This window comes from Puntigrus tetrazona, chromosome 24, assembly GCF_018831695.1.
Source record: "Puntigrus tetrazona isolate hp1 chromosome 24, ASM1883169v1, whole genome shotgun sequence".
In the NCBI taxonomy this organism is placed as follows: Eukaryota; Metazoa; Chordata; class Actinopteri; order Cypriniformes; family Cyprinidae; genus Puntigrus; species Puntigrus tetrazona.
In genome coordinates, this window is record NC_056722.1 from 21,095,489 (window position 1) to 21,239,667 (window position 144,179).

Here is a 144,179-nt window from a genome sequence, read left to right on the forward strand (position 1 = left end):
AACACTTAAAAAGAATTGAATATGAAAAATATTTAATATTATTAGATTATTTGTTTATTTATTTATGGCTATTACCTCCTTCAGTGATTAACAGATCAAGTGCTTGTCATTTGACACTTAAACTTAACTAGTTATAATACTGTTTAACTCCTACATATGATATATACATATATGTATATCAAGATTGCAGTTTTATTATGTGCTATTTTTCCCTATTTACGACCATATTACATACTCCATCCTACATATTTTTCATTCACCAGCGAAGTACATAATTGTAGTGCATAGTAGCAGTCAGCGAATTATGATGCAGCCAGTGAGCTGTTAAACTGATTTCCACTGTCTCTCCTTTTCTCTTTCTCTCTCTCTCTCTCACCTCTGCAGAAAATGAATAACGACAGTTTATTCCAACACAGAGTTTGGTCAGCCCGTCCCATGATGCACATCTCAATCATCCCCGTCATTATCCTGTGCTGATTAGTTTAAACAAAGTGTCGACGGAGCGCATCAGGGAGAAACGGCTCTCAGGGGTACTTTCGTTTAAACCCCCAGCATGGTGCAATGCATCCAAATGCCTCCTTACATCACCGTCTGCCTGCAGGGATGAGGAAGACATGGTTGATCTTCCTCACGCCCTGTGTTGAATTCTACAGGCTCTCCTTGGCGCCTGCTTCACAGATCCGCGCTCAAACAAAAATGGCTGAAGGAGTGATCTGTCTCACGGCCCATCAGACCGAGGCATCCTGTTTCTGTTGTTGAGGTGCTTCTTCATGCTTGCAAGGGGGATTCGGCGAATCCCTTTGTTCCCAATTTCCTCCTTCCTGTTTTCTTTTCCCCTTCTACTCGAGCCCCCAGTGGAATCAGAGTTCTTCTCACACAATCGCTGATTTTCAGGAAGACTTATTTTAAAAAAGTTATTCTTTCATTTGCCCTCCCTCTGGGCTCAGAGTCTGACTTTCTGTAACTGATCCAGAGAGGTCACGTTTGATCTTACATAAAGACAGATTGAGCAATGTTTTAAGAAAGTTTTCTAGAGCTCAGAACTTACTGAGTCATACTGTAAATGCTCCTCATTGCACAGAACCCACCTGACTCTTTGTTTTAGTGCAGGGTTGGCGTCTAATCGTATACTGGAGTCAGTCTGTCTATAAGGACTCAGTTTGAACAAATGGATTCTGACCGTAGGACTGGACACAGCTGGACTCTAAAGAACTTACGTTTTTTTTTTTGAGTAGAATTGATTGCAATTTAAGTTAATCTACTGCCAGAGTGCAGGTTTCCAGATTGCTGTGCAGGCAACCCAACATAGATAGAAATATACCCTGGAAAAAAGAAAAAGATACGTTTAAGGAAGAAAATCTTCTCAAATTATTTGAGGAATCTCATTTTGTTCTGCATTGCAAACAATATTTATTAATTGTCATTATTACATTCAAGTCCATTAAAAATATTTCTTAATATTATATTTTTTATTTAGGAGAAATGTAACATTAAATTATCTCAAAAAGCTTTGAAACCTTCTTTAGTCCGAACTAATGATAACATGATTTCGGTAAATCAGAATTCATTATATGGGTTTAGAAAACATGAAGAATTTTGCTTCGGTTGTGCGTATGCCCATATTTGGTGTTCCTGTTCTCATTTCGTCATTAGTGTCTCATTGAGTTCCAGGTGTGTGTCTGTTAATGATCTCGTTAAGTCCTTATTGTTTGCCCTATACTTAAACCCTGTGTTTCTAGTGTTCCGTGTTGGCTGTCAAATGTCTTCTATATATCGGTGTTCCAGTGATTGTACTGTTGAAGTGTCTTCTAAGGAGCACAATAGCAGTGCTGATGATGACAAGTGAGGGCCACATGTATATAATTTTGTAAAGCAATAGGTTCAAGCAATTAATTCAGAGTTTTGAAAAGCTATGTCTCTCCCATCACTAAAGCTTCTTCGATGGCACCATGAAGCACATTTAAAATACATGTAACATTTTTATTTGGACAAAATGTTCTTTATGCATTCTTTAGATTAAAATATTCTTTATAAGAAAATCCTCACTTTTAAATCTTAAAAATGTGAAAATCAAAAGAATTTCAATATTCTGCTTAAAAAAAACGTGTGCGTGTGTGTATATATAACTCTTATGAAAACAACACTCAATTGTACTTTTCTTATGCAGTTCAAATTAAATGCTGTGTTTGCTCATTTTAGCTGATTTTCCATCATATTTTTCAGCCAGGGCTTAACAAGCAAATGAGAGTGTCTTTCAAACACAATAAGTGCAGTTAATTCCAGACGCGTGCAGACGATACACATACGCACAAGGTTGGAAAAGTTGGACTGCATTTGCATAATCCAGCAAACTCTGTTGATAATGAAATTGACATCATTTAACATTGTTTTGTGATTCTAAACAAGATGCCTGATGGTGAAATTTACATTATGTATATTTTTGAGCATGTTGCCAGATGAAGAAATTAAATTTGTTCTTAAATGTGAAAAATAGATGAAAATAGGGGGTATTTGTTAATTTTTAATAGTCTATTATTTGGGCATGTTGGGGGCTTATAATTTTTCTCAAAAGCTATGCTTGGGATGAGGATAATTTTTATACCAATGGGAACAAATTGTGTATATACTCTGGTGCCAATAGGCCAGGATTATACAGGTTCCACCAGTGCGTTCTTTCTTTCCAAACTCATTATCCATAAAGCATGTTTTATTAGCTGATTTTAATGCCTTTGAAAACCTTTTTTTTTTTTTTTTTTTACTTAGTAATTTTACAAATTTCTAGCAAAAATAGACATAAAAATGTATACAACTTAACTAAACTTTCTCACCAGGAAAATAGGCACAGAAGCAGACATGGTGTTGTATAGCTTTGGTTTCTGATAGCGAAATGTACTGTTTTACATGTTGCTACTCAACTGGTTATTGCAAATAACTTCGTAATGCCTTTTTGTGGCATTTCCTGCCATAAGCACATGTTATTTATAGAAAAAAATTGCATAATTTGCTATAAAACATGTATAGGAAAAAACGGTTTCAGCATTGTCCTCTTATTGTAAATATAAAGGTTTCCCCAAAGCTGAAATAACGCTCAAAAACTGAAACTAACAAATTTAATCTCAGCTTTAGTGCGAAATCTAATTATACGCAGCAAATCATTTTGCGTGCGTTCTTTTAAATATGATTTTTTTTTTTTCTTTTACACTCTTTGTGCTACAACATCTCAGGATGTAAGACGCTAATTCATATCAGACCTGAGGCAACTTCAGCATAAAACGTTAATGAAATATGCTAAGCGGAGTGACTCTAGCCTGGGGAGTAACATAAAATCCATATAATCCTGTTACTTTCCATGTTGTCAGCTCCTGTCAAAGTACGAAAAATACGTTCCTCGTATGGGAAATAACAAGGTTTAATTGACTAACTATATGCATGCGGTCTGAGTGTTGGAGCCACAGGAGCTGTCATCAACAGACTGCTGGAAACACAGAGCCACGTCGCAGCCATTGTTTCCAAACTTGCCGTGGATAGGCAAAGAAAGCTTCTGCCCAACAAATAAACACATGGTAGCAGATGAAGCCTGTTTGAGCCAAACAAACGTTTCTTGCACAACTGATTAGTCTTCATACACAAGTCTGTTTATTAGTATGAATGGAATCTTGGGGTTGCGGGTTGTTTAAAAATTTCAAAAGCAGCGATAGATGTTTTTTTTGAGGGTCTGAGTGTTTGTTGCTGGACATGTGATCCATTTATTAGTGCTGCTTTCTGAGGCTCGTATTGAGCAATTAGACTGTAATGATTTTTCCTTGGCGACTGAAAAAAAAAAAAGGCAAAAATCCCATAGACTTGCACTGAAGGAGGGATCTAAACCATTTTTAGAGGCTTGGAGTAGGCTCTTCTTTGTGACTCTCTTAACAATAAAAGAAATAACAGAAAATCTTTATCAATCTAATGTGAAATCATACTAAAATGTAACAAAAAAACACTGTTAAAGATGAGATTAAGAGTTGAAAATATAGTATGAAGTACAGTGAACTGAAGTGGTGAATCATTTTCATGTACCTGTTCATTTACATGTGATGTAAAATAAATAGAACTTCCAGTGCTGCTTACATTGGGATGAGTGAGGAATGAATCGGTTTTTCCCAGATATATATAAATGTTAGAGAGAAGAAACTGATTCAATAGTGTGAGTCTTTCAATAGATTCAGTCTTTTTATCTCTACGTAATTATGAGACCAAAAGGACCATTTAGGAGAATTGATTCAGACTTTCTAGCAATATTAAAGAAAGCGAGAGAACAAACCAATTCACTAGAATGAATACGGATAGCATTTTCTTGCATTTTAAATGAAGAAAGAAAGAACGCCGTTTAGGTGAGTGCATTTGATTACACCCCTCAGATAAAACGTAGCCTTCGATCACGCTGCACCATTATTTGCTGGATAAGTAGCTTTATTATTACGAAAATAGCTGAACTACTGTCACATTACAGAGAATGTGGTCGAATTAGTATGAACAGTATGCAAATTTGGACGGAGGGCTTATTTTTATGTGTTGTGTTGTACACTTGCAGCTTGGACGTAGTGTTAAAGTGACAGTCTTGAGAGAGAGAAAATAACGTCTTCTGCTAAAATCCTTGAGGGCAAAAGCCAAAGCGCATTCATATCTTATAGCAAGCGCCGGCAATGACTGTGTGATAAGCTAATTGCCCCAGATGTCAAACCATTTTAACGTTTGTTTCTTCACACAAATCCTTATCACCAACATTATCATTTGAAAGTGGAATCAAATGGAGACACAAACTACAAGTGGCTACCCCAGAGCCAACAGAAACCAAAAGCAACAACGCTTCAATAGAGTAAAGACACAGACGGCAGCCTAGATTTTCATCTGAACGCAAGCTACTTTTACTTTTAACAATTTATATACTGAACACTCATTAAGGTATTTGAGATCTGGTGCGCTCGAAGTCATAGGCTGTGTTTAAAATGGCCTGAAAAGCAGTATGTGAAAAGTAGTCAGTGTCATGAAACAGTAGCTGAAAAAGCTTGGATGACCTACTATTTAAAGTGAGATTCTGAATGGCGCATACAATAGACACTTTATAATCGCATGAAACCACAGAAGAGGATTTGTGAAGCAGTGAAGCGATGCAACTTATGCTGTTGGAATATACTTCTTCTTCTTTTTTTTTTTTATTACTGTAGCAAAGTAGTTACTTTATTTAAAAGTACCCACTCAGAGAGTATGTGATTTAGCACACAACCATAGTTTTGTGAGACTGTTGGTTACCCAGCATGCTTTGCAGCTATAGGTCCTAATCAGAGCAAGTTTGATCTGTTTTGCTCATTAGTAGTATAAAAGCGTATGATTTTGGAATGGTATTCCGTAGGGTTAAGATTTTTTTTTTTTTGTGATTATTGAAGGTTATCATGTACTGTCATACGTACAATCAATAAATATATTAGGAAGGAATGTTAGTTATTGCATGAACTATCGCTTTAAGGCTTTAAAAGGGGTACATCACCCCAAAATGACAATTTCTGTCATGTCGTTCCAAACCCATAAAAGCTTTGTTCGTTTTCAGAACACAATTTAAGATATTTTGGGCTTGTGACTCTCCCATTGACTTGAAAGTACGGAAAGGAAACATGAACTTTATTTAACAATTTGGCACTGTAACATCAACCCAAGCTCCATTTCTGAGAATATCCATTGTACGCTCTTCTGTGTTATCCAAGACACATTTTCTACGTGTTTTTACGCATTGATTTGAACAAAAACAGCACATCCATGTGGCGTAGCTATTTAACGTGAGCTATGTAGCATACATTTTTAGGGGTTTGGAACAGCATTGGTTGTAAACCTATTAAGGCTTTATGTCCTAATAAAGATAGTTATTGTTTCGAAAATCTTTCTAAATGTAAAAAAAAAAAAAAAGCAGTCTTCACATCAACTATAACAACACAGATGAATGATATCACTGGAATTTCTTTCAAAATGATTTCTTCCAGCTGCTGAACGATAAAAAGACTGACAGTCGGAATCCATTCTGCTTTAAAGAACTCGAATATTTAAAGTGACAGATGACAGAACTGCTGCATCCTGATAACAAGCCGAATGTTGTCATGCGTTGGTATCATGAATCCGTCTTGGTATGAATGGGCCGTTTAGTTAAAATGTGTGTATTTTTCACACACAACAACACACGTACTGTACTTTCAGTGCATGGTAAAAGTATACAAATTGGTACACCGCCTATATCTCTCCCATTTATAATCAAGCTGCAAGCATTGTGACGTAGAGACCATTGTTGATTAAAATGGGAGCAATCTCGTTGTCACATTGCTTGCTTGCAGTTTAGGCACAGCGGTACACAAAAATTGAGGCCGTGGGAGTCATTCATACACAAACACATAAAATATTCCAGACAGTCTGCGATACACTGATTGATTTTTTTTTTTTTTTTTTTTTTTTTTTTTCTCGATGTTGTTTGTCTCCTTTTGACATAACTGTGTCTGGGATGTGTACTCATCAGCTATCTAATCTTTTTAACATGAGCAGGGAACTGCAGTCTGCTGAAAGATGCCATGTGATTGTCGGTGGTTAAAGTTGAGAAAGACTCTCCTGTGGCCGACGTGGTTTGGTGTTCACATAAATACCGCATGTGCACATTAACATAAATATGAATTCACGTAAATGCTCATCATCCTGTGCAAAAGACCTTGAGCATTTTGCAAACTATAATTCAGATGAGGTCAATATAATTTTCTTGTTCTCGGAAATGAGTCTGAGAACACTGTGTTATTCTTTGAAATTATATTATTTTATATTTCAAGAGTGAAAAGTCCTTCACAATAGTCAGAAGACAAGAGTTTTGCTTTGTGCAATGTCTTGTGTATTTAAAATTAAATTTGACCCTATAAATGTATCACTTACTGTGCGGTTTTCATCAGTGCGCATTTGCAAAGAGCAAAAAATAAAATGCTTATCTTTTTAAACATTTTTAAACCACCTCTAAAATGCTTTGCATTTTCATTTGATATGATATAGGTTACATGCAATGATATGGGGGTCAGTTATGTGTAAGAAATGTATTTAAATTTTTTAATTTTAATTTGTAAATGGATTTTAATTAAATAAATACATTATTTTTAATGTGTCAGTAAACTTCAAAAAAAGAATGAATGAATAAATGAGAGCGAATTATCTATTTTCAGAAATATTTTAAAAATTCAAATCTTGTGTTTAACTATGATGAGCAATTAAGTTTGTAAATAAATTACTTTTTTAAATAAAATAATAATGCATGTGATTTTTATTTATTTGTAATTAATGTAAAATCAAACAAAAAAAACTTTATATAATTAAAGTTTAAATTAAAACATTATAGATTTTGTCTTTTTGTATTTGTTTTTTTTTTTTTTTTCACTGTGGAAAAACTCTTAAGTATGTCACATTACATAAACGTCACATAAGGAAAATGGGTCGCATATGCTGTTTCATGTCTACTTAAAACCGTTTGTGTTTACTATGAAGTAATCAACTTCCAAAGAACAATTTTAGCTAATGACACAGAACAGAGCTATGTTTAATTCGTAATACAGATAGCAGTAATTACTAAGCCATCTAAACACAGCCTTTCACGGTCATCAATAATTCAGCCAATCAATTCCAACAGCACTTGGATAGCAGCAGGCTTGGCAGAAGATTTATACCGATCTGTGGAGCGCAGCTCCCTCTCGCAGTGTCAAATAACCACTGGATTCTGGCTTAACGGCTCTGAGACGATGCAATAACACTTTCTCTCTGCTGCACATCGCGTTAGATCTTTTTTGTGCCGTTGTTTAATGCGAGTCTTAACTTCATCAGTCAAGCAGTCTAAAACTAGCCACTGATTCATCTTTAGACCGTTGATGTGGGTTTAATGTAACTTTAATGTTATGTATTGACTGCTGGCAGAGGCCCAGAAGTCAATTTTTCCTCTATTGGCTTCAAACCAACTTGGAATACGGAGTTATTTTCTCCCAAATAGGATCCAAACCATCTTAAGGTTCCTGGAACATCTGAAAAAAAAAAAAATCGAACTTCTGGGCGAGTGTAATTTTGTAAAGACTGATACTGTATCAAATAAAGTCAGCCCAAGAGGACATCCTTGAAACATCTCTTCACAGAATATTCTATGATGAGAGCCACTTTGCATTCAGAATCCTCCTACATAGGCTCTCAGTTCCCCTTCTTTTGATTCGCCCTTTGATCGTAGTTGTCAGGTGATACGCCTCCTCTCATGGTGAACACAATCTTCTCACCTGTCCTTTTCACGGCCAGCGCTCGTCCCGACCCGCTGCTGCCGCTGACCATCTTCTGAGGGCCACTAGCATTGAGCTGGATGAGGCTGGAGGTTTGAGCGTAATTGGCCTTGACACTCTGCTGCATCACGTTACAGTCCGTGGCAGCAGGACCTGATTGAACTTATTCAAATGCTGGGGTGTCTTTGAAGAGGGTAGATGGGAAGCTTTGTAAGGCAGCCCAGTGGGGCTCTGTGTTGACAGTCTCTTAGGTCTCTGAGAGAGGGAGACCTCGCAGAGCGCCTCGGGCCCTGTTCAGCATCGCTTTTCTTCTTTCTCTGATCACCTCGCCTCTTGTCTCAGCTCTACCCTTGAAGTCCTCGCGCGGTATGAAAGACAAACAAGTGATGAGGGCTCACTTTCTGCCAGATTCACGTCACTGTCAGCGTCTTTCTTACATTTCGAACTTGGTATCCTTGAGTACTGAAGGTAGTTGAGATGAGAGAGCGCGGACACCATGTTGCAGAGACATCAACTTTGGGAAAGATGACTTTGAAAGAAGCAAAGATCCCTTGGTTCAAGTAAGTTTGAATAGAACTTCCAAAATCATTAATAACTAAGGAGAAATGGGTTTGTTTATTAACATATATATATATTTTTACTTTATTTATTCATTCATTGAAGTCCATTTATCCACAGAAACATGCAAAAAAAAAGTGTCATAAGTGCCAATATGTTCATGATAACCTTTTTGGTTTGTCTAAAGAAAAAAGAGAGTCTCCAGGCCTGTGTTATTTTAGTAAAATATACGTAGCAAAAATGTACATCTTCCTTTTTTTGTTTGTATGTCTGCATATTTTCACAATCCTCTTGTAAGTTCAACTGCAATTCTAACTTGATTTTATTTCTTGTTTGTTCAAAACTGGAACTTTTTGAAAAAATGTTTTTAAGGTGCACATAGCACCAAGTGAACCAAGACCTGTTATTGCCTCAGAAATAATAGGCGCAGGACGCCACAAGACGCACAGCCATGCGCACACGTGCACACACAGACAGATACAGAGATGCTATCACACACTCTTAAGTTGTACACAAAAGCTGTGATTACAGTGTAGTTCAAAGATCAGATGCTGTCTTTGGATCTTAATGGCACTTCTGAGCAGTAACGGCTCATTAGTCGATGCCTCTGCCATAATGAACACTCTTCCACCCATTAAACTCATTTGTGGTCCACATGAGAACACGGGGCAGGTGAAGGAGATTAGCAAGTCTTCCCCCACTAAACCGAACCATTGGTTGATCTCCCTGCTCCTCCCACGCACACTCACAGTCTCGGAGACTTTAGCAGCCCTGACCCTTCACAGCCTCAAATCGCACGATCAATAAACAGCAGACCAGTTGCACTTGTATTACAGTAGAATTGTCAGAACGTGGGCAGTATTTACTCTTCAGCATTTCAGAATTGAATTTTTATTTTATATATAATATATATATATATATTTTTTCAAATACATAATGTATGTGTGTATTTATATATATACTTAATAAATATACACAGATTGTGTTAAACCTTTTAACACTACTATTACTATTGGCTTTTTAGTATGTACATTTAAATCGCAATCTTTAAATATCTTTAGACAGTGAAACTAATTTCAGTTTCAGACAGACTGTTTAGTCGGCATTAGTACTGGGATTTTTTATTTTTTTTTCAGTGGCTCTTTCTGCAAGTTACATCTCAACAGAATAATTCAAAAATGCAGAATCTAGTGACCGGCTGTTTCTCAATAGGTATTCTTAAGCAATCTTGTGTCCTTGTGCTTTCGTACATGGTCAGCTGCTGAAGTACGTACCGAAGTAGGCTGAAATTGTACTGTCAGGTTTTACTAAAGACGCGCAATTACGAATTAGCACTGAAAAGGCCTGACAGAATTATTGTGTGCATCTGATCTTGTTGAGTGTGCGTTTGTAGGAGTTTCAAACACTTTCAGCCTCAAAGGTTATGAGAGGAGAGTATTCAAGTGAATCAAGTCGTTCTTTTTACTAACGTTTACACTTGTCAAATTACTGGCATTTGCCAGAATGTCAGCAGAACACATTTCATACGCATATTAAAACGTTTGCCAAGCCATGCTAGTTTTCATTTGCTTCAAGAAATAAGACGCCTTGGGACCCTCAACTATAGGAGTCACGCTATACCATTGTACCGTGGCTTCTTTACTCTCTAATTTATGCTGCACTTGGAATATTGCGTTGGTTTTGTATTTGTAAATTAGATGTTGTGCCGGTTTGCCATAATTTACGCAGTTGTTAGTACATCACCTGCAGAAACGTCCCCTCCCATCAGCTCTGCTTTGAATTGCTCTCTCACTAATTTGCTCCGTTTAATAAAACTGGCCTTAAATCTATTAAACCCACTCTGTAATAAAGTAGTTCAGTATATATTAATTTGGTATTCACATTGTTACCAAACATCTGCGGCAAATGCACGACATCAGAATCTGAAACCTTACAGATTCGTGCGACAACTAGCCCTGGTCACTTTTATAATAGTAATAGTCCAGTTTATATTCTGCACTGATATGAAATCATGCTTGTACTATTTGTGAAATTGCCTGTCAATTCTGATACGCTCAACTATAAAGGAACTTTTATATTCCGGTGTCAGGCCTGTAAAGAAGTGAGCCCAGCAATAAAGCCCAAACTCCATTATATAAAGAGAACTTATGTCTCTCACAGCGACGAGATGTTAGTGGCCGTGAAGTTCTGAAGGTTATGTGTACAATTACATCTGCCCACCAGGCGTTAAATGTTCATTTCTGTAAATGGCAGCAAATCCATACACCACCTGCTGCACTTCCCATCATAATCAGTGTTGCTTTTACAACACCTCTCCGCTTGTGCATTTTTCTAATAGCCAGGCTTAATTACCTGCGCAGAGCTTCGTATCCTCATTGCAGTAGTTATGGAACGTCCCTATTATGCTGAATTTCTTGTTAAGTTTGCTTTAGAGTGTTTTAATGCACGGCTACCTTTTTAGCTTAGCAATTCAGAATATCTGCTGCTCTTCTTTCAGCTTTTCTCTTTGAGGATTGCCTTGACTGACAGCGACGGGAACTCTTCTGCTTTTTATTTTTTAAAATGGGTGGCTGTTTTATGATTTGAGGCTTAGCGTTCCTTTTGAGGGAATTATGGGCTGGCAGTTACGTGGCATCTCTCTGTACCCATGCAGCTTGAATATTCAAAGTTAATGCCATTGGCCAGCCTGTTTGATCTTTGTTCATCTGCCTTTGAGGAGACGGGGAAGAGACAGGCAGGTCCCACGCGGCCTCTGAAGAAAGAAGTGTGGGCGTTTCCACAATAATGCTGCAAAAGAAAGCACATGCGGAACATTTTTATTGTTGGACAGCTCAGGTAATTACAGATGAAGTGAGGAGACAAAACACGGAAAAACACCTCTGTTATGGTTTATCTTCTGGAAGTAATTAGTCAAACTACATCTTTCAAGTGTCTATGCACCTAGCAGAGCAATGCTGGGGTCATGTCTTCCTGTGATGGGATGATACACGTGTCAACCGAACGGTAGTGATCTGGTGAATCCAATCAGTTTCTGCTTAGTCTATAGATGCAAAGTTATATAGCATTTATAGCTTAGCCTTACTTTATAAATAATTTTTGGCCTACTTTTTAGAGATTTGTTAACTTTAGACTTCCAGAATCAGTAAACGGAACATGCAAACTCACAAATTAATCTTTGACTGCAGTTTTAAAATGTATTAATTTTGGATGCCGTTTTTACCACGGCATAAAAAAATTAAAACTTTTAATTGTGCTTTAACTTTTAAAATATTTTTCTTGGTGCAATTCTGTTTTGATCTCACAATTTAGACTGTTTTTCGAATAACTGAGGAAAATGTTTTTTTTTTTTTTTAGCATGAATTGTTTCACAATCTCACAATTCTGAGTTTAATTCTCACATTTATTATTAGAGAATTTTTTTTATCTGAATTGTCAGATTTGTACATTTTTTGTTTGCATTCGTTGTTGTTGTTGTTGTTGTTGTTGTTGTTGTTGTTGTTGTTGTGTGTTTAAATACAAATTACAAAGGTAAATCCAATTTTTAACATTATTTGTTTTAACTGCAATTTTATATGTAAAAATTCTGTCTTCTACGAATAGCGAGTTTTAACAACTGGCAAAAGTTTTATATTGTTTACTTTTTTTTTGTAATAAAATGTAGCGTAGTAAGAACGAGAAACCAGTTTGTTCAGGTTTCTTGCCTAAAAAGCATTTTTATTGTTTGTCTTGGCTGTGTGCTAGGGATGTACACCAGAAACAATAATACAGAGGAGGAACAGCTTTCTGGAAGCTCCACTAAGAAAGCGTGAACTGATTTTTAAGCTTTAAACATGGATATTTGCTTTGGCTCTTACGCTGTTTAAGAACAAAAACACACTCCCACAGGCACATGGTCTTTTATGCATTTTCCACTTTAGGTTTGTGAAGTTGACTAAGCATATATTTTAAGAAAACCATTTTGCTTTTTTTTTTCTCGACTATAAAGACGTTACCAGTCTTTGATTAGTCAACCAACCTCCCAGACAGGTTTTGAGAGCGAATGTGCTCAATTATAACACACCTCCCCCTTAATGCGTGTTATTTTTATGTCACGGTTACCAAATGTAACGCTGCACCTCATATATTTTAGTAATTTGAAGCCCTGTCATGCAGAAAAGGTCTTGAGATGCTGCTCAAATGGAGTCCATCCAGAGAGAGCCAAATCCTTTGAAAATCTTTTTAAATGCTAAGCAGAGAATGCCTGCCACAAAGGCTCGTGGTGAAATGGCAAACTCAAAGTCTTTGCCTAAAGAAAAATATCAAATTGGCATTCCTTTGAAAGCTTGAATAGAGATGTCCAATAATAATGCAGAGAATTCATCGCTGATCTAACCGGCGAGGATACACAGACATCAAACAGCACATAGAGAGAGGTCTTATTTTTAAATGGAGACAGGGCTTTCATATTAAACGCAGTGCCTAATGAGAGTCCATGTGTAGGTACCATCAGATTGTGTAGCTTCCAGCGCTAGATTAGGAAAGGAGCCAGAGGGACCTGTATGAAACGAGTATGAAAGTTTTTTTTCTAAAGTAAACACGCTGTTCTCATCCTGTTCAGACATCCCAGATGACCTGCTAATGAGCTGTAATGCATGATAAATGATACGAGGAAGTAATTAATTAAACAACGTGTTGTGCATGAGTTAGCAAACATTTATTTTAACCAATGCAGGTTTGGGATATTGCTTCTCATTTATTGGCACTAAAAAGGCGTCTTTCAAACCTAAGGTATCGGTCAGATAGATCGCACAAGACGTCATTTTTAAAAAAAACCTTTTTAAAATCACATAAATGACGAAGCAAACAAACAATCCACAACTCAGTTTCATGGTTGGTTGGAATCCAGTTTTTAATAATGAAACGAACCATAAAAAGCACATTTAAAACAATTTCTCATTTTAGTTACAAAAATGGGTCACCGAAAAGGCCTTAGCATTGCATTCACAGAAGGTTTCGAACAAAAAGAGGCCTAACAGATGTGTATTTTTCCCCATCAAAAAAAAAAAAAAAAAAAAAAAAAAATTCCCCACCCAAAATATATAAACTTAACTGTATAACCAAGTTATATACAGGGCACACCATACTTGCATGGGTATGGTTATTTTCAAGATTTGAGGTATGCGACCGATCTACAACTGAAAAAAAAAAAAAAAAAAATCCTAAAAACAAACAAGTAACAAACAAAAATTAAATTAAAGTGAATGAATGGAGAGATTACTTTAAACCAAGCACAGGAGACAACATTTGTTGCGTTGCATGTGCTGTTAAAGCTTCCTCTTGAGGTGTTCAGTGGGCCGAACTGCCAGCGACTTTGGGATGGTCAATATATACAAAGGACTTACATTACAATTAATAATAGGGAACTGTTTGAATGCTGTCTTTTATTTGCTTAAAAATAAGTACACAGTATTCATCCACAAAATATCATTATTTAATTCTTTATTTGATCAGTTCTATAACTTATAAATGTTCGTGAGGGAACTGGAAATGAAGAGCCAGATGCAATTGTGATACACATGCAAGTTTTGAAAGTGGATTCAGAAACAACAATAATGTACAAAATAATAATTACAGTTTTATTAAAATACATCCTCTTTCTCGTAGCACCTCTTTTTTGAATTTTGAACAAGCACCATTGTTGTCGTCTTTTTTTCTTTTAATTTATTTTTTAATTTTTTGCACTGCACCGATAGACTCCGGATGAGAGGTCCTCCCTTTCTCCATCTCGTGGACCTCCCAGGTTCACCGATTGCCTTGGCTTGACGTTGTCCTTCACCTTTTCGTTCCATAGCAGGTTTCGTGTGATCCTTGCCCTACAAGGGCAACAAGTATTTTCCTGGGTAATACATACATACAAGGTAAGACGTGTTCGCTACCCCATTTTTAAAATTCAAAACTTGCATGTGGCAGGAACAGGGGCTTGATGGTTCGATGAGATCAAGAAAAAAAGTCTCGACTCGTGCGCTAACCCGTCCTACCCAGCCAAGTTATTGGTATTTCTTTCTTTGTCTGTGTTTTTTTATTAGCCAAGGAAGCAGACTGGACCAACTTCGAATCCAAATTTCTGGTTAGGATCCCCAAAGTCAGTGAACATCACGTCGATGATTGGAACCTGATCGATCTTAGGAGTGTTAATCTCCAGTACCGTCTTTCCGTAGCCCTTCCTCACCTATAAGAAAAGGACGGTCAGAAATGTGCGCTGCATATTTAAAATGCTGCATATTTCCGTCTATGATGGAAGACTTACCGCACAGCCATCTGACAGGGCCTTGATGAAGGGGTTGTTGTCATATGACATCTCCTCGTCGTTGGAGCCGAGGAAGCGTAGTGCCCTGTCGTAGCTGTCCGTAGTGGCGTCATGCCAGGCCACTGACTGGTGGCAGTTGTAGGTCAGGTTTTGCCTGGCGGAGGCTGTCAGTAGTTTGAGGAAGGTCATCTGGACCATGTTTATCGAGTTGCCTTCTGCGTCCACGTATGAAAGCTTGAGGGGGAAAGCAAAAATGATAAAAAGGTTTGCAGCATCAGTATTATCAATGTATTTTTTATTTTTCTTTTATACAACGTAGTAGTAGTAGTAGTAGTAGTAGTAGTAGTAGTAGTAGTAGTAGTAATCTCAATTAATCACATCCAGAATAAAAGTATTTGTTTACATATGTATGTGAACTGTGTATTTATTATTTATATATAAACACATTTACTTTGTATATATTTCAGAAAAATATAGTATTTTATTTTTTAAATATAACTTTTTTATAAAATAACATAAAAATTTAAATATTTTCAAAATGTAGACTATGTGTATTTAAATATACTCATAATAAATATACACAACACACACATAATGCAAACAAACATTTATTTTGGATGCAATTAATGACAGTAATAATTTTTGTCTAGGTTAAAATTTTTGCATTAATAAGTAAAAACTTTTAGTTATTAACTTTTAAAGCAAGTCACTGGTTTTATTAGCATCAGTAAAATTATTTTAAACGTGTAAATTTGGGACAGTGAATAATAAATTCAAACACGCCGATACATTGATTTAAAACTGGCAAAAGCTGAAACTCTGAATAATAGAAAAAAACATTTCTTCTGACAAAGTAGAAAACAGTCTGAACAGACACCACATAACGCCGGTGTGTTTCACAGAGGTGCAGAGACGCCTTTATAACTTTCAACTGCATCAAATATAAATGCGGTGAGTGTGTGTGTGTGTGTGTGTGTGTGTGTGTTTGTTTGTGGGTGTGCTCAGCTTGTTGATAGATCCAGCGCTGCAGTGACAGCATCTTTTAAAAGCTGTGCTCTTACTGGTGTCTGTCCATTGGTTGAGTAAAGAAAAAAGACCAAGCAGACCACTCAGGTCCTTTTAGTTTTCGAAGGACAAGATGGTGTTTTTCATAAAGGAGAAGATGAAAGAAGAACGAGAGAGTGCACTTACTATTTTGCCACGCTTAAATTCACTGAACCAGGAGCCAGGAGCCTCTTTGGGCCATGAAGATATTCTCACCTAAAAGACGACACAAAGAAAACTGTGAAAAAAAAAAACTAACTGCAAAAGACCAGCTGTGCGCATAGTTTTAAATAATCAGTAAATTTAGAGTAGCAGAAAATTAAATAAAACTAAACCCAGCTATTTGTCATAGAACATCTGTTCCAGCAATTGGAATGAAATGAAAAGCCATATCACTGAAATATATAACACGGCATGAGATAAGAAGATTATTTTAATGTTGAGAGTGAGGTTTACACTCTTATTAAAAAAAACAAATCACGATTTTTTTCAGATCTGAACATTACTGGCTGTTGCAAAGACAAAGCATTTAAAGTGCCCCTATTATGTAATTTTGTTTTGGAAGTCTCAGGTTTACATGCATGCACGCTTTTTTTTTTTTTTTTTTTGGTAAAAATGTGTTTAAGATCACCACATTTTACAGTGATTTGCAATTAATTCATGCCAAGCAGTTCCAAGATTTATTCTCTCTAAACCCCTCCTTTCCATGGGCCTGCTCTGCTCTGATTGGTCAGATGGCCCAGTCGGTTGTGATTGGTCCGGTCAGTAAAAAGACATGTTTGTGTGGCGGGTCAAGTTGTTTGCGGTCGGCTAATGCATAGACATATGAAATAAATAGTATTTTATATCTATGGGCTAATGTAGAACAATGCGACTTATGCGAATGTATTACGCCATGCCATACGTGTGTGTGTGTGTGTGTGTGTGTGTGTGTTATTTATTTTCAATTTTTTTAAGTGAAAGTGTTTTGATATCATTACATTCACCAATGTGTTTACTATCTACACCTCTGACTAACAATCACACTCAAAATATGTCTTTGATATGACTGATTCAATTACTTTTGGAATTTTTTTCCACTTTTATACTAATTGAGAGTGGAAATAGTTTTTAAAAAATCAGCATGCATGTACACTAAAGAGTGGCTATGTGGTGGTTTTGGCTATAAGCATACTTTTTTTTTTGTCTCATGCAGCGCGCTATCTACATCCGAGTAACTAAAAAAAACAACAAACAAAAAAAGTGCGTAATATTAACAGACGAACTAAGCTCGCGTCCATAATTTTCGAACAGTCAGTAAGCTCTCGGTGCTTGGAAACGCTGTTTTGTACTCATTTACTGACGAATCTGCAGCAGCATTTCTGCTTCTCTGGCGCTCGCTGCACAGAACAGACGCCGAGAGAAGCGACACTGCGCCGGGAAAGTCAGAGCTCGCGAGACAGTACTAGCGACATCTTCCAAACCGAACCATAGCTAAGGTTTAATCAAAAAGGGTCTTAAAGTTGCTCAATCTACTGCTAAGGTGGCGTTTGTGTGCGTGAAACGTGAGAGCTGATGGCAGGACACATACAGCTGTTATGTCTAACCACAGTGCAACAGTGAAAAAAATGCTCTTTAGGAGAAAACCCATTGTACGTGATAGTGGTAAGATGCTGAGTGACTGTTACTGGCCAGTTAATCCATAGGGGGTTTCAGAATGCCACTCACTCCATTTGACTTTTTATCAGGGAAGATGCAGGTCTCGCCTCCCGCTGTGAAGTTGCAGTACACTTTGAAGGAGTCCCCGGAGCATCCCTGGTTGGGATCGATGTAGTATTCACCTGAGAGAGGGGGAAAAAAACCCCATCAGAACACGGGTACAGTAGGAAATCATTTAGATCATATACAAAGATATCCTCTCCTCTCTGACTTCCCATTCACTCGAGCAGCTAAAAACACACACTTCACGGGCATCAGCAGTGGCGATGCGCTGTGTAAATAAAATAGCAGGCTAATGCGAGTGCGGTAAAACCAGCTCTGAAAGGTCAGTGTAAGAGCTGGCATTTTGTAAGCCATGATTTGGGAGGGAGAGGTTCGCTCTCTCCGGAGTCCGCAGAATGCTAAACATCTTCCCAATCAGCCGTCGACTGCTGCTGCTGTTATTCAAATCCTCCTGAGTGACAGGCTTAGAATTTTAGAAGCACAGCCAATACCTACTGAGTAGCTTGGAAACCGGCAAGCGCTGCATGTTTTCCAGATTTATCTGTTTGACGGTGTCTCTTTTTAGCCCCCCACCTCGTTCACTTACCGTCTGGGAATTCTGGGTGAGCGAGCTGTAGGTCTTTGCAGCTTCGTGCGGGGTTGTTTTGCGTGCCCATGGGGTACTTCATGCGCTCGATGTCCTGTTTGAGGTTATTCAAGGAGCTGAAGATGTCTTCCATGCCCTCTCCGTAGTCCAGCATGGTGCCGGCCTCGTCTGCTTGCATGTCGATGGAGCGGCGGGACTTCTTGGGCGTCTGCATAGGCAAAGGCTGGATGATCTCACCAGGAGGACCCTATGGAATGACAAAATGAGCGAGCGCTCCGTGAGCCTTTTGCATTTGCATTAATTAATTAAAATCTCCTTGAAGCGAGTGAAGTTGACTTACAGGAGGACCAGGAGGTCCAGATGAGCCGGTGTCTCCCTTTTGACCAGCAGGACCCTGCAGGAAGACGATTTAGAAATCATAAACCATTTTCGCATTATCATTAAAACAAGACAGTCGATTTGATTTGGTGATGAAGTATTACTTACAGACGAACCCTTGGATCCCTTCGGCCCTTGTGAACCCTAAAAGAAAATAGAAATGCATACTGTGAACAAACACTGACATTTATACGTTGAGCGGGCCAAATATAGATAAAATTTGTGTTGAATTTGTGAAGAATCGATCAGTTATTTAAACAAAATTCAATTTTATTTTAAAATGAAATATCAATTTACACTATTGTCCAAAAGTTTGAGGTATGTACGATTTTTCAAATAGTTAACAAATTTTTTTTAATTGATCAAAAATACAATAACAACTGAAATATTGTTGAATATTATTCTTGTGATAATAATAATAATAATAATATTAACTGTTTTATATTTCCTTTTAAATAATATTGTATTTGTGGTGGCAAAACTGAATTTTCTGCAGTCACATGATTCTTCTGAAATTCTAATATTATTTTTTTTTGACTAATTGAAATTTCAAAATAACAGCATTTATTGAAAATATAATCCTTTGTAACATTTATAAATGTCTTTACCTTCATTTTTAATCGACTGAATGTATCTTTTGGTAAATAAAAAGAAAACTTACTGATGCCAAAATTTTGAAAGATAGTGTATGTCAAAATGATGAAACTTTTTAAATACATTTTTACGATCAATGTTGACAAGGCCGCTGAGGCAGCAGCCCAAAAACACAATTTTAAGAAGCATCTGATATATTTAAAACATCACTTTTAATGCTGTCTTAACTTTGACATATTTAATAGATCTTTTATTTTAATGCTTTAAATTGTTCGCACGGCAATAATTTCAGAAAGTGTACAATATGATGACAGCTCAACACTGAATGCAAGATGCCAGCAACAGAGGAAAGACTCACAGGCAATCCAGGAGGACCAGGTGGACCGATCGGACCAGGAGCACCACTGATACCCTACAGTTTAAAGAGCAGAAGGTTAGAAAGCAGTGTGAGGCGATAAGAACTGTCTTTTAAAATTACAATTCGTTTGTTACAGAGATGAAAATGACTCTTGCTAATCATAATCCTCCGGTGTGTATTACACACTGATCATTACACTCCATTAGAGTCAAGGACTTTTGAGTTAATTCTGTGGGGAGAAATGCTGCCTCTGTTACTAAACGCAGCACCAGATCGCAAATCTGTCTAGCGGGAAACGTTAGCGAGATGGGACCATTAGAATTTTTTTTTTTTTTTTTTTCAAACTCACAGAGGGGAAGACCACAATTTCATTAAACTTGATCAGAATATATTTAAAGTTGGACCTTAAGAACGGACCGAAGCAATTTTCAAATAGTTTTATCTATCTACATTTAAAGCTTTCCTATATATTTACTGAAGGTAAAGGATGGTTGTATGGTTCTTCAATGAGGCAAAGAAACGCCAACATTTCACAGTTTTTGACTGTGAAAAAATGTAATTGCACTAGTGTTTGATAGGAACGTCTGGTGTAATAGAATTACGGCTGGCTCTGAAACCTTTCATGACAGCTTCATCCATAACACGATTATGATGATGTACACAGATGCAATAAGTGCAGACGTTATTGTTTCAGACGGTCGTTGCTTTAATTTGCAAGCATTACAGGAGGGTTCCTGATAGGTGCGCTGCTGGAGGTACGACATTAGTTGTGTGCCGGGGTGGAAAGGACAAATAAATCATTAGCGACTCACAGAATCACCCTTGCTGCCAGCAGGGCCCTGAGGACCAGGCAAACCCCGATCTCCCTTCTCTCCCTGCTCACCGGGGGGTCCGATGAGACCGATAAGACCGGGGTGACCCTGGAAGGAAAAAGCATATGACAGTGGTTGTCACAGATCAGAAGATCTGATGGTCAACTTTTTATGCAAACTGTACAGACAGCAATTTTTTTACGCACGGAGCTGACAACTTAACTATTAAAGACAGTGGATTCACGTTGTACTAGTTTTTATTAATAAGAAATATAAAATGTTAAAAAATAAGTAATACATGTTGGATAAAGTTGTTTTGCATAATATCTCTGTGTCCTGTGTATATTTATGTGTGTGTGTGTGTGTGTGTATGTATATATACACACACACACACACACACACACACACACACACACACACACACACTAAATGTAAACATTTTAAAATAACCGATGTCATGGTTATATTATTTAGTGTATATAATTAAGTTCATTTTCATGGCTAAATACGAAAAATAAATATAAATATTTTACTTTTAACTTGTGAATTAAACAATTTGGTAATATCTAACAATCAGCAGTGAATTCAAAGAGGATTTCTAAATAATGCTTAAAATAAAAGGGTTTTGTAAAAAAAAAAAAAAAAAAAGAAAATCCCCTGGCTGTGAAAAGTTTTCCTCTGGCTTCCTGGAGTGACCAAGTCTAGTCTTTATCTATGACCTTGAGCCTCTCTGAAATGTAAGACACCACATTAATAAAAATGGCAGGAAAAGAAATAGAATGTCACTCACCTTCTCACCCTTAGAGCCGGGGTCTCCTTTCAGGCCTGGGAGACCAGGAGGTCCCTAAATATCAAAGAACCAACAGTGAGAATTCAATTTTCGCACATATACCCACATGTACACACACACACACACACATAAAAAAGAGAGAGGCTGAAAGGTAGACAGAAAGAACGAGCAAGGGCAATGGGGTCTCTTTTCTTACCATTGGTCCAGGTGGGCCGTCTTGTCCGGGAGCACCAGGAAGTCCTTGTTCACCCTGTGAAAATCCATCCAATTACAACAGCCATTATTGCATTGTTTTTTGCTTATGGTCTGGCATTGATTTACTGTGGCTGGACAATGATTAATAGCCCAGATACTATAAAAAGTGTTTTCAAATAGACAAAAACCAGATACAGATTGCACAAGAGAAAGATACAGATAGTAATCTCTAAGAGAAGTGATTTATTATTCTGTGAGGTGTTTCATATAATTCTGTTCCTGCGTGTGTGTGCGCGTTTAGGCTATTCAGTGGCCACACACATTATCTGAATATTTAAGCCACACTTAAAAATGCATGAATTCCATCGCAGTGCTTGTCCGCAGTGCAAAGAAAAGAATCGTAGCTGACCTTGCACACCAACAATTTTAAGTCCAAGCAAAAGCCACTAACATTGGCATTGGTGAGTAGCAATCAGTTACAGAACTACTGTGAAAATGCCATGCCACCTAATTAATATTCATGAGCTGGAGAAAAGGTTAAACATCATATATTTGCAGACGCCACTTGCTTTCATATATACATTTATTATATTAAATTCACAGTACTTTAAGCGCATCTTAAGTATCCTAATACTGTTTGGGGCCACTGTGTATATGAGTATTATAATGATAGATAGATAGTTAGGTGATGAGTGACACGGGAACCCACCACAGGTCCAGGGATTCCTCGTAGACCTTCAGGACCAGGCTTTCCAGGAGGACCCTGAGGGCCAACTGGCCCAGTTTTACCTGGTGGACCCTCAGCTCCTGCCTCACCCTAAACAGAAGAGAGGAATATAGAAACCATTTAGATTTTGCGATTGTATAATTATGACAAGCAATGTCTACTGAAAAAGAAGACCATTATTATTTCATGAAACTGCATAAATAAGTGTACACTACTGTTGAAATGTTCTGAAATGTTGAAATTAATATTTCTATTCAGAAAATATGCAAGTAAACTGATAAAAAATGTCACTGTTATGCATGAGTCATTATGTAATAAATTTTTTTAAACGGAAAGCTTTCTATTTATTAAATATTTATCAAAAATAGCACTATTTCCACAAAATTGTAAAACAACTGTTTTCAACTTTAATAATAATAATGAGCATAATTTGAATGATTTCTAAATGATCATTGTACACAGAAGACTGAAATGATGGTAAAAATTCAAATTTGCATTATGGCATTTTACAACATATATATATATATACAGTATATATATATATATATATATATATATATATATATATATATATATGCAGCCTTAGTGAACATTTATAAAAATTAAATGAAATTAAATGATTTTCAGAATGCTTCAGACACAATTTAATAAGGGTCCATTATAAGGGTCCAGTTGATGAACTAAAGCTAAAGCACAGCCTACATACTTCAGTCCCACAGTGACAATCTTTCCACATGTATTAACAGTGAGTCAGTCTGTCAAAGATGTGCTTTTCTCCCATGGCTCGCTGTGCTTTAATTATGGCAGTGGAGGCTGCGGTATGTGCCTGGGCTGAATTGATTTGGAACGATGCGTTACCTTGGCGCCCTTCTCTCCTTGTCTGCCTTCAGCTCCAGCAGCCCTTGGGGGTCCCTGCGGATAGAGAAAAGGACGTTTTATTTGAGATTTTTTTTCTCTGCTAGGCTATAAAACAAATGGGAAAAAGGTCATGGTGAGACATCACGGTAGCACTTCGGGGATCTTGCTTGATGGCTATTAATGGGCAAATGGATCCGCTTGAAGGTCTTTTGTGTGAGCATATACACATTCTGTTATTTGTAGTCGTGATCCGGGCTAGTTGTCAGATTTTTTCTTTAGTGAATATTTCCTTACAGCATTGGGTATAAAAACTTTTTTTTCCTTAAAGCAATGGCTACTGAACGCATCTATCACTACATCCATTCAAACAATTCATGAAAGAGCAAAAATGTTAAAGGTAACATACAATTTTTTTTTTTTGTGATTTCTGATACATGAAATGTGGCAGCTTGCCCCAGGCTGACATTTATGAAAAATACCATTACCCAGACAAAATATTTTACCTTCTTTTTATATATAAACCTTGTTTGACGTGTTTACATAACAAGGTTGTTGAAAAACTATTTGAATTTAAATTGGGCGATTAAACATTTTTAAGAGGGTTTTCAATTCAATGTTTAAAAAGACCACTGCTAAAGAAAATATCCATTTGCTTAATTGGACTTTTGACCTTATGCTGTACATAGCTACTGAGATAAAAACCTGCTTGACAATTTGCCCTTGTCTTCCCTGTGTGATTTTAATTTAATGAAGAGCAGGAGGAAATCAACTAATGACAGCTGGAAGATTCACCAAATCCAATAATTCTCAAGATAGTTAATAGACTCCCTACTCTCTTGGGTCCAAGACTGAACACAGTCCAAGAAATAAACGCAGAGAGAGAATACGCAAAGGAATCTCCATATTTATTTCCGACCGCAGCCTGCAAAATGCTGAGAAAGCAGAACAGCCCTGCGTTTGATGCAAAATAAGCTCTAGCCGGAATTATTGATGCAGGAGACTTAATTCCACAAGATCAGTCTTCCCGCGACCGTCTTCCTCCTGTAGGATTAAAACACCTTTGCTGATGAAATGGCAGTTTCTCTAGCCACAGTCGGTCAGCCATTGCTATCCTTGTATGCTGATAGGATGTATAATTTTACCAGGAAGCGCTCCATCAAGCATATTGGGAAAGCGAGTAGTGTTTTCTCTACATTTTGCATGAATAATGGATGCGTTTGTGCAAAGAGATGCCATAAAGCTTTATGGAGGAATAATGGGATAGCACAGGGCTGCTTGGGCTGGCTAGTAAAATTCAACCAGAACTGTTTGCCTTATAGTTATAGTACGAGTCTTTACCAGACGGTTCATGATCCCTAGAGAATCCAAAGTGGTAAATACGAGGTCCAAAGTATCAAACGCGACACACACAGCAAAAACTGCCCACTTAGCAGTCAATCCTCCAATGCCAATTATACAAAGTAGGTTAACTTCAAGTAAAACTGAGGATAAGAACTTCGTTAAACGTTTCATTGTTTCATAAATACATTTTAAATACAAGTATATGGCGTTGTGCATCAATGAAGATCTACTGCAAGTACAGTGTAAATTGATATTGTGCACAAGACGAGAGAAAATAATATTTTTTTGCTTGCCGGTTCGATAGAATGGCGTAAGAAAAACATCAGAAGAATCTAAATTGGAAAAGTTTACTTTTTTTTATCCGGAAAAAATATACGTCATTTTCGTGACTGGCGAAACAACACTATTTTCTGAGAGGCGATGAGGTGTCATTTGGCAGAACAAATTTCTCTTGATGTGGCGGTGGGAGAGGATTTTGAATTCCTGTCCCAAATGTGACAGTTATATTTCCTCTTCCTCTATAACATCCTTTACACCGCCGTCCCCTCATCGCTGTCACTCAAACAGGCCCGGGATCAATATAACGTCTGGACTGATTTTCTTCTTTCATCCTGAGAGAGATGTAGGACTACAGTGGAGGAAATGAGTTCTGGCTCCAATGTCGTTTAAATGCTGTTTTCGATTTCAGACTGATGATTTAGTATGCGCTATTCATCATCCTGTGAAGGACTTTGTTTTTTCGGTTTGCCGTTAAACAGTGCGACCCGGGGTGAAAAACAACCGATTATCTGTGCTGATGAGGATGCGTTTTTAAACAAAAATAGTCTTCAATCAATAAATCAATAGCAGTTTTAGTTCATTGTTCAATTCTTAGTGGGAAATACTATTCTGCCTATTCCTTGGAAAACACAAAATATTGATCATTAGGAAAGCGTGATTTTCATGCCAGCAATGTTCAAAAAAACCTGCTAAATGGATGCTGCTGAAAATATAATGGCAGTGAAGACTATACATACTCTTTTGCCAGGAGGTCCCGGTGGGCCAGCTTCTCCAGAAGGACCAGGAGGTCCCTAAAACGGAGAGAAGGAAGAAACTGAATGTAGATAATAGACTTTACGTTTAAAACTAAACTTTTCACAACTAAACTGTCTTTTATCATTTTGTGAAATTAACTGAACACAATTAAGAAACCCTGGGGTTTCAAAAGCATGCCAATGTGGGGTGGATACAAATTTACAAAATTATTCAGCTGTGTGATTGATTTGATTTTAAATGGATAAACTTCTTCTAATCAGAGAAGGGAAGCCGTATGCATTTTTTGAGAAAGTTTGTTGCTCAAAACAAACCTCCCCTCATTAAATTTTCATAGAACTGTAGCTTATAAATGGGCCTCGCAATGAGACTCTCAACGCTAGACGTTCACATTTGTAAACCTGGAGATTCAGATGCATTGAATTTAACGGTAAATTAACCAATTTTCCTGCACTGGAAAATTCTAATTGCTATAATAAATGTTAATAAGGACTGCAATTTATAGGCTGCCACTGTAAGCTAAGGCAATTATATCTGACTTCCACATATACAAAAGTTTATTAATCTATCTGTACTGTATATATACTTATATGATAGGACAAACAATGCTCTGCAATTTAACGCATACAGCAGGAAATTATAATGGAAGTCAAACATACTGTATAATTGAAAAAGTAATTACACCACCTAAATATTGTTGATACTCACAGGTTGACCAGATTCCCCATCCTCTCCTTTTTCTCCTGGGCCTCCATCTATTCCCTGATAATCCACAATATTTCAGACACAAATAAATTGACAATTGGAAAAAAAAAAGCGAATGCCTTGCTTAAGACAGTTTAACAATTTACAATCAATGGTAAATACATGAAACAACCATTTTTTAATTTAAATAATAATAATAATAATAATAATAATAATAATAATAATAATAATAATAATTAATAATAATAATAATAATTTACAGCCCTTTTAGTGATGTATTTTGACACTTACAGCAACACCTGGCTCACCAGGTGGACCTGGGTCTCCAGGAAAACCAACAGGGCCCTGTGGTAACAGATTGAAAACACAGGTTTAAACAGGGGGATATGTTAATAACTTAAATGTCCTTAACAAATATTAGGACCTACAAAACTAAATGCATCAATTAGAGACACAGTGACAATTCAGTTGAATTACAATCTTTATTATTAATCTTGGACACATATAGTACTCAAAAAATGTCTAAGTAGTGTTTTAATCAGCATAATTCATCTAAAATGATTTTTTTTTGTTTCAGTAAGGCTCACCTCATTGCTGTAATGACATATAAGCTTTTATGCTTTTTATACGTGCATAAGATCTCATGCTAGTTGTCACACTTACAGGATTACCCTTGGGTCCATCATCTCCAGGGGGTCCTTTGGGACCTGCAGGTCCAGCAGCACCAGAGGGACCAGCTTCACCTTTCTCTCCTCGCTCACCTTTTGGGCCCTGCAGCATATATAACAAAGATGAAAGGGCAGAATAAAGAGCCCTGAGGCACTCCATGAACAAAAGCACCCTGAGAACAATGAGTGCAGCCACGCTCTACATTCCGATATAGTAATTCAAAAGAGTTAATCAGCCATTCATGTCGGTATTGACAGGTTAGAGTTTTGACAGGCTGTAATTTAGATATTCCAAAAAATAACAAAGTTAACTTTTTTTAGCTTTAATCATCAGATTTTTTTTCCCCACTGATGACTTCCCACTTATAATGTTACTTAAGGTTTCTGAACACCAACCAGACATTTTTTTTTTTTAATATGGTAATGGACAAGTCATAATTTAATGTATTTCCGGTGTCAGAACTGTTGTTTTTTCAAATTTGTTTCAATACATGGACATTTTTAAGTTACAGTATATAATGTACAGTATATAAAATTGAAATTTTGTTATTGTTTATAGAAAAAACTGACAACGGTGTGAGCAAAATTTAATTGCAAACTTCACTGTTTTAAGCATTTCATTATATGATGAAAGGAAACCCCTTTATTGGAATCATTCCTGCAATTTACCAACTCACTTAGTGTGGCCGCTTAATTTGAGACAATCAATAAAGCCTGAGAAGCTTACAGGAAGTGATTAACCGCACCATCACACAGATCTTTCTCGAAAACTTCACTTACCCCAGGTCCAGGCTCGCCAGGAGGTCCAGGGTTTCCAGCTTCTCCTTGCTCACCCTGTAAAGAATATTGCAAGTTATAAGTTATTACACGGCACCATATAATTATGCTATATGATGTTCCATTTGACTCGAAATTCCAGCCTTTCTAGCAGTCAACTAGGCAAAGTGCAAACAAATCATACTGAAATTAAAGTTGAACTTCCATTTGTGGAAATTCCTGATTTAAATCTGGTTTCTTCAACTTCAGACAATTAGTAGCATTGCCATTTGGTTTCTTTATACGTCATCTTCACTGTTTTCGAAAGATGACTGAAGATCAATCTGAGATGTCAAGTAGACGGAATGAATCATAATTGCTATTATCTAAACAAAGCTTCATGTAGCTTCTTTGTTGCTTGTCTGGGCTGTAGTGGACTCAACGTTTGGCTCCTAATGGATGTAACATCATGGTGACCTGTTACATATTCTAAATTCATCTCCACAGCCAGCCACAGTGTTAAATATTGATGGCCTGTGGGCCTGCCAAATAGCAGTGAAACGGAGGGGGATTATCAGATCTGCGGTAATGTAGGCATTAATCGTTTTGTTATACTAATTCAGACAAAAAGATGACACGAATAATAAATTAATGAAGTCTGTAACAGAGATTTGAAACAGAACCATAGCCACCATATTTTTGGCAATGAACACGAAAGCTGGGAACACTCTTACCTTCTCACCTACAGATCCCATTCCTCCTATTCCACCAGGAGGACCTTGTGGACCCTTCAATAAAAGAAGTCGATTTGTTAAGAGGCATACCATTTATATTGTATAACCATTAACTCTAGAGCCATTTAGTTAAACAAAGTGGTGTAATTAATGGATTTGCTGATGGGATAAAATGTTCAGTGGTGAGAGATGGTCTTACGTCAGCACCGGAAGGACCTTGAGGACCTCTGGGACCAGGTGGGCCAGGGGGACCCTGTGGCGAAACAAGAAGAAAGACAAATGAGACTTTACTAATAACTGTAGGTTAAACCATAAAAAATGGATAATAAAATTATATAAAACAAAATAGCAAAATAATATTAAGTCATGTGAAAGGCAGTTCATAAATAATAAATACGTAATAAAATAACGATAGTTAGTAATTGGTTACAACATCTTACCATAGGACCAACGTCTCCATTTTCCCCTTTCTCACCAGGTGGTCCAGGAAGACCCTGTAAAAAAATAAAATAAAAATGATAATATATATTAATAACGTAAATGCCCATATATTTATATACTATAATACATTGACATCAGCAGCAGTGCAAATAAAGGTTCAAAAACACACTGTTGCAGTGAGGCACTGAAATGGTCCCTCTGATGAAAAGAGAAGAATAATCTGGCCCAGACGCAGTTACCGGAGGACAGCAATAATGCTTCATTTCAGAATTGGCGGAGAAAGGCAAAAGGGCCATATGGCAAATGGAAGAAGCAGAGGCGGAGTACAGGAGTGTTTATTGAGTTTCACTGTCTGTCATCTTGAAATCCAAGAGAGCAGCTAATATTCTTTGTTAGATTTTTAGACCATGTTCAATGCGAACACTATATTGTTTGTCACCTTTTTATAGGTGGTGAATGGTGAGGGGTGAAAAACGTAGAGGACTTTCAGGGCTAAGCACAATATGACAGCTATTTTACCCAGCACAAAAACCCATCTATGCACATTTACCAAATATGTCCCCAGAGCAGCACAAGTTTCATTTGAACATTTGGGGAAGGACATGTCCCCCATCAAACCATTGTTCCCTAAAAATGCACCTTGGACTTAAGCGAAACACATTTTGAATCACTTTTGAGCACTATGAGAAGAAAACGGGCCACCGAAAATAAGTTTTTGTGTTTATTTTGACACTGCTCTCTGCTAAGGGGCTAGCTGACAAATTCATACCGTTTTTCAACTTAATTAATGGCCAATTAAATGTTTTTCCCAGCAGAAAAGGTGAAACATCCATCAGTGAGAGTAACCAGGGAAGTCCAAAATACTATATCATTAGAGACCTCGGATGAAACACACCTGTGCTGGCGAATAAACAACCTAGGCATGTGAACCCGGTATCATATGTGTTTGATCCTTGACATTTACTCCCTAATTGCCTCGACTTCGGGCGCTGCTTATTCAAAGTCGTTTCTTCGTTAGCCGTAACATGTCAGGAGTGAGGACATCTAAAGTCTAATTTTGTCTGATATTTACTCGCCCAATACCCACGTGCCCTGCGGACTTGGCAGACCATCACGTTCTCGCTGACTGGTAAGAGATCTCATCGGGGCAGAAGCCCTTAGTCAGAGACCATTAACATAAACACTCATTACAGCCTGAAGGGTGTGTGTTCACTGCTCTAATGTCTATTGGACCGGGTCACTAAATGCAATTAATAAAATCCAAATGGAAGTGCATTACGCCCAATTAAAACTCAATTGAATCAAATGGCTCCGAGATTTGGTGGCGTAAGAGGACTATAGGAGCAGTCGATGTTGCTCCATTACAGCAATGACTCGCCTTCAGAGGAATCAGCTAATTGATGGATAGAGAAATGGCAGAACCTTGAGGCTTCAGATCGTAATGTGATCAAATGAAAAGAGAGAGATGAGATGATTAATATAAATCTTCTACAAATACAGTGTTTACCACTCAAACATGACATGACTGCTAATTTGCATGGTTCAAAACAAGGCAACTAAATTATGTGTTGACTGTCCAAAGAAAAATCCTATACATATATATCTTATGTAATATACACATATATATTAGTCTCTTTTTTTTCTCTCTCTCTCTCTCTCTCTCTCTATATATATATATATATATATATATATATATAGAGAGAGAGAGAGAGAGAGAGAGAGAGAGAGAGAGAGAGGTCTGAACATGTTTGTTTAAATTTTTCAAGAATGCAGTCAGTCAATGCATATGCATAAATATTGATTTAAATTGCCTTTGCGACAAATGTGAGAACTGCTATATATTGCTAGCCTCTAGTTAAAATTACTATTATATTCCACAAAACCTTTTCCACCTTTAATAAATTCACCAATTAGTAGCATAATTAAAATGTTAGCAATTATATTACCAGTAAACCGACAGTTTTTTTTTAAACGGTTAATGCAATGAACCCTGCTCGTGCATGTCTGTACCGAGTCTGTACTTATTCACAGGGCGATTCCAGCAGAGGGAGAATCAAAAGGAAATCAATTCACATCTCAAACACCTCCCAATGCATCTACTGCCCAGGGCCACCAGTTAATGTTGTTTGCGCAGCATTAGTCTGAGTTACCATGGGACTGGGTACTCGGTGCTACACAAAATAAAAATGTTAGCTTATATTTGGGCTGTCATTGGCACTCACCTGCAGACCGATGGGACCAGGAGGTCCAGGGAAGCCTCGGGATCCTTCATCTCCCTTCTGTCCAAACATACCCTGCTGTCCACGAGGACCTGGTTCACCATCACCTCCCTGAAAAAGACATTAGTCAATGCTTTTCCTTGTGCGTAAAGTCACAAATAATAGTTTTTGTATGTGAAGTTAAGACGTACAGCAGGTCCTGGAGCTCCAATAGTTCCCTGAAGACCAGGTGGTCCTGGAGGACCCTAGTGTACACAATAAAGGAGGTGATCAGAACAACAGAGCTGAACTAAGAGATGGGAAATCTTACAAAATGCAATAATCCTGTTTCCTTAATCAATCAAATACTGGTTCTTTTTGTACTTTTGAGGTAATTATTTGCTTCAGTTAGTTAATTTCAAGTTGGGCATGATCGTACGTGTGATTAAAGTTAAGAACTGCGTAAACTAATTCAGTGATTGACAATTTGAATATGTAATTCATGGTTTGTGGTTGTTACAAATAAATTAATTCAACCGGTTTGTACCATTCATTCAATTGTAAATCGGACTATACTGCTTGTGCTGTATGTTTGCTTTTGCATGCAAATTGTACTGTGTGAATAAATATGGATTTTACAGTCGAATTTACTCACGTGTTCGCCTTTGTCGCCTTTGCTTCCCTTCTGGCCTGGTTCTCCCACTTCTCCCTGAAAAGGTTTTAAAATCAGTCATGCAATATCCATTTTGGCTTTTTAAAACTATATAACAGATAAATCACACACCGGTGAATATAACTGAAAGAAGCTCCATGTCAAAGTAAACCATTTACTGTGCAGTAAAAGATATGACATTGCCGTTGACCTGCATGGAGTTTTACTGTAAATGAAATGATAAATATTGTCTCTGAACTAACAGACATGGCCAGATAAAGCATTTCTACAACATATTCTCGGCACGTAAGCCCATGAAGCTTGTTAGAGGATACTGATGGAGAGACAACATTTATGGTACCCTGCACTAATTTGATTATGGGCCGCCTTTGCTGATGATGATGGATTGGCGGCAAGGGAGAGTGACAGAGAGATAGGCGTGCGTTTCAGATGGCCGTACAGTGTGTGTTTGTGATGATGAAGAATAATCGCTGTCTTAAAAGTGAGGGCGAGGAATTCTGGGAAAAAAGATGTGAGAGATACTAAAGTGATAAGAGAAAAATAATTTTCTTGTATTCTAGTATATTTAAAAAGTACAACATTTAAGAAGCAACACTCTAAAAGTGTTCTTCTTGAATTAAGTGTATTTTACTTTCTTACCTTTATTTCTAATTTTAGTGAGATTCATGCAATTTGCTAAAAGGATAAGAAAGATGTATTTTCTTGACTCATTTTAATTTTTTGGTGGTGTACACCTGTTAATGTAGCTTTAGAACTTGATGAAAACACAAACAATTGTGAATTCTTCAGGAGCTTAATGCATCAGCTAACTTTGGTTAATGTATTAATGTAATCAAAACTACAGTCAACCTTGTCACCATCTTCTCCAGGTGGACCCTGAGGTCCTGCTGGACCTGGTAGACCAACTGGACCTTGTACTCCATCCCGACCGGCTGGACCTGGAGGACCTCTCTCTCCCTGAAAAAAAATACAAAATGATTTTTCAGTTTCCAAATCACATTATGAATTGCAGCCTTAAGCACAAACATTTTTTACATTTGCTGAAAAATACTAAAAAGGTGGAGGCTATGCTGTTACTGTGCTATAACAAACCTTAAATTATTCACTGTCACTCATGAATGTATTATGTAATATAATAAAAACAAGTGTATCATTTTAATATCTAATCAGCACAATTACCGGTGCGCCCTTCTCTCCAGCAGGTCCCGGGGGTCCCTGAGGTCCAGTTCGTCCGGACAGGCCAATGGGGCCAGCAGGTCCTGCTGCTCCTCTCTCACCAGGGGAACCCTATTACAACCCGTGATTTAACATATTTATCTCGTAGATACTCCATAGACATACATGCTACACAAGACCACATTAATATGCTTCTAAAGATCTGCCGTACCTTATTCATTAGTTATGTATAAAGGATTAAACCGGTCTCTCCCAAGCGACCACCACAGCACATCCTTTTAAGGATGTATTTTTAGTGCTGAAAATCCAAATGAGGAGCTTTTGCTTTTGAATGATTTTGCTCTAGCTCCCCAAAAATCAAGACATTTCAGACAATTTTCGGACAATTTATCCTTTCAACTGCATAAATAATACCATAAACAACTGCAGAGATACACCACTTTTTAAAGGTACGTGTCTTTTTTGATGTTCAACCCAGTCAAAATTACTCCGAACACAAATAGCGCTGTGTAAAACTATGCTGAGGCACAATATGTTTACTAGATGACTAGATGATGATGTTTGGTGGTTGCTAAGGTGTTCAGAGTGCTTTTACATTTTTTTTTAATGCAAATGTTTGGCTGTTGCTATGCAGCTGCTAACAAGTTCTCAGTGTTTTTTAAACATGTTGCTGTGTAGGTGCCATGGTGTTCCGATTGTGTTTGATGTTGTTATGCTGATGTTAGGCTGTTGCTATGCAGTTACTAAGGTGTTCTGATTGTTTTTGATGTTGCTATGCAGTTACTAAGGTGTTCTTATTGTTTCAATGTTATGCTGATGTTGGGCTGTTGCCTAGGTGCCCTCTGTTTTTAACAACTTACTATGTTGATGTTAGGCTGTTGCTATGTGGTTACTAAGGTATTCCGATTGTTTTTGATGTTTTTTATATGTTACAATACAGATATTAGGCGATAGTTTTGCAGTTGCTAAGGAGTTTTCTGTGTTTTTGACATGTACCTACACAACTTTTAGGCTGTTTCCATGCAGTTGCTAAGGTGTTCTAATGTTTTTTAATGCTATTAAGCTAATGCTTGGATGTTGCTATAGTATGGTTTTTTAACATGTTTCTATACAGATTTTAGGCTGTTGCTACTGTAGGTAGTTGCTAAGGGGCTCTCTGTGTTTTCTCATGTGTTGTTGCTGTTTTGAGGTTGCAATGCAGTTGCTAAGGCATTCTAAATATTCAATTTACATTTACATACATAGAAGCAATCTTTTAACATGTTACTATGCTATGGTGATGTTGTGGCTGCTAAGGTGTTCTGAGTGTTTTTACCATGTTACTAATTGAATTTTAGGCTTTTGCTATCTGGCTGCAGAGGTGTACTGGTGGTTGTCAATGTTATTACGCTAAAGTTAGGGTGTTGCTATTTGGTTTTAAAATGCTTTGGATTTCCCCATCATATCTGTGGTGCAAGCCATGCAGGAGCCTTTATGCATCAAATTGCACCTATGAGTGACCATTGTCTTTGCAAGCACTGCTAATTAAATCATTGCACAGGGTCAAAACAGAGAATCTTCAACACATGTGGATGAAATTGCCCAAATCTGGATAATGTGTTATGGAAAGTGCAAAAAGCTTCCATACAACAGAGCGTCACAAGCTGTTGAAAGAACAAAAAAAACTTCCTGTTGGGCACCAAATCTGCTCTTACTAGTGGGCGAACATGCCCTTAGACTTCTTATCTCTCTTTCTAAACGTGGTTTAATTTGTAGACCCCTGCATCTTCATACAAATGCAAATGTATCCTTTATCGGACTGACACAGCTGAATTTAAAACTCCTCAATGACTTTTCATCCATCCATTCTAATCTGGCAGCACACTGTCAAGGCCTGAAAAAGAGCAATTATAGGGTGACAATACTTATCTTTTTTTCCTTAAGAGAAATGAATCAGTGAAGAAAAGAATGTGGTTTTAATTCAAGAAACTCTTGAGGACATTCAACGGCATGCCCGTCACATGAAATCTAATGAAACAGCTATGGTATAAAATGTCAAGAGGAGGTAATTACAAACCAGTTCTGTGAATTTATCTCGAGACACTCTGGTGGTCACCATCACACCCTCTAGTGTTAGCTAATGCCATTGCATGAGGCACTGTGGGAGACATTGATCCAGCTCTGTTTGCTTCGGTATCTCTTGTTTATTGAGAGTATAAATCAACTCTTCTTTGTTTGTGTGTGTGTGTTCGGTAGTGAAGAATACTTTTTAAAAATCCTTAATGGTGTTTTTGAGCCTTAGATCTTCCTAACCACTCCCTCAACCCTCTCAGACTCCTAAATATTGAATGTTGCTTTTGAGAGAATGAGCTATTCGCATTGAGTGATGGGAAACCATGGAAACAGAGTACTTACAACAGGACCAGGGGGGCCTTGAGGGCCCTCGGCTCCTTTCAAACCAGGTGGACCCTGCAGAGGGCAAAAGAGAAAGAGAAAGAAGAACAAAATATGAGTTAGTAAACAGGCTTAACAAGAAAGTTCATTTCAAAGTGTCAGCATTCGTTATTTTCCCTTGAGCATTATCCAACACGTTATCTATTGATGCTCAAAGCAGATATAAATATGTACTGTAGGTTTTAGTGCACCGTGCCTGAGCAAATAAATCTACCTGCACAATATCATCAACACATAATGGAGATTTCACACTGAAAGCTTTTGAAAATCCAGTGCGTGTTTGTGGTTGTGCTTTTTTCAACATTGGTACTTTCTTGTGTTGTGACCAGCCATGATCCACAAGCCAATGGTGTTTGCCTACATTAAACCTAGTTTTAGGCATCTCTTGTCCTAAAGTTTGAATCTATGGAAAGATATTTGAGAACTTCTGCTTAAAGGAAGATGGTGCAAAGTTACATTGAAAAATACTCCTGAGATATTACACGAAACAAAGAAAGAGTTTAAAATGAAATGAGGGTAACGGATTTTTGAGATGACAAAATGTACCTATCTATCATTTTTAGAAGAACTATTGCATTCAGCCTGTGATCATAATTACTCTATTTCTGCTCTCTTTCTTGCTCATAAAGTTAACTGCTTCAAATATTACCTGGAACACTGTGGGAAACACAAAACCCTGAAAGAATAATACTCTAATGAATTCATATGAAATCCTATTCTGCAATTACAAGAAATAAATCCAGAGATATGGTGGTCTCACACAGCTCTCAGATTTCACCAACAGCATTGTAAGCTTTTTATTAAAGCGAATGGCTAACCAAAAATTAAAAAATACTTACCCTCATGTTGTTAAAAACGGTTACTTTTAAAGAACCGTTACCTACAACAAGTCCCAAAAAGCACTATAACCAGTCCATATGTAATCTTTAATCCAAACATAATAACATGATTGTGTGTAACTAATCACAAAGTTTTGATTTTCTGTGTAAGCTACTTCTGAAAGTAAGCAAAAATATGTAATAGAAATTATATTTTCAAACTTATAACCATGTTATGACAGACTGTTGCTTCTACTGCTTCTAAACTGATTTTTGTACTATTACAGCACAAACTGACAGTGGGTTTGGTCTCTTCTGACTGTGGCTTTCATTAATCTTCCATATGAGAGAGACATCCACAGAACTCGACTGCCTGCTGGTTCTGCTGCTACTCGATTGATATTTATTGGCCCCCTTTTCTCTCACAGGACAGTTGTCAACTGGGGCACAGTAAAAATCAAAGCGCTGGCAAAAGCTCTCATGTGTGTGTGTATATGTGAGGAGATTTGTGAATCCATGTAAATGAACTTTTGGTCCCATAAATGACACTTATATACTAAAATGAAACTAATAAAAAATATCATGCAGTTGTTTCATGAACATCTTTATAGGTGCATCTCTGTGTGTGTGTGTATGTGTCAGGTCTCATGAAGCTGCCGTTGTGTTTTGTGAGTGAGGGCTTGAGATTGCCTCTCTAAAGGGCAGACACACACGGTGGTCTCAGTAATGACTGTTGCTGTCCTAAGAGAGAGGAAAAAAATCGCCCCAGTAGAAAACAATCAGGCAGTGCATGGAGAGCCAGTCTCTGCCACTGACCTTGAGATCAGGCATCAACAATGAACAAACAACCTCGTCTCCCAAAATCTAATTGGCAACATTTCCAATTAAATCATTCTCTGGGCAGATAATACATATAAAAGACAACAACCCAACCGCTTCAAAAGGTGGCAAAGGGAAAAACGTGAACCGCAGTCAAATTATCATAATGTATCTCTGCATTAAACAATGCAAAGTTAGCTTTTTTTAGAGGTTATACGCCCTATTAAAGACTTTGTGGAGTGTATTTCAGTCCAATTCTGTAGATGTAATGAGCCAGGGCTGCTGTCTAAATCTCTTGTCTACCTCTAAGATTAGGAGGATTTATTGCAGTGATTTATTCGCGATGGGAGCATGATCTTACTGTCACTCCAGGAAGACCTCTCTCTCCTGGGAACCCTCTCAGTCCTGGAGGACCATCTTTTCCTGGACTGCCCGGAGGACCTGGATCTCCCTGTGGACAGACAGTTGGCAATTGAATACTTTATTGAACTTCAAATATAATGAAGAGCAAATTTAGACAGAATGAATTCTCAGCTGATGCTAATGAGCTCCAAACTGATGAAATGATACTGAATTATTGCTAGCTTCAAATCCACCGTCGCCAGCGCTGGCAGGTCGATTCAATTAATATCTCTGACTCACAGTATGATTAAAACTGAAGTGTGTAAATTCTATATAATGAAGCATGTTTTCAAACAGATTGACAGACAGAAAGTAAAATTTGCAGGCCCAAGAAAGATTTTAGTCCACATTTTTGAGGGAATCAAGCTGGAATCGGAATTTGAAAGATTTTATGTAAACGACATTTTATGTAAACGATATTTAAACACATTCAGTACGTTCAAATGTCCAACTAAATTATGCTAATTGCAACTGAAAGATCAAATTTTCTAAATCAAAAAAACGACACAAAAGACTGAACGCTGGTAGCTCCAAATAAATTGTTGTTCATCGTTTTAGAAACAGTTAATACTTCAGCACAATTAAAACAAGCCTGCCTAAAACAAGTATTAAGAATACTAAAGTGTCTTGAGGGGCTAACAAGTGCCTTCGAACAGTAAACTGCAATCAGACAGGCCTGCCCTGCCTGCTCGAGAGTGAATTTTGAGATTTAAAATTGCTAGAAAGCTTAACACTGTTTTAGCCATTTGAAAGACGACCTCCACTTGACCTTAGTGTCTCTGCATTTTGATTGGGCCACTGAAAGTGTCATATTCAGCTAATAAGACGAGGAAACAAACGAGCGAAATCAGGAAAATGACTGCAGAAAGACCGTGAGTCTGACCGCTCAGACTGTGGCAGCATACTCTGCCTCCGGGGTGTTCACTCACGTCTGACAGCCTGTCTGAAGTGGGCCGATCAAGCTGATTAAAGTGTCTCCGTTTAGGAGTGGCAGAAATTGAAACGGAGACAGGAAGGTTGGACACTCAGAGAAATTCAGTTCAGCTTTTAAAATCCACGTCTACTAACAATTTAGACTCTATTTAGAAAGGGAATTCAGCAAGTACGGACGTTATAGCTCTGGAAAACTTGGATACACTTGGACAGAATGAATTGTTTGTCAACAAATTGATCTCCCCTGGTTCGTTTTTTTCTAAAGAAATAATAACTGAGGGTCATAATCAATCATTTTTAGTTCTGTTTGACCTTGCCTGCTGGGCACTTTTTGTTTATGTTGAGACATTTTTCCAAAAAGAATTTTGGAATTCAGCTTAACTATTGACATTAAGACAATCAATTATTTTTTGTTTGTATTTTGCCCACAATAAATTCTATTTAGCGAAAAGTCATGTAAATATGAATTTACCTTTGCACCTTCTTTTCCACCAGCACCTGGAAGACCTTGCTCTCCGGGGGGACCAGGGGGTCCAGGATGTCCTCTCTCACCAATAGGGCCGGTTTCTCCTGTTGGACCCTTTCAAGCCATTACAGACATATTTGTGTGATTAATAGGCAAATCCTTGTGCTAAAAATATAAAATATATGCTTAAAAAATAAAACACCTACCTGTGGTCCAACAACACCTCCAGGTCCTGGTGGGCCAGTTTTGCCTTGAAAACCCTAGGGGAAAAAAAATCACTTACTGTCTAGAAAACAACCATCTATTGGTGGACCATCAAGTACAACTGGATTTTATATGACACAGTTTCACAGGCAAAATGTAGCTGCAGTAATTCACACTAAGTTTATTGCTCCTAAATGTGATAAACAAGCATCTCCTACTGGGTCATGTCATTAAATAAGCCTCTGCCTGGATCGGACAGAACCTCCATAACTCCTTCAGATTTACACATAACCCAGAGGAAGTGGGCTCATTCAGTCCCTGAACACACTCTTGCTGGAGTAACTGATCAGCAGTGTCTGCTATAGGTTATCGCTTAGACTATTTAGGTCATCTGTAAGCGTGAGTGATCGAAAACACTTACAGTCTCTCCCCGCTGACCAGGGTGACCGGGCAGCCCATCCTTTCCAGGTGGTCCCTAAAACACAAAACGAGATGAAATATATTGTAAATGCCACATCTGTCAGCATCTAAAACAGTATAGATAAACAGGTACTTACAGGGGGGCCCTTTGGTCCTGAGAAACCAACTGGACCCTGGGGCCCTTGAGGTCCCTGGAAGAGACAGAAAAATGTGACTGCCAAAAAATTCTGCTGTTTATCCTCAAAATAAGGTAACAATGCAGTGCATTCTGATTAATGGCAATAGCAGGATCTGATATGTGAACTAGAATACCTGATCTTTTGTCTTATCTCAGTAAAAGTACAAGGAAGGCAGCAGAATTTATCACAATAACAAAATTTTAATAAAATATTACAAGCTGCAACTAAGTGCAACGCAGGTAAAGTCAACAGCCTTTCGAAATTCTTCGAAAAGATACCCCTCAGATTCCATCTGAGAAACGGAATAAATAAACAGGAAAACACTGAAAAATAGAGGAAGAAGCGAGAACAGCATTTCACAGCAGAAATAAACAACGCAACATCAGATTTCGAGTGATGTGAGCCTTGGACAACAGCCTTCCAGTGGTCTAATGCTCAAGAGCTCTTCATAAATCTATAATAGCTTCCAGACGAAAACACAGGTCTGGTGGTAAGTCCTCTTATCTGGAGTACACCCACATGCTGAGCTAATCCTCACTGCGCTTCCTGCAAAAGCACCCTCTCTGAGTGCTTCAAGCCGTACACCATCTCACTGTAGATGGTACGATGGGATAAAAATGTTTGCTGCAATGCATTCTGGGTGGCACTTACTCTCTCGCCAGGTGGGCCAGGTGGACCATCGTTGCCCGCTGTGCCCTGTTGAATAATGAGAGAGGAAAGCATAAGAACTGTGCAATGGAAGTGATTGACAAAAACAAAGTCTGAGGGAAGCAGTACCTTAGGGCCTGGCTTTCCTGTTGGGCCTCTGGCACCACGCGCACCACGGGGACCCTAAGAATTCAGCGTATTTAAGGTTTGGTGACTTGCATAATCCAACAAAATTATGTAAAAATCGAAGGGAGAAGTGCTGAAGCTGTACATACCGTTGGACCTCTTTGACCTCTTGGACCTGCTTTCCCTGCAACTCCCTGAAAATAAAGAAGAAAAATGAGTGTGCTAAAAATTGAGGGTGAATTCAATAGCTACACAAAGCAAATCCAATCGCTGCAGTTGCTGCTGTTCTTTTTGCCAAGATGAGATGGCAGTGTGTATGGGGGAAAACAAGCATTGGATACCTTCCCCTAGGATTTCTGGGAGCCACGGTAATATTTGTTTTGGATGAGGTGTAGGTGTATTAGAAGCACACAAACATACACACATACAGTGCACTGTCATTTTGCTCTTTGCTCATGGGCAGGAGCTAAACACTTGGAAAAATAGCAGCTAACCTGACATTAAGTTATGAATAATCATTTAAACGTTTAGGGCACAGTTGCTTTTGCTGATAGGTTTCCCATGAACAACATTAGACAAATTCTAGGTTTGTTTGCTAGTGAGAGCAATTTTCATTGAATTAATGGTGGGGGGTCTCCCAAGGGAAATTTTCGATTAGTTTTCCTTAGTGGTAGTCAGCACAATTTACCCTTTACATGTAATATATGGGTTTAAAGGCGTGCAATGTACTGTATGCAGAGCCATATCACTTTTTGCTCTGATTATTATGGATTTCAGTGAGAATGTGCTGTAATTTCCATCTAATGTGAGGAATTATTGAGTTTCTACTTAGGGAAATATACTAGTTCAGAAATCAACTAGCATCCAGCAATGCAGCTGTATTGACACAGACATTGTACATCGCATTTATCATTGCATTATTTACCCTAACTTTTACCAAAATTAACCATGGTTTTATTATAGTGAAAGTGTAGTAACCATGGTGTTCGGTGCATTAATTATCATTTTTATACTATAGCTAGCGTTGTATTTAAGTATATCAACCATATTATTTTGGTTTTATTTGTAGCAAAACCATTGTTATTTCTCATATGGGTAAGTTTAGATTCTGTACTTAATTTATCTCTAGCATTCTGTTTATAAAAAAAAAAACATACAGTATCTATATCCATTGCTTCAATAAGCAAAATTTTTAAATGTGATACTAAAGAGGAATTTATGCAGTAAAACGCAGGCATTCTTATGGAGGGTTTTAGCACAACAATGCTATCTCAATGCTAATTCTAAATCATATAACTTTGGTTATAACTAGTTAAACAACATTTTATTTAAAATACGTAATTAGCTTAAGTGATAAGCTAAGCTTCTGGGCTAATCATCCTGCTAAGCTGGTAAAAGGAAAACTAAGATTTTGTAACATTTCTAAACAGGAACTGAATTATTTCAATCAGTGTTAAATTTAACAGGTCTCATTTTGTCTGTGAGGTGCATGTCTAAGTAAAGGTGAGTGCATTCAAATGACCTCTGTCCCAAGTATTCACGCACTTTCTGCAAGTGAATAGTTTTCCACATGCCCGATTCTCGTTGAATCACCACGAACGCAATTGTTCCAGCATCTTTTGTAGTCACGTATTGATTCATGTCCGTGTTTTTGTACAAAGTCATCATACAAATCCTTTCATAAAAGGAATCAATCAGGCTTTTTCATATGTTTGTTATAATGCAGTGTGCACTTCACACAAAGCAGGTCGGAAGAATCCATCTCACCCTGGCTCCTTTCTCTCCGTTGGCTCCTGGGAATCCGGGGAAACCGGTCGAACCCTGCAAATCAAAGAAAAAGACTTAAGGGAGGAAGAGAAGGCAGCAGGACCTGCATATTAATGAGTGATGAACTCCAAGAGTCCCGACTCTCCTACTGATTCCGACAGTTAAATGCCATTACAATCTGTTAGCATTAGCATCTTTGGCTTTGCTACTTCCACTGTAGAGTTTTAAATAGCTGTGAGACTGCTTTGTCCCCATTGTTGGCAAGCTTTTTTCTCAGAATAATTCAGTGGATGAAAGATAGACTTTGAATGTGTAAGATATATCCCAAGATAAACAAGGCCCATCTCGATTATCAGTTTCCTTGTTTTGTTTGCACAAGACTAAGCGCAGGAGAGATTCGGGAAAGGGATCGCTTGTCAGTGTGGATATACAACGGGGTCCACCGAGGACAGAGGATGAAATAATCAAGTGAAACAACAGACGTTGGACGAAAACAAATGGCCACTCAGTCAGATAAACAGCCAAACAGAGTTAAGATTAAGAGTCACTGCTGATGAGTCTTAATCGCTCTCATTCGCACTTCTTGTCTGTTTCTTTCTCTCGTTTTCAATGCAGTAAATTAAAAACAGCTTACCCACGTTCCTCAATCCTGGCAGCAAATGAGCATTCAAGAAAGAAAATCAATACATTGTTTTACACATTCATTTTAAGACCAGTCCTCCTGGAGAAATCAGGTTTGATTTACCACAAAGGATATTATGAAACTGCAAAGGTGAGACATTGACGAATAAGCAGTGACACTCTATAAAAAATGCCACAACTCTGACGCCAGTAACCACTTAGACAGTGATGGCTGGTCTTCAAAAGTGCACTTCATGATAATTTGAGAGTTGGCAGGCTTTTTGAATCCATTCCAGAGATGATGGCATGTCAAAGTGCTTGTAATCACATCACTTGTCTGTCGTTCGTTAATGCTGCTAAATAGAAGCAGATTTACGAGACTGTAAATCTACCGACGGAGTCAGCACCTCTGCTAGGACTGGGCTTTATTCCATCTGATTCAAACAAATTCATGACAAGCTTTAAAGGTAGAATATGTCATTTCTACTCCACAATCGGCTACTGCAAAAATAGTGAATGAGGTTTCCCTGAACACTCCCTCTGCATGTCATTGGTTTGACAAACAAAAACTCACACCATTGTTTAAAGTCCTTTGGGACATACAAATAAGAAGGTTTTTAAAGCTTAACACCTCTAGTATGTGTTCTTACGTAACATAGTATGTTACAAGGAGTGGTCTGTAAACAAGTTAAGAGGAAAAATAATGGGAAAAATGTAAAACTAAATGTCATCAAATAATGAATACATTTACACAGCGTGTTGGCTTAATAATATCTTTTCAATGATATTCCCAAAATTGTTCCCAAAATAGCTTTCATCAGTGTTTAAAAATTATATTTTAAGTTTAACTTCATGTATTAAGTATCTTAGCCTAAAAAAACATATTCTAACATAATGAAATAATGATCTAAACAAATTCATGTTAATAATAAATGACAATATTTTCAGAATTTGGCATTGTCTTCTTTACATCTTTTCTAAAGATGAGTTTTCATTAATAGTTGGAAATTAAGTTTCAAATATAACTAAATTATTCATATTCTGAAGCAAATGCAGAAACAGTGCGTTCAAAGCAAAAATCTTCCAGGAGTTTAAGAATATCTATATTTTATTTATATATTATTTTATTTTATATAGAAAAAAAAATACTGATTATACATTTTTAAATGACTGTGAAGTGCAGTCCTATTTAAGAAGCAACATATCAAATTGTGAACTGGAAAACCCAAGAGTCTTCCTAATTGTACCAACTAGATGCCTGTAATGGTGCCAATGTTTGTCATAGAAGATCTCCAAACCTCCAAGGCCACTTAAGGTCTAGTTTGGGGCTGGCTTGAGCCAGATTGGGTACTGCTGCTACAGCTGATGCTGTTGTTGATGAAAGGCGCTGAGGTCTGACACAGGCATCTGTGCTCCGACTTCTCCTCACTGCCTGCGTGACCAGCATCCCCAACAGCCCAGGGAACAATCCTGGCATGAGCTGCTCATTTTAAAAAAGCCTCACTCGGTGCAGCATGCATAATGCATTCTCAGGAGGGCATTAGTTCATGCTAATGAGCCAAGTTGTTGTTTAGCTCATAAGTGAAACAATCGTGATGCAGGTACAGGTGTCATGTTCAATTTAAGTGCATACCTTTGGCCCTTGACGTCCTGGATAGCCGGGCAATCCCGGAACACCAAGTTTGCCCTGGTGGAAAACAAGCCAAAGATCATTAGTGCAAGAACATCTCTGGACAAACAAACCTCTAATTTTATATTAATATTCCAAACACAACTCTGCATCACTTCCTGACACCCCGCACCTCTGTAATCAACTAATAACGGTAATCCGTAATCAACAAGCAGCACACCTTTTCTCCAGCAGGTCCCGGGGGTCCAGATTCACCGTTAGGACCTGCACGACCCTTCGGGCCCTCTGGTCCATCCTCACCTCTGGGTCCAGCCAATCCAAGCTCACCCTAAACGTGCACAGAAAACCAACCAATCAGTGCAAACCTTCATGTGTTAAATTAGCATGGTCTGAAAGCCAGCAAGGCTGGATGCTGGTTATTTACCCTGTCGCCTTTGAGACCCATGTCTCCCTTGAAACCTGGGAAACCATCCTCGCCCTGAAAAGTTGAATGAGACATTAGGGAAAACATATAGAGTGATAAAGCTATAGCTTCTGCATATAAATACAGCATTATTCATTCTTTAGCATTGTACTAGATCTCCATCTGCTGACAATACTGCAGTACTGCAACACTGCCAATGATTTCATTCAGTTAAGTTACAATATTATGTATATGGAATAAATTAGACCAAAACTGTGGTACAAGTAAGCTACAGTTAAAATACACTTAGCTTACTTTTAGCCATTAGCGCACATTTAGCTAACAGCTAAATGTATGCTTATTATTATGATACAGAGTCGATCTATGACTAAAACCTCATTTGGTCTTAATCGTTCACGTGTATGATGCTTTGTGCAACTTTGTGATCACCGGACGACATTTGATTACATCTGTGAACAGTGTGGCTCTTAAGCTAGCACCTAAAGTGCTAAACAGCTAAAAGTAAACCAGCTTCTAATGCTAAATTATTCAGTGTTGAATAAGGATTAGGATTTGAACTCTTATTCTATGAATCTAAACATATAAGTCTGAATCTCTCGCCTACATGTGAATGATACATTATGCTACTTTGTAAGCACCTGAGGCCAACTAATGCCTTATTTATTTGTACATGGACACGGCTACACACTCAGTCTTGTTATGATGGCACTACAGTGTCAATCCCACCATCAGTCAAGTGTCATTCTCAAACATTTTTTCTCCATTTCTAAATTACAGCCGACTGAGGTCTGATTAGCATTCATTTCAAAATGTGTTGATGGCTTTTGAAAAGGGGAAAGAAGAGGTTTGTGTGGCTCTGGACGTACTTAACAGTTATGGAGTGATTTTGGGGCTTGAATAAGTGTTATGACATTCTCTCTGCATGATTAAACAGCACTTATGACATGCTGGTTTAAGAGGAGAGAAGGTGTAGAGGCTATTGGACTCTTTCTATGCAGATTTAGTGACCAGTAAGTGCCACTGCAATGATACTTAGCGCATGCATCAACATCTAGAGACATCATTCAAAAACAATGTGGATTTTTGCATACCTTCTCTCCTTTGCCTCCCTTCAGTCCACGAACGCCATCAGCACCCTGTAAGACGAAGAGCATGTGATCAAACAGATATCACAAACTCACCGAAACACCAATAAATCTCTATCAAATACAAAAATGCTTTACCTTCACACCGCGAGGGCCAGGATAGCCGATGGGGCCCTGGGGACCGGGCTGGCCCTGAAAGTGACAACATTGAAAAATGATGAAATGTGCGCAGCAAAGAACGAATATCTGTGGCTGAGGGTAACCTTGCAAGAGGTTTATAGCTAAACATACTGATAGGATACTTTCAAACAATGTTTCCTAATCTGAAAGAAGACAACCAAAAGTCAGGTACAAATATTACATCGTCACTTTTTTTGGTTTTTTAGAGGACAGCTAACAGATCCAGACTAAATGCTCTCCAAGACACACTTTTACTTAGAGAACAATTTGGATTAGCAATTTGCTGGGTTTTTTTTAAGCTGCCTGGCATTAGCATCATCACAAAAGTAAATGCATTTTTATTACTAATCCACATTCTGCATAAATGCTCCCTAAAATTGTTTCCTTACCAAAGCTCCTTTCTCTCCAGGTGGACCCTCTTTACCAGGATGTCCCTACAAAATACAGACAGATAATTAGTATAAAGTGAGACATATTTTTCTCTTTAGTGTGTGATATTAGCTATAGTTCTCAAAGTTTGTTGTAAACATTTAAAGATGTTTAAAAAAAACAGAACTTGATAAATCAGTATCACTGATACTTACAGGGGGTCCATCAGCGCCAGGCAATCCAGGCAAACCAGACCTTCCCTGAGGACCCTGCATGAAGAGACGGAGAAAAAGAACTTCGATTAGATTAAGAAGAATTTCTAAGACCATAGATGCCCTACAGGCAATAACATGCACTGAATTAACTTATGAAAAATGAAATGCTAACATAAAGAAATGCATGCTCTTCTGATGTTCTTCTGAAGTCACATCTATCCTGCACCGAAGCTCATTTTGCCTTTTATTTATGTATCCAAAGCAAAAGAGCAAGAAATACAAATATAAGTGATTAATAACAGTGCCCTGCGGCATATTTGCTGAATGAAATCCAATACGTTTCTTATTCATTTCTCTCATAACACATATGATGTGAATTTCGTAGCCTTTTTGCTTTCAACAAACATTTTTAAGGTGAAAATTGTTTAAGGGACTCCTGAAAATTATACGCATGAAATCCACAAAAGACTTACTTTTTCTCCAGGCGGTCCAATGGGGCCCTGTGGACCTGGAAGACCCTGTACAACAGAAAACACACAGCAAATGTCAAGCTTTGTTGCCATGGCAGCAGGGCAGGGGGGAGATAGAGGGGAAGGTGTGTTGTAGAGAGGAGTCCAAACTGATGACTTACACCCAATAATGGACTTATTGTATTGTACCTGTGTGTGTGTTGGCAGGGTCACTCGTGTTTGCACAGTGTGCTCGGGTGTGTGTGCATACACACGGGTGTTTACTGTGTGTGTGTGTTTACAGTGGCTGATTCAGTGTATTTGTATATGTGCTGACCAGGAGTTCACTCCAGGGAAATTTGAGCTCAGTGCTCTGATTCGACCGCTGCAGGTGGGGCGTTATGAATGAGATGCTTTCAGCTGCCCACTTCCTCTGAGCCCAGCAGAGGCTTACAGAAATATTTCAAATAATTTCACCGTGCCCTCTGAGCTTTAGAGTCGTTCGGAAGTAAAAATGATAGCAGGCATAGCAATGAGTTTAACTATTTAGGCTACACTATATATGTATTATTTCTTATGGAGTTAATTATTAATTATTGTAGTCTTTTTTGTTGTTGTTGTTGTTGTTTTTACTTTTTATTTTTGTTAACACACAGTTACCATACTTTCTTGACCAGCATTACTTTAAATTAGCATTACTTTAATTAATTTTTTTTTCTTTATTTTTATTAAATTCTGTGACACTTCCCAAGGAAACCTCAATATAAAAAGAAAATGACAAATAAGACGACTTGGGATTGCTTTATACAAAGTCAACCAAACTGTAAACTATACTGAAACCTTGCAGAGGGTAGAAACTATACTGAAACCTTGCAGTAAATCCTCTGAGATTCAGTGTGTGTGTGTGTGTGTGTGTGTGTGTATATGTTCTCACCTGTGTTCCTGGGATTCCCTGTTGACCAGGAGGGCCTGGCTCTCCCTGGGGTCCCTGTTCAACAGAAATTGATGATACATGTCAGCTGCGCCCCCAGCATCACAGATCACCAGCTATATCATATATCTCTGTGTGGGTTAACATAGGCTTTACTTGCTGATGTGAACACAGAAAATGGCTACTCGTATACCTTGTTAGCTTTAGAACGTCTGTGCTCATATTTGACAGAAAATTTGCCTCAGTGTTAACTACTGTATGTGTTTATGTGGCTTCTGCTAACTATAGTTTTACTTATCATTTTAGTTCTGTTAAAAAGCTCTTAAATATATCTGAGGAGTCATAACTTAAATTGATTAACTGTTTTTTTTAGTCATAATTTGGTTAGAAAAACAAAAGATGTTTCGAATTCGAAGCAAAATTCTAAGCTAACAAGGTTTAATCGTCTGTCGTGATGTCACTGTGGCAGTAAGAAATTTGACAGTAGTTCTTGCACAAATACAAAAAGACCAAAACACGTCTAAAACCCACAGAGACTCGCTCAACAAGTATTATCAGCATCCCCAACGCTGATTTTATCATCAAAACGCCATGTTTACGAGATATATATGTCTTACCATGTTTCCTTTGGGACCCTGTGGACCATCAACACCAGCGATGCCCTGCAGAAATCAATTGTGAAAGATTAGAAGCGAGCAATCAGCATCAGATCCACAAGATTATAAATTAAAACCCCTTACAGGTTGTCCAGGAGGTCCAGGAGGGCCTCTTGGGCCGAGCAGACCTCGCGGCCCCTGAGATAAAAAGAAATGAGAAGGTTCTGATTAAAAAGAGCAAGTATTCTCTTCTGAATTTTAATAGGAATCCTAATAGGCTGTTGAGTGACTCTGCCCCCTGGTGGGAAACTGGAAATAAGACCAAAAAAAATAAAAATAATAGTACAAGGTGGGACACACTTACACTCTCACCAGCAAGTCCTCTTGGTCCAATCTCTCCATCTTCTCCCTGTAAAGGAGAAAGAAGTGAAGAGGATATGGTTATTCTAATAGCTGAAACAATGAAATGATAAGAAGGACATTTTTTCCCCTACAGGTGATTCAGAAAAGCACTTACCCTTGGTCCGTCCTCTCCAGAAGGTCCAGGGGGACCAGAAGGGCCGTTCTCACCCTGTCAGAAAAAGACAGACAGGTAGCGTCATATTTTATTACATCCAACTTAATATATAATCATTTCACCTTTGCTTGAAAGTGATCTAGGGAGCCATTTTGGATCCTATAATTATTACCTGTGTTGACATGGGAAAAGGCTGGAGAATCCCTACTGTAAAGTTTCCAAAGCAGACTCTTAATTTCACATGGGAAGAGCTCATGGTTCTTATCTGTATCATTATTTCTTATATATGTTTAGTAGGAAGAACAAAATTGTCAGCTAATTTTGTTTGTTTGACGTTTTTGTGTACACTAAGGGGGTAAAAAAATTTTGTTGCTGTTGAAAATGAACATTTTATCTAAACACCTAATATTATTTATAAAAAATGTAAAAATCACGGTATTACTGCTGCAGTCTGCAGTCTGGTGCTCTAGCGGTTAACAAAAACAACTGTCTTGCGGAAGAACATTGCAGCCGGATCTACTTCTCTCTGTTTATGTCTATGGCGAATCACACACTACTCCGCAGCGGTACCTACACTAACTACTCTAAATAGTCTGAATATAAACACTTATTCTACCCTGGTGATTTAGGACAAGCCAAAACACGGTTTGGAAAATGGATTCATGATGTTCTTGATATTATATAAATTTCGTAAAATTTTGAACATAAAAAGTTACGGACTGCCGCTTTAACAGTCAATGCAAATAAATCAAAATGTTGTTAAATATAAAAATGCTAATCCATAGCAATCTACGTTATAAGTCAATGTCAAGTTGATAATGCTAATAATTAATATTTGTAAATGAAAATTATTTAAAAGTTATTATGCAGAGATGTTTGGAAATAAGATAATAAATGAAAAATCATAAAGAAAATTCTAAATTACCAAAAAAAAAAAAAAAAAAGGATTATGTGGACTAGGTAAAATAATAATTCAGCTTGTTACAAATCAGCGTATTTAAGACTAAACTACGCCTTATCTTGTTTGTGGCAATCAATATATGTCATTTTTATTATATTCATTAGAATTGTCCATATTTTATTTTATAAACAATATAGTTACCTTGGTCAAAATCGTATGAGTCGCAATTTAGCAATTAAGCTGAATTTTTATTTTTTTATTTTTTTTAATGTCTCAATCTACTTTTCAAAACCTCTTCTAGACATTCCTGATTATTTACTCTGGTTTTACTGCATTTCTAAATTGAATTATACAAATTAATTCTACAATAGAATTTTTTTGTGAATTCTTTTACAAGTACATATTTTGTTTTGACAATACATATTCATACTCACCCTGTGTCCCTTCTCACCGGGCAGACCCGGAAGCCCATCAAAACCTCTGTCACCCTGAGAAGACGATAAAGTAAACCATTCAAGCAATATAATAATATGTACTATGTGGCATATACGTGGCTGAGAGTATGTCTCGTACCTTAGATCCGGGTTCTCCGGGCATTCCACGGGCCCCATCGGCTCCAGCACGACCCTGTCACAGATATGATGATTATGCGTCCATATGCTAACTGACTCATTCAAGTGAAAGCAACAGTTAATAAACTTTTATGCATGTTAAAAATATAGAGAAATATCTTACTCTCTTGCCAGGTTTTCCCATTTGCCCCGGTGGGCCTTGGATACCCCTAGGACCCTATGGTGGAAAGATATATGATTAAGTAAGTAGATAATTAGTCAGATAATTAAACTTTTAGGGGTGAGAAATGCTTTGTCGTACCTGAGGACCATGATCTCCACTCTCTCCCTTCAGCCCAGTAGCTCCTGGAAGACCCTGGATGTGGTTGTGACCAGAGAGAGAGATATATTAGACCAAGACTAAACCAAAACAACATAACATAAAGAAAAGATTGAAATATCTGCACTATATACAAAGAAACAGCAGGTGGCAATATTTCACAGCATATACAATTCCTGATCTTCACTTACCCAGAAAATCAAAATAAGCCCTGAATAAATTTAGTTGACATACTAAGTTGGATTTGTTTAAAGTAGTTATTGCACTTTACTTTAGGGAATGAGCTGTTTTTTAAGCACCATACCACATGAAGCAGAATACTTAGAAAAGAAACTGTTGATTTTGAAATTGCTGCTATTCCAGACAGACTGTCCTAGTTTTTTTTCAAACTGATTTCATAGATAATTTGAGAGTTGAGCTTTGCATTTATTCCTAAAAGTACACCCTGTTATAAGCAACCATTTGGAAACTGGAAGATTCTCATTCGTCTGCTTTTTAAAAGACACATCTAAGGGTTCCCAACTGGCCATTAAACAGTAGCTGTGTTCTTTTCTTAAAAAAAGATTATGATTTCAAAGTCTCTCTTAAATTCCCACCACTCATTTAATGCTCAATCAGTCACATAGGATAAGTATGACATGACACGGCTGAGGTTTTCACTTCTCAAACGCTTTTTTAAGGTTTTTTTCATTAGTTTGGTGTCATCGGAGAAGGATAATTTCTTGGCGTGTGTTTCAACAAGTCTGTTCTTAATCTAGTTACCTGGTCCAGTGTTAGTTCGATGCTGTTGTGTTATATTTAATGAATATGTATTCATTAAATTGCATTGCTCTGATTTTCAGTCAGTAAAACTCTGATCGGGAAGTCATGGGGTCACTGAAACTCACCACCGGGCCAGATCTTCCAGTGAGACCCATTGGACCTGGCGGACCTCTCATAGCGAGCTGTGAAAACAAACCAAAAAAAACAAAATCACCGAAATATCATCAAACATATACAATAATTGGCAGACATACCCCCCTCAGCCAGAGAAGGAGGGGGCGGTCCATGCATTTGTCAAGGAGAGATCTGAGCACTAATCTGCAGCACCTGTCGGGTCGCCCTCCTGCGGGTCGTGAACCTTGATAGTATTTTTAACTAGTCGCTCCACATGAGTCAAAGGTGCCTGTGCTGCTCCGTTTCACTCTTGTTTTAGCGCAAACAAGGCCGGAGCGAATCCCCTCCCCACCCTGTGACCTACCGCCCCACCTCTTCCCTACAAACAGTCAAGAGCACCCCACCTCCCCCTCAGCAAACAGCTGGGTGAAGCTCGAGGGCCATTTGGCTCTTGACTTCTCGTACTCACCCTGGCCTGAGAGAGAATGGCCTGAGCCTGGGCCTCCTGAGCCGACACCACTGGACCCTTTTCCCCGTCACCCCCAAACCGGAACTGTCAAACACGAACAGAGTATTCATTATTATCATTTACATGCAGTATCCTACAATATAAATATTAAGTCAATCGAATAACATGAAGCAATCTTGTGAGTATTTAATTAGAATTTAGATAGTATTTTCATTACTTTTGGAAACTGCTAAACAACTATATGCTCTAAAGAATTTGACCATCATATAACACTTTATACTGTACTTTACTATAGTATACAGCAAATTCATATCATGAAATGAAATTAGGATTTACAATGATATGACACAATATGCTGTAAAGAAGTGAAACACGCAACCATTATTTTAATTTTACAGCTATAAACTATAAATAGTAAGTGAATCAAACAAAAAAACGACATTCTGATTAATTTAATTAGGATTTTCTGTACTTCTGAAAAAAGCAAAATAACATGCTCTAAAGAAGTGAAGTATGCAGTGGTTATTTTCAGATATATATCCCTATTAGGTATAACACAATATACTATACTATTACTATTACTATATTATTATACACATTACTAAAAACAAACATATTTTAAAAGTCACTACACAATCATATATTCTAAACAGGTTTGTTATAGTTGTTTTCATGTATGTGATATTGCTGAACACAAGCATGAAACGGATGTGCAGAATGGGCTGGAAAGATCTGCAAGGATATTTGGTGGATTTAGGGGTCTTACTGGCAGCATCAGCATAGTACCAGGGGGTCCTGGCAAGCCATCCGCTCCGGGAAGACCAGCACGCCCAGGAGGACCCTGCGGAAGCAGGAATCGGTGGGAGAGAAAGAGAAACGGGATATATCAGTAATCTGACACTTCTTAACTTGACAACACACAGGTAAGGGAATGCCAAGACAGGATTGAGAAAAGGAGGGGGATCGGACAGAGATAGAGAGACCCTCTCACTTCCATTAACCTTTAGTGAACCTGTCTATTTTAAACACACTGTTTTTCCTTTTCTGTCTCATGAGCACAGGGGGATATTAATGTGCAACAATTATTTCTATCTAAACAATATAAGCTTATTTTCACTGTGTGAAAATGAATTGCATTGGTGTTTACATTATATTCTGATACAAACTATTTATTTAGTTTCCTCATTAGCATTCTAGCGTGTGTTGTTCTGTAGCGTGTGGATTTACATAGACGTGCAATACCCACAACACAACCTTACATCAGACACATTTTTTTAGTTATTTTGGGAGTTTGTAATGGTAATTATCCTCAAACAGATGTTTTTGTGAGCAATGGTTGTATTTTGCACACAGAAATAGATAACATGCTGCATTTGATCAGACATTTTCCCACTGAACAATGACTTCTCATTCTGAAATAACGTGAATTACTGCAGTTCATCATCGGGGAACATTAACTTGCTTTAAACTGTGTATCTAAAAAAAGCTAATCAGCGTTTCGCATTTGAAACTAGATGTGTCAGAGAGGGTGTAAAAGTGCCCTCAGGGTCAGGAATCTGCCATGACCCTGTTCAGTATAAATTAGCATTATGTTTTGTTTACTGACACATTTTCATGTGGTCTTGCGGTTTACTAAAGCCAGACTGTTTTTTTAAGCATTTCTTGCTTAGCACACCAGTTTTTCTCTAGCCTAGCCTGTGTCTCATTATGTTTATCACAGATATCACTTGACATGCCTCTTTTACCCATTTAATCACTGTTTATTGTTCTTTTCAATGATTAAATATGACAAAAGATTGAGTCCTAAGCCTTAACCAAAGCTTGCTAATACTCTACAAATACCTGTGCTCGTCATAAGTAAACATAGCCTGGAGTCAAAGACTGAAACAAATTTTACCCTGTCACCAGGATCTCCGGCTGAACCAGGGGGGCCTTGTAAACCAGGAGGGCCTGGAAGACCCTAAAGACAAAAATAAAATTGAATAAACGGACAGACTAGAGCACAACGATGCTGACCCATTTAACAAAAGATGTTAGACTTTTAAAAAACTCATTTCGGTTTAATATTGCATATTACAAAAAATGCAGGTAACTTACAGCAGGTCCATGTGGTCCAGCAGGTCCTTCAATCAGCATTCCCTACGAGTCACGACAAAACCAGAATAAAACAAACTGAACAGAAAAGATTACAGCATCAAATTAATAAATGAATATTTATAATCTAATCTTAATATTGTTCCCAGGATGACGAATGCCCAGAATTCGCTTTTCACTCACCGGCTCAATCACTGCAGGTTCTCCTTTTTCTCCTTTCTGACCCAGACCAGCACCAACACCCAACTGCAAACATACAACAGAGCTTAGACCAAACAAAAGAAAGACAGACAGACAGAGCTACAGATAATATAGAGAGAACAACAGATTGAAAAGATAGATAGATAGATAGATAGATAGATAGATAGATAGATAGATAGATAGATAGATAGATGCTACATTTGGAAACACTTCAAGGACCAATTCTAACTTTTAACAAGTTGCTTATTATCATGCATATTATTAGCATATTGACTTTTTCTGCAGGACCAAATTTTAGATTCCTCAGCTGAACCACATTTCTAAATGTAACTATTAAAGCAGCTTATTGAGGCAAAAGTCATAGTTAATAGTGAGAATTGGTTCCCAAACTAAAGTGTGACGCTAAATTCATAACGTTAATCTGTCTAAGATTAACAAGATGGAAAGTGTGTAAACGGCAGTGTAGTGGACAGGATCTGATAAAGTCAAACTTTTGCTCATGTGGGCTGTAAGACACAAGTACTAGTATGAGCTTCTTAAGGGGGTGGAGGAGGAGAAAGGAGTGTCTGAACAGACAGCTGGGTCTGTGGTATGGGGTAATTGCCATATCCCGGGGCAATATGGGAGATAAGGTGCTGACAGTCAGAGAGTTCAAACTGCAGTTGGTATGAGAGAGTGCATGTAAGTGATCTATATGATCGATGTGATCAGTCGTACACAGGGAGAGGAAACCAACATGAACAAGAGGAAGAACTGCAATTCAGATTAGTATAAACCAAAACAACAAACAAACAAAAAAGATTGGAACCCATGCAAAATAGTGCACTACAAAGCCAACAGTGCATGCTAGATTCCCATATCCTACAATCTGAGTGCTGGTGGACACCCTCGTTTGAGGGTCAATACTTACGTCCGACGTCACTTCTGTTTCAGCAATGTCGGTTTCGGCGGCAACCCCTGGACCGAAACTGTCCTCGTAATTGGACGTAGGGTTTGGAGCCACATTGCCAAACTCATCGTACGCCCCATACTCATATTGCTTTTTGTCAAGCCCAGTCACATCATATTCCTTAAGATCATACTCCTTAAAGTCATACGCGTCCACTCCGACGGGGTCGGCGGTGCCGCTGGGCAGCACGGCTTCTGGGGCAGCGGTCGGATCCAGACCAGCCTGGGCTGTCTCAGTGACATAGTCACTGAAAACTTCCTCTTCCATAGCCTTATTATACCCAAGCAATGCGGGCGGCCGGTGGGGAAGGGAGTTCAAGCAATGGAGGGAAGATGGATGTTAGTTAAGCAGTTAAAGCAAATACTACTGTATCTAATGCAAAGCAGGAGCAAAATTAATTGCATGAGAAATATTTATAGTATATCAATTTTGGGCAGCAACAAGATAACACTTCTTAGTCCCATTCAATGGAAATATATTAGATGATTTGAGTTGGATTGGAGGATTTGGATGTATGATGAGATGACAATTTAAGGTGCACATTACAGTAATGGACAGATATAATCGGGAATGCACATTTATAAAGATGCATTTATGTTTAACAGTTATGATTGATAAAAGCAGTGCTGATCTCAAAATACTGTTAAATACAAATTAGATTGAAAAATGTTTAATCTGTTCTAATTTGGCAGGCATTTTTGTGTTACTTGCAGAGGGACAAATAAAGTGTTAACTTTATTATTAAAAGGCATTATTTTTACATATTTAATAAGTAATCAAACATATAAGTCTATTGTAGACTGGGATATTCCGGTCTTTTTTCCACATAAACATAATGGTAAAGTTTAATTATGTTTAGGGGTGAAAAAAGAAGACAGGAATAAATGACATAAGTTTGAAATGACTCTACCGTGTTTTCAATTACACAAACTATTGCATTAATTATGTAATCAAATGCAGGAACACATCAAATTGTAAAAGTATGACTCTGCATTTCATTACAACAGCCAAGATTTACGGTATGCTTTAGTACATAACCATAAAAAATAGGGACACCAGTGTTTATTTCAAAACTGAAAATCTAGCACAAGGGGCATTTAGACATTTCTAACCAAATTTAATTTGAGAATAAACACGCCTTCACTTATAATGTGTTTGTAATATCCAACATAAACATCATGTAGAACCACCAAGTAATTACATCTGTGAAAAAGTTGAATATTGTTCTGATAGCTAGAGCCAGAACTATTCAACCAGAATAAATCAGGGATGATTGTTTTGTTTCTTTATGAAATGTCCACATACTTGGGTCACTTACTGAGGGAAATGTACGGAATGGGACTTGCTATATTCTCAATGATTATTAGGGCTAGAAAATGGGCAACACTTAAGCAACCAATTCCAAAACTCCAGCCAAAAAAGACAAACATATATAATTTTCAATTAGCTGTGTGATCAATTCACTGCTTTAAAGTGCCCCTATTATGGATTTTAAATATTACCTTTCATGCAAACATCCTGCAAAGTTTCAAATCTGCAAGTGTACTGTGTATAAAGTCATTTTCTCTCGAAAAAAAAAAAGTCAATTCTGAATCATTGAAATGAGTCTGTTTTAAAATGAATCCCAAGCTGTTTCATGTTAGCATATTGCCCACCACATGTTGGTCTGAATGAAAATGCTAATTCTTTCATTGCCACTAGGTGCTGCTTTTTCAGCGGTAAAATAGCTCTTTTATCGGGCATTACAGGCATAAAGAGACCATTCAGACCAATCACTGCAGGACAAAGGAGAGCTTTGAAAAAATTAATTGTTGAGAAAATCGTTTGGGAGTTGTTGAGCAAGGTAAAAATTAATGCATATTACAAGACAATGAAAGTATTTTTTGACCTTGCATGCATATCAGGGACTCCCAAAACCAAAATATGAACCTTTCATAAACTATAATAGGGGCAATTTAAATGTATATAAGTTTTGAACATTAATACATTGCTTATTTTTCTTAAACGCAGCCTTAAATATCATTGATATACAAAACAGAAAGCTGAAATGCCACAACAGAAACCAGTTGCATGGCAATCCACTGAAAAATATCTATTTGATATTCAAGACATGTTCAAAGTTTCGGCCCGGAAAACATCACAGGAAGTGGATTGGCTAAATTTAGAACTTGGCGGTTTATAATATCAGCTTTATGTTGTTGGATAAAACAGATCCCTTGCGCGGACAGTCCCAGAGACGGAAAACACAGAACAATTGCCATGAATTGTTTTGTGTTTATCATTTCACATCAAATACTTCCTCGTCATACACGCTCCTGGATTTTTGCCCATTCTGTCCCACATTTTAGTCGCCCTATCGTCATATTATATAATCAAATGATTACCTGGTTTGGTCCAGTGGTTGCGACAGGAGACTGAGTTTTTGAAGCATCTACTGTTCCGTAGTCAAGTTCACTGTCTGTATAGTACTCTCCGTCTACATTGTTAGGCTATAGCAGTTTCAAAGTGAGAAGAAAAGAGGAAGAAGATAAGAAAGGAGGAATTAACACAGTTCAAGGAGATCCACAAGCGTTACAGGCTGGATCCACGAGGACAGCACCTAGGGAAAGGGGGTGGACGGAACGCTCAGACTATCATCAGAGATTTCCCTCAACGAAAGAGAGATCTTGATGGGTTCTGACATGAGCTACGCTTTTACTATTACCCCTAGAATGGCTTGTCTTGGTGACGGTGGTTGGTATCCATATCTCTTCTTCTTAGGTGCTAACTTTTTAGCCTGTTTCTCCTGGTACTTATATGGTTTGGAAAAAGATTTAGGGGACTTTCTTGTCCTCTTCGTTTTCATGGAGACACTACGTCTCACTCTCTGGAAGAACGTTATGGTGAAGGGGAAAAAGACACAACACATCAAAACATCTGAGATAGAAGATAAATAGGTTCACATTTTTTCAAACATGGCTTACTTAGCTTTAGGATAAACTGGAAAAGATGTAAGAAAAAAGTACATATTTTCTTTAATTATTCAGTAAGGGTGCCTTAAATCGTATTTAAAAAATTTATTTCAAATAAATGCTGTTCTGAACATTATCAAAGAATCTACAAAGCTATTAAACAGCACAACCATTTTCTAAAGGTTCATGTTCATTTTAGGCTTATCCTAAAACTTAACAAAGCAACCCGTGTTTGAAAAAAGGTCACTAATTGCCTCTTAAATTCACATAACATCCATTTTTTATTAAACCCGGTGTACAGTTTGTAAACAGACAGACAACATACACTACATGAGCAAAAGTATGTGTATTTATGTGTAATTTATGACAGGTGCTTAAAATCTAGCATGCAACCCTATAATCTCTTTAAACAAACATTTTCAGTGGTATAGGGCGTACTAAAATACTAACATCACATGGCAACGGTGTGGAACAACTTGACTGGCCCAGACAAAGCCCACACCACATACTTTTGCCCGTGTAATTTATCCAGGTCAAGCAAAGGGGGGCGGGGCCACCCCATGATTGACATAACAAACACATCACATATTTCCTACATTTACCTGCGGCTCAGAATATTCGTCTGTCGCTGTGGGGTTCGCTCCCTCATAATAATCATATAAATCACCGTATTCAACAGCAGTTGTGTACTGCACACAGGGAGAGGATGAGAGAAAGGTTAGCAAAGCATACAAAACTCATGTAGAATGTAATCTACCCTTGGAGGTGTATTACATACTTTGATGTTAGATTTGCTGTATAGCTGGTTTTATACAGCGTATACATAGCATATTATCATTATTTTATTATGCATTTTAAAATGCATGTTACATAGGAACTTGTGCTGGAACAAGGGATTTTATACACACACTCACACACACACACACACCAAAGTACTTTTAGTACACCAAAACTGGCATGAGTTTAGATTTATTAAATTTAGGTTAATGTTAACAATAAGATAATGTTAGATTTGGCCATTTAAGGGGATTTCTATGTGCATTCATCAATTATGGCAGATTAATGAATGAATGTTTTTTTCTTCTTTAAGTAGCAGTTTTTCAGTCTCTGTTCCTTCACTGCAAATAACGTCTGTTAGAGCAGCAGGAAGGCCGATAAACCACTGAGTCTGGCTCTCCAGGGCTTCATCCATCAAATACAAGTATATGTTAATCCTCATACAGCATAAGAGCTCATAAAACAGCCGCTGCGCTGATGATCTGGCCCTCTTCCGTGGCTGGTGATCATTCAGCGTTGAGTAGGACACTGTTCAGCCAGGGCGAGGGTGATTTATGAGCAGAGCATCTCACACATGCTCGCCCAGTCAAGATGTGAGAAAGAGGGTTATTGATTTCTCCCATAACAGGAAATGACCCTCTCCCTGTTTCCGCAGGATGTAATGGGTTAAAACAACTTGCATGTGCTGTCTGTGTTTGGAGTTGTAACAGGGGTCAGAAGTGTCAAGGTGTGGGTGACTTTTGACCTGTTATGTTTTTATGGACTTTGCATCACTGGAATAAATTACATTAAAATATATTAAAGTAGAAAACAGTTATTTTAATCTGTAATCATTTTTGACATTGCTACTGCTTTTACTGTATTTTCTACTGTATTTTTACTAAGTAACTTTACAACCCCAAATGTTTGAACAAAAATTATTATCTTTGTAGCAAATTTCCTTTTATAATGAATATTTCTATCTCTGATTAAATAAATATAATAATAATGTAAATAATAAAAAATATTATATTATATTATATTATATTATATTATATTATAATTGCTAGTTTTCTATGCAAAAAATAATAATAATAATAATAATAATAATGCAACAAAGTATGACTTTAATTTAAAATGCAGTATTGATTTGTACCATTGTTGGCCACAACATAATTCCTGTACTTGCACGTTATTTCTCAGTTTTGATGACATACTTAATCTAATCATTTTACTATTCAAAAGTATCAACAATGTGCCAGACTTCCAGAAAACCTTTGGTCTGTTGGACACTGCAGGAAAGACCATATGCTCTGCTGGTCAGCATAAAAGGTCTTTACTAACCTCCTCTCCGGGCTCCTGTGCTTGTAGTGTGTCCTTATGTGGGACATCACAGTCTGGGCTGTAGTGTTCACAGTAGTCGTAAGCTGCTTTAGGGTCGGCCACAATCAGCAGTTGTTGGATATCACCCTGAGGGGATGAATGGCATTAGGTATATGTGCCAAAAATACAGAGACACACACACGTAATATTTTCTGCATGAAAAAAATAACAAACTCATCTTATCCTGCTCTAGTGCTGCAGGAAATACATGTAGTTTCAGAATCGCAAGACAACAACTTTCACAACGAGGAACGTAAGTCAGGAAATGGCTGTTTTATAAGCAGGTAAATAAAACGTGTTTCATCATGAAACACCTGGTAATAGAAACCCACACAGGAAGTTTCCTCTCATATAAAATGCTGCCTGCCTAACAATGCTTAGGCAACAATACATAAAACCTTCTGATCAACAACGCTTTAAACACATATTTATATAAAACACATGCATAGTCTTCCAAATGAGTGAAATCTGTTTTTTCGCCATTGTTGTGTCAATAGCATACATTCATTCTGCATTATGATCGAGAACTGGATGATTAAAGACATAATTGACTGTATTTTGATTTAAGTGGTTACATTTGTGCACTTTTAGGCCACATGTTTTTTAAAGGAACATGACGCTTTTTTTTTTTAAATAAGACTTTTAATAGGTTTCCTATTTAAAAGTTGTCCCTTCTAATATTTCTTGTGATATCACTGTGCCATGGTACAACAGCAAGTAATAATAATAATAAAGTTTCTTGATTATTACGCTTGGATACGAATATAGTTCATAGATATATCAGCCTAGAAAATCGCAACTTTTCAGAAAAATTACGAAACTCTTCGGTCATTTTGGAGTGTGATGCTAATGGTCTAATCAGATTCAATGATCTATGCTAAGCTACATCTAAAAGTGCTACTGCCAGACATGGAGATCGGCTGAATGGACTCAAAAACTGTAATAACTCAATTATTTAACTCTAGAGGGGTTGGAATATTAGCATATTTTTAAATGTGGTGTTCCTTTTTTTAAAGGGCTGTAATGATCAGATCCAGATCTTTTTAGATGCTGGGATGATTCAGGTTGACCTGGGACATGCATGACTTTTACAGTACAGTCCAAAAGTAGATCTGGGGGATGTGTTGGAACCTGAGGTCTTTCCTTGGCACTGTTACAAAGAGAGAGAGAGAGAGACAGAGACTGTGCGATTTAGCAGCAAGGCAACCCCGAAAGAAAAACAGCAGGCTCAGGCTTGTTAGGGGCATGTGTGCGTGTGTGTGTGTGTGTGTGTGTGTGTGTGTGTGTGTGTGTGTGTGTGTATTTTTACACCGCTCTCTGTAAACTCAACTGTATAAACAGCAAAATGCTCAGGTGTGCCCAGAGTAAAGTAGAGGATGCCTGACCTCCTTATTACAAAATACCACCTTTTATACTGCTATTATTTGATTTATGAAAACAAAACAAGACTTTAAAAGAATATAACACACCCCCACATTGATTCATATAACTTTCTTTCTTCTGTGGTACACAAAATGCGAATTTTTGAAGAATATTCCAGCCTTCTTTTCAATATAATAAAAGTGGATGAGAATAGCTTCACATTGACAAGAGTCTCACTTAACGACTTAAGTCACATGATAGCTTTGTGTGAGGTAAAGGATGAAATTTAAGTCACTGTTCAGTGAAAATTTTTACACCCACCCTTGATCGGGTTTGAAAAGGTTCACGAAAGAAAGAGACTGTGGTATTCAGATCACAAATCTGGTTATGTTTATGTTACCAGCAGTTGTAAAACTAAGGTTAAACTACAATCTGTTGCTTACACAAAGCTATCAAAACACTTGAAATATAGCACACAATATAGCACCACTTATATAATTATTTTGCAGCTTGATAGCCTCAGCGTACATTACATTAAAAACAAATACCTAAAAATTTGCAGGTTGTGTTGATTTTCACATGGCATGTAGAGTATATGTTGTATATGCTGATATTTAAGAATCAGCATAAAAAGGAAAAAAATTATGTATTATATAATTTCAATATTTAATCTAAATCATGCACAATAATCTGAATTCATCAAAAAACCAAACAAAAAAAAAACAATTGCCTTACAGTTGCTGCAATCATGCAACACCAAGCTGTGTTTGCATTGATCACCTGTTGCTCTGTTACATACAGTACATTTACCAGACCATGAAAGCCAGGATTGGCCCTAAAAACCAGGCTTGGCATTACAGTCTGGTGCCAAGATTGGGGGAAAACAGAGAGATCAAGCCAACGGCTGAATAAAAGTGACACATATTACCTCATTTGTCACCCACACACCTTTAACAACTCCCTGGACCCTGCAAAGCTTATTCTGATTAAAACATGCATGAAATCCTTGTCTAAGACTAAAACTGAATCAATTCAAACAGACTTAAGTAAATAATGTAGAAAAATTAAGGCCACCCAGTGATTTACAGTAATGCAATTATATCTGACTAGTATAGAAGCTTGTTTCTGCAATGGAATAAGAATTAAATTCCTCAGAATTAAAAAAATCACCACTCCTTGGATTTATACCCCATATAGCGTTAAATTTAAATTAAGTTTTATGTGCAATTTACAGCAGGTTTCTCTCTATTGAACAGTCCTAACAACTGTTTGTGATACAGAACATTGTAACCCTGGTAAAATGCTAAGGCAAATTTCAACATCTTTAAACAGCATGAACCAATAGCATCACTCAGCACCTTTTTACTAATGACCCATGAGTCATTCGTAAACATCTCAGCTTTGTACTAAAAACGTTGGTTGTCTTGAAGGAACGGTGTGTGAAACACTATTTAAGATGCAGACCCCCAGCATGAGCATACAGTAAACTGTTCAAATAGCAACGTAGCACAGTAGGAAACCTGTCATTAAGCGCCATAACGCCTCAGCTTTACAACATGAGAGAATTTGGTCAGTTTTCCTCAGTCATTTAATTGTACTTAACTGCTCTAATTACAGAACTGAGAGAGCCAATGGTGGCGAACACCAAATCGGAAACAAAAGGAGTAGTGAACTTTGATGTACTCAAGCCTAGAGCCATGAACCAAGCAACCCGACAACACACCCAAGACTATTAGCTGCGGTCGACGCTATTTCCTCACCTCACAGACAATATAGTAATTAAGATAGCAACCTGGCAAATTGATTTGGTTGAGGAGCAATAGATATGAGGAACCCTGCTGGATGAAGAAAGGTTCTTATTCATTATGAGACATAAATGAGCTATGTAGAACTAAGTACGGTAAAAAAAAGAAACAAAAAAAAAAACACTATGTCATCTCATATCCTTTTTGTGGGCCACTGTCCTGCAAATATAGCACATTGTACACTTTCAAACTCTTCTAAATCAAAGGCTTCTTTAGAGGCTCTACAAAGCATTGATTCATTCAAAGTTAGTAAGAGATGTCGCTCATATGGGTCTGACCAGGTATTTCCTCCATATTTCCCAAAATACACTTCAGAAGTAGTCATACAGTGGGAACAGTCATAGTGTTCACACTCACGCACAGAGAAGTCTGTGTTTCCAACTACACAAATCCCAAATGACACGCCAAATCAAAATACTGGGCATACCTCTCATAGCTTTTATATATATATATATATATATATATATATATATATATATATATATATATATATATATATATATATATATATATATGAAACTGTCAGGTTTTAAATTCACTTTTGGCAACCACCTTAACATTTGACTGCATTTATACTTCATAGTCCAACAATATTACATACAAATCTAGAGAAATCAATCAAAAGAAGTTGCAGGTATATGGAGCTCCATTCATGACACGTGAAATATAACATAGATGTTATGGCCACAACATAATAATTATTAAAAAAAAAAATCTACAATTTATTGTTGTTTTATTTGTGTGTTTACTCATTTTAGTCACGATCATGATAAAACAAATAATTTGTGAAAATGATTTCTTATTATTTCTAATTATTTCTTAATTCATGGCCTCAATATCTTTTATTGCTCATTAACTTAAGTACTTCACATGGTAAAACAACACAAAAATCAAAGTTAAATAATCAACAAATGTTTTAGATAGGCCCAACGAATACATCAACTTCAAAACTTAATATTTAATGTCTATGTAACCTCACGCATGCAAATACTGTAATTTTTTAAATTATTAGTTTGTTTTTAATTTTGAGATCCCCAAAGAGTAAAAAAAAACTTTTAATGTATGATCCCAAAAAAAAAAAAAAAAAAAGTAATCAGGTAACATAAACTAAATTTAGAACATCCCAAAAAATAAGGGTCAATTAAATATTACAACATCATCATGCTAACAAGAAGTCCTAATTAAAAGTATGCATTAAAGTAATTTGGCAACAATATGAGGCATCCCCCACTAAATTCACTCTCCACTACATGGGTAAACACACACCCAAGCCCTCCTCCTTACCAAAAAGCAAAGCATTTCAATATCACCTGTCAATCGGCCCATTGTACGTCATTATTTACAGCTTTAACTCATTCTGACCCTGCACATTCCACTCTGACTCAACTGTGACTTTTAAGAGAACAAATGCACTCATAATGCTGTGAAACAGCAGTGCCTGATGGTCCTAACAGACACAAGCTACACTTCTGCACCAAAACAGAGTAGTTGAAAAGCACAAAAAGAAGTTGCTAAGCATATCTATTTATATATGTCGCAGAGTATCATAACACACAGTAATGACTGTGAACATTTCTAATAGTTTGCATTCATGAAGTGTTTGCTATACTTTCTTTCTAATGTCTTCCGGTCTTTAAATAAAATGGTTTGGTGCTGCATGGTCAAATTACCCATATTTTATTCAATTATCTACACTTCAATACCATAAACCACCAAATAAATATACTCAGGTTCTTTGTTTATGACGATGCATATACTATAGTTGCTCTGTACTGAATGTACAACATTAACCATGCCGAATGAAAGCCTCGGCTGAGCAATCTGGGCATGAAGAGGACTCCTCAGGCTTTGAGTAGCTTTAATTACAAGGTGAAAGAAGCCTTCATAACAGGAAGCGAGGGGAAAACCCGACCACTTAAAGGTAAACAGTGACACAAGGCTTGTCTGTCTTATCCTTAGCAAGCTCTTGTCCAGAGGGACATATTTTCACCTCTGCCATTACGGAACTGATCTCTCATAGTATTCAAATCTACAGAATTTAGCATTTTTAGTATGTGGAGAAGATACATTTATACTCATAGTCTTCTAAACAACTTACACCAAAGTGCATATATTGCTAAAGTGGAAATTAACAACAAAGGCCACATTAGGCTAAAGATAACAAAGACTTTGTATACCATAATGCTACATATAAAAATTATTATGACAGGTTTCCATAGAGATTTTTCTCATGGAGCTATAAAAAACAATAATGAATGGGATGCTAAGGCAAATATCTAACTTGTGGCAAACAATGTAAAGGCCTACATAGCATCCCTCGAGCTCTAGTTTGAACTATACTGTAGAGTTGTAAAACCCTCAGAGACTCATGAAATTGCAATTAGTCTTTGCAATTAGGCCACTTGCAAATTTCAAAACTGCAAATTTAAACAGGCAGTCACCACATTTAGCATGACTTTAGCATGCTGGGATGCTCAGTATGTAAATCTATTCCTGCTCCTGAAAAAAAACCAATTGAAACCAATCTAAGCTGGAACATAGTTAATAAAAACAACTATGGTTCTGTAGTTACCAGTAGAGTTCAGTGGAATTAATGACCATAGTTAGCTAACTATGCTTTGAGAAACAGACCCCTGGTTGACTGGTTTGAGCTGGTCTTCCAACCTGGTCATAGCTGGTTTAGCAGGCTGGTTTGACAACTTCTTTAGCTGGTCTAGTTTTAGGCTGGGAGACCAGCTGACTAACCAGCTAAAACCAGCTGAACACCAGCTTGGTCAAGATGGATGACCAGCTTGACTAGTTTAAACCAGCTAAAACCAGCCAACCAACTTTTTTTCCCCCTTCATGTAATTCCAAACCATTCTTTGATTTGTGGATTAACAAAAAAAAGATTTTTTGAAGAATCCTAACAAAGCAGTTCTGTTCCCATTGACTCCTGGTTTATGGACAAAATTATAATGGAATTCAATGGCAACCGAAACTGGTTACCAACGTTCTTCAAAATATCTCCTTTTGTGTACCACCGAAAAAAGTTATACAGGCTTGTAACAACACAAGGTTTAAATATAGTACTGAATGAGTTTTTCATCAGATTTTTCAAACGATTGTGTTGAAATTTCGCTAAGGTGAGTTTCTGAGGGTTAAATACTCTAGAAGTAATGCACGCAAGGCCATTTAATCTACTAGATGGACAAAAGGAAATACCGTATCTTATTCGCAGTCCAAAACTTCTCAGCAGGACCTTTTTTGTATTTACAAGGCTGTTTATTTCTCCCCCGTACTAGTTTTATTTGTCATTACATGGGCTGAAAAAAGCATGTGGAGACCCCCGGAGCCTGAGCTCTTGCTCTCCTTTTCTCAAATGAACAGATGTTGTTCTTAAAATGTTTAAAATGTTTGATGCATTAAATAAATGTCAATGTAGACTTGATCGCACCATCAGGCCAACACCAGTGTAGTGCATTAATGCAATGAATACAGCTTTACCTCAAACGCTTCCTCATCCAGGATCCTGGTTCCAAAAACGGTTATACCATTGGTGTCAATACCAGCTTGGTCACTCCTGCCCAAGGGCTTTGTCAGCTTCTTCTTGCAGTCGACAATGATGGTCACAGTCTTCTTCTCAACGCTAATGCCTACACGATGCCACCTGTGATGAACAGGAAGAGTAGCTAATTACAATACCACCAAATGGTTAAAGGCCGCCACACGTGAGACGTGCCTTACTTTAAAACCTCAGACAATTTGCCTTCATTCTTGAGATATAACATTCCGGAGTGGACCACATTCCAGCCTTCAAACTTTGGCCTTGTTTAACACTGGATTAAACTCATTAAACTCTAGACCAAATCCCCCCTGTGAGTTATTCAGCATGACAGACACAGTGAACATTGTAAAAAGTGTGTGTCAGGAAGGTACAGCTGAGAAACTAAACTGTAGAGTCAAAACACTGAAGCTTTTGGACAGGTTTGCGGTAAGAAGCCACAGCGAGATTTCAAAGGCGTATCAATGGCACCCACAAGGGTGATCAATTTCCCATAATCCACTTCATTAGAAAGAAAAACCTTTATTCTGGCTTGTGCCTTTAAAGTACTTGGCAAACTTGATTCGAGACAAGCTTTAATGTGTCTGGAGACCAACATTTCTGGATAATGTAGCTGCTAACAGAATACAATTTACATAGTTAAGAGCTATTATGTGAATGAATGATAGATGTGATATGATGCAAAACCACAATATCGCACCTTTAGGCATTGAAACATCCTGGGAACTTGCCAAATGCAATGCCATTTTCATGTATTATGCTGACAACACATCATTGCACTTTCTGACTATAATGGTGTAAACAACACAATTTATTGTAAATATTGTAAATAACAGAATTTAACAAAATTAATCACATTTTCATCATTATGACCAACTGTAATTTTATGTCTCTGAGGAAGATAAACCACAAAAGCATATGAATGTTGTATTCAAATAAATGTGAAAGCTAATCTGTTTAGCTGTACAAATGATTTTTAAAAGCCACTTTTAACCATAATTCTTCCTGCATGGGAGAACTGGAATGACAGAATTAGCCCAATTAAGGTGCATTTAACCTGAAATCCTCATCAGCACTATAATCAACATAAGCACTATAATCCCTCATGGAAATATTGCTGTTTTTACAGCAAAACACCCCACTGAACTGATACCTACAATAAAGCCTCTTTAAAGCCTAATAAGACAAAGCATGTCTATTGCTGTCAATTAATTTAACCGCTTTATTTTTAGGATGTCAAATTAAGGCTAAAGGGGTGTCAGAACAATAACAAGCATTTGAAATGTTTAATGCACATTATAATACAATCATATTTTTTTAAGAAAGCATGTTTCCATTTTTGACCTAAAAAAAATAATAGTGATTTTTTTTTTCACAACTGTCACTATTTCTTACAGCTGTGACTATATATATATATATTGCAATATGACCTTTTGACCTTTTATCTCGTAATTTTTTTACTCTTACGTCTCACAATATGAGCCTTTTTAATACAAATATGAATTTATATTTCATAATGTGAATTTTTATCTTGCAAATGTGACTTTATTCCTCAAAACTGTGACTTCATACCTCATAATGTGATTTCATTTCATAATTAAAACTACATTACTTTTTTCTATTATTGTTTTTTTATCATTATTGTATCTCATAATGTGACTGATCTTATAATTCTGTATTTATTTCTCAGAACTGTAACAATATATCTTTTTTTTCATAACTGTGACCTTATGACTTGTAGTGACCTTTTGTCTTATTTCTCTCTCTCTATATATATTTTTTTACTTTGAGACAGAAACAAGCTTGCATAAACATATCTTAATGTTAGTAAGAGCTTCCTAATGATGTTATACAAGAGGTTAATTTCTGAGGTCATGCATCTGCCCCAATGGATCCAACTTTCCATCTTTCTAAAATAACAGTACCCCGAAAGATCACTGCCGAGGTCAGATCACCTACGGCCCTGTCTGCTTCACTCCATCAATCCAGAGTCACAATGAGATCTCCTCTGGCTCGCCTCACAGAAGAAATCACACGTAACTAATGCTTCAACAGACACCTGAAATTCTGATTTGTCTACTTGTTAACTCTCGTCAACCGAAATGACTCTAAAACAGAAATATCTTCCTCCACATATGATCGCTCAGGACTACAGCGTAAAACTCCAGCCTGGCAACAAATGACTTCCTGCTGATGACTGACCTCTGTCTGACCCTGTCTGGAGTCAGTCTCAGTCTCTGTCTCTGAGGATGGATCTAAACAGCCTAAAAAAGGCTGCTGTACATTCAGCTTTGTGTTTTGTGACTTACTTTCCGTCGGCCAGGTTGAGGGAGCGGAACAGGGGGTAATCCTCCGGGGCAGGCTTGCCTGTCTGATCCTCGTACAGGAAGACAGGTGAGCGGCCCACCTCCACGCCTAGTTGCTGGACGCCTTTCTCGTTGTAGATGGACAAAAGAAAGGACTGGATTCCAGCTTTGGGCTTGATGGTGGTTAGGATGGAAAAGTCTTCAGGGAACACACCATCTAGAAAACAGTGCAAACAGAAAACAAGCTCAGTGAACGGTTCATCGGGATTTTGAACACCATTAAATTAGCTAATTGTGATGTTGAAACTGAAAACATAATAATGGAAAGAATTGGTTATTAAAATAATAAATAAATACTCAATTCTGTAAAATCTTAACCATGGATTAAACAGATATAATATTTATATTTATTTGTCAGCTTGACAAGTAATTTATTTACTTTTTTATTTTAAAATTATATTTAAACTAATGCTGCTGAATGATTATTTACATGCAAAATAAGTTCTTTCTACGTGTGTGTTCTGTGTATATTTATTATGTATGTATAAATACACACATACAGCATTTATTTAGAAAACATTTACATGTATCTGCATAGTTATACATACAAATATTATGTAAACAAAATGTTTATTTGATTTGCCTTTTTTTTATTTTGCGACTAATTTGTCATCTGTAAAACATTTTCTGGATTTAATAAATAAGTTTAATTTGCAGTTCTTTAATTACATTTATTTTATTTTTATTTTTTTGACAAAATTTGAAAACCATAAAAATGTACTTACAATTTATCATTGCAAGATGTATTTAATCAGACCTTTTAATATCCCTCTAAAAATGAGTGACGCAATGAACTCGATAATAAACACCAGATATATGGCATTATATAGGCTGAACAGATATTAACAAGTAATAAACATGCATCTCTTTTCCACCGTATAAAGAAACATCTGCAACTTTAAAACCTCATTCCGATTACATAATGCATCTTAAACCTATCATAAAACTCAGAGGACAATTTGTATGGGGTATTTTTTATTGGGGTTCATTGATTAATTTTTATTGGTACATAAAAGAACGGCTTGAACATTCTGCACAACATCATCTTCTGTGATGCAAGAAAATAAAAAAGGAATTTGGAATGACATGAGGCTTCATTTTTGAGTGAACTTTTGCTTTAAAAATTTCTGTTAATTTATTATGCAACTGAGCAGACAAGCCATGCTGTGGTCAAAAGATTTCGGCCAAGTTCTCCTGCCGCTTAACAATACAGGCGTCTGAGTGAAACATGGCCCTGCACAATCAGGGATGGCATCTGCTGTCAAAAGCCTTGGCAACCACAACAAAGGGCACATTTAAACGTAGGCAGGATATGGAGACATGTTCATGGGGTTCAGCTTACCTGGGAAAAGCTGCTTGGTTGGGGCACTGATCTGGGCATTCTTGCCAATTTTGTAGGCCGTGTCCGGCTGTGATGCTCTTCGGTTTGTGCAAAATCCTGAAGTTTTCTGTACTCCTTCTGGGACAGTGGGGAATTCTAATACTTTTAGGACATCCACAGGTTCTGCTGTATGGGGTAGAAAACATACACAATACTGTTAACAAAAAAAAAAGAAGTTCAAACTTTTTTAAAAAAATCGATGTTTAAATACTTCTTTAAAATATTGAACTAGAGAAATTTGAGATTACAGAGAACGTGTCACATTAAACATTGTTTTTCGACCCACAAAAAAGAAGCTAATATTTGAAATTCAATCTGTTTCACTTGGCTATGCGACCAAACTCACATCATTGGTCTTCGTTCCTATGAGATTTGACCCTTGTAAAATACCAGATTCGCCCTTCAACTCTTTGGAAGATACCTCAGCAACAGCTGGGTTAAGTAAACTTGAACAAACGGTTTCATTATGGTTAACGAAGCAAGATGAAAGACAAACACTGTTCACCCCAGATCACCCAAGAACTCGAAAACTTAGAAAGCACCATTGAGAAGAGTTTCTTCATGATTCATTGCGAATGTATGGCACATGTTTGGCTGTTGGGTGTTATCCAGAGTCTACCAACAGTGCCATATGTGTCTTCTGGGACTTGAGTGAATCTTTGGCATCTACCACATAAAGCTGAACACTCAAACCACCAAAAATAAAGAACTGCAACATCACAAAAGGCCGGACTCATCCGAGGGAGGTCTAAAACACTGCAATAAAGACGCCGAGGCATTCCCGCTGCAGAGAAAACATTTACCACCCCATTTAAAGCTCTAAAAAGCAAAGCAGACAAACCATTCTTCTGCCGGCTCTTTGTGCTAAATGAAAGGATCCCCCACTATATCTGAAAGACTCCATCCGAGCTTTACGCTAAACATACAAGCTAGACAAAAGGAAAACCTCAAACTCAAGCAATACAATGACAGAGCTGAGAAGGAGACTTGTTGTGAGGGATCTTCTGGAGAAGTTCTCCACAGCCTCAGGCCTCATATATTCCAGATGTGGTGCTGCAGCCCGAGTCTGACCTTTTGCCATGCAAGTGTCAAAGAAAAATGTCAATACTCCTAAATCCTTCGGAAAACCAACTGAGAATGTGTCATCATTTAGAGAGAGCAGCTGATAACCTGGTGTGATTTTAACCAGACTGCTTTGTAAACACATACGCTGATCTTTTCGCTATTATTCTTTGCATTATACTGACTGGTTTGTGTGTGTAGGAAAGAAGGTTGATTAGACATCGAGTGTGAAAGTGGAAGCAGGTACTAAATGAGAGAGAGAGTCACACATCAACAAGATCATAAATCATCATTTGATTGCACAAAACACCCAAAAGTGGGAGGGGCTTTTCTACCGGAAGTTCTATAATTTGCATAAATCATTTCATTAAGAAATTCACTGTTATGGGCGAATGTAGAGTTAAAGTAACAGACATCTGGACATTTATAGTATTTTTCAAATCTGGTTTTATTTTAAATGGAAAAGGCTGGGGACCTTTTTACCTGCTGCTCCTTGAGCCTCTAATAATGAATTCAGTCAGAATCTCTCTCTCTCTCTCTCTCTTTCATCCTCTATCTCTGTCTCTCTCCCCCTTCTCCCCTCTTTGACACATGCGTGCCGCTTGAACAAGACTGCATTATGCCACAGGCTCTCTGAGAGGCAACCTCACTCACGGAATTTTTTTTGCAAAAAAAAATTTTCCCCCCCTTTCACGACTGTAGAGAAACATCAAAGAACAATAAAGCCTTTCAACCATCTGCTTCCCAAGAACACTGTTCAGTTCACCTTCTATTTCAGTATTAAAGGGACAGTTCAGCCAAAAATAAACAGTTTGTTACATTTAGTCTCCCTCATTTTTGTTCCAAACCCTTTCTTTCTCGTATGGAGCACTTAAGCACGCAAAATGAAAGTGGATGAGAACCTAACAGTGTCTAGTTAATAAGACACAGTCTCAACATAGGAGTGTATGCGCATGGAACACCCCTTTTATTGCATGGAAAAGAACAGCTTGAACTTTCAGTCGTAATATAAATATCTCCTTTTGTGTTCCACGAAACCAAAAAAAGTGACACAGGTTTTAAACAACATGAGATTAAGCCAATGAGGACGGATTATTTTGGAATGTTTTATTGGATGAGCTGCATGCAATTATGTAACATCAAAAATGTTAGAAGAATCAGACTGAACCGCATTGCTAGCCAACTAACGCGCATAGAGTTTCGTCACAAAAGCATGACTCGTGAATGCAGCCCAAATGTTCAGCTCGGGACCTGGTCAGCACCGTCTACCACTAAGAGTAAGCAAAGATTTTTGAAATGTGTGCATTGTCTGAAGGAATGCACATCTGAGGTTCCTCAGCCTGAGGGGCTGAGAAAACATGTCAGTACACTGCCAGCTCAAGAGGGCACCCGACAGAAATGCCTTCACAAGCCACAAACCGCAAGGGATGTAACGCACAGCTTCAGAAGTCGATTGAGATGAATACATTTTAAGATTCATTATCAGCTTTGGTAGACAAAAGAGAATTATTAAGCTTGGATCGCTGATGCATTTCGGTCATATTCAAGCATGCTTAGAAAATGTGGCAAATGAGAACAATAGCAGTCTATTATCTTATTTACATCTGTCATTTCCCAACAACATAAATGCCTAATTCAATTTTGTAAGGATCTTTGTTCCTGTGAGGGTGAGCGAGACCTATCATAAGGCCAGGCTGGGGCCCCTGGATGGCTCCGGGCCCTTTGAAGCCTCCAAAATAATAGGGATGAGCACAGAGGACAGTCATCAAATAACGGGAAGGCACTTAACGTGAAGACTGGGATACTTGGGAGTGACAGTGTTAAAAAAGGCCCCCGCTTGGTCTTCGGTGGAGCTAGGGTTGAATGGCAAAAGGGTGAGATTTCGACTGGAGCCCACTGTGATCTATGCTAATTCATTGCCCAGTGGAAATTGAGGTGCTAAAGCACTCTGATACAAAGAAATTATAAAAAAAAAAGTTTATAGGATATGTAAAAAATAAAAAAATAAAACAAAACATACATATGTATTCATAATCAAATTAACAGTTATGATCAGTCAGTCAGTCACGCCCATTGTAAATTGGACCTCCAATGTCTCATTTGCTATAAATATAAAAAGTCCTATCATAAACAGAAAAATCACACAAATATCGGTCAAAAGACTTAAGTGTTATACGCATGCATTAGTATATCAATTACTGACAATCAAAATGCATCTGTCTTTGAATACACACAATTAGGCTCACATTCTCATCCCTAGAATCACACCATTCAGGCAGATACTTTTATAATTTTCTTTCCCTAAATGTAAGGCATGGATGTAAAACCCTTAGGAATTCCACCCTGCTAACCGTGTCCACACACACCTAACGGACCACAGGTTCGAACAAAGAGCTTTTTTTTCCCCCTGAAGTAAATCCTAAACTGTCTCTCCATGACACTCTCTTGACACATTCCACCTCTCCACCCTCCCATAGAGTTTATTAAAGTAGAAAATATGCAGAAACAAAATAAAACGGCATGTCTTTTGAAATTAAAGATTATGAATATGCAAATGACAGATGGTGAACAAACCAAGTCGCGCGCGAAGACTGCTTATTGGTAAATAAAGTAGATGCTTTCGCTACTAACTGCTTCAAAGTACGGGATCTGGCAATGTGATCATTACCCAAAGTCATGCTATGCACATACTGTAGATATGTGAAGACTGATTTATCTCAAATATGTGCATAAAATTGCATTATTAAATGTAATGAATGCTTTTTCGGGGAACTAGTGGGTTTATTTTAACGAGCTCAGCATTTTAATATTACAATGTTTTTTTTTTTGTTGCTTTTTTTAATTTCTTGGGCGCTAGTAATACTGTATCTTGCAGCACACGCACACATACGGGATGCAGATCTGCGATCACCTGTCTAAATCAAACGCGTAAAAACCCGCAAGCGCAAGTGCGCATCGCCTATCTGACAGTCCCTACAACTTCACCAAAAGTTCGGAAGTCTATCTTTCCTTACCTGCTCTGACATTTGGAGCCTGCAGAACCAGGACGAGGGAAACTGTGATGAATTTGAAAACAGTGGAATCCAAAAGCCACCTTTTCGTTTTCCACATTGGGGACCACCTTGGCCTCTCCATGGTCTGGCGCCCACAAATGTGCACAAAACCCGGGGCGACCTCTGCTTATTTGAAAATGATGTCCCTTCTACAATCCCAAATGTGCCCGATTTGCTCTAAACAGCCATAGGTGAGGGGTATTTTCTCTCTCCGGGCCCCCTTCGATCCTCCTTTCCTTGCGCCCAGCCTTCAGACTGAAGGGATTCGGGCTTTAATCAAAATGAGACGCGGAGCGCTCGATCGCCTCACCGTCAAGAGGGCTGGACCCAGACCCTGGATTACAGGAAAATGACAAGGGAAAATACCCCGATTAGCAAATCACGGGGCTTGAAAGTTGGCTAGGGATCCACCCATCAGTTTTCCAAAGCCTCCCCTGGTCGCCCTCTTGCGCGTCCCCCATGAAAGCCGGTAGAAATTTCCCTAGAGTAGCCTGGGAATAAGAAAGAGAGAGAGAGAGAGAGAGAGAGAGAGAGAGAGAGAGAGAGAGAGAGAGCGAATATACCAGCAATTCCAAACGTTTGTTAGGTTTCGGATTAGGGCATATGCAGTTTTGCATCACCAATAAGATTTGTAATAAAATTGTAATAAATTGTAAATTGTAAAAAATATATATACACACAGTAGCCCATAATCTTCAACTAGAGTCAATCGTACATCGTTCTTAGGGATTTTTTATTAGTTTTTTTTTGTTTTAGGGTTTTCCGGAAGAGCGATCAGTTAGACGCGTTTCCCAGGACAACGACCATTATTCGGAACTATTTGACCGCTTATACAGCGATTGGCCAATCAGAGTCAAGTACTCCGGAACGCTGCGTAATGATGTTTCCGGACGATTCCATCAGTAATTTGTAACATTTCAGTATACCTTGCGCAGAAGCTGCTTAGAATTAAAACATTTTCATTGTCAGCAAGCAGGATAGAAGGTAAAAGACAAGACAGAAATTCGATGAAAACACCTTCTTACGTTTTGCAGATGTTTATTCTTCAAGAGTGCATGTGGAGGTTGAGTGGGAGGGGCTAAGAATGACTGACAGTCCTTCACGTTTTCCTTTCCATCCACTCTCTCTGGAATGTAAAATCAGCGTTAATTAAGTTAATTAATCGCATAATGACATAAATAATCACAAACAAACCCAACTGCTGAAAACTTCTCATAATCTTCACAGTTCTTTCAGTTTTTTGGAAAACTGGCATCTCATATCTATTTGTTATCAGAGTTTATTATTTATTATTATTAGAGAGTTTACTAGTTTATCAGCGCTGTTTCTAGAACACTGTATGAATAAAACAAACAATTAGCTCTGAGGACAAATGGCGAGTAACCAGCTCATGATCCGTGCCAGAAATCATCTCGTTAGCTCTGTTTTTGTTAGCATGCCAAAGTCACGTCTCTTCTTTATGAATACAGTTACGAATGATTGAATAAATCAATGAATGAGTGAAATGGCATATGCATGCACTGAAATGCAAAATCAATAAGATGGTTCGCACAAAATCAGTGAGATAATTCATCAACATCGTCATCGTAATCATAATAATAATTAAAAAAAACATTATGTCATCACCTAAGGGCAAGTTGGAACTGCACTCAGTGAACTGTCTGCAGAAACATGTACAGTAGATCCTCAGATTCTCAGATAATATTATTTGCATGCAGTAATGCCTGTGATCATGATTACAAGGTTTGATTCGGTGAATGATTTACCAGCTCCTGAAAAATGACAATACAATAAAATCTGTAGTGTGAATGACTGGAGCTGCATGCAGGTGATTCATATTTTGACTGTTATTAATTATGATGCAGTGCATTCCTGAATTTTTCGCAGTGATTGTCACTCACCTTTCTCTCTGCTGATGGATGCTGTCAGAGATCAAAGGTCACATTCTGACAGTTGCATGACTCTGTTTGAACAAATTAGCATTCATATACATCTTTATCATGCAGCACTCTGGTTGATAATCATAATCATGATTCCATAAATTCATAATTAAAAACATAAAAACCGATCCTCGTTGCCAAGAGCATGTGTTAAGTTGTATGCAGGACAAGCTGAATTTACAATAAAGATTCATGTCAAGTGAACTGATATAGTTATGCATGCTTTGAGCAAGATCGTTAAAAGAACACTTTTCTAAGCATGTTTGCATTAATTTGATACACGACTTGGCTCGGTCCTCACGTCTCTTCACAATAGTAAAATAGTTCCGTCTCAGGGCTTTTCATGGGTGACCTCTGAACTGCCTGGTTATAATTAAAACTAAAACATTTTCAATATAATGTAAAATAAATGTTATACAACTAAAAAATGAATTATTAAATAATAAATATAATAAATATGCATAGTAAAAATTGTAAAGGAAGTAAAAAGAGAAGATATATATATATATATATATATATATATATATATATATATATATATACACATATATTGTATGTATTTTTATATATGTATTTCACAATAACTACAAATTACAATGAAAATTTCAGAATAACTTAAATTACAAGGTGACTTCAGGTATTTTAGCCATTTGACTATATTGTCATTTTACATTCTTTAAAACCCTGTCCAGATTTAAATGAGAGACAAAATCACTTTTGAATCCATCTCCATTATCAAACCGCTTTTGTGAACTTGTGGTGATGATGATGATGATGATGATGACTATTTCACTTTACCGATACAGTGGCGAGTTAGATATGACTAGTTTAAGTTTCCCTTCAGCGTGAGTATTTGACCTTAAGTGGAATTGTAAGGGAAGAACTTTTCACAGGCACACACTAACCAGCCACTAGCTTCTGTCCATCAGGGTCTAAACACACAAGAGCCTGAGGGAGTATAAAGGGCTCTTTCTGTCTCAGCTCAGGGCCACAAGCGCACCGAGAGCTCAGTCACTCAACATACAACCTGTGCTCTGTGTTCAACAAAGAACTCCCACAGAACACATTCCCTCAACCTGTGGAGTGAACTTAAACACGAGAAACAATCGAAAATACTCAAATTGTACGCTTGAGAAGACTCTGAGGTAAAAATTTCTAGACAGTGGCAGGACTGTCATTCTGGGATTGTAAGCCGGTTATTTTCACTGTGGTCTACCATGGTGGGTACCAGAATGAATACTGGTTAAATATCGCTTCCATTTTAAGAGCGTCTACATCTGTAATGTCCACATTGTGCATGGTGGAAGGCAAACGGGGCATTGCTGCTAATTTTATTTGAATAAATAGACATAACCAGCCTACGCAAGCTTGAAATAGCATTGGGCAGAGGTTCATAAATGCCTAGACCTTTGTTGTAATGTTGTTATTATTATTATTATTTAAAAGCTTGTGTCGAAGTTTAAGAAACCGTATGCATACAATAATGTAAGGCTAATGTAAGATTTAAGTGGAAACTAAAACATGTTCAAAAACCCTTAGTTTATGTTTCATGGCTCAAATTTCACAGATTAAAGTGGATCACAAACTTGGCAGCAGCGAATCTCTATGAATACACACAAATTTCAAACAGTTCTTACACCCTTGATCATAAACATATTACATACTACACAGATGGTAATGGCTCTTTCCTCGTGTTTAGCAGTGGTTGGAAACTCACCCCAGGGCCCTCAGAGTTATTCAAAGCAGAGTTGTAGATGTCAAATCTCACAGTAGTTCATTTACTCTTACTCAGGAATGCCATTTTGTCTGGGCAAGCATTCGACACCCAAGAAAGCGTCAAGTCCATTACTTCAGTATGTGTAGAATATTACCCTAGATTCAACGGTGGTCACCGTTTTGTGTTCACAACGGTGGTGTAGCTAGTACTTTTTTGAGTCGACTCTTTCTTTTGAGAGACAATAACTTTATACACTGCGCACTTTCAGATTTAAAACTTTGCAGCTTGTTTTTTATTCACTTAAAGCTGTGTTACATGAAAGGTTATTTAAAAAATAAATTAATAAATCCATAATATGGGCACTTTAAACGTTTTCAATAAAAAAAGGACAAAAAATAAATAGTTGTATTATTAATTATCACAAATTATATCCTGATAAATTTTAAGATTTTTGTAAAATTAGACATGCTTATAAATTCAGTGATTATAATAAAATACAGGCTACTATATAAATGTAAAAAAACCATGAAAAAATATTTATGATATATATTTATGATAATGAGCTATAAGAAAATGTATTTTTGCTTTATTTTAATTCATCAAAATAAGTTTCAACTTTTTTTATATGCCGTACAAGGTTCATTGTGTAGAAGGTTTTTGAAGCCAGTTTATGCAGTTTACATTGAAATGACTCAAACAGCTATATATTTATTATATATTTAGTTTTTTTACAAAATTTGTTTTTAGGGGATATTTGTTGTGTACTTCGAATTCATAATTTTTTATGAATTTGCAGTTTTAAAAAGTCACTCTCAGTTAAATTCTGAATGCCACACAACTTAATTCTGCATCAGGTCTACAAAAAGTTATGCACTAGTAAACCAAAATGAAACCAAATGAAGAACATGTGCCATGACACACAAACCTACTATATTTAAAAAGCAGTTTGGTTTCAGTGATGGCGAACCACACAGGGTTTTACATATGAGTCTGTAACTGCTGCAACCCTCCTGGATCGCTAAGGAGCACCAAGGACGTATGGCAAGTGAAAACTGTAAAAAAGGTCAGTGAGTCAGTCGTTGGAGGTCAAACCAAATGATCCCAGATGGACCACAGGAAGGGTGAGGTGAGCAGGAAGCACCCAGTGTCTCAGGACACGAGGCACAGGGAAAGTAGATGGGTGGTCTGGCACTGCAGGAGGGTATTCTCGAAAGTAGCCAATATGGACAAGTCCATGAAAGATCCATTCGTCAGGCCTTTTGGAACATGAAATACAATCTTGGCATCGATATAATCTGCCAGCGTCAGGGAGCCAAGGCCTTGGCATCTCTCTCTAGAACAGGTCAAAAAAGACATCATATGAAAGATCAGATAATTTACTCTCCCATTACTGACTTTAATAAGGCCACAGTCCATCAACCTCATCTTCTCCCTGCTGTCACTCTCTCCATTGCTCACACACTTTAGAAATATATCCCGTAAAGTTTTACAAGTATATAATTCAAACATACAAAGGCTCTTGAGTGCTCCTACAAACTTTGTTTTATTTCGCCAAACAGATAAAAGTGTGGCTGTCACTGAGCGCTTATTTAAAGAACTTCCTCAGTAAACATTTAGGGGGACCACACATTGTCCACCCATCTGCCTTGGGGTTGTGGAGATGCATTTACTTTTCTTAGGAAGTCTTCGCAAGTAGCCTAACATAACCAAAAATCACAATTCTTTGACAAAACACTTAACGGTTATTAAATACACTTGCCACGATCGTAAACATTTGTGGGAATGAACAGGATTTAATTTAACTTTAATGTGACATTTTTAAACATGATGCGTTATTTGATACATGAAGTATAAAAATATAACAGTTACGTTTTGTAATGCATTACATTTATAAGTGTGTTTTAAAGTGTACTCAAGTTCTACAAAGATAAACCAGGCCTGGAAATGTATCAACATTATTTTGCCATAACAAAAAAAAAATTGATTTAAGGATGACGATCGCTGCATGGGAGAGTCTTATATCTTCAGTATGTTTCAACAATCTTGCAGCTCAATGTAAACATCACATTCCTCTTCTTCATTTACAAATGTAGAAGTACCTCATATACACAAACCACTGAGCCAAAACCTACAGAATCTCTCATTCTTTCATGTTTGATAGATAGATAGATAGATAGATAGATAGATAGATAGATAGATAGATAGATAGATAGATAGATAGCCATTTTTGGTGTATATGACTTTCTTTTTTCAGACGAACACAGTCTGAGTTTAAAAAAAAATGATCCTGGCTCTTCCAAGCATGGTAATGCTTGTGGATAGTGACCATTATTTTGAAGCTCCGTAAATCGTTTATAACGGCAAGTACCTATACTTCCTGCAAAGGGCCGCATCCCCGAGAGAGGCGCATAAGAGTGCGTCCAGGCTGACTTCTGACTCGATGTATGACATAAGCTGCATCACACATCGAGTCAGAGGTCAGCCAAGACGCATTTGCAGGAAGTCAGATATTTAGGTTTGACTTTGAAAACTAGAAATATTTTTGTTACAAAAACCCATCGATCTGCTTCAGAAGACATGTGACAACCCCCCGAAGGTGCATAAGTTAATTTACGTTTTACAAATCTTCAAAATAATGGTCACTATACACAAGCATTACAAAGCTTGAAAAAGCCAGGGGAACTATTCTTTAATATCCTTTTAGATCAGTTCATTTCATACTGTCTTCCATCAATTTTCTTCTTGAAAAAGGCTTACTAATCCAGTCCTTTCTCACTTGTAGCCACATACCAAAAACTCAAGCTCCGCCAATGGGCATGATGTTCAGTCGGCATGGTTGTGCCAATTATTTCATGCTCTCTGATGCTGTCAAATGCAATAACCTAATCATCTCAAGAGAACACTGCATGAAGTCTGCTGTTTGCTTAATATAATTAAAGCTAATTGATTAAGAAGTCAAATGATGTGGCGGACTGGCTCATAAAGCTCATTGCCAGAAGACAGTCTACAGTAAATGGCTTATGTATATGTGCAGCATTATCAGTAAACATCATTCTTTAACACGGCTAAAAGCACATAGGTGGTGTCTGTCACTCTCCTCCCCATGCATAACACAACAACTCTGAATTTATCTGACTGCTCCAACAGCTAATTATATTTCCATTCTCGATAAACGCAGCTTGACTGAACATTTTGGCAGCATCTGGAGGGTAAAACAACAGCGCACTGATACAGGAAACATCTGATCAAACACATCAGGAACTCCAGACTGATTCAACAAAGCACTCCGACACACCAGGGAATATTTGCCCAACCTCTGATACAGAGGCACTGATGCACATGGTTTCAACCTGCTGATGCTACTGAGCGGGTTGCTTGTTAGTGATTCCAAGAAACAACACAAAAGAGATCTCTTTAATGTCTCGGTTGTTCTTCGAAATGTTCTTCAAAGTCTCCTGCTTCAGATGTTTCACATGGACCTGTTTAAAATTTCAGAAGAGACCTCAACAAGGGCCAATATGTTAATGTCTGCAATAAAAGGCAGAGATAAAACTTTGAATAAAAAATTCTGATCTGGTAATGATCTGGTGTATACACACTACATTCCTCTTATATACCAATACTTTTGTGTTTCTTCAATCTTCCCACTGGAATTACTTTAAATATATTCTGAGAAACCTTTGAAGAAACATCTAAAAACTAAAGCTCTTCCACGACTCCTATGCAGTCAGCTTTTAATGCTTTTTAGGTAAGTTTTGGGTACATCTCAGCTTTCACTGCAAAAATTTTTTTGTCTAGATTCCAGCCAAAATATTTAAAAAAAATATTTACTTGTCTAGAAAATCCTTCTTGATTTAAGAATTGCTTTATTATTATGGCAGGAAACAAAACAAACCATATAGGCATTGGGGTCAAGGTGTGAGACTCAACCTAAGTTAATCAGCTAAAAACCATCTTTAAAGACCAGTAAAACCTAATTAAACAAACTAAAATGGCTAGTTTTTTAGCCCAACAGTTTCTACAGTAGTTCCATGAAAAACCCACGTCTTGGGTCTTTATAAAACCCAGAAACAAATATATTGATCAGAATACATCGTTAATCTTCTGAAATTTTGAAACCAAACCCTAGCATTTTAGGGTTAGGTATGTTTTGAAGCATAGTTTCTGGTTTGAGCTGGTTTAAGCTGGTCTTTAGCTGGTCATGATCTGGTTTAAAAGAATTCTTAGCTGGTCATGTGCTGGTCCTAAGCAACTATTTTCTGCTCAGGACCTGCTCAGCACATGAACATATTAAACTAGCTCATGACCAGCTTAAACTAGCTCAAACCAGCAACCATGATTCAAAACCTACTAATCCATCATATTCTGGCTTTTTCTTGAAAATGTTGAAAAATTGTTCTTGAAAATGGTTCTTTTATCTTTTATATAAAACTCGTAATGTAAGTGCAGTACCACGTCTAAAGACTGGTCTTCAAAAACATTCTTGGATACTTTCTTGTTGGTGAAACAAAGCTTAAATCTGTGGTAGCTGCAGACAACAAAGCATTTTAGATATAATATGGATATAAAATATGTCTTGCGTTCAGGATGAGGGAAGTGAAGACAACACTGTAATGATATCTTTCCTCTCTTAGAGATACTAAAATAAATCCAAATCTCACACACTGATCACTGGGTGGCTATAATCACGGTCTCTTAAATTACTATCCCTCTCTAGAGCTGTTTCTGCGATTGCACGCCAAGAGTTCCTTAATTACAAATGCTTATGTAAGGACAAATCTATTACAGAGACAGAATTAAAACATGCAATGATTAATTACTGAACTTCAGCAGAACTAAATTGACACAAAAAATCATCCACAATGGAAAAGTCCAGCCTTTCATTTTAAAAGAGCTGACTTGCCATTTGACATTAGTGACCTCAGCTCTGTCACCCATGACAAAATAAGTCCCGCGTTAGGTCTAACTTCACTGCTAGTCTCAGCTCTGTTCAGACCTGCACTGCCTCCCCCTCCTCTCTCTTCCTCTCCCAGCAGCCTGATCTCTGCCCTGTCCCAGTCATGCTCCACCCGCTGCAGGCCACTTCCAGCCCCAGCCGACGGCTTGATTTAGTACACTGCCAAACACAGTCAGACATTTAACCACTGAGAGTATAGTCCTGCAGGTGCAGTGTAATATTAGCAGGATTTGGCCTGTGCCAGTTTCAAAACCAATGAAAATGAATTAGTAATAATATAAGTGTTCTGTCATTTGTGATCATCAGCCCCTATGTTTACGCAGAGGGGATCAAAGACATATTTATGGACAAAGTGGACAGTTGGAACAAATGTCAGGATAAACTTTTTTACAATCGCTATTTATATAAGGCTAAATCCTACAGTATACATTAATATCAAATAATAAAAACAATGAAAATATTGACATAAATATTTAATCCGTTGAATATAAATGAGCATTAAACCATTATATCTCATGATATTAATACAAATAATCATTGTTCTGTGTAAATTGTCAGACTTCCAATGCAGACTTGTTGTAATGTTTTAAGCAGTAATGAGTGACCATTTGTCTGATATAATGTGACATAATTCATCGATTAATACTGGAATAATTATGAGGAGTTATGATGGTACAACCCATAAGCAGTTTTACCATTATGACTTGGCAGTCCATAGCATTCTGTCAGGTAAGAAAAATAATTTTTTTTTAGTGATTTAGAGGAAGCATTGTGGAAAGCAAACTTAAAATTAAGCCTCAGTTTTATACAAAACAATATATTTGCATGATTTTAAGGCATATGCATATACAAAAGCTACGACCTTTAACATTCCCATCGCTCTGTAAAGCTAATGAGTGGTTTGGAGAGTTAAAGAAGCAAAAAGGGGAAAGATAATGTTCACATCCTTCACCCAAACACACCCCTTATGGAAGAAAACATCTCTATTGAAGTAATCACAACGTTCCAGCAGCTTCAAATACAGGGGGTGTAGCCCCAGAAAAAAATAACTTTCCGACATTTTCATCACGAAAGGCTTTAACAATAAGTGCGCCAGTTTGAAAGGCAAGGAGGCAGACCCTCATCTTTCAAGAGTCAGATACTTGAACCACCAGCATGTCTATGCTTGTCAGTTTCAAGTGGAAAGGCTCAAACACTGTGCAGATGCTTCAAAATCCCTTAGGGCAGTTCCTCGGTGCAGTATATGCATTTATGATGGCTATATGTTTTAACTGCAGCAAAAGTCACTGCATGTAGTATGAAACACAAGCTAGGTTAAACTAGGAACAGTTTAGCTAACAAGAATGCTTTCCTGTATCGTCTGTTCAGTCATACTGACCTCTTTTCATTCAGAATGCTGTTTCTTAGTTGAGTAATTCTTAATTTAACCTAAAGTACGTTTCTAAAATATTTTTATTCAAGACTCTATATATCTACGGGATCCAAAACAATGATTCATAATGCTGCGTGACCTACATTTCCAAAATAGTGCTAAATTATATCTGGAAATTTAAACAGGCCTACAACCTGACATGATTTTTACATCTCCCAATCCTACTCAGGTGCCCACATCAAGGACTTCGGTGTTGTCTGCCTACTCAGCAATGAAGACGTTTCAAAATGAAAAAAGACAGAAATCATGTGTGCAACATCAAAGTGATCACTGATGGCACAGCCAGGGTGAAGGCGCAGACCGCTATAGCGGTTATGGTTAATGTGTTCATGGCCATGTGGTCCACGCAGCTCTGCGGGGTGGGGCTCAGCATCACCGAGATAATTGCTGGCTGGGACAGCTCTGCTTGGTAGGGCCTATGCAATGGGCGAGGTGCATGGAGCGTAGATCAAACGAAAATATACAGCTAGACTGCTCAGCAAATCTCTTATTAGTGCGGCTCAAGAGCCAAAATAGCATGTTCTCCGCATGCATGAACATTCTGGTCTCCTTGAAACTTTATTAAGCGCGCTAAGTTGAGTAATAAATGACGTAGCAATAGCAGTTAGCTGTACTTAAGGTTTGGCATTGAATGCTATTATTTACTTTAATAATTCAGCCTTGTCTAATCCTCACTCTAATAAGGCCAACAATAATTATATAATAATTGAATGATGATGATTGAATTATATACATCACTTTTAGCCTATGATCATTCTGAGTATAACTGCAAGGTCCTCATGGCAAAGTAAAAAATTTGGTTACTTCCCAGCCCAAAGGACAAGGTTGGATTTGCGAATCTTCCATTTTTCTCTGAAGCATTTAAAACAGTTCAAAGCTCCTATAATCAAGGGAATGATGCCGCAGAACTTATAACTTCCATAATTGATGGCATAAAACCACAGTTAAAAGCGAAATATAGAGAGCAAGAATAAAATTAAAGCACGAAAGATCACTTTTATTTTAAATTTAACATTCATTTAACTTAATGCTCCCCAGGATGTTTACCATAACGTCATTCAGATATGCAAAATAGAGATTCTCATAATGTTAAAGCAGACTTTATTTTATGAAATCATAAAATAATGTTCCTTTTTGATTACAGGCAGTGTCAGAAAAAAGAAGAAGTAAAAATGCTTTTAGAAACTGTTTGAAATCTCTAGAGCACAGGTGCAATCAGAAATCACTAGAATATAGTGTCTGAAGAAAAACTAGAGCAAAGTCACTGCTTGAATTCACACTGAAAATCACTGGAGTTGTCTGAAAACAGGCTGAAATTACACCACTATCCGTAATCATTGGGCAGAGGTACCCTCTCAATCACTTACAGTAAGTGCCGTCCTAAATCACTGGAAAACAGGCATTGTGTGAAAACACTGTGTTGTCTTAAATCACCTGAAAACATGAACATGACTAGAATATCAATCCCTATTTGGAATAGTTGTACAGAAAAGAGAAATCACTGGATAAAAAGTAAAACAGTAAAAGAGTGTTCTATCTGAAATCATTTGGGCACAAATGCAATCTCAAACGAGGCATTGAATAATAAAGCACAGTCACTCCCCACAATCACTGGATTTCAGGGAGTTTTTAACAGTTTAAAAAACACTTGAATACACATAATGTGAAATTTTGGAAAACATTCACTATTTGAAAACAATGCAAAAGAGTCACAGTTTAAAATCACTTCCGTCACTGTCTGGAACCACTGCAGTAAAGGTAGCTTACGGTCTGAAATAACCTGAGATCACTGGCACGCAGGTGCCATCTGAAATCACAGGATAACAGTCACTGTCTGTAAACACCGGAGAACAGCCACTTAAAACACTGGAACAAAGTCACTGTCTGAAAACACTGGAGCACTGGTATTACGTACATCTGCTGTATATTAACCTGCTAACTACAGGGGGGAAAATATCTTTAGCTTTTATGACCATTACCATAATACTGTAATGAAACAACAAAAAAAGCTGTCTGATTCGCATTCTGTCACAAGCCTCAGAGACTTTCGTCATGATAAAATATCAAAACCAGAGCAAAGCATGACAAAACAGAATGTTTAAAGAAATCCGGGCTAGCTTGCTTCCATTGTATTGAGCTCACATCTGCATGGCACATTGCTCAGGAATCTGGTTCGCGCTGATATCGCCATCATATGGACCTGGTTTTCTGTTGTCCTGGGTCTAATTAAAGGAGTGATAACTCTAATCCACTCCACTGGCGCATTGTTTCATCTGTCTTAATTACAACCCGAGAGACCCAATTCACCCCCAAAGTAGAAGCGCTGCGTGTCAGCGGCATGTTGTTTGGACGATGGCAGGTGCTGAAGGCCCGTTAAAGAAAAAGTCGAAGGCAAAGTGAGAGAAAGATGGAGAATAAGGAGAGAGGGTGTGATCCGGAAGGGTTTAAAATGACGACACAGTAGATCTTGACAGATTTCTTGACGAATGCTTATACCAAATGACACAAGGAATTACTTAGCAAGCGGCTTACTTCCTCTGTAAAATAACTTCTGATAAAATCCATCCTTTCGCTTTTAGAGAGAGGAAGACAGCAAAGGGAAGCAGTGGTATCAGAGTCGCTGTCAGTGTGATTTAAAGTAAGCCGTTTGCTAACTTCCGCCATTTTGCTAACACGCCCAGCCTACCCAGTACTTTACTCCGGTTAAATCCATTTAATTTACATCACACTTTTGAACTTTTTTTGCAGCTGGTTGTTGATGAGAAGTAGTTATTAAGGGGGTAAGACGATGTCATTTTAGAGAGAATTAAATACTGATGAGTGCGAGTTCAGTTGTGAATTTTAAATGCACGTATTTGCTACAAAGGCCACAAAAAATTCTGTTCAAAACAAGACCACATCTATTTACTCACTTCTTAAAGAATGTTCTCAGAGGATTTTTGCTACTGTGCAGAATGTAAAAGTTTACTTGCATCTTAAAATAGCTGTGTAAAAAAATAAGCTGAGATGCTTTTGCTTTTGCTTTTATGTTTTATTAGACAAATAATAATGTCTTTGCTTGGAATTTTTGAAAATGGGAAAAGCACGCATCCGTTTCCAGAGGGAATAAACAGGAAATTTGGCATTGTTTATCTGTTTATTTACTATCCTTTAGACATAAAAAAACTCTGGCTGTTTCTGAACATTTGGGATTAAGAATTCTACGCCTACAGCAAGGACAGCAGGCTTGTTTTAGAGCTGTCATATAAATTAGAGCTCGAGGAATGTGGTGTCTCTGCTTGTGTTGATCCAGAAAGCACTTTTACTGCAGACAGGCCTGTTACACTGATCTCTAACCCCCCCTCAGCCAAATTAATGTTTGTTACTGGCAAACAACTCAGACGTGCTATACTGTTCCAAGGCACATTGCAGTGTGTCTGTTTATAGAGGTCAGCCCTGGATGCTCAAACACGGAAGCCCGCTATTAAACATTTTCCTGATTTCAATGGTCATCGTATTTCAGGTATACTCGCGTTGTAGAGTTCAAGCATAGCTTTAACCTTTTTCAAGGTCTTGGTTGTTAACTGGCTTGCATTATCTTTTTAGTGCTTTGCAAAAATATTTATATTTCATGAATAATTAAAATGAACTGCTGTGGATTTTTGTCCATTAACCTGATAATCTAGTATGTTTAAAGAGAGTACGTATTATTTTTGATAACAAGCCAAATAAATCAGACGTATTATTTTAAAATAATAAGAAGTTAACTTTCGCCCGATGAAGCAAGTCTGTATTACACTATATAATACATTCACAAACAAACAAAACAAATTATTTTATTAAACAAATTAAGAAAATACCTGAAAATTACAGTTTACCTGCAAAAACCTGAAACACATCAGGACTATCCATATATATATATATATATATATATATATATATATATATATAATTTTTTTTTGGCAAAGCAAATAACATGAACTTCAGTCACCACCATTAATGACCGGCATGCTTCTTGAGAGTTCAGTTTGACCATGAGTAGTCAGCACTAAAGCTGATTTATACTTCACAATGCAATGCTGACGGAGCACAGGCTTTTCTTTTTTGACACGTTTCTGTCACTTGCAGGCCAGCTGACAGGGTGGTCAGAGGCAGGCAGCCCCCTTCCCCGCTCTCTCCAGGCTCGGACTGTTCGGTCAGGGATTAGATACCTTCCGCTCCTCCCTTCACCTGTGAAATTTCAGAGCCAGCCAGGCTGAAAGGGGGCATTGTTCCCCCCTGTAAGGAATGCCCATGTTGTCTGCAATGAAAAAACTTCATTTGCACTGGAATTTGGAGGCTGTCTGACAATAGTGAAGACAATCTCCAAGTTAAGTTGGCCCATAAACTGGGGTCAGTCCTCCTGTGATTGTTCCTGGAGTATGAAAGTGAACTCATAAAGGCTGTCATCAGGTTTGATATTATGTCTTAATGAAGTTACTTTCATATCTCAAAAATTTCTAAGCTAATAGCCAATATGCCATGTATTGAAATTCAGCAAAGAATTTGTATTTGTAAGGCACAATGGGGACAACCATTCCAGATCTGCGACCGCTAGTCAAACACGAGCATTTGCAAACTTTTAAGCTCATAGGATATGCAATTTTGAAAATGTGAAACAGGGGTGTCATGGAAAAAAATACTGAATAAGTGGGACTCAGGATACAGAGGGGCAGTATGGTATAACTGGAAAGGAGGGAGTGTGGGCATAATTTGGCTTGGTCATATGCCAACCGTACACACATTTGTCTGATCTCCACATACTACGAGAGTTACAGAGAAAAACCTACAGTCGAGGCCTTAACACCTGGCACACTTTCTTCAAGCTTAACCATTTAACCCAGTTAACTACATTACAGTAAGATAAATAAATAAATAATATATAAAATAAATATATAATACATGGCAATTTTTTGAATTATTTACTACTAGTGCTACTGTTTAAAATAGTACATTTATTGTTTTTTTTACATTTGCTAAAGTTTATTTTTCTTACTAAATTATTAAAATATAAAAATGCTCAATTATAACCTGAGGTCGATGTGCGTGTGTATATATATATATATATATATATATATATATATATATATATATATATAAATAAAAGCTTGCCTAAAATGCTGATACTGACTAATTTTCTGAGCAACAGTGCCATCTCCTGACCGAATAAAAAGTTTTCTGAATTTGGAAGGCTTGTGATTGATGTGTATTGAGAACCAATCGGTGTGAGAAAGTCACACATTCAACCAATCAGTTATCAGATTTTCATGACCTCAGTAGACACGCCCACAAGCTTTGTGCGGAAGAGCGTGAATTTGAACCGGGTACGTGTGTCTCACATCTCTCATTTATTATCTTTATACTGGTCCATATTTCTCTGGTAGCGCAGTTTAGTTTTATTTCTCGTTATTTATTTTAACTTTAAGCTCCCTTGTTCCCGAGTTATGTTGTAAGCTGTTGATGGTAATGATGTGTGAGGCTCTCTTCAGAACATAACCTCTAAACTTGCATATGCATTTGCAGATTTCTAACCTGTTTACTTACTAACACAGTCTTAAGCATGTTACTCCTTTAATGCAAATCCCAAGTGTCCTGCTGTGTTAGATAAGGACTGATACTAACGCTGCAACGTCCTTTTTAGCCTAAACAGATACTGTGTTTCCAGAACCTCGTTCCCCTGAGCAACACTAGATGCCTAAATTTAGTTCCGGACATATGCGCTGCAGTTTTAATAACATCATGGAAAATTATACTCTATTATAGTACTGCAAATAACTAGAATGCATTAACCCTTGCAGTGTATTTAATTTTGACAACAAAAAGTATTAATACTTACTAATTACTTAATAACTGCCTAGGCGAATTTTATGAAACTTCTGAAGTCCGTTATGTTGGCAATAATGCACACATTTCCTTTTCCTTGAAGTTCTCATTAATGCTGAAACAAGTCATTACTTGTGCTACTGTAATCCAAAATATCAAACATTTATTATTTTACTTTGTAATGGTAAGATATTATTATTCATTTGTCTGGGCAGGACTTGATTGTTGTATATCAGTAATGTAAATAAGATAGGGAAGTATATAAACAACAAAAATAATAGCATCTTTAATTGTATTTATTTATTGGTCAGATATGTTGTAATAATTAGTGAGATTTGCTATTATGTCACAGTGCTTGTCAGTGTTTTAATTTATTTTCAAAGACATTATTATATAGATATTTGAAATAAATTGGTTTAATTTTTTTTACGCACATTGCTGCATTCCTAGTGCCATTAAAACATTAATTTGGTGTACAATGCAAAGGCAAGTTGTGTAAAATTAATCAGAATGTAAGTTTACTTTGCAAATTTTATTTAATAATGCATTGTTTATAATAATTAGTGTATAAATTAGTGTATATTGCATTATTGTAATAATGCAAGTCTTTTTATGACTCACTAAATTACAGTAAAAACATGTTTTTTTTTACCCTCCGCTCATCTTAAGGTTCCACGTGCTATTTGCATCATCGATAGATGAGTTACTGATCGATTTAATTGTCTAATTTAGAATCATGGCAGAGACAGAGGAGACCGATGTTCAAACAAAGAAAAGCAAAACCCTCATCATACGACATCTGCCCAGAGAACTCAACAGAGATGAGAAGGAGGATCTCCTGAAATATTTTGGTGCAGCATCTGTCAGAGTGCTGTCGGAAAAAGGACCTCTAGTAAGTTGCAAGATTTGCAAGTATGAAAGTTGCAAATTGCTGTGAATAAATGATGGAGCGAATAAACACAGCTGACCTAATTGTGTTGTCATCTGCAGAAACATATGGCATTTGCAACTTTCAGCAGTGAGACCTCAGCCTCTAAGGTAAAACTAAAATACACATGCTCCTCTTGTGGTTTAAGAGCTGGTTTCGGCATATGCTGGTAAGCCGGATTGTTTCTTTCCTCCCGCAGGCACTGAACAGACTTCATCAGCTGAGAATCCTCGGTCACACGCTAGTGGTTGAGTTCGCGAAAGATCAAGACCATGTCACTGTTTTGAAAGACCCACCAGTGTCTAAGAGGTAATGGGAAAATCAATAATAATAGACTTTTAGCTATTCTTGTTCCTTTTCCCCCAAAACAGGCTGTCAAGATGTGTCTCTGATTGGCTAACTGTCTCTTTTTATATTTTATCACAACCGTGTCTATGAATGTTTATTTTGTAGTGATTGATTTAATATATTTCATTTTATTATGTGAGGTTTAACTGTAACACATTAAACTGCCTTGCATTTGTATTTATTTATTTACTTTACTTTTTTTTCAACCTTGCCTTCATGATTTATTTTGGCTACTTTATAGATTTTTAATAGATTTGTATTAAGAAAGTTCTTGTTCATTTTAAAAACAATTCTGTACGTTGTTTACAAAAATACACATCATTTTTATCCTGACAAAGTAAATTCGCCTCTAATAAAGTTTCAGAAAGAATTTGTTTACTTGGATACCACGATGACAAAATTGTCAGTTTGCTTGAGATAAAATATGAGACTTATGATGTGTAATGGAAAATACGAAAGGTAACTATCGGTTGTAAACAATATATTTTTTGTTGTGTGTCATTTCTGCACTAAAATGAACTAATGTTGTAACAATTGTCACCCAGAATTGCCAGTGAATACAATTAATTACAAAAACACAGTAAAAAACACATTGTATAAAATACATAAAAAAAGAAAAGGAACTCCTACAGTCATGGATTTATTTACCATTTTGAAAAATATTTTTTTTACAGTTTAAGTGTGTATCTGGGATATATTAAATACTAACATGACAAAGTGGCCATTTCATACAAAAAGTTGTTTCTAAAACAGAATCATACTAAACATAGTACATCATTTGAGATAAGCTGGACATTTTTATGATATTTCATGAAAAATAACATAATTTTCATGTGACGTAAGTACACATACTCGGTTTTAACTTTGTTAGTAGATGATTTGTTGACAGTTAGTCAACAAATTAAACTGGTGTCTTTGGAAAAAATGTGTTTTAAACTGTTAATTAACCTCAAAATGAAATACAACGCAATACAACTGAAACGATCCAGGTCCAGAAATGTAAAATAGTACATAATACATGGTTAAAACAGGATGTGACATCAATGGATTAAGAGATTATGAGAATTTTTTTATTTTTATTTTTTGTGAAAACAGAAATAACACATTTACTCAACCGTTCTTCTCCCCGGAGATTACTTCTTCTGTATTACGACGCATACCTGAGGTTTTCCCTAGACATGAACATCCGCTGATTACATTAATACGCCTGCTTCCTGAGATGGTCCTCCCTGCAGAACACAAGATCCAAGGGGCGAGGTTGGATCTGATCCAACTCCTCCCACCTTACAAAAACCTAAACCTACCATCTCCGCCCCCTGGATGGCGATCCAACCACGCCCACCGGATCTTTTGTTCTGCAGAGAGGGGCTACTGTAGCTGTACTTGGCTGATTACGCCAAATACGTTCGAGTACATTATTAGTTTGTTTGCACAAAAAAAGTAAAACTGAAGTTGAGCTGTTCACTATTGTATTTACCATAGTTTAAAAAACACCATCAAATGTCTTTACTCATAACGGTTTTCCCTTATGTTTCAGTGGTGCTGGTGCCCAATCTGAGAAGGCGAAGAAAGAAAAACAGCAAAACAATGTTCCCCTGGTGGACAACAGCATTGCTCCCAGTCTGGGGTAGGTGTGCAGTGCGCACATGCATCTGTGTTTTTTGATCAGCACATCGACTTCCTCTGCATGCGCCATCTCACTGTGTCACTGTGTTTTATGATGTCACTGGGGATTTGAGACAGGCTAACGCTCCCGGTTGACATCCTGCACCTGGTGTCAGTAGTTCAGGTCCTGGTAAGCCAGTAGGAAGTGCCCACAGCGAACAGAGAAAGATGGAGAGAGGAAGTTGGAGAGTGGCTGTCACCATTCGTCTCATGTCCAATTACAGGCTCATGTCTCAGAGTGTCTGTTCTGCGGTGACAGCCCGTCTGCTCTTGCCATGTGGTGGCACCAGGTGGCCTTTGATAAAGAGACCGTGGGCTAAGATATAATTTTGCACGAGGAGCCCGCGCCTCACCTTCACTTAACGAGCCGAGCCGTGACAGATTTTTATTTTTTTAATTCCGCCAGAGCTGCTCGTGCACGGAGCGGGGTCGTCTGATAAGCGTGTTTTTCAGTGGTGTGATGCACAGAATGAAGCGCAAACCGTTTCGATGATAGAATACGCAATCAAATTCAACTTGAAAGAGTCTCTTGACATTCAAAGCGTTTGGTTTGCAAGAGTAGTCCACGCAACATAAGGAGCATAAAATGCAGAAGCCGAATCTTGGAGTATGGAGTAGTGGGTAACACGTACCCTTTATATGAGTGTGGACACACACACACACACACACAGAGAGGCCACTTTTAAAGCAGTTTTTTTAAAGCTCTTGTGTGTGTATGTATCTATCTATTTATCTATATCTATCTATCTATCTATCTATCTATATATATATATATATATATATATATGTATAGATCTATACATATATTGTAATAAGAAATTGTAATAAGTATCATTAAATTAGATTTTAACAATTATTATTAAAATTATCATTAAATTCTTCTGAATATCTCAGTTTTACTGGTGTCATAATGGTAGTCCATTGATGTCTTTATGAAACTATATCAAATAATAAAATCATGTTTTGATTTATTTTACCAGCAAAATCATTAATATTTTAAATATTGCTTGGCCTAAATTAATTAATAGATGTTGAGTGTTGAGGAGTTAAGTGGCAATGGTACTAACTGATTTCTGCTGACTATTTTTCACATAAAAACAAGTCATGAACAATTAACACCATAGAACGATAAAATAGATTATCGCTAATTATTTTTCACTGCATTGGAAATTCCATACTGTTTTTGTAGAGAAATTAATATTTTAAAATTTCCATTCATAACTGGAGTTAGATTGTTTGTTTGTTTTATTAATTGTGTGCATATTTAGGTCCTAAAGTTTTGCGCAAGTTATGAAGTGCTTTTTTATTTTTATAATAAAACATAAAATGTTAGCTACTTGTAGTGTAACGCGAAGTACTGAAGAGTAGCTGCTCTCTCGTCCCCAGACGCAGGTGTGTTTTTGCAGGCGTGGGCATTTATGAAACACAGCCAAATGTTTGTACCTCGCTCTTATATTTATGCTTCACCATTATGTGCATGCATTTTGTCACGGGTAGCATTTCTGGAAATGTCTCCCTGTCTCCTCTCCGAGGCTAACGACTGGCAATTTTTCATTTTTCTTTCCTCCCGCAGGTTGAAATTTCAAACAAATCCAACGCTGAAATATTTATACCCTCCTCCTTCAAGTGGAATTTTGACAAACATTACACACACTCTTCTGAGCGTGCCCAAGTTCTACGTTCAAGTGAGTAGAGGCTACAAAGATTTTTTTCCTTATCTTTTTTTGTTGTTTTATTTAACAGTTCATGTTGGGAATGTGTAAACACGTGCATCTGTAGGCTTACCTCTTGCGTATCGGTATCTGTCTCCTATTTTCAGGTTTTTAGTTCATATCAGGGAAAAAAAAACAAAGCGAAACAGAAAAACATTCAATCTAAGCTCTCAGACTGATCTTTTTTTCCAAATCGAGTCCAGTCTCTAAAACATCAAACCACGGTATTTGCATGGAATTATCCTGATGGTATTAATATCACGCTTGTGTAGGAGGGATGAGTGATGTATTTAACATTTTCCCTTAAGCTACACCGCAACGTTTTGTAAAACACCAGAGAGGTGTTATAATATCCCAGGCTGCCTTTTGGTGGCGCTAGATTTCTGAGAAACAGGCTGGCCCTTTAAACACATTAAATCTGTTGCTCAGAGCCTAAATATATTCCCACATAGCAATCTGGGTTACATATGGAGCCAGGGTCACAATTAATGTTTGTGTCCAAGAAGTACTCAGTACCAGGTGTGTGGAAACAACACACACACTCACACACACACACACACACACACTCTTTTCTTCATCGCCTGAACATGTTCCTCCACAGGTTCTTCACTTGATGAATAAGATGAACCTTCCCTGCCCGTTCGGACCGGTGACGGCTCCTCCGCCAATGGTGAGTTTTTGCAATATTTGTCTTAACTCAAACAGTCAGGGCGGCACGATGACGAATGCATCCTATGAATCACATCTTGGCTCATCGCCTGGATTAAAACTCAGATGCTTTGCTTTTTACTGAATCCCATCAATATAAGCGCTCTGCTAATACTGATGATCTGCACGGCTGGGCGAAGGAGCTCTTGAGAAGGTGTAACCCACTCATTTGCACCGTTTCAGTTTGAGATGCCTCCAGGCCCATTGCCTCCCATGCCACCACCCTTCCCCCCAGAGAACCCTCCTCTCCCAGAGCACGAGGAGGGGGCGTCCGGCAGCGAAAATGAATCCGAGTACGAAAGTGGAGATGAGGAGGACAAAGAGAGGTAGCTGCTTTTTCCACCTTTCTATTTTGTCGAGAACAAGTTTGACGTCAGTATATAACTATTATTAGGCGGTGTGCGCATGCAAGTTTTTGTGTTCACAATAGTTAAAAAAATGATATTAATAAGAAATGTTTCTTGACCATTCAATTAGCAAATCAGAGTGAGCTCTGAAGCATCGTGTGACATTCGGACTGGGATAATGGCTGGTGAAAATACAGCACAAATATGTATATTGCATTTTAAATTTTGTAATAATATTTCATAGTAACACTGGTTGTATTTTTGTTTATCAAATTATCACGATTTTTTTGGGTAGCATAACAGTCCCATTATAAAATGTATAATTTACCAGTAATTTTTTTTAAACACAAAATAATGAGGATTGTACAGTACTTTTTTTTATATTATGACCAATTAATAAAAAAAAAGACAAAACAATGACACTAAAAGTTGGTGCTTTAAATCATTTACATTTAACAGTCAAATATTGTTTACCAATGTGGTTGTTAGACAATTATATGTAATTATATATAATCTTTATGTAAAAAAATAAGAGAAATGAGCATAGAAAATTATAGTATCTTTAATATCGACCAATACTACATTTTTCCGACCTTACACCATTTTAATATTATTATTATTAACCATTTTTGGGTCTGTCACTTGCCTAAAACGTAAATGCAATCTCTTGTCCAATGTCTAAAAATAACTGGTAGTGTTTTTCACTATGCACCATCAGCATTGGCATGTTTTCTCATTGACAGATTGTCAGCCTCCAGAATGGCAATAGCTGAAAGCTGCACGATGTTCGGTTTGTTTGTTTTGTTGCCGTGTTTTGCCTTGCGTTCAAAAGGCTTACATGTTTAATAGCTTCTCACTTCTTCTCTCTGCTTTCCACAAAGGATGATCAGACTGATGGGCCTTGTTAACCAGCCATGCAAAAGACCGCTGAGAACAAAGACTTCTTCCAAGAGAAAGAAACCCAAACTAAAAGACCTCCTGTTTATTCCCAAACCAGATTCCCACGGGTAAACTCTCAGCTGCATTTCACTCAACCAGAAGCTTCTTTATCATTAATTAAGTAAAACCCAACTGCACCTTGTAGTTTCTAAAGACACGAAAAGATTCGAAGATATCTCGGTGTTGTGTCTCTCAGCCCCCCGGGCCCATCCCTGCAGCCATCAGACGTGTTCGAGCAACCTCAGACGCTTGGACAGAAAAAGATTGAGTTCCATATATCGGCTGAGGTGTCCACCATCCTCGAGGGTCCCAGACAGAATCAGGAACCGCAATTCACAGATGCGAGCGAAGGTAAGGTTGCACATCCCCCGCCATTCCTTCCACATCATCCATTTATCTATCCGCCTGCATCACCGAATGCGCCCCGGGTTCAGCCATCCATCCTGAGCGGACCTGCTCAATTAACACAGCAATTAGCCCTGAGAATAGTGACTCAGCTGGAGAGAAGATTTAATGTATCGGGCTGTCAGCAGGCCGAGCTGCTCTCACCATGAGGCGTTGAGACCCTCCCCTGCGTCAGGATAACCCTGAAACTTTATTCGGGAATCAGGAATGACGGAATAATCAAACTAAAACAAACACAAACAAAACTTTGCGGTGCGCTAGTAAATATGTAAAAAAAAAAAAAAAACAAGAAAAGGTCAATACATAATTATAATCATCATTCATTATCATATAATAATTAATTTAATAAGATTTTGCTTTAAAAAAAAATTATGTATAGTTTTTTGGAAAAAAAATTTCACCTCCAAAAACTGAAATTAACAGTATTTTCCTTTACAAATAAATTAAATGATCTTTTTATGTAGGAATACACAATATTTTGCTAATATATATTTTTTTACTCATTTTTGTCTGATAGCTAAAGTAAATGCTGACAAATTTTTCTGTTGTTCACCAAGTCATTCCTGTGCAAAAATTATAATTATTTTTAATTTTGCTTTTTTTTTAAACTCTAATTAAATTTGTTCAATTTCTCAATTCCTTAACATTTATTTTAAGATTTTACATTTGTAAAGTAGGGGTGGCTTTTCAAATGGTGCTGGAGAGCCACAGCCCTGCAGAATTTAGCTTCAACCCTAGTCAAACACACCTGAAGCTAATCAAGGTCTGAATGGTTACTAGCAAGCTACAGGCTGGTGAGTTTAATTAGGGGTTTAGCTGAACTCTGTAGGCATGCGGTCTAAAGTCTTGGGGACCCTCAACCGCAGCATATTTTGTATGTCTTTCTTGTTTAACACACCTGATTCAACTCTTCAGCTAAAATCTGTTCAAGTAAAATCTGCAAGACCTGAACTAGTTGTGGCCTATGAGAGAGATATGCACAATATGTGGTGGCTGGGGGTCCCTGGGACAGGTTTGAGAACCACTCGTCTAAAGCAATAGAGTTGTTTTATTCAGAAAGTCTTTTAGAGCTCATAATGCATCTAAAATAAATTATGCATTAATAAAAAAATCAGTATATATGCAGTGTATAAGTAGGTAAACAGGGCCTCCTACGGAATTAAAACCCCTTACTAAGTGGGCATTAGGACCCGGAGGGGCTGCCTCTGCACATACTATTACATTTACAATCATGCACTGAACTCATCATTCTGTACATGCATTCTCAGTTTAAATGCAGCAATCCTAATCAGTGAATCTAATCATCATTCACGCAAAACTTTGCTTCAAGAACCACATTGCTGACTAATCGCCAATAAAAGACATATTGGCATATTTCATAACAGGCTGATGCCGATATTTACATTTAAAGCCATTATCGACCAAATCTGATACAAATTTGCTACACACTTTTATTTTGGATACGATTAATCAGTTTGACAGCCCTACTGTTTAAAGTTAGGGAATTTTCTGTTAACCAATTGACAGGTTTTTACTGTAACATTTTACAGTCTTTTACAGTTAAAATTGCAATATTTCTGTACAGTTTGCCTGTACGTCAAAGCAATTATTTAAAGGGGTACTATTATGGTTTTTTTACATTTTATTGAGTGTGTATTTTGGGCATTAAAAAGTTCGACAAAGTTACCAATCTCAAAATGTCCACTCCAAAGGGATTATTTTCAAGTACTTTTAATAATAAAACTTTCTCTTATTCCTCTTCATTTCCAGCTTGTAATTATTTGAACAGTGCCTGGGAACAGTGCACTTCCTCTATCAGTTTGCCTTTATGCACTGCCCAGTTGTAAGTTGCTTTGGATAAAAGTCTCGCAAGGCAGTTAATTAAGAGATCATTCAAATTATTCCTGCCTATGAAAATTAGATGTATAATTTATGTGAAAAATAATGTGTTTTTGAATCACCAAGCAGAACATTTTCTAGTACACCAAATGAAATGAAACAAATGAAATCAAGACTTTGTAAAAGAGCATAATAAGAGCCCTTTAAATGGTTCACATGATGTTGCTAAAAACAACATTATATTGTGTATGTGGTGTAATGCAATGTTTATGCGGTTTAAGTTTTAAAAACACATTATTTTCCACATATTATACATTACGTTTTACCTCTAAACCCCGCCTTCCTGAAACGGGTCGATTTGTACAAAGCTCATTGTTCTAACGAAGTGAAGTGTGCTCTGATTGGCCAGCTATACAGCTGTACAGTGCATTGTGGTTGGCCGAATACCGCAAGCGTCTTGACGGAAATGTCACGCCCCTTGTTATGACAAGTCGTAACTTTTATAAAGAATATCTCTTTGGTTTTGAGACTTTAGTCTTTGCAACTTTAGGGATCTTATCTGTGCGCTAACAGCTTGTAACACGCCAACGAGAAACGAGAACTTGAAATCGCATTAAAAATGGCTCCTTTAAAACTACCCAGACACAGGGGGAAAAAAAATAGTTGTCCTCTGCGGACAAATTTAGATCCACATTCTTTTGTTTACCTTATCTTTCTGTTTGTTTTCCATTAATGTCTATGACCTAAAACCGAGACGGAAAACCTTTCAAAGTCAAAGACAAACAGCTTTCCTATCCTGTTTAAAAAAGAAAGGAGCACAGGGACGCGAGTTATTTCCATTACGCTCACGTTTAGCTGATGATAAACAATACGTTTAAATGACGAGAAACGTCAAAGGAATCCACCTCTCCGAGGGAAACTTATCAGCACTTCTTGCTCTAGTACACATTAGGCACTAGATCTGTCAGACAAGTTTCCAGAGGATTTGTGTAGCCTCGCTGCTTCCCATAATTCCTCATACACGTTTGCTTACGGCTTACTGCCAACCGCCAGGTGACATCTCCAACTGTGCTGTGAAAGAACCTGAAAGAAAACCCCACAGAGCGTGACCCCACGCAAACACACCGGTGTCACCCTCAGAGATTAATACACTCGCCTGTTTCTTTTTCCTCTGGCACGGATTTTCCATTTTATCTGTTTTTACGTGCCTTTTGTTATTGATTTACAGGAATCGGTTTTGCTTTCGTGCGCGACAAGAAAACCATCCCGTGTTTTCGTCTCCGAGTTTGTTTTGAAGAGTCAGGGCTTGTCATTTTGATACATGTTCACAAAAGACTTCAGCGCTGCCGTTTACTCGTCACCGTTGAAATTTGCAACAGGCGGCCTGTCTCAGACAGATTGAAATTGAGCGCCGTGACGGTTCAAAACACGCTCCTAATTATGTTCATGCAACTTATTTCTAGACGCTACAGAGATGGAGGTTTCCGTTCAGGACGCTGCAGAAGGGTTTGGGAAAATCTACCCAAGCGCTCCGGTCCCCAGACACGAGGAGGAGAGGGAGGAAGATGAGGACATACCCTCGGAGTTCATCTCTAGGAGAGAGCTAGAGAGAGGGAGACTCTCCAGAGACGGTAAAACACTCACTCAAATTTCGCATGCATACACTCTTGTTCTTTGTAGTACACTGAACATCAAATAGAATTGAGAAGCTGTAGTAAAGAATTTGCCTTCGAGTGTTTGCAAGAAACATGTAGCTGATCTTTAAAGATGTAATTAATATTTGATATGAAGCATGCCAGGCCGCCGTCACGTGACTGTTTGCAAGTGATTGCTCAATGTGTTTATTTTATGCCAGTCAGTCATTCCTAAATCAGACGATTCAAATGAGTGTGTGTGCATCCGTTGTATTGTTTTTTGTTTTTTTTCGATTATAGAGATGAAGAAAATGTCTGTGTTTAAAAATTACGAACCTGGAGAGCCAACCTGCAGACTTTATGTTAAGAATGTTGCAAAGCAAGTTGAAGAAAAAGTAAGTGTCCTCTCCACTGACAAAAAAATCGAAATATATAAATATTGAGCATTTAGTTTTAATATTTAACTATTCTTTCGTTCGTTCCAACATTCAATCCATACTTAATAGATAAATTGTACTGTATAACAAATATACGTCTGCTTCACCAACTAAATATTTAAATATTAAAACAAAATGCTCAATATCATTCATTCATTCATTCAATGGATGAATTAGACTAGACAGTTACTGCTTAACTGGATTATTAATATTTTTGTATTGTTTTATGTATTTATTGTAAATTAAATTAGCTAGTGAATAAGTTGGATTGAAGAGTTATTGGGTAACAAAATAATATATGGAAAATGTATTTTATTTTTATTGTATTTTATTTATTTAATGATTAAGATCTTTGCATTACCAGATAGTTATAGGTTACATTAGAAAAAAAATATTTTATTTATTCGAATAATGTAATATTGCAATATTAGTGGATGAGCTGATTTTTTTCCCCATTTATAAACATTACAAGTATGCTATATATTATAGTTCAATATTACATTTTTTTATATAATTTTACCAGGTAATTGATTCATGTATTAATAAATATTAAACAGTTTAGTTAATTGGCCAAGTGGGCATGCAAATAATTTGAAGATGGAGAAATATCACCCTTTATTACTAGTTTTTACAGTATCCTTCAAATATACCATATGCTTTAGTATTCTACATACAGCAGATTCTTAAGATTGCATAACATTTGCTTTCAGTGTGTGGTCTAGAACAGCCTGAGAGTTTCAATTTTCACTTTATTACCAGCTACATAACCCCTCTCAATCTTTTCCGCAGGATCTGAAGTTCATCTACGGCCGGTATATCGACATCTCCTCAGAGGAGGAGAGAAACATGTAAGCACCACTGTCTCATGCCTCAGGCCCTTGTCTGGGGCCTCAACTCCGCGAATCACAATCAAAGCCAATGAAAAGAAAACACCACTCCTATTTTCCTCAGGAGTAGTGAATAAAGGCGAGTTCTTCATGAGCATGTGCTGATATATAAAGTGTGTTTGTTCCCGTCAGGTTTGATATTGTTTTGATGAAAGAAGGAAGGATGAAAGGTCAGGCCTTCATCGGGCTCCCCAGCGAGAGAAGCGCAGAGAAGGCCTTAAAGGAAACCAATGGATATATTCTCAACGACAAACCTCTCGTGGTGGTATCCTTTGTTTTTCAGTCGCTTTTTTTGACAGAATGTTTTGTCTTTCTGCAACATAAACAGTGTGTTTTTGCTTATTACACCTAGAATTTATTACTGCAAATGCTTTACTGTCAAACAAAATCTTAACTTAACACCTTAACTTAAACTCCAGCAATTCGCCCGATCTGCAAAACCTAAACAGGAATCTGCTGACCCAAAGAAAGGAGGGAAAAAACATTGAACCGGTGGGTTAAAAGACCAACAATTTTTGTATTTATGTACATATTTTTTTATAGCTATGTTTAAGTGGGTGGGTGACAAATGTAATGGGTTATTTTTATTATCAATTATGATAAATGATTTGGATAGCCTCTTGTAGATTTTATTTTATTTTTACATTTTTTTGTTTGTCTCCAGATAAATTTTAACCCAACATTTCTATTTGTTTAAGATGATGTTGATGTACAATCATGAGCCTACAGGAGCTCCATCTTTACTTCATATCCTTTAAAATATCCTTTAAAATAGATATTCGAATTGCTTGTTTTGATGATAAAATGTAGGCAATAATCAAATTTGTATATATATGTATGTATATGTATATCTATGTATATGTATCTATATGTATGCATATATATGTGTGTGTATATATATATATATATATATATAAATACATATGTATATATGCATATATGTATATATACATATGCATACATATAGATACTTATACATATATATATATGAATTTGATTCGAATTTGAAGTTATATATATATATATTACACTACACATAAACCTTGTTATTAATTTTTTCCCCTCCAATTTTATTGCAGACTGCTGCTGTTGGACTGAGGTTCATCGATTGATGTAATATTTTTTTATTATTATATTTGATTTTGTTGAAATGTCTTGCAATGAAAAAAAAATAAAAGGAAATATACTTTTATCTGGATCTTCACTGAAACTGCTGGCCAATTTTAAGACTCTCTTATAATTAATGTTTATATATTCTTTTCTGTGCAATATTTTTATTAATCTGGATTGTTTGTGTGCTCAGGGTTGCCAAAGGTCAGATCCTGATGTTTAATGGTACCAGTATTGTTCTTGCACGCACAACATGTGCCTTTGATGCGAAGGAGCATAAATTTAGAAGTCGCTATCAGTCACCCGGCTCATCTTCCAGCAGCACAGCAACAGATGGTGCTGTCAGTACAGCCGAGCTCAGACAAACACAAACAATACACAAGAAAGACTGTGACCAGGGCTGGCCCGACTCGAAGATTAGCTGTTATTTGTTCACTGTACTTTAGTCTGAGATCTAAGATTTTCAAGACTCATTGCGCAAGGTTTCATTTCAAGTTATGCTTTCATGATCAGTCATGATGCTTGACATTGTATATTAAGCATGAATAAGATTTGAGATTTTACTACGGTTTGCAACATTTTGGTCTTTTTTTTTAAGGAAGTTAAATCAAGGCAGTTTTTATTGGTTAATGCATCATACAGTAAACACATTAAACAGTATTATTACGATTTAGAATCTATTGGAATTTTAAACCTAATTCATTTGATTTGTTGATTTAAAAAAAAAGTTCAAAAGAATCTTTAACATTTATTTAAAATAGAAATAATTTGTGACATTTTAAATGTCTTAAAATCAATTTATTGCTTATGTGTTGAATAATTTTTTTTACATTTCTGTTTTATTTTATTTATTTATTTTTATTTTTATTTATTTTTTTTAAATCTTGCTTACTCCAAACTTTTGAATGTTAGTGGATCATGGTTTCCACAAAAACATTAAGCAGCAAAATTTATTCAAGATTATAACAAATGTTATTTGTATACCAAATCAGCACATCAGAAGGATTTCTGAAGGATCACGTGACACTTTAAACGGGAGTATTGATGCTGATATGCAGCGTTGTTATTACAAGAATAAATTAAATGACAAAATATTTTAAAATAGAAAGCAGTTCTTTTAAACTGTAATAATATTCCACAATTGTATTATTTTCAGTAATTAAATGCAGCCGAGCAAGTCTTCAAAAAGCAAGAAATCTTAATTACTCCATACTTTTGACCGCATGCGTGTAGAATATTGTGGTTCAAAGCCCATCTGAAATTCAAATACTCCCGATGGCTTTGCCTTGATGAGAAAAAAAATTCCAGTTTCCATCTGTGTCCAATGGCATTCCCAACAAGGGCCCTTTTATCACTTTTGAAATTATACCTGATAAATGTCTTGGTAATTCTCAATATTTCCACGGCGGCTGGTGCATTTGTCATCATTGAAGTCAGTGGCAGAGTATCTCACAGATGGGAACTCCTCACGGGTGGCATTGAAGTACGAGCCGCAGGTCGAGTGCCTCCTCTCCCCTCCGCCCGACTCACGTGTGTGATTGATGACAACGTCTGTGTAGATTTTCACCTGCAGGAGCCGCATCGGTTCATTACCATGAGCCCACAGCACAACACTGCCTACCAGGACACATCAAAGGACATTGCTGTGCTTTCCTATCTACAGTGGGAACGCAATGAGGGTATCAAAGGGCTTTAGAGCTGTAATACAGGGAGAACATTTTTAATGAGGAGATCTGAATTTAGATGAATAAAATTCAGTCAGGGACCTCACTTGGGCAAGACCACTGGGAATATTATCACATTCCCATAGGGAAAAGGGGTCCAATCTCGAAAATGTGTTTCTGTTTAAACCAATATGTCTTTGTTTTTAATCTACTTCTAAGGTGGTTTAGGTGAGCAATGTTGCTACAGGGCAACCCTAAGGCAGGGTTTAGTCTAGGCTATATATAAGGTGGTCAATATTATTGAACAGAATTTGCACTCACAGATACATGAAAGTCACATTTAAGTTTATAGAAAATGCATTTTCATATTAAGAAGCACGTAGACCAAACTGAGCGTTTATAATCTGTCACTGAGATAATGCCCGCGTCTCGTGTTAATATTATCGCATTGATTGGCTGATTCCCCCGTCTATCAAAATGTCTTTACTCTGATTGGCTAATTGGCGTGTCAAAGCGCGTCTTTCGCCCACAATCGGTCTTCCTGGTTCCTGGTTGTGAGCGATTGTTGAAAATTGACGTTCTACAGCACGCATCGCCTAGGTATTACTAATTTAGGTTAGATACAAAAATAAACTTGTGACCATTTAACTCAACAGGTAAACTTTATCTTGCCGCTTCTATGACAATCAAGTTTCTCAAACTGAGGTTTTGTTGACCTTTAGACCGAGATTAGCATTACAGCTATTAGCGATTAAAATCTACAAAACACTCGTCCACGTTTGTTTGTAAGTAAAATAGCTTATACTATATCAAACATATATGTATAACAATACATATTGTGTCAAAGCACTGAACAGTATCAAATGGAGAATAGAGTGTCAGTAATTTATAATGACAAGATTAAACAATACATTTTCAGCTAAAGGTATTTTTATTATTGTATGTATAGAGGTCATTGTCTAAATCAGCTCAGTTATGTTACCCTGGACCCCTGGTCAACTTTTGAAAGTTTTTGGTAGAGAAAAATGCAATTGAATTTGAATTTGAATTTGAAAATATATTCATGTAACGCAATATTTCCTAAAGATTATTGGCATAAACGAAAAATCGATAATTTTGACCCATAAAATGTATTGTTGACTATTGTTATAAATACACAATGCTACTTAAGGGTCACATATATTATAAAATGCTCAAGTCGTTAACCCAACCCATAATCTAACCCAAAAAATCTGGAAAAACCAAAAGAAATATTCCAAAACCCTTTTTGACCTGCTGGTGAACTGTCTGGACCAGCCTGAAACAATGCTGTTGTGATCCATATGCTAAATATTGACCCACTTTACGTCACATCATAACTTTTTGTTTTACCCCTCACATGGCTTTTTGTGAGTCAAACGTAGGTTCTTTTTGTTCTTAGGACCAGGGGTGAGAGCTGGAGATTGATGCCTTGTGACACAGCCCTGGTGTTTCTGAATAACCATGACAACCGAAGAGGTCATGGGGCAGTCGGGGCATCCGTCCACCCGGTCTAGGGACCTAGGTAGGAGCTGTCCTGTCTGAGACTAAAGCACACTGACTGTTTCAGCAGGAGCCAAACAAACATCATGAATGATGACTCTTGTCTGCTCTCATGGTCTTCAAAATGTACAAAATGACTGTGGCCCATCCCTACGGAAAGGGTCACGTCAAGCTGCTGCTGGGACCGGTATGTTGTGAAAGGAAAGGTGGATTGCAGTGACGTAAAGCACCAGAGAGTCAGCGGGGTAAAATGTGACAGCTGTGGTGCTAAAAATAGACAAAAAGTCTGGCTTGAACCTACATCTATCTATCTATCTATCTATCTATCTATCTATCTATCTATCTATCTATCTATCTATCTATCTATCTATCTATCTATTGTTCTACTACATCATTCTATCTAAGTTTTGGAGTGTGTCCCAACAACCTTTTTTTCTTACTGTTATGAACAGAAGCAGAAGATGAGTGTTATGATGCCCCACGAAGGACAAAACTTGCTCGCTCCAAGAGTTAATGTGTCAATGCCAAGGTGTGCTTATTCATTATGAAATGAGTGATGGCTTCGCTGTAAATATTTCATGCATGCAACTCCTAAAAGTTTCATGACGTTGTCCGAATGAGTAAGATTTGGAGAGGAAGTAAAGTAATTCATTTGAATAATTGATGTTTAATGCCTTTGATAAGAGACGTCACAAAGGTCACATTTCAATATAACCTGAGCGACTACAGTAATGAGCACTTGTCCCTGTAAATGCTTATATTCTTAAAATACTATCTTCATTGTCTGTACTCTCTGAAGATCACTGCCAGTGGGCATCTTATTTAGCCAAGCTAACAAGCCTTGTATAACATAATTAGGTGTACTGTATAGCATTACACATTTCATACTGTTTGTGTATATTTTGATGCGTAGAAGAATGATGTGTATATTGGAAGATGAATGCTCAAAATACTAGACCGTTCACTTCCAAGGCCCTATGTAGTCTAAGACAATACTGAAAGGCAGTTCTATCAACAGTAGACTGATATGTACCTCTTTTTGTATTAGAATTTGAATTAAAATGTTTTTTATTACTAAATAATTTTAGTTTATAATGTATTGGGTTGCCATCGGAAGTTTCACTCTAATCTATGGGTTTCCTTTGCTTGGATATGGACATACAGAATAGACTAAAATGGCTACATATTGAGTAAACAGTTATAAAAAAAATAACCTTGTGTACTGTATGTGAAGTGTGTTCTGAGTTTTTGCGCTCTGAAACCATAAAGGCATCTCTGCCGTACCTCCTCCGAGCATCACATCTTAAAGTGTAGCTCAGGTTAAGTTAGCGCTGACAAAATGAAGGCCAGAGCTGGTCTTCATCTCATTATTTTTTTTTTTTGTGCTGTCTGAAACCCCAGTTGAATCTTCGACTTATTTCATCTGCAGTAACCTTGCTTATTCCCGTCGGACGTATTTGTGTTGGTGTAAAGAATTTATGGCGATCTAAAAGAAATGTATAAATCCTGGGTTTGGCTTTTTCAGGGCCGTTGGGGTGGACAGTGATCAGAATGTGTAAGAACGGCTCCCTCTGAGACTCTTTGTGACTAATACATCTACCCTCCTTCGCTGAATGCCAAACAGGACCGACACGACTGCGGTGGGGTTCTTGCCCAGCTGTAAGTTGGCCTTCAGTGCTGAATCTTAGTCAGCTTGTGAGCGCTGTGAGACATCCTGTGCAGGTTTTTGTTGTTAGCAAAATCCCATATGAGTTTTTGCTCGGCAGGAGTGAAGGAAGGACATGGAATGGGGGCACGAGGATCTATATTTGCAGCTGAAAAGGGATCCATCGGGCCGTTTGCCCAGAGGCATGCTGAGAAATGCATGTTCGTCATTGGCTTAACACTACACTCAAAATACCACAGCAAAAGCCAATGATTTAATTGGCAGAGACGATGGAGAACTTTGTATATGATGTTTTGTCAGTGAAGAATTGCTTGAACTCATGGTCCTGTCACTTTAATTCACATTCAACTGATTCTGGTTCCTGTGGAATGTGGCCAATTACAATTGTGATATATATAATATACGATTTAAAATCAATCCAATTCTTAAATTCTATACTCTGTTTGGCAGTGCTGTAACACAGGACCAAAATTTTGGCTTCGATGTAATACCTGACTAAAATGGAGATTATAATTATTTTATCTATTTTATCTATATAAAAAGAATTGCATCCCACTTAAATATAAATAAATAAAAACAAACATCACAATCTAACATTTCTTCAAATGAACAAACCGCACATTTTTCTAAAATTCATTGCGATATACTTTAAACATACTTTTTATTGCAATAATTTTACATTCAAACTTCAAATTAATGGACAAACATCATATTTTTAATATTTGTTTTTGAATATATATATATATATATATATATTCTGGTATACATTTTCTTTCGGATTTTCCTTTTATATTGTTTTATTAAAATAAAAAATTAGTAATAGTACTGTTAATAACACCATTACAGTCACTAATGTTTGACTATTATGACTGGATTCCATGATTTCGTCCTTGTTTTCCACATCGTGGCAATCATAGCACCCATATAAACAGTGTTTTATTCAGGAAACATGGCTCTTAATAAAATGCCGCCTTAAAGTACCGGTACTGATAAACTGGGAAATCATACTTTTTTTTTTTAAAGCAGGGTACCGCGATACCTTTTTAGTAAAGGTATATCGTGCAACACTGCTATTTAATATTCCGCTCACATATTCTTGCTTTAGATGTTGTGAACACAGACAAGCAGAGCCGCAGAGAGTGAAGCGTCTTAGTGCTGTTACACTAAATATCAACAAGTCTTGAAACACTGCTTGGCCCTCGAATTAGAGGATCGCAACTGTTGTATGAATTCATCTAGTTTGTTTGGACAGGCTTTATATCAGTGCATCATGCCTAGCTAATTTCAAGTCAGAAAACTAGAAAATGTGGCAAGGAAATGATATGGCAGAGTTGGCAATATGTTACAGCCTCATAAAATTACTGAGCAGAAATGATATTTCTCATCCACTGATATGTCTGTAGCTTTCATTATTAATAACATGAATTATTGAACAGAACACGTCTCCTAATGTCTCATCATTCTCCTTAAGCAGGTGGGAGGTTTTCTCAAAAGGATGCCGGAGAGATTGCATCTAGCATACCAATGAAAGTGTGCGAGCATGTCTGTGTGTGTGAGACAACTATCAGAAAATCACACGAGGAGTGGAGTCCTATGGAAGAGCAGAGGGAACCGTAAGTAATACGAATAAAGTTTTAATTGACATGACAGTGTCAAATTCATTGAATCCCTTTCCCAAGTTGGGACTGAAAAGATGCTTGACATTTGACCTCCGAATGCCACTCTAATACGAATGAAAAATCCCTTTAGCTAATGATTCCTCGCGCCACCATTTGCAGCTTATGCATGAAATTGCAGCCGTTAATTGTATTGGCTCTTTTGTACACTCTAAATAACCGTTATGCCGGCAAAACTGCGGCCCAAATGATTCAGACAGTTCTGGCAGAGCTGCAAACTCAGTCAAAAAGAATTTTGGCTGCAGATTATGGAGGCATCCTGGGATTTCTCTCCAGTGAACACTGGCTTTGAAATCAATATAGCAAGTAAACTCAGAGGCAATGTGTGTAGTCAACTATAAGCCAAACGGTAATTGCTTAAATTGATGTAATCCTTCACATGTCCTGCGTGTGGCAAAGTTAATATCAAAAGAATTATGTGTGCAGTCCAATGGTTTTGAGATATAATCCTTAAATCAAGAACAATTAAAACCGTAATGCAGAGAGAGAGAGAGATGAACCTATACATCCAGATTATGACCTTTTTGCATTTTGCATAGTAATCTGGATCAGCAATCAAGTTTAACCGTACCATAAATGTGTAAATGCAGAATAGACTTTTTTTTTTATTTGATAGCCTAAACAAACTTAAACAAACTTCACCTCACGACCGCATTAAAATAAATAAATAAATAAATAACAATAATTAAATAAAAAATACTCACTGCCGCAAAAACACACATAAAAAGTTTAGTTCAATTTTAGAAGAAATTATGACGTATACTACTATTGTGTACTAAATATAATTCTCAAGGTAATAATAATGGTATTATTTTTAAGCAATATCATACAAGATATTTTGACATCCATGTAAATTATACAGTTCTGTTGTCCAGCGTCTTATTTGACCATAAATAGATAAATAAAACCACAATGTTTTATTGAAAATGGTTTATAATATATTTTTTAAGTTTTAATTCTTTAATTAATCGTAAAACAGAATCCAGAAAAAAATTAAATTGAAAGCACATAATTGAGATTTAAATTAAATTGTGTCTTACTCTGGAGTTTATTTTTAAGGTGAAAAACATTTCAGTCCCTGTTAATGGTAAATTTATATTGTGATAAATATCGATTTTGCATATGAAACAAAAATATTATGATAGTATTTTTTGGCCCTATTGCCTAGCCCTACTTCAAGGTGCAAATTATAGAAGGTATTCCAACAGTGTTTTTTTTTAACAACGTTGTATTAACTCTCATGAAAAGTCATGTAATACAAAATTGCAAAAATCAAAAATGTATGAAAATGGTACAAACCAAACCATAAAGGTCCAGTCCTGTGCTCAAACACTAATGCTAACCACAATTGTATAAGAAATCAAATGTCATTTCTCGTACAAGCCATGTCATACTTGTATGTTACAATTACAGCATTTCATTTTGAGTTGTCATGAGTAAATGTTTAGTAAATAGACTCTATATATAACTTACATGACGAGAAAAACAGCTAACTTTTCTAGGCTAGCGAACTAAGACAAACTTCGCACATCACACCTGAAAAAAAAACTCTGCTCGACTTATCAACAGGTTTATTTCTCAGCTTTTTCTCAACTTACTGAGCAGGTTTATGAGTTTGGAGTTCCAGCTAATTCAAAAGTGTTTATGGACTTTACATGACTTGAGCTGTCAGATTGATTGGCAGGCCACGCGCTAATTAGCCATGAATATGAGAGTGTCGCTTGTGATGACTTCATCACGGATTTATCCGAGTTCAAACAGGTCATCGTTAATCATCTCTGGGTATTGTGTGATTGAGAGCACTTTTCCGGTGCACTCTAAATGACCTGTTCATAAATCCCACTCTCCACTGTTTTATTATTAAAGTCTCTTCTAACCGGGCCAAGTGCAGCGGAGGCGTGCGTTATAGAGGTGAGCGGCCCCTGAAAGCAGTCTTTGGGTTAAGCTCTTTTCATTTCTGGAGATCTGCAGCCCCTCTCAGCAAAGACTGCCAATCAAACACACGGCGCAGGGAGGGTTCATAATCTAAACCGTATTAATCTGAGCCGTTTATGAGGGGTCAAGTGAAAAAGAGCTGATCGATTCGGAGTGCTCCGTGCAAACGCCGTTTCTCAATCGTCTGTGGCCCCATCCTCTAATTACAATTTGTTTTGCAATATTGAGAAATAATAGCTTTTCCTTGGTTGTCAGTTACCCTCAGAATTGCATTACGGAGCTTTGTTTAAACAGGAGAACAAATCGATACCATCTGCCTTCATGTATCCTGATCATCTCTCCTCAGCACAGCAAGCAGTTCTATGACATTGTCAATTGTTAATATCAGCCCACACGCAAGGCCTATTGATTTTCTGTGTATCTGGGTATTTATTATCTGTGCTGTTTTTTGCACTGTATCTTCTGACCCTGTGAAGTGGCTGATTTTATCCGCTTGAGATGCGCCAACAAGAAGCTGATATCAAACTGGAGTTACAGGACGTATAATGGTTTACTGATAGGAATCTTTTGCTGGTGTGGATCAGTGTACAGCTTTAATGAAAAGCGCTTTTGCAATGCGGGCATTTATTGACTTGTGGTGTAAAAGTTGAGAGCTGTGCGGCATATAGACACAATTTTAAGGATAAAAAAATCAAAGAACAGCATTTGAAAATAAACCTTTTGTTTTTCAAAGAATCCTGAAAAAAAGATCACACGTTCCACAAAAAACTAAAGAAATATACGCTAAAATAAATATCGTCAGTAGTGCTGAGTAATCGTGATTAATTGCATCCAAGCAAGATTTTTGTTTACATAATATATGCATATATTTATTATGTACATATAAATGCGCACAAACATGCATGTATATATTTAAGAAATATATAATTGTGTGTTTAAAATAAAAATATTTAGATATAATATCAATTATATTAACAACCACAGAAATAAATATATTTTAAAGTACTTTTAAGTAATATTTCCCAGTGTTATCGCTTTACTGTATTTTTGAACAAATAAATGCCTTAATGAGCATTAGATACTTTTTTTATGAAACGATGTAACTAATTCCAAACTTTTGAATGTGTTTGTGTTATAACTTCAAAAAGTTTTGTTCCAAATATAAACAATTATTATTATTTGGTTAACACGTTAAAGTAAGGTATATTAGTTAACACTGGTTAACACCATTAGTAAACATGAGCTGAGAACGAACAATACTTTCACAGCATTTAGTAGTTTTAGTTTGTTAACTTCAGTATTTGTCAATGCACTATTAAAATCACAAGTTGTGTTTGTTGACATTAGTTAATGCACTGTGAATAAACTGTATTTTCATTAAATAACATTAACAAAGATGAATAAATAGTGCAATAAATGCATCGTTCATTGTTTGTTCATGTTAGATAATACATTAATGTTAACACATGACACTTTGCTATAAAGTGTTACCGTTATTTAGACAATATTTTGCTTGGTCTAACCTTGCATAATCTGTCACGTTTGAGGATACTGTGTTTTGAGTTTTGAGTGACCAATTTATGTCAATAATAACTGATTTAAAGCACAATTCAGTCCCAGCGTTAATCTGTGTCCAGGGAAATCAGCCATTAGTTTCTAAATGAAAGTTTCTGACGTCACGTGCTTTTGTCAGCTGTGCTTCTTCAAGTGGCACCTGAAGAGAGGTGTAGTGAACCGGCGTCCCACCGAGAGCCCCACAGTGCTAGCGAGAGGACGTTTGGAACACTGCGGTCTTTTGAGAAGTGGGTAGAGAGAGCGGGGTGTGATTCAAAGGCCTAGCTGCTGCAGTTCGCTCCGCAGTTGGTCCCAGCTTGATGCGCAATAATGACCTGTCAGAGTGGCAGGCCTGGTGCCAGAACCCCGAAGCAAAGCTAATCCGTAGGGGTTATTCAGCCTAATGAATCCTAACAGCATGCAGGGAACCCACAGGGCCACAAAACACATCATCCATTCCCCTCGTTTTATTTTAACTGACGGAAGTATATTCCTGGGAAGTAGTGATCTTGTGCTCAAGTCTATGGCCTTTGTGGTTTCTGCTCCTGGATGAAGTGTCTGTTTTGTGTGCGGTGGGTCTGAGGTCTTTGATTCGAGCGTGGTAGAAGGCTCATGGTGTGCTTGAATAATGGTGGTCTACAAGGAGAGGTCAAGACTGTTATTGCTGTGATAGCGTTTATCATGCTTGAGATATTCAGGATAAATTGTGCACGTGGATCAAATAGCATTTCTCAGAATTTGTACCATCTAGACAACAGACACTTTTACACAAGCCTTGGATTTAAATATTTTATATACATATATTTATATATATTTGGAGTAGGACTGTTTGACTCCAGTCCTAGAAGACTAGTGTTTTCTCACTCTTAACAAACACATCTGAACAAGCCAATCAAAATGATCAGAATTATGTGCAAATTACAGAAAGGTGAACAAAATATATTTTGAATGAACAATATTTCTAACCAAATTTATGGATGAAGGGAGAGAAGAGATTACGTAATAATAAAAATATGTATAGAATGAAAGATGTGTGTATGTATATAGTGCTGACAAATTTAATTGATTGATCGCAGATTAATTGCATTAAACATTTATGGTTTTGTTCACATCATATGCGTTTACCATGTAAATGTATTACGTATATAAAAATACAAACACTTGCATTTTTATATTTAAGTAAAAATACATATTGTTTCTATTTTTAATACATTTATATATAATATCAATTATCTGAATATAAATATATACATGTAAATTTTTGGGGAAAATATTAGCTGTATGTGTGTGCTTTTATATGTACATAATAAATATACACAGTGCACATCTATATATTACGTAAACTTTTTTTTTCTTTTGGATATGTGATTATTCACAATTAATCATTTGACTGCATATATATATATATATAATTTTTTTCTTTTTCTTCTTTTTCTTCTTCTTCTTCTTCTTTTTAACTGGATATTGATGTTTGTTTTTACCAACTGTTGGCACATTTTGACTTCTCAAATAATGACTTGCAGTGCAGCAGAAGTAAAATGGTTCATTCATGCCACTGTCCCCGTGATTTCTCCAACCGTCTGATTTTTTTTTTTCCCCTTTGGCTCTAACAATTGATGTCAGGCATGTCAAGAGCAGCACTTCCCCTCTTATGCATGAGCCTGCGTATTCCAGCTCATCTGCCAAATTTACTCAGCAAAGGGACCCTGCCTCTGGAGTGCCATAATGGACTTGTCCATCACTTTTTGAGAGGATGAGGATTATAGTGGCCCAGTTGGATTATGGGTGGTTTGATCCATGACTTCCTATCCTCTTCCTATTCAAACACATTAGTCAAGGTGAATAATACAGCCATCAGCTCTGACAGCCTCGCCCGCTATTGTCACTTACTCGCCCTACACCGCCCCAAGTAGCATTGTCTGGAGGACTGACAGGTTTCTTACGATACGCCTCACAGTAAAAGCAAAGACCCAACGTATTTTCCACCGGAGGACGTTTGTCATCCTTTCTGCCACTTTAGAGTGACAAGGAGAGATTGTCTCTTGGCGAACTGTGGCGGCAGTTCCTGAGAAATGCATGCGATGGTTACTTTTTGAGTCCCAGATGAATAACCGTTTAAAGTTGGAGGAATTTACTCTCCTCAGCTCTCTCCGTTTGAACTTGACACCTGACTTGTCTTCTTTTTATTTTTCCTAATCCGCTCTTTTGGCACAACTACATGGCAAGTTTGTGACAGGGCAGCCTCTCAATTTGCCCGACATCCTCAGACCTTGGCTCCATTGGTTTCACCTGAATGCAGCTGTGGCGTCCACCATTTGGGGCTTCACCAGATTGTAAATTAAGCAGCTACTTTCAAAACTCAGAGGGCCACCCTCTCAAGGTCATCTCCCAGCAGCTAACCAGGTGAATCAGGCATCTGTATGGCAGCCGTGCCATCCATATTTGAGTGGGTAGAGAACGCCATATGAGGTGAGACAGGAAAGGTGAAATTCAGCATGACATTCCACTTAGTTGTCATGGAAACCCGACCTTGATGTGGGGGGGTATGGGAAGCCGGAAAACAATAAAACATCTAAAAAGGAAAAAAGTGCACAGAATTGGAATGTGATGGATTACAAATGCACTGACCGGATACAACATCTTAAAACAAGTGCGATAGTTCAACGTTTCTGCCGACATCTGATGACTCTTAACAACTCTGGGACAAGGAAGCCATTTTAGAGAATTTTCCAGCCCGAACATATTGCACCTGTTAAATTATTTAGCCCCACTCTGTGGCTTGGCTCTGCACCACACTGAAAGCTGTAGCTACCGATTAGAGCCCCGCATGTCATCGTAGCAGGTCAACCTCCCTCGGCTTTCACTTATAGAGTAATACCATCACATTCATCGGCGTCTCATTATCTCGCATTTACACCAGAAAACCAGCTTTTATTTTTTTTTCAGCCGACTGTTTAAACACCGTCAAAGCACATTCACTGCAAAGGGTCAGATGTTGGGGTGAAAACAAACTCTTATCTTCGACTCTCGCCGAGAGGTCAGGCGCTAGCTTCGCTACTACGTAATTATAAGCTAGTATAGCTCTCGTTTGGCCGTCAACCTTTCCTTTATCTCACTCGACACGCACGATGCCGCCTGTGATAAACACTGCGAGTAGATCCTTTAATACCTCCTCGGTTCTGTCACCTTTTGAGATATACTTTACCTGAGCGAGAGAAGACATAGGTGACGGGGAGCATGACTCACAGCACTTAAAACTTTCCTTGGAGGATTTATAACCTTCAGTCAAACTGTTCTTCAGTTATTAATAGACCATTGTAGTGTTTAAATCATGTTTATGGCCAATATATCTGATCAGAATGCGTAATTACCCTGAGAGAGTGAACAATCTTGTGCTTTCTTGTTTATAGCTGGCCTGGTCATTGAAAACACCACTTGGGGGCAGTGTTGAAATAAGCACTTCATTTTCTCAGCTCTCTTGTGAGGGAATGTAAATGCTTTGGAGTTGCACTTTCCTAAACTGCTGCTTGCCCCAGTGGAACATTAATGTGCAAAGGTCTTTCGTTTCTCAAGCCTGACATTCTGTCTCTCATCTAGAATGTTGAAGATTTGGAGTGGAGGATGTTTTTATTGCTTAGAGGTTGCTTTCTTCATAGTTTTGGAGAAATCACGGACATTTCTTTATGTTTTAAGTGTCAGAATTCACGAAAATGGAATAAAATGAGTCATTTGTTGACAGGATGGAGTTAAAAATGAATGTGGATGGCATAGCTCAGATCATTTGGCCTTGGAGAAAATCTAATGAGAAATGTTTGAGGTCATTTTTGAGTTTCTTGGAGTTTAATTTTAAGTTTTTGTCTTTTTCGATTGCAGATTTGTAGCTTGGCATGTCTCAGAGCAGTTTTTGACACGTTCAGATGTGGTACTCTTGGTGAGATGCGTATGGGATGGCAAGGGTTTATTAAAAACCTCTTTGCATCAGAATGCTTGAAGGAAAAATTCACCCAAAAATGAAAATTACCTAAGTCTACTTTGTAACAAAACAAAACAAAAATATTTATATTTTAAAAATGATAGCATAAATAACTGATGTCCGGCAACAGGTGTATGTGCTTCTTGGCTGACTTCTGACTCGATGTATGACGTAAGCTGCATCACAGAGCTTCAAAATCATGGCCACCATCCACCAGCATTACCGTGCTTGGAAGAGCCAAGATACATTTTTAAAAAGCTCAGACTGCGTTCGTCTGAAAGAAGAAAGTCATGTACACCTAGGATGGATTGGGGGTGAGTAGACTGTGGCGTAATTAAAATTTTTGGGTGAGCTATTCTTTTAGGCATTCTGCTTCCAAGATGTTTTTTCCTGAGAAAAAAACCCAGCGATCCCACATGCATCTCCTCAAAAGAGTGTCACATCTGAACATGCAAAAAACTGCACTCAAATTGATAATCATTTAAAACACATTTCATATAAGTTCTTTTAGAACTAACCCCTATAATATTCTTACCAATTTATGGGCAAAACATCTTTCTTGTTTGACAGCCTATACATATTTCTTCTTGTTTCTGTGAGATGCAATAATTTTTGTGGCATCAGTTAGTACTGTCATGATATTATATTATTATTATTTTTTACTAGATTTATTGGGTTAATTAGCTTGCCTGTGGTTTTGTGAGCAAAGATGGCAGACGTCATGTGCCATGTGAACAGTTCCTACTGAGATAAATAAGAATGTTAACAGATAGAGTCATAATAGAAAAACATAATTCTTTAATAAGGTGTTGTTCATCTTTCTCCATCACAGCAAAAACAGCTCCAGAAGAAAATAAATCCACCTGTAGTTATTAATTGACATACTTTCAAGCCATTTAAACTGACTATTCATTAACCACTGAGGGTTGCTGTCTTTTGTTCATAAAAGTATTAATTTGAAAGAGCTTTTTTGTGTTTATAAAGACCGAATGTTTAGTTCATTGGAAACAGTCACGTTCATGATTGTTAGATATAGTTCTATGAAGGCATGAGAATATGAATTTGTGGTTCACTCTTCAACAAACTGGACTTGATTAGATTCTGTCCATGTACTGTGGACCCATAAGCCCATAAGCAGTTGTCTTGTGCTTTGTGACCTTACAAAGCGATGTTAGAATACATGTAGAAAGCTCCGGATCTCATGGTCATCCGCTTTGCGACAGACCCCATCATAGCCAGCTCAAGGTTCCCTCATGAGACCCAAATAAATGCTTTTTTAGAGATGAACAGAAGGCCAGGAAAGATTGAATCCTCTTTCTCTAAGGTGAGAAAGGGGTGCATCTCTGGAAATAGTCAGTGATAGATGAGATACATGGAGCAAGACAGTCTGGCCCGGTCTCCAGCCAAGCTGAATCAGACAAAGCGTCTGCTTGTTTGTGTCTCTCTCTCTCTGGAGCGTACGTGCACACATATCTCTCTCTGCTCTGCTTACACAGTACCCTTTTTTACAACTGATTACTTACCAGCAACAATACATCTATATTCATTTGTGCTGCATGCTCAGATTTTTACTTAATGAGTGTGCGCTTAAGCAAAACGCTGCACTCACTTGTTAAACGTTGGCCTTGGGACGTCTTCCCTGGAGCTCTCTGGTGTTTTAAAGAGCACTTTTATTTCGCTGGCAAAGGTTTAGTAACAACAAAGCATAATTAATACACATGTACACCTTGCATAATCAGTCTTTGCTTTGTGAGTTTTTTAAAAAGTATTTCATTTGCCTGACTTTTTTTTGTGTGTTTGCTTGTTTAATGAGGTGGGTGATATACAAGCTTTTGATTTGATTCCAGTTTGAAGCTGCATTGTTGCATTGTATTGTTTTTGCCCGAATATACTATCTGTAATGTGAACAGTAGTATTGCATTTTGGGGTATTTTGGCACTATTTTGGTTATATGGACATGAATGATACATGGTATGCCATACTGTAGTATACATTACTTTTATATGCTATTCATGACTAAAACCTTGAATTTGATCAAATTGGAAAATTCCATTGGAAACGTGTATTTAAGGAGGGACTGATGTTGATGCTTAAGATTGAAATCCTGTTGAGTTTTCACTTATGAATATAGCATTCTAATAGTATGTAGTTTTAAGCCCAAGTCCACTGCTGTTGAGTTAGTTCATTGCATGTAGATGGTGATCATGGAGCAGGGGATGTTCTCCATATCTGCTCCCAGCATCATCTCATTGGCTGGCTTCAGTCATGAACAGCTACTGGAAATTGCTTCTTTCACCGCACATAAGGGCAAAGCACCGGTTGTTTATTATATTCACTCTATGCTCTTCTTTATAGGCATCTGGATGCTCTGGGCTTATCTATGATTTAAGCTATTGTGGGTGACCTCAAAACGATAAAGGCCACCTTAGAGGGCAAGCACTGAGGGCAATGGATTCTGGGACAGTAGCAAAAATGCGTGAGTGACAGCTCAGTTTTTTAGCAGGGGATAAAAGCATAGAAAGCAAAGAAGCAAATCAAATTACTGCAATTGCAGTGAATGGAAAAAGGTTGTACCTTGGTTTGAAAGTAAAAATGTAAGTAAAAGTACATTTGATTTTGAAATCCAGATTGGTTTCAGGCATTGAATAAACATTCTGGACCTCACTCTATATGCAGATATATTTTTTTACGCCGTCTAATTGGCATAAATCTATATACTGTTATTTAAACAATACACAAACCATTTCGTCTGGACTCAAAGAGGTCTACCGTTCGAGCTCTCTGGACTGTAATTGAGACGTAAAAGCACATTCATCCGGTTCTGCTTCGTACAGCGGAGCACCGGCGGCTGAATTTGCATGCTGACGGGAAGGTTACTTTCAGATGCATTACGACTGCTGCAAGCTGTCATCGAGGATCTCATATTCAATCAGTGCGGCTTAATGCATTACAAGCAGTCGTAGGAAATTTTAATGAGGGTTCCTAATTAGCCAATAGCGAAGTCATAATCACTTCAGAAACAAATTAAGCCACGGGTATTTTGGAGGATAAATGTTCTGCCACTGTCCACACAGCCATGGCCTTTTTAATTTAAAGCCATCATGCCCAAACGTGGACTGACCATGTTTTCTTACGCATCTAACCTTTGAATTATCATATTAGTGGTAGAATATTTTTTTGTAGGCCTGTGCATCAGATGGTCCTATAGAATGTAACACTTGGGGTACCAAAGAAAAAATGTGATTAATTATATATACATACAATGTTAGGGGTTATGCATTACAAGAAATGCAAGTTACGTAATTAGATTACTTTTTGTGAGTAATTAAGAAAGTAAGGCATTAGAGAACAGAGAGTGTGTGGTAGAATGATGCCAGATATACTGTGTTGGTCGATATGTAAATGATATGCACTGTTAGTAAATCACGCCCCATCCGGAAACATCGGCACTGTTTTGGAATTGCGCTCTCTTGCTAATTTGCTATGTTTAGTTAAACTGACCCTAAATAAAAACAGGCAGTATTCCTCAAAAGTAATAAGAAATTCAAATGTGAACTCTGAATATTACATAAAATAATTAAATGTAAGACAAATAATTAAATTAAAAGACAAATATTTTTTAATCCCAAACAATATCTTCATTGCTGACCTCAAGTGATACATTTCAACCATTTAAATTTTTGTTATTACTTAATAGTGTTGAACTTTCTTCTCCTGCATCATATTCTTCATGCAATTAGTTTGAACCTATATTCAAATTAGTTTGAATATATATATATATATACATATACAGTACATATATATACACACACACACATATATACACACACACACACACACACACACACACATATATATATATATATATATATATATATATATATATATATATATATATATATATACAAAATAAAATATGTTGTCTGTATTTGTAGAAATAATAATGGAAAACAAAATTAACTATGGCAGCTAAACAAAGTCTAGTGATTATGCATTGACCCTTACCCTCATTATGACATCATCAAAAATGACATGTGCAGTGGGAAAGGGTCTCTCATTTAGCTCTGTGTTTTCTGGTTTCACTGTTTGTTAGCAGCTGTGTATGAGCTCAGTGGCATGTTCATCACACCTGGTCTTTTTTTGCAGAATAATCTAAAAGGTTTTACACATACATTAATATTTGTCTTCTGAAAGGCAGACTATTTCACAGAATGCAGCATCTTTATGCTTGACTGTGGACGAACACGAATCCCGCAGCTTCACCCAGAAGGATGCTGGCAAACATCGTAATGTGGAAAAAAATCTTTAACATCCTGAGCAAAGTGACACCGCTGCAGTTTTTTTCCTCCCTCGAGCTCAACGGAGGAAACATCACAGGCACATTGAGGCCACAGTTGCCGTTTGATTGATGTGTCAAACTGCCCATCTAGAAGGACTTTGCCTCCGGAGGCTGGCCTCTGTGTTGAAGCGCAGAATCGGTGTCTTTGATTGGCTGGGCTGGATGGTTCTGCGTATATATGTGTGTGTGTGTGTGTGTGTGTGTGTAACAGATTTTTTCTCGCTGTTCGACACTATTTTTCAGTCTCGTCTGTCTAACTACCGACTGTTTAGAAACTATCTTGACATTTCGAGTGATTGTGACACTGTATATTGCTAAAAATATTCTTATTTTGTTTCACACTTTTTTTTCCCACTTGTAAATATGCATTAGCTCAGGGGAAATATGCATGTGCTCCATATTTTGTAACGCTGCGTTAAAAAGTGAGCATTTGCTGACTCGTTCATCATGTAAAAATTCACTTTTATAACTCATTTTTCAATCCCCCAACCAAACAGATTAATTTCTAATATTCCTGCACATACATTCACGCCAAGAAAAATCATTTATTTTGAGAAATCGGCGCTCAGAATAGCTGCTGATGTCTGATGGTAATCAACCACATATTAATTAAGGCACAATTGCTGAGTCAATGAAAGAGGCTGGTTAAATATTGATGTGTCTAAAAGGCCCATCATGGGAGACGGACAGCCAGGGTGATGGGACAGCGGCCACAGGCACAGTTCATGTCCTTATATAGCAGCGGTGAGCTGAGTGCTAGATCAATGGGAGCTTTGCTTTGGTGTTGAATACAAAGAGAGAAACCTTCTCCTTCTTTCTCTGCAGCATCCAGCTAGCGTGGCTTTCATGCAGGGCAAATGTGTAAAGCTGACAAGCTCATTAGCAGCTTTGCCGTCACAGTCAGGACACTCTGATATACATCGAGAGCTTTTAGTTTACTGTCAGTTTGTGGCTTAATCTAGATCTCAGTTGTGGTTATTAAAAGCAATTCACTTCCCTTTAAGGCAATTTAGTACATTTAGAGGCTATATTGGTGCAGTCTCCAAACTGCTTCTTACCAGTCAAGCTAGCACAGATTTTGCACGGGGAAAGATCAGAATTGTTGCTCAAATTTCAAATCAAGGTTAACATTTAACAACAAATGTATCATAATTAAAATAAATGTATTTTTTTGTCCTATAAATCATGCAAAATTGCTCCAATATGTCTTTTATTGAGAGGGAAAAAAGACAACTCAAACCATGCAACTGGTTTGGTGGTGTCTCATTTTCACCAAGCTGCTCTGTTTTTGGTTTTAGAGAGGTTTAGACACTTGTCAGCTGGTTAGACACCAAATGAATAAATCAGCCAAACACCGCCTGGCTAAGAATGGCAGACCTGTCTAGGTTGACCTTAACTTTTTTTCCCCAGCAGGGAGCACTAAATATCCAAAATAATTTATTAAATGAGAACAATGTTCATAAATGTTTATGTAATTCACTGTGTTGAGCAAAGCGATCGTTGATTAATTACTCACTCATTACTCATTACACGTTGTTCCAAACCTGTGAGCTCTTTGGTGATCTTTGAAACATAAATTAAGATATTTTTGGATAAAATCCAAGAGCTGTCTGATCCTGACTTGCATAGACAGCACTTGTACAGAACAGAAGAAGAAATTGTTAAATACAGTCTTTTTTTGTCTTGTTTCTTTGTGCACAAAAATATTCTCTTCATTAAATTGAACCACCAATGTCACATGGAGTGTTTTAGCAATGTCCTTACTACCTTTCTGGTAGTACCAGGTAGTACTACCTTTATGGTAGAACTTGGTAGTTACATTGTTGTCTATGCAGGGACAGAAAGCTCTCATTCATCAAAAATAATTTTAATTTGAAGCTCTTATGGTTTTGGAATGACATATTGTAAGGGTGAGTAACATTTTTTAGTGAGCTATGCCTTTAAATTGATAACTTCCATCTTATTTAGAAATATCACTTTGAAGGAAACTATACAGTGTATGTAGACAGTAGGCAGCAAGGCTCACGGTTTGTGTATGTTTTATTCAGAGTGATATCTTCTCTCTGCATTGCACCTACATAAGGAAGGAACATGGGAAGGAATGATCTCATACACTGCTACAAAAACACAAATACACATGCAGTTGCATGTTTTATTCATAAGATGTTGTATGTAGACTATATGGCTCCATTTACGCCTCAGTCCTGAACGGGTAGACTGAAAGGCGACAACAATGAAACAGCTGGCGTGCTGAGATATTTCCATTTATGTTCAGATAAACCTTTGTTAGAGATTTTGTATGTAGTTCTATTGCTGATTGTGTAGAGTGGCTGTGTACGTGGCATATTAAAACAGATTTATTGTTTTGTGTTGCATAGGTGTGTGTGCATGAGTGTGTTTGAAGATAGATCCGTCTGTTCTCTCGAGTCTATTTGGGCCAAAGCAATCCTGCTCTCTCCTGGGATGGCCCTGAGAAGAAGACACATAAATAAGGACGTTTTACTTCCATTTTGGAATGGCAAACACTTGGCTTAGCCATTTTTTTTTTGTGAGTATATACTGCACTGAGCAGTATATATCCAAGTATAGATTGCCTCACCGCTAATGGGCTCTTAGCCCTGTTAAAATCCACCCTAGTCATGCTTCGCTTTGCAGGGTTGTTTTACCACACAAAGACACAAGGCTTATGGTAATGTTAACTAAAGACTTTGTCGATTAAGTTACAGTAACAGGTCTAGACTCGCTGCTGATTGCGGGCGGTTTGTGACACAACCAATCAGCTTGATTGATTGGCTCTCTCTGTGCTCTTAGGCAAGCTGATTGGCATGTTAACGACATCAGCATGGAAAGCCGCAAAGTCAGGCCTGCGTTTCATGACAGTTAGCTGACCGCCCTAAATGTTTTAGGTCATCTTGTGGAGTTTTTTTTTCTGGGTAAGATGCTTAATTTGTTTCTGCTTTAACCGATCACACCGCACTGTGTGTGAAATGCTGATCTTTTCTGTGTATGTGGCCCAGTACAAGCTTGATCGATGGAATGCTACAATCCAACAAACCCTTCAGCCTTCAAATATAGTCATAGACAAACACTGAAAACCCTTAAAGAGTCAATTAGATGGTTAAATGACCCATCAGAAAGATAAATGCATAGCACAACGTAAAAATCCATCAGCATCAGTCCCAGCAAGGCAGGTAATTGCATTAGCCTTTGAGTGGACCCATCTGTCCGTGGCTAGTGTGAATCCTGACTCGTGAAATAATAAATCAGCGGAAAAGCAAGTCTGTCAGGTGTTTCGCAGACTCGGGCCGTGGTGATTTGCGTGCCATGGGGTCCTCTACTACCTTGAGCGTGCAAGCATGACAACAACAGATGCTTTTTGTCTCTTCGTCCCCCACGGCTTGTCTTTTGTTTGTCCTTGACAGCTGAGAAAGCATGAAGGATTCCCTTTGTTCAGTCAAGTGCAGTCACTAACTATTGTGAGACACCTCCCTTCTGATAAAATGGGTGCACATTTATTCCTTGTTTCCGCTTTGGCTAGATTTTGTTGTAATGAGCATTTATATTCAGTTGTTAGTTAGCAGAATGTCAGTTTTCTGCATTCTTTGTTGTAACATTGCTTTTTGTTTAGCCACTTCATATTTATAAGAGGCCAGACAGGAAATGGTGGCAGGATGAGGGGAGATAGGATTGAAATACATGTAGATTTTTGGTCTCTTGAATTTTTACCATTTAGTGCTCTCAGTCGGTTAGATTTGGGTAATTAGATTTCGGCTAGATAAGGGTATGTCACATGACCCGTCCATGCTGTCATCTTAGATTAAACGACATACTTAACCTATTGTATATATATAAAAACAAATGTGGCTCTTTCCAGGCTTTATAGTGGCAGTGAATGGGGGTTAAGGGGGATTCACTTCTGAAGCAAATCAATACATTTGTTTAAGAGAAATATACATATTTAAGACTTTGTAAACCATGATATCTACACTCTAAAAATGACGGGTTGTTTCAACCCAGGGCAAATATGAACTAACCTGTAATATAAAACTTTAACCCAACAGCTAGGCTAGTTCATGTTTATTTATCAACAGCCCAAAGCTATGTGGGGTACTTATTTTAGGTTTTCTCAAATTTTTGTTGACTGATTTATATTTGTTGTATTTTATACTGCCTAAGAAACAGTGGAGAAATCTCCTGAAGCTGGCTGCCTTAAACTAAAAGTTTTCTCAACTTTTGATTTTTTGCAGTGTAAGCTCTGGTGAGAAGTGACGAACTTGGAAGTGCAGAGGAGAGAGCAAAACAAAACACTGGTTATGGAACAGAAGTGGAATGAGGATTTGTGAATGTTGGAGGAATTCGATATAACCCAAGAGAAGACCAGTTTGCTGTAAACAAAACTCGGTTCTCGCATATTTTCACACTACGCCTATGTTATCTGCTGGAAAGATGTTATTGGTAAGACTTTTTTTTGATGGTCAATTTGGATCATTCTGTTGACACTAAGTAACATTTCTAATACATGTCAACAAACTCATTAGTACACTGTAATATTTAGTATTAGTACACTGTCTGCTTCATATTCTGTATTGCCAAAAGTATTCACTCACCCATCCAAATAATAGGAATCAGGTGTACAATTAATTCCATGACCACAGGTATATAAAATCAAGCACCTAGACATGCAGACTGTTTTTTCAAACATTTGTGAAAGAATGGGTCACTCCCAAGAGCTCAGTGAGTTCCAGCAGAACTGTGATGGGATGCCACCTGTGCAACAAATTCAGTAAAATTTCCTTGCTCCTATATATTCCACAGTCAACTGTCAGCTATATTATAAGAACATGAAAGCGTTTGGGGACAACAGCATCTCAGCCATGAAGTGGTAGGCCACTTAAACTTATGGAGTGGATGCTGAGGCGAATTGTGTAAGGAAGTCGCCAACTTTCTGCAGAGTCAATCGCTACAGATTTCCAAACTTCATGTGGCTTTCAGATTAGCTTAAGAACAGTGCACAGAGAGGTTCATGCAATGGGTTTCCATGGCCGAGCAGCTGCATCCAAGCCATACATCACCAAGTGCAATGCAAAGCATCGGATGCAGTGGTGTAAAGCACACCACCACTGGACTCTAGAGCAGTGGAGACGCATTTCTGGAGTGACAAATTGCGCTTCTCCATCTGGCAATCTGATGGACGAGTCAGGGTTTTGCGTTTGCCAGGAGATTGGTACTTGTCTGACTGCATTGTGCCAAGTGTAAAGTTTGGTGGAGTGGGGATTATGGCGTGGGGTTGTTTTTCAGAAGTTGGGTTGCCCCCCTTAGTTCCAGTAAAAGGAACTTTGAATGCTTCAGCATACTGAGACATTTCGGACAATTCCATGCTCCCAACTTAGTGAGAACAGTTTGGAGCTGACCCCTTCCTCTTCCAACATAACTGCACCAGTGCACAAAGCAAGGTCCATAAAGACATGGACGACAGAGCCTGGTGTGGATGAACTTGACTAGCCTGCACAAAGATCTGACCTCAAACACCTTTGGGATGAATTAAAGCGGAGACTGAGAGCCAGGCCTTCTCGTTCAAAATAAGTATGTAACCTCACAAATGCGCTTCTGGAAGAATGGTCAAAAATTCCCATAATCACACTCCTAAACCTTGTGGACAGAAGAGTTGTTATATCTGCAAAGGGAGGACCAACGTCATATTGAACCCTATGGATTAGGATTGGGATGTAACTTAAATTCATATGGGAGTCAAGGCAGGTGAACGAATACTTTTGGCAATATAGTGTATCTGCTAACTCTTTATTGTGATGTTATTGTCTCCCAACTGACATTCTACCGACTATAAGTAACTTTGCAAATACATGTCAACTTATTCTTACCTTAACCATACTAGTCAACTAGTACACTACTGACACTCTGATGAGAGTTAGTAGAATTGCAACATTACTTGTAGTCAACAGAAAGTGTTAAAGGGACCATCAAAATAAAATGAAACCAAATTGTTTATTTTTATTCAGTTTTTTTTTGTAGTGCCATGCAAATTACATAGATAGCAATGTATATTATTACATTTTGTATGATAAAATGCTGGATTGTGGAGCAAAAAACCACTGTGTTAGCTTACTGCCATGTTAAAAAAGGCCCTTTAAAATAAAGCAGAATCATTTTTCCCTACACTTAGCATGTGTGGCGCTTTGTCAGAAAGCTAATCCTTTCGTACTGTCTCCATTATGCTTGGCCTCATTCCTCATTGCAAACAAGCACTGCCGTCTATTGATCAGGACCTGCCACAAAACTGATTAGACACCTCTCCCTGCTCTCTGACTGCCATATCAATCCTGCCTACTCCACCACTATCAGCTCATATAAAGCTATCAGCTGACGCTCTGCATTAACTAGCACAGAGCGCTTACATTAGCTGCTACAAATGAAGGTGAAGGGGACATATTTTTTTAGCCCAAGGCTGCGTACGTATGTAATTAACTCATAATCTCTCACAGGAATTGTTTTTAATGACCTTCCGCTTCCATTAACTTGTTTATTTTTATTGCGCTACCATTTTTGCGGGAGATTTTGGAAGGGCATTCGGCGTGGGCTGGGTTAGTCAGTGTGTGTGTTTACGCCGTGGTGTACAAAGGAGTTAATATGGTACTGTTTGCATGTCTCTGGGTTTCATTTGGTCCATATGGTGACTACTGAGATACTGTGGCGGGAGAGAAAAAAAGCAGAGAGAAAGTAAGTGGTATGATGGCCAGCACTAATGAAACAGCCCCTGCAGTGTAGACACATAGCTACCTGTGCTGATTCATTGGATGACTCAGACAGCTCACATCCTGTGAGACGGCCTGATATGGAAGAGAGCTCCAACTGAAATCACTCTACTATATCCTGCTCATTAACAGTCAGGTATAGACTTGTTCAATGGACGGAAATTAAACACGCGGGGTAATGAGCAATATGCACAGCACTGTTTACTAACATTTTTTTTAAAGCATTTAGATTGTAATAAAGTTCAGTTAATCATAATATCTTGAGTTTGCTGGTACATATAGGCCACATTATTTCTCCCATAAATTTAAAACCATTTAATATATTATTGTTTTAATATTAACTGTTAGTATAATACTTTCATGGAAGTCTCTGTGATGACAATTTTAGTCCCATAAATGAGATAATTCCATGTAGGGATTAATATTTTATAGATTTGTTTTGTCAAGTCTTTATTTTGTCACACTCACCGCTCAACAATAAGTCGACAGTTCTGCGCTCTAAAAGAGGTTTACATCGAGCTCCAAGACACCCTGTGACTACAACAGCAATTGAATATTTCAAGATGTTAAAAATGTCAGACGTCTAATGTCATGCAGACTGCTGTCATGATTACGTAACTGTAGATTTACTGTGCGTCCAAATGTTTTTTTTTCATTTGATTTCTCCGAGGTGAATATAAACATCATATTTCCGAAAAGACAGACTCTAGTAAATGTTTGTATTTGTCCACATTATCTGCTGGTGGAGAGACAGAAATGGGCGGTGAAGACAGGCAGGCAGCTTGTTCTTGTTTTCTCAGTACCTACTTATCTTACTTAACTGAAATCCAGTTGGTTTTGCTGAAATTGTGTAAACTGTGTTGTTTGAGAATCATGAGTATGACATTGGAACGTTGGCTTCAACCGTAACGTTATAAAGCGACGAGAATACGACGTGCCGTACTGTTGAATAAAGTTGTTATTTTTGCTTAATTTCTATACAAAAAGTATTCTCGTCGTTTTTGTTTTTTTGTAATTTTTTTTTGCCTTGACAGTGTTCATTAGCATTAGTTCATTAGCAAACAATGGCACAGTCGCCAGCCTCCCGGTTTTCATCCAAAATATTTTTTTATGCGTTTACACCAAGCATGAATTGAATTATTTGAGCAAGTAGATCACATACTAAGCCAATGAAAGGTGCGAATAGACGCAAATTTGCGTGTTTGGTACATTTGCTGCAAATGTGCGATAATCGCTTCAATCCCGTTTTCCACGTAAGTTAAAAAATTAGCATGATGTATTGCGCAAGCCAATCAGTGAAGAGCTTATTGACATGTCCGGTTGAATCAAATAAAATAAAGCATTATTGTAGCCATCTAAAGCATAGAAAAATTATAATGAGAGTTGTATTTTATTAACATGGCTACAGAGATGCTATAATAATATAATCAATAAATATACAGCCGTGTTAGGTAAAATATAACATACATTAAAGCAGGATCAATAAACATTACTCATCCTCTTCTGGGTAGTACTGTGATCCCAGACTTGCCACTATTTGGCCTTTCTTTATATTTTGGACTTTCACAATAGCTACAAAGGAGCGATTGTAGTTATCTCTACCATAGTTGTTCACGCCTTTTATTCGTGCGAATGACACAAAAAACATCCCACGAGTAATCTTGAGCGAGTGACGCAGTGCGCATGTTTGCTTCACATTTGGAACGACACGGGGGGGAGGGATTAATATAGACTTATTGGTACGTATTTCGTGTCTCGCTAAACGTGCACCCAGGTACATCCATGCCATGAGTGAGTTAACTTGAATCCAGGGGTCTGTGATTAATATAGTCTATTATTATGCCACCCTTAAGAAGTTTTACCTGTCCACAAACAGAGACAACACTTTATGATCGTCTGTTCTAAAAGTAGCCAGACAAATGACAGGCCAGCAGGGGTCCTGTCGGTGGAGATGGCTGTAATTGAGGCCGAACTATGCAGGGAGAGAATGCAGAATGAAGAGGGGGGCTGCGTCTGTCTCTGGAGGGTGTGATCCTGCGTAATTCCCACCTAGCTCTGCTCGGCCTCCGTGTGCAGCCCCCTGGTCGCCTATTAAGAACTGCTCGGGTAGCTGTGGGGAGTCTGGATTCATTACCGAAGTTGGACATAGACAGAGCACAGAAGTTCACCTCATTCTTCCTCTTCCTTCACTGCAGGTGGAAATTCATATATAAAGTGGACATACCTGCGGTGTGCTCTGGTGTGGAACTGAGACACAGTGGTTAGTGAAGCAGAGCAGCACGATATTAAGATCTTTGAGCTGAACAGACTGTACCTACAGCTGTCTAGAGACACTCGCCCACGGAACTGACCTGAATTACCTCCAAAAAGCCCTCATAGCTCATTCAGACTCAGCTTTCTTAAAAATTGGCTGTCAGCCTATTCAAAATTTTTATTAGGTTTAATAGATGGCATGATAGCTGCCAAGTACTCTATTTCAAAAAAGCTAATACAAATCAACAAAATACAATAATGTAAATAAATGATAAAATATAGGAAGAATTGAACTGTAATGTATAATGTTAAAATATGTAATGTTAAAAATAAATGTTATATATTATATTATATATATATATATACACATACATATATTAATACATACACATACATATATTCATACATGTATGCGTATATGACATACAATATCTCTATTAAATATAAATTACATGACATTTTTGTCATACCTCACAAGATAAACCCCAAAATAGTTTAATTAGATAAATTATATGCTGTGTAATTTGCTTAGCTAGCTAGTTACTTGCTATAAGAATTTTTTGTCAAACATCACAAGACAATTTTCATTATGCAGTAAAACCCAAAAATGGCACAGGCATTAGTAACCATCATCTTTTGTCTCCTCCTCTAAATCTGGTAGGAAACGGGCTTCGTTCTGTCTGTGGGAATAAGGAGCTCGAAATATATCAATAAATTATTTAAAGAGCTGTTTTTCTCAGTGCAGTCATTTACAATTCTATATTTAACATCCGTTTGTTTGAGCATTATGGCTCATAGATATATCTTCATATCCCAGAAACACCCCAGCGCAGACAAAATGATGAACTGTCTGCTGTCTGACATATTTAACTTCCTGAAATATTCAATTGCCTTTTTAGTCACAGGCTGTCTTGGAGCTCTGTGTAAACCTCCTCTGTTGCACAGAAACGTCGACTTATTTTCATTCTCGTCTAGCTATCGTGCATGATGTGACAAAAAAAAATAAATCTAGAGAGTATCAATTCTAAGATGGCGTAAACCCATTTGCACGTCAATCAATCATAAATGATTAAAATGTTGCAATAATTCTTTAATATGGTAATATTTAGCCGCATGGGTTGACATTTTGTTTTGCTTAAATATTGCCCATTTAGTTTTTTTAATGATTTGTTAGAATGATTGACTCATAATATTCATTTTCTTTGTGAATTGTGACTGCAAGTAAAGAACTGGTGTGAAAAAGGGGCTGTTTACATGACAAAGTTTTCAGCCGAACACAAAACGTTTCATGTTTCATTTCCCAAGTGCATTGTCCTATCTTAACTAGAGATAGGAAAGAGGCATTACAGAAACCTCCTGACTTGACAAAAAATCCTAAAAAGCGTCTTAACTTTAGGACAACCCAACAGCTGTCCTAACTTCAAAAACGGGAAAAAAAACCACAATCGCGCTGTCAAACAATGTTGTTATATTTATTATTTATTGTAAATTGTTAAAGATGTTTAAGCAAAGATGGACCCTGAAGATGTGTTACATTTTTATGACAAAACACTCATGAGTACGCATTGCCGCGCAGCATATTACAGAAACTGCACGACCAACAAAAGTGTCACGGTTATAGTGAAAGTGACAAGAGGCCCGTTCACACCAGGAAGATAGTTCCTAAAGTTGTTCTCGATATTAAAAAATAGGAGCCACGAAAAAGGCACAGAGAAATTATATATTGAATCACTTTCAGATTTTATTTTCTAGCTGATGAACAATAGAAACATTGATAGCCGATAAGAATCCATCCAAGCTTATGAATTTAAAGAGGCACATGCTCTTAGAATAAGAGGATGGTATCATCTGCTGCTGATGTCGAGGCTATATAGATCGTTTTCCTTTCCTCCTTTTTGTGAACGGGCCTCAATGCCCAAAAGGCGATTTTTAAAGTTAAGTATTTACTATTATTTTATTTATCTCATCAGCAGTGCAGTTTTGGTTGCTTGGTATCAAACCTGAAAGTGGATTGTCGAGCTTGATTGGGCAATTGAATATCTCCTAACTAAGAGATAAGATACGATTTTGTAAGATAGGATAAGAATCACGAATCTAGTTAATATTTGTTTCTGTAATACGAATTTGTGAAAAATATCATATCTTAAAATAAGACCTAAGATGTATACATTTACACATAAACACCAAAAGCATTTTTTTTCTAGTCTCACCGTCACGGAATGGAACATGCAGGATTGTGGAATATCAATGGCAGCAGAGGATACGTCTATGCTGCCTACAAAAATCCGCAGGCCCCGTTTGATCCATATATACTGAAATGCGGTTGCATTGAAAACGATGGTGTGGCTGTCCACATTTGCTCTGCGTATCCTTGACAACTGTGTAAGCAATCACATCATGCTTGTTGTTCTGTCCATAGATATGCAATCTACCTATACATATCTATAGTTGCACCTGCGTGAATGGTCACGTGAGCTGCTTTTTAGGTTTGACGCCAGCGAAAATGCATATCTTTTTCATTCAAAAACGACATTTTAAAACAAAAACACACTGGTGTAAACTTAGTTACGGAACGCCCGCAAGGAGCTAATCGTCATTTTTTTACTACAGGTACTGTTTACTAACAAGTTTCCAGCACCAACTACTGGCCTGGTGTACATAATGCAGTGTTTTTGGCAGTTTTTGCGGATATGTGTAAATGCAAATTGTTCTGAAAATGATGTTGTGCATACGTGAAACTTTTTAAAACCGCGAGGGAAACGCTTTTCAGTTTTTGCCTTCATCACCGTCATGTCAACATAGCCTCAGACTATACTGCTTGCACTGCTGTGTTTTTGATTCACTAATGAATCTTTTTACAGGAGTCATTTGATCATTAGTTGAACTTTTGTGTCGCCGAAGAACTGTTTTAAAAGTCATTCGTTTTTGTAAATTGCCTACACAGGTCAATGTAAACAATGCATACAGCTTTAATAACCGATTATTTTCTCATATTTAGGTACCTGTTTGTTTGCCAGCGAAACTGTGTTTTATACTTAATTCATTGCCTGTGGTTCAGTGTCATTGTCCGCTTATTTGTAACAATTCCATCTAAATTCTTTACCAAAATGCTGTAAAGAGCAATAGCAGATTCGTCTTCCAGGATGAGAAAAAAATGATCAGGATCTTCTTTTATCTTTTATGAGTGCTGTCTGGAATAGTAGAGGTTAAGCAGAGACTGATCAACAAACCTTCAAAAGGATTCTCGATGCTTTGATGAGTCCACTTCCTCTTTCTTTTGGATCAATAGGGGCGTAAAGAAGGCCGTGGCGAGCCTCGGTAGAATCATCCCCTGAACCTGAGCTCAACCTTTGGAGAGTGAACCGTAACCACATAAGCCAATGGATTCTGAAATGAAACTTTTCCTCCTAATGTGATAGACGATGTTTTCAAAGGGTTATCAGGCACAGGCTTTTCTTTTCATCGAGTTTTCTTCTTTGCTGTGATGTTTGATGGTTCAATTTGCAGTACAATTTTCACACCTTTTCAAGTGAGCTGTTAGCCACTTACATGTAACCACTGAAAGGCTAGACAATACAAAGGATAAGAGTAACGATACAACAGCGCAGATGGTTAAGAGAAAACACAGATTATGCTGCGGTCAGAAATCTCTAACAGCATGGATTTGATTCATGTTCAGAGCTCCTTGTGCTTTGCAATTGTAAATGTATGTCTGTCAGAAATAAGCATGTCGCTATGTAAAAAACACTACTAAGTAGCATTTGGCAAACAAACCTCGGCTCACCACCAATGGGCTTGAATTTCAATTCATTTTGTAAGTTTGAATTAAATTTGAATTGAGGAAACCAAAGAATGCAGAATTTTAGATGTGTGTATTAGCATAAAATAGGAATAAATATTTACATAGAAAAAAATATGAACTACAAATTAATTTATATTTTTTGACACATTAATTCATTCAAAACATTCATTAATAAATGTTTTTGTATTTTAGACAAGCACAAAGTTGGAAATTTATAGCCAGGGTGAAAGGGCACTTAAACTTTTTTTTTAAATTTAACTTTTTTTTTTAAACAAAGACATATTTTATGCTCACCAATGCTGCATTCATAAATATAGGAATAACAGTACTATTGTTAAAAAGTATTACTCTATTTAATAGATTTTATAATATAATTTATTACAATGAAAATCATTGGAATTTGTATGAGATCAAGAAACATTATCAATGTTAAAGTTTTAAAATAGTTTTTTGCAGAAAAATATGATTACCTCTTTTTAAGGAGCGGAGTCTTATAAGTTAAAATTAAAACTGCATTTAATTTTTTTATTACATAAAAGTCTTTACTGCCGCTTTTGATCAGTTTAATGTGTCCTTGCTGAATGGAAGTATAAAAAAATGTATTTCTTTCATTTCAGCTCAAATTCCTGTTGAAGTTAATGTGGGGTTTGGTCAGTTGAATTCATAGCCAACTCATGAAGTCCATTTAAGAAATTTTAACAACCCTCCCAGTAATAAAAAACATACAGGTTGGAGTCCATTTCCAAGACTTTGCACTTACTTCCAGTTTAGTATGCAGCACAAGATGTATTGTTATGCTCAGAGCAGTTTTCCACAATTGAACATTTTTTTTTTATTTTGACTCACTTCAAAACCCATTTTACAGATCAAAAATTAACAAATAAAGGTCTGGAATGTGTTTGGTGCACAGAGTTTTAGCAAGCGCCCCTGTAGTTTATCTTAACTCTATCTCAAAGCCCTAGCAAATGGGAAAAGTAAATATGTTTGATTAAGTTGAATTTTAAATCATGGCGCAATTGGTCCCAAAGGTTCGTTGGGAAAATTTCCAAAACCTGTGTTGACATCTTGCGAGCAGTTTGAAGTGAGTGAAATATAAAACAGAATGCTTACTTCAAAATGGTCTGACCTCTAAAATTATGATTTCAAAACCCATTGCATTTTTTAACATTAAAATGTAATGACCGAGGGATCCCTAGGAAACCTTGGTGGTGGTGTTTGCTACGGAATGCTAAGGTAGTTCAGTTATAAAGCTCTCAAATGCTGTGTGTGTCATAAGTATGTCGTAATAATTATGATGGCTGGATACCATGCCTAACAGCAGATGAATGTCTGGAGAGAGGTTGCTGACTCTTCTCTGGAGCTGTTGCCCATAGTCTGTCCAGGCTGTTTGTGAGCTAGCATGGGCTAACAGGGCTTAAACATTGGCATCATTTCCCAAGCTAAGGATGAATCATTCCTGGCATGTTCTCTCGCCTGCTATGTCTTTGTAATGACATTGATCTCCATGAATATTTGCCCAGATGCATGTTGGGAGTTAATAATAGCAGAGCAGCTATGGCAGCTACGGCAAGGTTCGGCATGTCCCCAGGAGCGAGTCCTCCTCCCTGCCGAGCATTATCTGGACTACTTAACACCGGCTGTACGTCACTTCGCACTCTCACTAATCTGGTCACATGCAGTGTGAGACTTTGTTCTGCGAAAAAAAGACGCATCCACAAAGTCAGACATGCTTTTGCATTCGATACGTAGATAATGTGGAAAGGTACAGTGACTTTTATAGTTCACCCAGAAAATTGACACCGTTTAGTCACCCTCATGTCGTTGCAAAGCTGTATGATTTATTTTCTTTCACGGGACACCGAAAAGGGTTTTTGTATAACGCTGTGGTCGTTCTTTCGCATGAAATCACATTGACGCTTTTGTCTCTTTTAAAGCGACAAAGCGTCTGCTCTTGTTCAAAGTAAACTCTTAAAAGTACCTAGTTCCAAAGAGGGTGGGAAATGCCATGAAAGAGCTATTTACATATACATATATACTCTTTGTGGAAAGGAAATGGAAAGGTTGCACAATTATTGAAGCTTCTTAATGGAACCCTACAGAAGACGCCAATAAAGACTCTTAAATTTTAAAGTGGCCCTATTATGGGTAATGAAATTTTCATAATTTGGTTTTGAGAGTCCCCAACAACATACTGATATGGATGCAAGGTCAAAAACACTTTCTTTGTCTTCTAATATGCATTTATTTTCACCTCACTTGCTTAACAACTCCCAAATGATTCACTCAGCAGTTAATTTTTCCAAACCCCTCCTAATCTGCTGTGATTGGTCCGATTAGTCTCTTTTTCATTTGATCACTCCTGTAATGCCTGATAAAGCAGCTTTTGTGAGTACAGTGCTGCTTTGTGTACTGTTACCAGGGAAAACCCCTATTTTACGATTCCAAAAGTGACACCTAGCGGCAAAGAATGAATTTACATTTTCGTTCAGACCAACGCAAAAAAAACCCCATCAAGTAAGAAGGCAATGTGCTAATGTTTCATGTTGACGTCACAGTGAAATGGCTTGGGATTCGTTTTAAAAACGATTCGTTTTAATGAATCAGAGTTGACTTTACTTAGAGCCGTGTTAGAAAGCATAATAAGGGGCACTTTAAGAGTGCATCATCAAAGTTTGTGCTATATTACAAGTTCTCTCAAGTCATGTAGTATAGTAATTGAAATTTTTATGTTTTTTTCCCTGAAAATCTGCTCCAGTGAGCTATTTACCACTGAACCCAAAGTCTGTGTTTCAAATTTTGCGAGACAAATTAGTCTGAACAGATTTCTGAACAAATCATTCAGATCAATTTTGTGATCTTTGTGCATGCAATGCAGTTCAAAAAATCACTTTTGATCCACCTGATTATTGGCTATTCTTGGTCAATATGAGCAGAAACCTTGATGTTGCTTACAGTCAGTCAGATTCATTGATTCATTGAAATTGTTATATGATTCATTGATCCAACTCGATTGAATGTTTTATTCTCAAATGTGACATCTGCTGTTTATTTCATGAATCCCGAAGAGAGCTAGGATGGATGACAAGATTATCCGTAAATAATGATTCAGATGTCAGTCTGTTCTTACGCAAAACTATTAAATGGCTTCAGAAGACTTTGAATATAGTGCATTATTCACATGAACCCATTTTATGCAATCCTTTTTGAAGCTTGATAGCTTCAGTTCCCATTAAATATAAAAGCATGCAAAAAGAACGCAAAATGTTTTCATTTGTGTTCTGCTGAGTATGAAACGACATGAGGGAAAGTAAATGAGGACTGATTTTTCTTTTTTCACGGACTGATCCTTTAAAGTGAAACGCTCATTTGTATGCACTGTTTAGGGGACTGTGACCGCAAGCCAAAAATAAATGCTGCTATAGTCATGGCAGAGCAGGGAATACTTTTAACATACAGTACACACATATACACAAACAAATATGCACCTGGTTTATTAACTGTAATGGACCTACAGTTGAACTGCGATTCCTTTACCACACAATTACAGCTAAGCATGTTGCTTTCCCTCGGTCTGGATCATTGAAACCCAAAACAGGTTGGGTCTTATAGCTGTAATTTTCCTCCTGTGAGCTCTGAGATCCTTTGGGATGTATTTCATATTGTTAGCCACCCTCTTAAAATTCTCAAGCTCCCATTGAGGCAACATTGTTCTCTCCATCTTCCTGACATTATATTAGAGGCCTCAGCAGAAATCAGCCAATATGTATTCTGACCTCATTTGAATAAATCTTGACAGTGGTTCCCATTGGAAGTCCTTCAACCAGATGCAGATGCAAGGCGTTGACCACGAATGAAAATGTATTTGTAATTCATTACTTGTCCTTTTTGTAGAACTCGTACATTATAACAATGTTAATGCTTTGTATAATTCTTTGCACTATATTAATGCAACGTATAGTGCGTTGTTAGTTTGATGTCTACTGCATTTAACTAATGCTAAAATATAGAACATTATTTTAAAGTGTTACCGATTTCTCTCTGCTTTTTTACAACTGTGTTGTTGGCTGCAGCATTATTTTTCATTTGCGACTTCATTAATGGACGGAGATCAGACCGGTACTTCACATCACATCTGGAAACCCAGTGGAGTGAGCGGCAAGGCTCGTCACACTGTAGTTTCATTCTTTCTGATGGTGTTACTGATGTGATGGGTATTACCACAGTGCGAGCTCAAGAGCTTTAGGTGTCTAGGTGTCTGGATTTGCTGTGGGAACAGAAGGCTCCAGTAGAACAGAGGAACTGTCGGTACTGGGAAGATAAGGACTGCTTGAAAAGGTCCATTGTGAGCTTTCTAAGCTTTAAATATCCTGACGGTGCAGATTAGTGTATAGTGTATCCTACCGTTTAACGTATTGCATATTGAGTTTTACATGCTATGAGCCTTCTGTGTGCGATGATATCTTAATAAGCGACGGTTTAATATGCTACACTCCCTTGAGAGTTAAAAAATACCCGTGTCATTGTGCCTCATTGTGATGACTGTGCCAACGCTAATGTGCCTTTACTGTTACGGACCCTACTTTTCTTATCATGACAGACCAGATAAGACTATCCAGAGCTCTGTGACAAATTCATTTTTAGCAAATTATCTTTCAGGCATAACAGCATTGAGACCCACACTGCCCCTCGATTCCTTTTAACAATCAATTAATGCCTGCACAGGCTCCCTTCCACAGAAGTAAAGCGGAGGGCTCACTGGAGGTCTGAGGCTGAATTAAACCCCTCTCCTTCAGCTTCCTGTCACTAATGGGCTGTTGGTTTCAGGTTAGTTATACTGTGCATGGATGCTCCTTATACTTTCTTTTTTGAATTACTAGCTTATAGTTTCCCCCCTTATTATTTTCCGACACTTAAAAAGTGCAAATAGATAAATATGATCGTTTTTTTATTTATTTATTTTTAATATGTATTTTTAATAGTTTACCATGCATTCAATCATTCATATTTATTTTTAATGTAATTTAATTTAATTTGTATTGTACCCATTCCTGTTTATTACTTAATAAATGCAACTTATGTATAGATTAATATCTTATTTCCTACATTTATTTTATTGCCGTCAATCATATTTGTTGCTTTTAGATTTTTATTTCATTGTTTTATTGTACCTAATTTATTGCAGCTATATTTGCTACTCTTTAAAAAGTATAAATTAGTATTTTATTGTTTTATATTTGCTTTTTATGTTGTTGCAGTATTTACATATTTTTACATTGCCTTTATGTATCGATTAGTATTTTGTTTTATACTTTATTGCATCAATTCAGTCATATTTGCTACTTTTTAAATGTAATAAATTTAATATATATAAAAATGTAATTATATATATATATATATATATATATATATATATATATATATATATATATATGCTTCTGTGATGGCTGTTATTTCATAGCTGGACAAATAAGTGGACAAATAAACCAATTGGAGGAAACAGTTTTAAGAGTTTATTCTCCACAGGGCCAAAAGTGCTCACACTTGTTCACATACAAAACAGTATGTCTAACACTGTCTTTGTGCTGCTGTTGTAGTGTATGCACAAATAAGATAAAATGATCTTGAGATTTTCACATGGTGAAATCCCTAATATAATTCCTCTCGTTACGTATTATTAGGCGCTTTAATTAGTAAGGAATTCTTGTTATGGTAGGCAGATGGCAGAATCCTCGCTCTTTTGTTAAAGTCACACTAATTAAAATTCTTGGAGAAGCTGGTTCTCTCCAGAATACCTAATAAGGCGCCTCAGCACAGAAACTAATAAGAGACCTGATGCCTTGACAACGGCCTCACCTTGAAACTTCACTGAGTCACTTTCTTGCAGCCAACCTCCGAGGGTCTTCTAGGATCACGGTATAGCTGCAGGAACGAAAAGACGTTATGAGCTCTTGAAAGAATGCTATCATGGATTGACATTGCTCTCATCAGGGTCGTCTGAATATTTATTGGATATATCTGGTTTTATATTCATTCCGAGGTAAAAAAAGAAGAGGAGAGGGAAATAATTGAGTAATTTACTACAGTATTTGGCCAGCCGCTCTGGATATTGAATCGCTTGGGAGTACCCGCAATGAAAATGTTGCCTCAGGCTTTTTGCTTGTCCTAAGCTTTTAAGTGTTAGGTTTGCTGCTCTGATGTAGCACTCAAAGAAACGGTTTGAATGTGGGTTACTGGAGGGTTTGGGACAGTACAGCCTTTTTTTTCCCCTTAACTAACACTGCACAAATTTGTCAGCCAAATGCTTCCCATTTGAGCCATGAGTAAATTCTTCTTTGAAAAGTTCTTTGAGGTCTATTTGAGGAGAGGGCTGTGATTTATTTAAAAAAATTCTAATGACAACTGTGAATCCGCTTCTATGCAAAATAAGTGCTGGTTCACACAGAACATGTTTTTTTCATTCCACTGGGCTATTTATATTTTTCTAAGCAAACACATGCTAGATGGACTTGTTTGACCACTGCACTCGTGTCTTGCATATTTTGGAGCTTTCAAATGACACGGCTTTCTAAAACATCCCACGTTTCTAGATTTGCTCTGTTGGTAATCGCTAATTGTTTACTTGTCTTCAGTGAGCTTTTCTTTTTTAAAAAAAGCTTAGGTAGTATTATCGACAAGAATTGTGAAATTTCGGTGGTATCAATTTTTTTTTGATATCATAAATACCTTATTTAAAGCAAAAATAACTAAATGATGTTTTAAATTACGCATTTTAACAGCAAGGTAGATGCAAGTGCTTTTTTAATAAATAAAATGACTCTTAATAATACCCTTATTCTATGGCACTTTTTAAGTATTCCTTTAAAGGTGCTGCAAGCAATTTTTGCAAAGCAATGTTAGTATTTGAAAGCGACAAAAAAAAATACGTTCATAGCCCAACAGGACCTCATAACTATTATCAGTATCTCTGCATCACTCGTATGCACATAACTATGGTATAAGAGAATATATAAAACAAAATCCAACAAAAACGAAGCAAAATCAATGTTACTTACTTATCAATAAGAAACAACACAACCTTGGCATCCGTTTCAAGGTTGCTTGACTGATCGTAACCCTTCTTTTTAATGTTTTGATCCTCCAACATTTTCCTCTTTTAATCTTCCATTAATTTATAATCGATCTGCTAATATCCGTCCTTTGCACAAAAATTGAGCACACTCTTCACTCTATCATAACAAGACACGCCCCTTACTGCTGATTGGCCGGGTGTGTTTTTTGGGACATGCTCCAGTAGTGTGATCAAAAGCGTTTTGCAAAAATTGCTTAGCGCACCTTTAAATGTGACTATTAAAAGTACATGTCATTATATTGGATTCTCCACATCACTCGTGTCAGATGTCTCAACCACCTTTGACTTCAGATGTTTGAGATATCTGACAGGGAAATCATGCTCCGTGTAGGCTTGCAAGAGTTCTGATATATTCCTGTCACACAGTTTAGGCTCCTTTACTGAATACCAATTGAAGCCTCCGAGAAATTTTGACAATCTTCCTGGGCCATAATTTCACAATTAGAAAGCCAGGCACAATGTGACACCACACACAAATCTTCGGAAAAACGTTACTAACAACGGACACGTAAATCCCTGGCACATATATATTATAATCTGGACCACTCTCAAGGATAACGATGGAATGTTTCTCGCGTCGTCATTAGATTTTGTTAGGGGGCAGTAAACAACATTTACTGAGTGCTATTACATAAAATTCAAACTGTGTGAAGTTCAGAACAGTTCACAGGATATTAATCACCACTATTTCTGCGGGACACATGCTATCGATTACCACCATGGGAACATAAGTTAATTTAGCTGCCACACTTCAAGGATACATTTTGTATTGGTGTTGCGGCAAGCACTGACAAATGAATACAAACAAAAGCCAAAGCGGCTGCCTCAAGGGTTGGACTCGGAAGCTGGAGGCCACCTGCGTAACATTAAACACTATGTACTGTAATGAACTTCATATTTATTGCATGTCCCAAAACACTTTTTAAGAATTGAATCTGTTTGTGCTTTGATTATAACCTTCTGCCTTGAAACAATAAAAGGCCCAGCGCTCCTTCAGAGATTCTTACACTGAATAGATCCCAGTAGAAGAGTACCCATGATTGCACTTGAAATTGTGAGTGTGCGTTGAAGTCTGTGAGGCACAAGAAATGTTTGAGGTAATGTTGGTGCATGGAAGGTATGAATTATTAATTATAAACACTGATAACTTCAACTGTACACCAGGCATCTCTGGTTTGATATCAGCCAAGACCTCCACAATTAGACATGAAGAGATTGTTAAATATGGGGATGTTTACTGGAAATGGTTGAGATCACAATAATAAACGGCGTGGAAAAATAAAAGTTAAAATAAAAGCACAGCATTCTGCGTTTGCTTTTGGCTCTGCTCAAAATGGAAACATTTGTCACTAAATGTATGTAGAGGTAATAAGTAATGCATTTTTGTTCTCCAAATGTAACATATATAGATTCTTTCACAGCTATAACTTGATTCTTCTCATGGATATCTAGTTTAGTTGCTCCTAAGTCGTTTAAAACTAAATTCTAAATATCTTTTAAAGCTTTGGAAAATTCAGTCGTTAGTTCTTCCACAAAAACTCTTGTGAACACGGCTAGTCAAGCAGATTAAAGTGTTAAAATTTACTAAAGAGGGCAAATTACCGTTAGAGCGCAATTCCATAAAAGCGACTAACAATGCACGCATTAAAGAACACAGATGCAGCCAAAACATTTCCATAATGACCAGAACAGTCTACCAAAAGCAGCACAAATTACCACCTTGCCTTTTTGGGTGTTAAATAATGCCGCAAAATCCAGTATTTGATGAGAGCAAACATTAGTAAATCGTGTTGTGTGATTTTAATAATCTCCTCCCATAAATTTAGCATCTGAAAGGAAAACTCCTACAAATGCA

At 37.3% G+C, this 144,179-nt stretch overlaps 2 protein-coding genes and 2 long non-coding RNA genes across 9 annotated transcripts in view; 3 read left to right on the plus strand and 1 right to left on the minus strand.

Moving 5' to 3' along the window:
- Positions 1–13,749: 13,749 nt before the first annotated feature.
- col11a1a (collagen, type XI, alpha 1a) lies at positions 13,750–75,422 on the minus strand. The gene is made up of 67 exons (XM_043225744.1): positions 75,158–75,422; positions 71,043–71,207; positions 69,644–69,857; positions 67,277–67,439; positions 60,585–60,710; positions 59,087–59,173; positions 57,918–58,022; positions 55,495–55,803; positions 54,567–54,629; positions 54,387–54,428; positions 54,187–54,249; positions 53,056–53,130; positions 52,290–52,373; positions 51,832–51,888; positions 50,927–50,980; positions 50,789–50,842; positions 50,627–50,680; positions 50,488–50,541; positions 49,153–49,206; positions 49,000–49,044; positions 48,780–48,833; positions 48,657–48,701; positions 48,043–48,096; positions 47,133–47,177; positions 46,660–46,713; positions 46,465–46,509; positions 46,034–46,087; positions 45,902–45,946; positions 44,811–44,864; positions 44,607–44,714; positions 44,390–44,443; positions 42,136–42,189; positions 40,518–40,562; positions 40,372–40,425; positions 40,246–40,290; positions 39,553–39,606; positions 39,417–39,470; positions 38,998–39,051; positions 38,798–38,905; positions 37,352–37,441; positions 35,315–35,368; positions 32,924–33,031; positions 32,594–32,701; positions 31,727–31,780; positions 31,284–31,337; positions 31,096–31,203; positions 28,873–28,926; positions 28,632–28,685; positions 28,433–28,486; positions 27,723–27,776; positions 26,938–27,045; positions 26,566–26,619; positions 26,278–26,331; positions 25,554–25,607; positions 23,197–23,250; positions 22,321–22,428; positions 21,613–21,666; positions 21,417–21,470; positions 20,627–20,734; positions 19,815–19,868; positions 18,971–19,006; positions 18,825–18,878; positions 18,485–18,731; positions 17,905–18,017; positions 16,345–16,413; positions 15,154–15,387; positions 13,750–15,075 (listed from the first exon to the last, which is right to left on the minus strand). Exons 1-67 carry the CDS (start codon positions 75,276–75,278, stop codon positions 14,929–14,931), a joined length of 5,463 nt encoding a protein of 1,820 aa, XP_043081679.1. The 5' UTR covers positions 75,279–75,422; the 3' UTR covers positions 13,750–14,928.
- A 15,121-nt stretch (positions 75,423–90,543) lies between these two features.
- rnpc3 (RNA-binding region (RNP1, RRM) containing 3) lies at positions 90,544–104,710 on the plus strand. 3 transcript variants are annotated; one of them, XM_043225761.1, is made up of 17 exons: positions 90,544–90,584; positions 91,816–91,975; positions 92,074–92,121; positions 92,211–92,320; positions 93,897–93,986; positions 95,598–95,709; positions 96,338–96,406; positions 96,628–96,770; positions 97,673–97,798; positions 97,927–98,081; positions 101,438–101,605; positions 101,909–102,003; positions 102,835–102,893; positions 103,065–103,197; positions 103,352–103,424; positions 104,012–104,045; positions 104,236–104,710. In XM_043225761.1, the coding sequence occupies exons 2-15, from the start codon at positions 91,820–91,822 to the stop codon at positions 103,418–103,420; spliced, it is 1,533 nt and encodes a 510-aa protein (XP_043081696.1). In that variant the 5' UTR covers positions 90,544–90,584; positions 91,816–91,819; the 3' UTR covers positions 103,421–103,424; positions 104,012–104,045; positions 104,236–104,710. The 3 variants fall into 3 exon arrangements, with proteins under 3 accessions (XP_043081696.1, XP_043081694.1, XP_043081693.1); XM_043225759.1 differs by lacking the exon at positions 104,236–104,710 and having other exon boundaries at positions 104,012–104,124; XM_043225758.1 differs by lacking the exons at positions 104,012–104,045; positions 104,236–104,710 and adding an exon at positions 103,631–103,829.
- A 238-nt stretch (positions 104,711–104,948) lies between these two features.
- On the plus strand, positions 104,949–128,534 carry LOC122329569. 4 transcript variants are annotated; one of them, XR_006247927.1, is made up of 6 exons: positions 104,949–106,306; positions 107,127–107,249; positions 107,680–107,756; positions 108,753–108,886; positions 110,365–110,506; positions 126,618–128,534. It is a non-coding gene; the product is annotated as an uncharacterized LOC122329569 (long non-coding RNA). The 4 variants fall into 4 exon arrangements; XR_006247929.1 differs by having other exon boundaries at positions 104,949–107,472; XR_006247926.1 differs by having other exon boundaries at positions 104,949–107,249.
- An 11,385-nt stretch (positions 128,535–139,919) lies between these two features.
- The window catches only part of LOC122329565, a 53,717-nt gene continuing 49,457 nt past the window's right edge, over positions 139,920–144,179 (plus strand). Inside the window, exon 1 of the long non-coding RNA XR_006247924.1 lies at positions 139,920–140,019. This is a non-coding gene — a long non-coding RNA (uncharacterized LOC122329565). The remainder of the gene's footprint in view (positions 140,020–144,179) is intronic.

Coding starts and splice junctions, on each gene's coding strand:
- col11a1a (XM_043225744.1), bottom strand. CDS start 75,278: ATGGAGAGGCCAAGGTGGTCCCCAATGTGGAAAACGAAAAGGTGGCTT. Junction 59,174..60,584: donor CACAGGAGCCCGGAGAGGAG/GTTAGTAAAGAC, acceptor CCCTGTGTGCAG/TACACAACTGCTGTTGAATA. Junction 28,686..28,872: donor ATGGAGACGTTGGTCCTATG/GTAAGATGTTGT, acceptor GTTTCGCCACAG/GGTCCCCCTGGCCCACCTGG.
- rnpc3 (XM_043225761.1), top strand. CDS start 91,820: ATGGCAGAGACAGAGGAGACCGATGTTCAAACAAAGAAAAGCAAAACC. Junction 91,976..92,073: donor TGTCGGAAAAAGGACCTCTA/GTAAGTTGCAAG, acceptor TGTCATCTGCAG/AAACATATGGCATTTGCAAC. Junction 92,321..93,896: donor GACCCACCAGTGTCTAAGAG/GTAATGGGAAAA, acceptor CTTATGTTTCAG/TGGTGCTGGTGCCCAATCTG.